The sequence below is a fragment of the Salminus brasiliensis genome, chromosome 4, assembly GCF_030463535.1.
Source record: "Salminus brasiliensis chromosome 4, fSalBra1.hap2, whole genome shotgun sequence".
In the NCBI taxonomy this organism is placed as follows: domain Eukaryota; kingdom Metazoa; phylum Chordata; class Actinopteri; order Characiformes; family Bryconidae; genus Salminus; species Salminus brasiliensis.
In genome coordinates, this window is record NC_132881.1 from 27,950,948 (window position 1) to 28,095,126 (window position 144,179).

Below are 144,179 nucleotides of genomic sequence, written 5' to 3' on the forward strand. Positions count from 1 at the left end.
AGGTATTTGTCAAGTACAGCAAATGATTGTATGTTACAGATGCAGAACATATTACATAGAGATTAGGGTGGACAATTAAATAATTCAATAAAACAAAGCAAAATTGAATGCCCACATCATTAACTAACACGGAAATCTCCTTTTTTAATTTTCTATTGGACGCCACATTAAGCAAACATTGTGACACACCTGACCAGCTCTCAAAACCTCTGCATCTGCCGCTTCACTCTGTTAATGTGATAGATTGGACAGTATTAACTTTTCACTCTTAAATGGCTCTGCATAGAACACACAGCTACAGTATACTTTTAGTATCATTTTAGTATACTTTCCTACACTGCCCATCCACCAATAATCAATATTATCTTATATTATCTTGTTTCTGCACTTATTGTCCATTTTATCATCCTACTTACCATATAGAAGCACTGCATAATTCTATAATGACAGATTGTAGTCCATCTGTTTCTCTGCACATTTTGTTTTACCCTGTTCTTCAATGCTCAGGACCCCACAGGACCACCAGAGAGCAGCTGTTATTTGGGTGGTGGGTCATTCTCAACACTGCAGTGACATTAATATGGTGGTAGTGTGTTAGTGTGTGCTGATCCACCAACCAGAAATATCCAGCAAACAGTGTCCTGTGGACAGCATCCTGTTACCACTGATGAAGGACTACAGGACGACCAACACAAACTGTGCAGCAACAGATAAACTTTGGTCTCTGACTTTACATCTACATGGTAGACCAACTAGGTAGGGGTGTCTCACAGAGTGAAAATTGAGTGGACACTGTTAAAAACTCCAGCAATGTCAGTGTCGCTGCAGTGCTAAGAATGACCCACCACCTAAATATGACAATATGACAATATGACAATGTAGAAACATGGAGGTGGTATTAATGTTATGGATGATTGGTGTATGTCCAACCTTAAATTGATCATTTTAGCCACAAAAATGTTGTTTACATCCAATAAATATAGAACAATCTAAAAGGGAATCTTGAAGGGAAGAAATTGTAAATATTTTAATGGTCTAAATTAACCTCCGACGAGGAGGCCTTGCAGCATTGTTCTTTATGTCACTCTCTGCTGATTCTTGCATTTGGAGCTGAGCTGATGAATTTCTCGAGGCGAACATGCTTCACTCTCCAAACTTTTACTTTATAGCCCTGAAATCCCAGATTGCAGCTTAAAGACCTATAGGACGGGGGCTCATTTTTTTCTTTACTGTGTGTGTGCATATGTGTGTGTCACAGAAGTACAGAGATAGGCAGTATTCCCTGCAGTGGTTTCTTATCTGTAATTGTGCTCTCAGACAGAGACACACTCAGAGTAATTAAACACCAAACATTGAATACTAATCAAAATTAATTAAACACACACGCTCAGCTCAGTGTTCCCCTCGGTGAATTAGCATCTTGACAAAACAGTTAACCGGTCTGTTAAAAAGTAGTATGGCAAAATGCATACATTACAGAGATATTATGTGAAATCATCATTTTAGAGCACACAGATGTGAGTGTACGTGAGTACGCATTTGTAACTAGGTGAGGTGAAAATGCTTTGGACAAAATCTCCAGCTGAGCCAGTGTAACAGTCCCAGTGACAGGCGATCAGTTGATGAGCTGTGCCCTAACGGTACAGGTCAACACAGGTCACTGACTTCTGTATTACTGTATTTGAGTAACGCCGCACCTCCATGGTGGCTACAAGTCAAGTTTGAGTATTAAGCACTACAACAGGGACACAATATGTGGTAAAAAAGGAAAAATCTAAATTGATATAAAATCAAAACAAAAACACTATTATTTAAAGGTAAACTGAATTTGATCTTAAGAAAGCATTAATTAAGTTTTAAGAAACATGACCTCTTGCAGTTAAGAGGCTGTTATCACAACAACACTGAGGCGATCACAAAACACCTAAAATCTTTTGGTTAGAGAGAGACATATCATCCAATCATGCTACCCAACTACTCTACAGATTGTTTTTGGTATAGCAGTGAAATTTGGCCAGAGTGAACTTCCATGTCTGAGGGGCATGATAGTGTTAGCATTTTAACCTTTATTTGTGATGTTGACCACTACGATGTTTAGCTTTGTGATAATTTAATTAGAAATCTATACTCAGGATTTTTACTGTCTGACAGGGCTTTGTAACAAGCTCCCATTAGTTATCAGTCACTACCGGACTTGGATGGAGGCGGATCCTTCAGATGAGTTAACACTGATGCAATTTTATATAAAAAACCGGACTCATCTTATAAGGTCTTCAAGAACATCTGACTTCAATCTTCAATCTGAATTTATCCAAGTAACTGTGAGTAGAGAAGAGAGTTAAAAATGGAAACTTAGTTAGTTGCTAATTGACCTTAACAGTATTTATCTGTAATGTTAGATGTTGTTAGACATCATATTAACAAGACGGTTAGAGGATATAGTAACCCAGAGAAAGTCTAGCTTACCTTGAAGCTGCTGGTTAAATGTTTTGGCATTGGTCCATATGTGGTCTTCCATACACATATAGTGTTATGCAAAACTTTTTAATATTGTTTAATATTTTCCTGACGTTTAGTGGAGAACTGCATTAAGATCGCTGTAGTAATAGTTTGAGAGTCATGTCAGTTTACAAATGGTCAGTTGAGAATAGTTGAGCAACACACACACACACTTACAAAGTAGAAAGAAAAACTGTGGACCGGAAAAAGGCTAGGACAGAACAGATGAGAGAAAAAAGAGCAGGATCACATTAGCATAACCCCGAAAATGTCCTGGAACACTATTACTGCTCACATTACACCAGAGTCCTGTGTGTCCTCAGGCCTTTAGGTGAAACTCCTCCTAATGTGCCCATTACTTCTGCCCTCCAATGGCAAAACGACAGATATGTGAAATTCTAATCACAGCAACTTCAAACAGAACTTTAGAGCTGCTAAACTGTGTTAATGCATACATTAAGACATTACAGCTTACTGACACACCTGCTATATTCCTGTCAAACCTTACCTTTCAAACTCAGCACCTTTTCGTCTGCACATCTGTGTGAGACAGAACATTAGGTTTCAAAGGCGTAAAAAAAAGGTCTTTCTGTGAAGATTAAAGATTGTTCATTGTGATACCTGCCATTATGTATTGGCCCAAGGTACAGTAATATTACCAGTACGTATTTGAATACATTATCTAAATGTAACATTACAATATTAAAGGTGCCGTATAATAATGCATGCATTCAGTTATGTTGTTCTTTCATGTTATGTTATTTTGGTTGGGGTGAAAAATGCCAAGATGCGATTTTGCAAGCCTACTTGCCATTCTTTAATTTTGCCTCTGGATTAAAAACTGTATAAATGTATAAGCTCTGCTTTTATTGGCTGATTTACCGAAGGCACTTTGACCGCCCACAGGAGCACAGCCTAGCCTAGCCTAGCTTAGAACTGCAACAAGAACATTGTTGCATTGAACATTCAAGTTATTCAAGACTGTTACAGAATAGTGTCACTGTCTTGTTGATGTTCTCTCGCCATGACATGTGATTAGCTAGCTGAAAAGACTGTAGCTGGGTTAGCTTTATGCCTAGCACCTGCTTGCTTCCCTGGCTTCTATTGTTTTTTTCTCTTCTGCATGCCCTGCTCAACCTAGCATTAGCTTTTAGCCGTTTTGCCTTTTTAGCTGTTCCCAACAGTGTTTGATGTTCATGGGATGTGTAATGTCTCTCTCTGCTGGCCTCAAAGGGGAGCTACATGCATAAGTCATGTGCTAAAGGGGTAAGCTCCGCCCTTCACCTAAGGCTCATTTCCAGCACACAGGTGCTGTTCATGATTGGACTGATTAGGACTCCTCGTAAGCAACTCAGGTTGGCGTGTTCTTTGTAAATTTGTTGTGATGGTACTGATCCTGGATGGGGTTGTGGTATTCTGGTTTTGAACCGCTGCTTTGGTCTGTGACTTGGATTAGGGCTTCGCCTGTGTTCTTCCTGCCTGCCTGTTTCCTGACTGCTGCCTGTGCTGATAAGTTTTGCTCTGCAAAAGTCCCTCTGCTAATGCAGCCTGCCTCAACCTTAATGTTAAAGTATGTCCCGTCCATGTACCAATCTCATCATTCCACTATGCTAAGATCAATACAGCTTTTCATTCTAGGGCACCCTTTGGATATTGTAAATGTCAAATTTATTCACTGTCACAAGAAATTGTTTTGGAGATGATTGTGATTTGGAACATTGTGTTTTGCACATGTCTGGATTTGACCTATAGTGACGGCTATAAGCTTAATTTGAAATCTTGGGCTGTCCAGTTAAAGTATTTTGTGATGATTTAGGTGATGGCAAATGAGTGAGTAGATGGAAGATATGACACAGAATGAAAAATTAAGAGTGTGATGGAGCTGAGTTGCAAGAGGGTTTTGTTGAGGATGTTTTTAGGCCATGTAGTAGGGTAAGTTTTGATTGCATGTTGCCCAGTGTTTTATTATAAATGAACATTATTGATATGATCTCTATGTGCATGATAAACATTTAAAATCACATTTACAATAGAGGCTTTAAATACAGTCAGGACTTTAAAAATGTACATAAATGATTAAGATAAAGAACAAAGCCTGTTTAAAAGAAATTAAATTTTAATTATAAGTTATTAGGTTTTTAATTATACAGACTTATATTTTTATAGTACTTTAATGACACAAACTGGCTATATCTTATTTTATTTATTATTTATTATATTTTTCCTTTAATGCCTGAAGCTAGTGTACAAACTAATTCCCTGACATTGGCCCTTATCTGCTCTTCAGTCAAAACCTTAGGTCTTCTAAGTTTTATTCTAGGGACCTAAATTAGGGGTTTCCAACCTTCTCATTTGATATTGCAATAAAACTAAAAAATAATCAGAAACCCTGACTTACATGGCCATGGAAGACACTAAATACAAGTTTGTAATACTTTATTCTTATATAGCGCTTTTCTAAAACCTAGGTGCCTGCATCGCAATGCAGTAGTTCAGCCGGATCTCCTTAATAATGTACAGAGCTAAGAACTGCACGTTTTCCAATGAATTATCTCCGTTTCTGAGTGACAATGCAATGAAAAATGCAACGGATCAGCCCTTCCATTTGTGGACCAGAGAGAAATACAAATCTTCTAGCAAATCAAATGATCACAAAAGATGTGATCAAGCAGGATTTACTACCTTCTTGCTTTGAGAATCGGAGCACACAACCAACCCGACTCGCTCCGCTCAGTTCCACAGGGAAATTGTACTGAATGCATCAATACGGGACTCATGATGGCTGGATTTGTCAAGACTAGTAATCAACATGTCATGTCACTGTCACCATCTGCTACAAAAGGAGGCGAGTACTATTTGATGTAGGAAAAAGAATATGTATGAAACAACACTCCTAGCCTAGAAAGTACATTGTCACTCTACACTTGGCATGCAGCTCCTGACAGTTTGGCAGGTAGGACATCTTAAGGAGCACCTGAATGTGAGATAGCCTATGCAAATGTTCCTAAGCAGGCAAAATTGGGAGGGGTGCCACAAATTCAATTTCAGTCCTTATACTTTCATGGTTAAGAGCTTTATTCACACTGTAGCGCCTGTGGTCGAATGCAACTGTAATAACTTCTGGATTTAGAACAGGCATACTCAGGAATTGAGGACAACCAGGCATTCACTGGTCGCAAGTGCTCTGCACAAAGGCAGGAGGCAAAAAATACACCAGATCATCTTGTGACCATGCTGGTCATTTGATTTGACAGAGCTAGAAAAGATAAAGAACTATGATTGACTTGTTTTTGAACATACTTGCCTGCCCTATATGGGCTTATTCTACAGCCGTGACTTTGTTTGTCCATGCGACTCTGCTACCAGGTCACCAAGGCTAATGAGGACCAAATCATTGCAGATGCTGAATGTGTTTTAATGTAGCTTGATTGCTCGAGGACTGTTTCGAGAATAACAACCACCTGCCTGAAGAGCAGCACAGGCTTTGGCAAGCCAGCATAACAATCTCACATTTAAAAAAGAGAGGGTCTTTTGACACAGAGATCTTTTTCTCAAGCTTTCTTCTGGCCTTTCAAATACCAATTATTCTGAACAAAGCCCAAAGACATTCAGTTTTAACTCTTAATTCCATATGAACCTCAGAAAGGGGAAAAAAACATCTCTTGAAAGCCACATGTTCCCGAGCTAAGCCAGTCTGGACGAGAGGTTAGTGGGAGGATCTGAAAGTGAAGGCATTTCATTTCTCTTCCGTCTGCTCCAAGGATGTTGCCGAACGCTCCATTGGTTTAACAGTTCTGTGAAGCCCTCAGTGGTTCTTATTGATAAAAACAGAGAGAGGAGGCATTCAAAGCCACCCACTGTCACCAGAAGGACACTAAAGGAGACATAAGTGAGCAATTCTCAAATTAATTTCCTCGTTTGAAGTTAAGCTTTAGACCCGAACTGTCAGTTCAAACCTCAAACACGCATGGAGTTCAATTTTTGGTGCTCCATTTGTTCTAGGAAAGGCGGCCTTTCATTATTCCAAGAAAAAGGAGAGAAAGACCTCAATTAAAAAGTGTCTGGGTGATTCCAAAACAGAAAAAAGACATCAAGAAAACTGTTTGGTCAATTATAAATTCTTTACTTTCAGAGGAAGTGAAGGAATTTGCTGGTTGTTAGAGTAAGCAGAATTGTTTACCTAGAAAAAGGAGAAGGAAAAGGAGGAGAGGAAGGACAAATTGGAGGCCCTGTCAGTTGTTTTATAAGAACAAAGATGGCTAGCACTCTAAATGAGCACTTTTTGAGATTTTGTATTTCACTGAGAACATATGGAGATGTAAATGGTATACAAGTGCTCTTTAGTTAAACAAGTGTGGTAGGCAATTTAATATCCAAATGGAAAAAATAATAATAATACACTGAAGTAGAAAATGAGCACACATTAAAACCCAATTTAAATGTGATTACTGTGGGCATTTATTAGAGCCTGGGAAAAAAAAATTCCCCGATTTAGTACAGAATCATCAGTCGACTGAATAACAGATTTCACAGTCGAAGCCGATCCAAATATGCAGAAACATTTTCATATGATTTCTGCAGTAACTGTGTTTGTGGTTTGCTACCTTATGATTGCAACCAGGAGCGTTTTAAAATGAGTTCCTCTGAAGTAATCAGCTATGTTTAAAGTATTAATACGGTCCTCAATCTGATGCTTTGTCTTATTTTGCTTGAGGAACTACAAGAACCGAGCTACCTGTAATAGCAGAGAATGGAAATATGACTTAATATGCTAATGCTTTAAAGCACATTCATGCAAATGTTTGCACATGTAAGGGAGATAAACAGTGCTATGGAGAGATTATGGGATATAGTAAATGTCTCAAACCCTTAGGCAATTCACATCCTCTAAGAAAAGGGCATCTGCTCCATCTACCCTGTGAACATGTTGGTGACTAATTCAAATAAACTCTTAATGCAGGCAAAATGAGACAGGAATGAGGAACTGCCACCCTACTCCTACAGCCCTTCCGCTTCTTCCTGGTCAGGGTTGCGGTGGATTCCTGAGCCTACCTGGGATCGTGCAAGGAAGATATACCCCCTGGCCAGGACTCTCTCACAGGAGTCTATTGTAGCTCTTAAGTACATAGGGCAGGTTTTCTGGACAGGGATTATGCCTAGTCCTGGATTACAGAGATTTTCCTTTGAAAAGAAAATCTAGCCCAGTACTAGGCTTAATCTCTGTCTGGGAAATCAGGCCATAGTGTTGAAGTTTGTAGATCTTTAGAGATCCAGTGTTAAGTACAGTGCTGTAATGATGTAAGTGTCAAACACATAGGAAATACATTTAAAATTTGGGGCATGCTGGCATTTTTACATAAGAGCACAAGTAGACATATTTCTTCAGGTTCTGACAGTCAGCAGGGTGGTTCTCCCTGAACTTCTCAAAGTACAGTGAAGCCCAAATTCAAATGCTTAGCTCAGTGAAAGCTTAGTATAAAATTCTTTCAAGTTTTAGGCATATACGTAATCACTGTGCACAGAAATGTATGCAAATCCTTGTTTTCCATATGTCATTCATATGCTATGTATCTTTGATCACAAATATTAAATATTCAAATAAACTCTTCAGTGCCCAAAACATACCAAGTCAAGAACCCTCCCTGCCAGTCAGTGCTCTGTTGCCAGTCACATTGGCTGTTCCCTGTTCTAGTTATTTAGATGAGCGAGTGACAGAAGAGAATGACAGGCTGTCAATTACTGCCAGAAATTCCATTGAAACCATCTTGTTCAGCCATTTCGAAGGTCCAACACTGCCCCCTAATGGACAGTGAAGCACAAAAGCAGCGTGTTTAGCTTGATGCACACAGACAGAAACAAAGTGTTGATCATCACTTTTATTAGATTCTAAAGTAACACAGCCTTACTATTTGATATAAAGTGTTACCCTGGTAACTGTGCTTCAAAGGGATGTTCCGGAGCGCACAGAAGACCACAACACACTGCCACCCACTGGCTCCTCTAACAACAGCACATAACAGCTGGATCAGACACAAAGGTGATTTCCCATAGCACAGACAAACACACACACACACACACACACACACACACACACACACACACACACACACACACACGTTCTTTCACACACGAATGTGCCACATACACTTGTTTTCACTAGATGTTTAGAATAGCAGATCTCTTTTCTGTATTTTTGCTGAGGACTTCTGTTATTATCTGACATAGTCTTCCCAAAAAAAAAAACATCAAAATCATTCGACCAGAGCCCTTCATACAGTTCTGAAGACTAAAATGCTTTTGGCACAGCATCTAAGGATGCAACCATTTGGGCATAGGTAGTTCTTTGAGGTGTAATCTTTCAAGCACTTTCTTTCGGTCTTCAAAAGGAATTTTCTGATTTTTTTCAGATATTCTGGACGGAACTGTCTCTCTTCATCCACATCTTGCAAAACATCACAAGCCAGTCTTGAAGCTACTCTCAAAACACCTGATTTATTCTGACCACTGTACCGGTGATACAGCTCTGATCCTGGTGTCTCATTTGCTCATGTAGCTGGACAGCTCTTTGTCCATGTTTTGAGCAAAGCGGTTGTTGAGGAAGAGGAGCTGGCCATGAGGAAGTAGTCTCTGGAGCATTGCATCTACCCGGTCACTTTTTAGCAGCACCTGAGGAAAGAGGAAGAAGAAGGCCTTCTAATTAAACATAATTAAACTTCAAATGCATTTGTTTTATATTAATAATTTAAATACAATATCTGTGACATTAGTAAAGATACGCTGTCCAAATGTTTCTGGATACCCCTTCTTATGAATGCATTCAGCTACTTAGAGTTGCACTTATTGCTGACAGACAGCTTGTCTAGTCTCTATAGAAAAGTACTGCCAATACAACAGGAGCAGATCAACATGAACCTACTGGCACCATGTCTTGAGCTGTGGAACTGTGTTAAAGATGGTGCTTCACCCACTACTTTCGGAATATGTCTGAGAGTTAGGGATGAGGTGAATGGTGATCATCCAACATTCAGACCTTACTAGCGCTCTTGTTGTTGAATGCAATCAAATCCTGACAGCAGTGCTCCAAAATCTAGTAGAAAGCTTTTTCTGGACAGCAGACACAGGACACAAGCAGGATGCACACTTCTTTAATACCCTTGATTTTAAAAGAAACAATGAATGAACAGGTGCCCCAATACTATTTTTGCATTTAGAAACACTAGGGCCCACATTAAGATAAACATTTTCAATATAACAGTTACTGTAGGTTAAAAAGGCTTATCAATGTTTTTGCTACTCAACTGATAAATTACTAATAAAATTTAAACATTAATTAGAACATTTTTACAGGGAGTAGATTTCTAATATGAGTCTGAATCTAAACTGTGACAGAATGTGTCTGCTAGACCTCAGATCTGTCAAAGTTCATGTAGACTGACTATCCAAGTCCATTTTACTGCAGTTCAGCTACTGTTGCCTTGTTAAGTAACATGTTTCTACGGAGAGCAGTATTAGCATGAGGAGAATATGTGAGGTCAGTTGAATGCGGTCAGGCCCTGTGTTATTTGCACTCCTTAAGGCCAGTTTCCCAAGACAGCTCATATACCTAAACAACATTAATATTCTGGTAGTTGCTGCCTCCAACACCACACACACACACCCTGACTCACACCCACCTCACTGCCAGTTCCCAGCAGACGCAGCTCCTCCAGGCAGTGGCGGGCGAGGTTACGCAGGGTTCCTTCCGCCAGCAGCAGATTCTCGTGTGGCTGGCACACCATAGTGAAGGCTAGAGCCTGCACCCCCAGCCACAGTGCAACACTCGGCCCTGCAAACGGCTCCCCATGGCCCAAAGACAGCACGCCACACTCTGCCTCACCTAGAGCCACGGCCTCCTCACCCAGCACGGCCTCGACACACACATGGCCTGATGCCTCCCGGCTCAGACACACTGCACTTCTCACTTGCCTGAGGGGGAGAGAGAGAGGGATAGAGAAGGGAGGGGAAGAGTAAAATCATGGTATGTTCTGTATGTCTTTTGAAAATTATCAGCAAAATATAAACACATTAAAATCATCCTTTATGGCCATTGCAGAGAAGTGCAAAGAAAAACAGCCTCTCTGGCAGTGAAAACACACACACTTGTGACTTTGAGTAGTGAGCACATACACCCAGAGCAGGGTGTACTTTCTTCCACTGCTTGAGCTACAACTTACTTGGAGCCAACTGTGGTCAATTCAATTGATTGGACTTTATTGGGCATTGCCAGTACTTACCTATACAAGATTTTGGGGCATTGATGTGAGGATTTGACTAAATTCAATGACCAAAGTATTACTGAAGTCTGGATGTTGAGCAATCACCACCAAACCTCATTCCCAATTCATCCCACATAGTGTTGAAGTATCAGATGGTGCACCATCATTCCAGAGAACCTAGCTCCACTGCTCCACACCTCCCCCCCGCCCAGTGCTGGGGGCGTAATACCCCTCTAGCCCAAACCTGGCATTAGGCATGTGCCAACAGGATCATGTTTATGTCCTATTTTATTGGCAGTACTTCTCCACAGGGACTAGATAAGCTGTGTGTGTGCATTTGCACAGCTGTGTCAGCAAATTAGAAAAGCTGTCCACAAACAATGACATATATCTAATAGTGCAGAAGTAAAATCTAAACAAGCCATATAATTATAATTATAATTATTATAATTAACGCTACTCACCTCGCTACCACCCCGAGTTTCTCTTTCCGAGCCAGTCTCCTCCTCTCCGGGTTCTGCTCTACGCTCAGCTCCTCATCCTCCGGTCCAAAAACACGAGAGTACAGGACCCGGCTCTCAGCGGGAGAGAGGGCGCTCACAGGACACACAGTATGGATCAGAAAACACAGCACCATCCCTGCGGCTGGAGACAGAAAGCCGAGTTACACCAACACAGCCACTAAAATAAACTGAAGAGAGAAGCTAATAAGTAGCGTTGATATTAACGTACAAAAAGAAAGATTACAGATTCATGATGCAGTTTGACAAATATATTCCTCACCTTTCTCCAAACATTTGTTTATAATAATTTAAAGTTTAGGCAAAACAATAAAATCCGCTTAAATACAGCCTCAGCTCACAGCGCCATTTCCGTGTTTACTCATGTGACTGAGGGCAGCGCAGAGTTGCCAGGTTCGCTGTTTTCCTGCCAACTGCGGCTAAAAGAAAGACTGTCGTAATGTTAAACGTTAATTATTTATTATTATATAGTTATTAATAGTAGTTATTTATAATATAGTTATTATTTATAATACAAAAGTAAAAGGCAAAAGTGAAAAAGAAAGAAAGATACTAAAAATTCTACATTCAGAATTTGTAAGTTGTAAATACTCAGTTCAGTGATAATGACTATAACAGTGTAAACGTTTATTTACAAAAACTGTAGTAGGACTACAAATGTAGCATTTCAGAAAAATTACTAAGTAACGTGTATAACTAAATCTACAGTGGCCTCTGTTAATGATATATTATGCAGCAAGTGAACAGTCCGCTCTTCAATGGTATGTGTTAAAAGCAGGGAAAACGGCCAAGCCCAAACAAGGGCCCAGTTGTGATCTGTTGTGGCGGCACAAGGGGGACTCAGTATAAGTCAGGTGGTGCTACTGTTATGGTTGATCGGTGCATTTTGGGGCAGTGGTGTATGTAAGCTCAGGTAAAAACTGTGTAAGTGTTTTTGTTGGACCTGGCAACCCTGCTCCTGTAGAAGACACCGCCAGGTGGCGCGCCGGCCTCAACACTAAAATAAGGCAGGAGAAACAGCAGGCAGGCGCTGAGGCCAAAAGGTGTTTCCTCTTTAATTCTTCTCCGTTTCAGGAAGCAGTGAGTACAACAGCTGAAAAAGAAATTAATTGAATCTGACGTTCAGCTGCACAAGACAGAAGCAGCTGGCACGCCGGGAGTCCTGCTCGTCCCGGGTTGATTACAGTTACAGAAGTACATCAAACAGCACTGAGCAGCTGCTCTAAAATACAGCTATTTCTCACTGACTAAATGAGCTCAGGACGCTTAAAAACAGAGACTGGAGAAGTGAGGTGGGTTCTGAATAATGTATTAAAATTCACTCTCTGAACACTTTATTAAAAAGGCAGTAGTTACACAGGAAAGGGGGTCGTTTGCTTTTCTGCTTTCTGGTGGTTTATGGGATCATATCCTGAAGGTACGGATCCGTATCTGCATCACTTTATCTGCCACAGGATTGGCTGATTAGACTGCATAATAATTATTAGGGGTAAAGATCCTTCTCCTAGTTAAAGTACCAAGTATCCAAATATTACTAAGAATACAATTTTCCATTTCAATATTTGAGAAAATCGAGCTCGTGTGGTATCGTAAAATAACAGCACAGCTCGAGCCGAAAGTGTGTCGTATTTTTTTTCACAGCTGTGCTGTTTTTCACGACACCACACGAGCTCGAGTGTTTCATAGCTTTTATATAACTGTTCGGAAAATTTTTAAAATAATAATAATTAAATAAATACATTGAAGCCATTTAATATGTTTAATGTTACCATCTGCCTCCGCCAAATTATAATAGGTCCTTAACCAGCAGCTTGTTGCTACGTCACAGCAACTCCACTCACTCGCTGACCTGCCTGCGGGTCCTTCTCCAGCCCCTCACACAGACCAACAAATTCAACTCCGTCTCCCACACACATTTCGTATGTCGGTTTATTTTTGTTGTATATTCTTAATTAAACATATTAGTTTTGTTTTAGGGCGTTATTGTCTTCTTTTGCTCTGGACATTTACCTTACTTCATACTTAATTATATGATTTATATCCACGGCGTTCAGCGGAGTGATACAGTGTCTGTGAATAAAACGTGCCATTATGGTGAAAGCTGAGATTGGCTTCTCAGCCAATCAGCTTGCTTGACCGGAACTAACTGTTGTATAAATTGCAATATCTGCAATACTAGAGCAGAGTGTGCATCTACCCAAATAATGCCTTTAATACAGCTGTGAAAGTATTTTCCTGACCTTTGTGTAAACAGCTTGTCTAGCAGTGGTCCGGAGGACCCTGAAGGTCTCCCTTATTGGACAGCCTTCACCATTGGGCTTAAGTGATCTGGCTAAGTGAAATATCCTCCTGGTCGGTTGGTTTGGCTGACAGGTTTAGCTGCTGTGTGTGTGTGTGCTGAAGCTGCAGCTGCTTAATGTCCTTCAGCATTAAAGACAATGTCAGCTGCAACAGAAGGAATGTTTGTGCAAATGCATTGAGGACACGCGCACACACACACACACAACAGGGCAGCTGTTACTTAACAACTGCTGGGCAAGTGCACCTAACCCTGCAAGCAAGAGCCCCACCCTTCCCCACCACAAGCTGAAGTTAACCCACCTTAACACACATGCACAAATCATTCAGGTGAGCCCAATGCCCACATGTCAAAGTTTTACCCCTTAAAAAAGTTAAAAAGGACTTTCATTTGCACCTTATTTTCCATCAATCTGACCATGCATGAGTTTTCTGGCAGAAAGAAAATTCAACATGTATGTCATTCCACAAAGGCTCTGAGCATGTTGAAAATGTCAATCACCCTTTAGATGGAAGCAATACATGGCTAATCAAAACAGACAAAAAGGGAAACAACCTCTCAATTTTATCATATTCTACACAAGCATGACCGTATTTTTTTTTTTACACAGCTGAAGAGAAATGCGGGGCCTCTTGCAAGCCCATACAAAGATCGTTTAACCCTCACACAGCTGACGTTACGCATTATTCTGAAAAAGGCAAGGGTTTCATCTCACCAGACTATGTACATTGAAGGGGAAGGGAGTTATTGTAATGACCACTGTGAACTGAAAAAGTAGAAGGAAGAGTCTTCAAAAAAAAAAAAAAGGTTTGAATGGGCTTAACTTCAGAGGAACTGCAGCAATAACAGGATGTGGGTATTGTCACAGCATAGTCCCAACCCATGTAAACCAATGACTGTAAAGGCTCCAGTTTTTAAATTCTAAAGCCCCTGACAAAGCAGAAATTCATTGAATGGAAATTCAGAATGTGTAAGATCCTGCCTTACTCAACTGAAACCTGCTGCAGTGTGTCACTCAGGGCTTTAGGCTAAACCACAAGCACAGACTTTGCAAATGGGTGGTACACTTTAGCAACTATTGCCAGGAAAAACATTTTGGTAGAGAAGATTGTGACAATTGTTCAGAGGATCACTTCCTGTGAATTTTTGCTTTTGCTCCTCCTGCAAGTGTAAGAAAACCTTACCAGAATTTATGAAGTTGGAGGTTGTAGTTGCTCCTAGATAAAAAAAAAAGCTGTTTTTTAGGCATATTAAACCATAAACAAGTATGAATTGGAATTCTCATTTGAAACACTATGGTTGTTCTAACTTCAGATCTCCTATTTAAAAAAATAAAGTTCTGAAGAGTTTGCCATCAGACAAAAACCCTGCATCTTCTGTAAAGTTGGCATTTAGAACTTTCAAATGGAAATACTTTATTCTGGGTCCTTCTGGAGCATTTCTATTGGTCCACTCATTACACTTGTTACAAGAGTAAATTCTTAAATTCAAACAAGTGAGATTTTATATAAAACATTTGAAAGTCAGAAACGTTAACACTAAAGTTCAGCACACAAGCTGGACCGCCAAACATTTGCTCACTGATCTGCAGCCACGTGAGGACTTCTGCTTTTCCAGGCGCTCTGCAGGATTTGAATGCTTGGCCAGATGCCAGCAGTGTTCCATAGCCACTCCCTTGAAGCTCACGCTACTCATGTGCGAGCTCCACATGGCTCATTTATACACAAAACAATTGTGCTTAGCCCAGAGCTCCTGTTCAGCATTTGCCAAGTCTAAATATGGAAACAATCATAGGTTTTGTAAATATTTTTCTCCTCTCTTCAAAGTGAGAATGCGGCCACAGCAGTCCAAAAGACTGACTCCACCCAGTAGGCTTAGGAATGTGTGGGCATTTTCAAGGCGGGAGGATTTGAAAATGGTCGTTCACACCCACAGCCCACACAAACACAGAGGAAAGAAGTCACAAAGCAAAAAGATCAGCGTATAGTAATTTATTCCCCCAAACACAATCTACAGTCATGCTGCAGTCACACAGCCAATCTCACACACACCGACTCAAACATGGGCAAAAAGTTTCAAAAGATTCAACACAGCAGTTTATATACACACACAGACCATTAGCATTTAAGGAGCGGGGATCATTACAACACCTAAAAATAATAATAATAAAATCCTAATGAAAAGGCAGGTTTTATTGCTGAGCATTTTGGTGATCATTAAGGTTAGCTCTCAATGACCAGTGGCTATCAGCTAGGCCTGTCCCAGAGTGAGTGAAGCCATAGATGCAAACAGGCCCACGCTTCAAAATGAAAGCTCAAAAATACGGGGATCAGCAAGCCTAATCTCTTCCCAGACAGGAGACTGAAGATCAAAAACGGCAGTGCAAAGAAGCCAACCGAACCACACACTACCTTTATCATTATTCTCCAACCAGACCTTTGTATTTAATTTAGATGATACTCTCATAGTTAAAAAAGCTTTACCAAGTAAAATGCTTTCTTTAAAACAATCAAAATATAACCTATACATTATGGGGTACATAATTCATCACATTGGGCAATTAAACAATAGCTGGCTTTACATAATAATAATAATAATAATAATAATAATAATAATAATTTCACAGCAAGGCATATGGCTCAGACCCAAAATGGGCAGGGGGTGAGAATCATAATAGAAGCAAAAAATATTTCAAGCACTCCACAATAACAAGGTAAGTGCTATTAGGTCTTTATCTACACACAATTATTTAGCATGTTGAAATTGAACAGGGGCAGAAAATGTCCAACAAAAAAAAAAAAAAAAAAAAAAAAAGCTTTGGCAGTGAAGGCTGTACAGAGGCAGTGTGTGGTTGAGTTCAGGCAGTACCTAACTAAGCAACATTGACGATCATTTTAGGTCACTGCCAAATGTTGGTCATGTGAGAGGGCAGTGTGAGTTTGGTGGTAAACCTGAGTGTATGTCCATATATGCCTCAGAGCTTTTTAAGGCGGATGTACATGTCTCTCTTGCTGCGTTCTCCTGCCCATGTGCGGCTCTTCAGACGAAACTTCCTCAGGTCATCCTTGAAGTCTTCGTGAATCATTGGCCTGTAGTCTTGGGGCTCACACGCTTTCTGCAAACAGACAAACATGAAACATTTATTTATTAAATAGGTTGCTATTCAAACACCCTCCCACAATAGCCCAACTTCAAGACACACTAAATTTCACACTTAAAAAATAAATAAATAAAATAATAATAATAATTAATTTTTTTTTTTTTTTAAATAAAAAAAATAATAAAACACTCACCTTATGCAGGGGAAAGAAGTCCTTGTATCCTCCTTTCAGTATGTAAAGTTCAGGGTAATGGAGGTTGGGATATTCATTCAGATCACGATCTCTCTCACGGACAAAACGGCACATCCGCGGGCCACGCTCTGATGAAAACTCGCAGTGGAACACCAGCAACACGCGTTTGTCCGGGCTTTCTGGAAGGATGGGCTGTCTGAAAAAGCGCTCCTCAACCTGGTCCTCCAAATGAAGGTTTAGTGCGCCCTGAGAAGATAAACATTCAGGTCAATGAAAGGAAACAGGGCTACATGGCAAAACACTTTAAAATTGTATGTGTAGCATCCCAAACCAACATGGTACAGACTATGGTTTGGTGCATGCATGAACATAATGCAGAACCAAATACAAGTTCCATCCAGAAACCTTAAGCTGTTTGTAACCTACCATGCAAAGCTTAGTTCAAACCAACTGGCATCTGCTTATGAAGAGCATACATCATGCAGGAGTGAGCTCTACTTCAAGAGGTGATCTATAAGTGCACACCTTCACTTATTTTACCCATCAGTACTCCACAGGCTGTACCAACTACATCTTTCGGTGGATTTATTTTGGCGATATGGTCTGACCATTATCCTGTAGAATAAGCTCTATTTTTCAGCTTTAGCCTTGACCTGAGCAGTGAGGCTTTGTTGGCATTTTGTGGAAACTTTCCTCCACCCATGAAAAACTAATGCCAATGCCACTGGAGGCAGCACCCAAAAAGCATGCTAAATCCTTCCATAGGCTTCACAGCTAACCAGGTGTTTTTTGTCGTCATTGTTTAAGAATCTGGTTTGTCTGAATGTCCATGTACAGAGGTTAGTGAAAAGGTAGCTGCCAGTCAAGGACTGTTCCTTGAAGAATCATCTTTCCCTCTTGACTGGCCTTTGCAACATTTAGGGTTCCCAAACTTTTACACAGGGCACAATACATTAGATTTTCTGCTGTGTATTAAGAATGTCTCACTTGGCCAAGGGTCCCCAAACATTAGTACAAGACTACACAGTAATGCATTTATCACACATAAAACAAAGACCTATCTGTACCTTGATGTGTCCTCCCTCAAACTCGTATGGATAGCGACAGTCAATGACGAACAGTCTTTCCACAACATCACCGAATTGCCCACTCATTGCTGCAACCATCTGACACCAAACAAAGATGCACATTAGCACAAATATGGTAATTTCAGATGAGCTGGAGGGCATTGTTAATATAACTTAGTCAGAAAATGATCGACTACTTACAACTTCTGGAGTGATGTATTTCAAATCTTGATGTTTTCCAGTTACTGTGGGCAGAGCAGGGGCCTGCACAAAAACACAAATTTAGGTCCCAAAAGCCAATAAACTCAATTACAAAGGCAAAAACAAAACATTCCAGTAAATTCACCTTTGTGAAATCTCCAATCACATTATTGGGGTCAGTGTCCAACAGTCTCTCAATCTCTGAGTGATTAAACGATTTTGAACGCTGCACCTGATGGGTCAGGAAAACATGTTCACAGGGGTGTCTTACACTCTGAACAAACACTCAAACATTCAATCATTAGACTAGGCCTAACCTGTTGAGGGCTTGCATCATCCTGCTCCATAGCTGTGACATGTGACCCAGCCACACTCCGCCTTCTCTTCACACGGACAGGTGTGTTCTCATCTCGGGGTCTATCAGGCCTCTTTAGTGCGGCACGCCCGCCTGCAGGCATGGAGGGAGAGCGGAACAACCCTCGTGGCCGACACCGAATAGGCTGGAAATCATAACATGCAGAGTTTACACAACACAGACACTGACAAGTTTAACAATATGTCGAAATATTTTAATGCTCAGGAAGGTGATTAATACCGAATTTGGTGTATTGTCTGTGCTTTGATCTGCCACAAGAGGAGCTGTGAGCAGACTGGCCATTCCCGTAGGCACTTCAGAGTCCGTCTGAGTGGGGAGGAGAAATAGAAAAGCAGATTAATTTAAACTAACACAAAAACATGACTGGGCCCCACACTAGACTTTAATGGGCCAGCTTGCTCTGATGCCCACCTGTATGCAAAACAGCACACTTCAGTGTTAATTAGGGGGACAGATTGTGAATAGTGAGGTCTCAAACAAGCGTCTTACCTCCACATCATCAAGTACTTCTAGGAAACCATCATCATCGTCATCATGGAAACCAGAGAGTGAAACGCGTCGGAGCACAAAGGGGCTGCTGCCATCCGGTGAAGCTAGCGGACTGAACGAAGGAGGGGAGAGCTGTAGCAAGAGATTGAGGGGAGAAGAAAAGGAAAATTACTACATGCTCATGCCTTCCAGTAATTACCTAAAAAGAAGCGTTACCACTTTGCATTTTACCATTAGAGCAGGTGCAGAGTTGGGGCGGCTGGCAAAAGCTTCCTTTCCTTCTCCAGTTGAACGCAGTCGGCAGCGAGATGCAGGCAGGGTGGGCTTCTTAAATTCAAAATTCTGGAACACATACAAAAAAGTTAACATCCAGAAAAACCTGCCAAAGAAGTTCAGTGTAAGCCACATCAAAGGCAATAAACGCACCTCATGCAGGTTCTCTTTGTCAGCACAGCTGGATGTCTGACTGAAGACTCCATACCGCGGCAGATCAGAATCTTTACTCTTCAGATTGGGACTATGACCAAGTAACTGCAGCTAGAGAAAGAATAAGTAAGGATTTAACAAGGCTGCCAAGGTCCCACCATCAAATCATGGATGAGGCAAATGTAACACTTAATTGTATGCCAATGATAAACAAGCTGGTTCATGCCCATTGGCTGTACTTACTGGTAGAGAGTGTATCCTCCGAATGGGCATCTTTCTGTAAAGACAAGAAAAGTTGAGTAAATGAGTAATTAAGAAATGCAAGCTTTAGCCCAATTCCAGCCCATATAAAATAATACTTACTCATTTATCACTCTGGTTGCATTCTGTATGGCTCTTTCAAACCTAAAAGAGGACAGGAAAGACATTTGGAAACATGGTCAGACAGGTCTTTAAATCCTAAAAAGCAGTTTGTTAAACAAAGCACACAGACAGGTCATTTACGTCCCAAGACTTGGCCCCTTTGTATACTTTGGGGATCTGGCCTGTTGCGATGCCCACCTGTATGCTAAAGCGCTCCTTAAAAGGAGAATGGGGATTGTGTGTCTTCTAATCCACCATATGCCCACACGACGCTAACCCCCACTGCATGCCCCCCTTTTGTCAGAGGAGAGAGAGTGAATTGTGTTGTGAAAGGGGGAGGAGGTGAGGTGCGTGCCATTCAGGGCAAAGGGGAAAAAAAGAAAACTAGCGAGCTGAGGGGGGGGGGGGGGGGGGGAGACTGATGGGTGGGAGGCCTCCATTCATTACCCCCAACCCAGATCAACACTTAGCACTGCTCTATTGATGAATATCACGAAGTGTGCCGGTCCATACACGCAAGCCCTTTGGCTTTGGCAACATACAAAGACACCACACTGCATGAGGCACAGAAACAGCTGCTAGATTGGCTCACATTTTATTTGCATCTATCCAGGATCCATCAGAAAGGCACAGCACCTTAGCACAAAGGATAAATGCTCATGTCTGTGCCTTTGCAGAAAGTAGATATGCTGTGATTAGACCAATGCAACTACCGGCTGTCACAGAAGCAAAGCAATGTGGGTGTACACACTATGTTGCAAGAGAAAATGTCCTTTTACCACCTTTATAAAATAATCCTGTAAAATGGCTCCATCCATAGTTATGAGTAAAAAGCCTTTACAGTACTATATAGAACTCTTATGGTAAATTATAGCAGTTTAAGATAAATTATTCAGTCACCATTTAGTAACTGCTATTATTTTAGGACAAAGAACTGAAGTATGAGGGCACATGCAGACCCATATTGTTAAGCCATTAGACAAGCCCAAATATCATCCATCACTTCGCATCCTTTTTCTGAGCCAGTGCACTACCCATATGTGCAGACGTCACGCAGCTGGCATAGTGCGAGCAAACCAGCAACACAAGCCCAACCTGCTCAACATATGTATAGATCATAAACGGCAGGGATTAACTTAATCCTCAAGCCAAGCACAGCGCACGCAGAGACCATTGGCACATCAACAGACATAACGTAACTCACTTCTGCTCTGCATCCGCTGGGTCCATGGGGCTAGGGCAGTCCATACCAAGTCCTAAAACATAAGGGAAGGAAAAAAAACAAAACAAATGAAACACCAAATTACAATAAAACATTTCAGCGCTACTGTTTTATTCATACACGAGTTAGTTACAAACGAACTGAGCAAATCCACGTGTATGACTACCCATACTTTGTGTAACCCAATACCATTAAAGTGACTTAAAGGATGGCGAGGAGATCTGTGGACTTCACCTGCATCAGATGAAGTGTCGGAGGCGAACGAGGGAATCTTCAGCATGGGTTTCTTCCGTTTAGGCGTCTCGCATTGCCTGGCATCAAGACAGAAACATAGAAAACATGTTTACACCGAAAACCAACGTGTTTTCCTCGTGTACTCAGACTAAACGCGTTCTCTCTACGGATGACGCTATAGACAACAGGAAGTGAACGCTGCAGCTAGCCAGTTAGCTAGCTAGCTCTCCCACACAAAGCTTGCAGCCAACCAAGAAACCTGCTAAATCGACCCCGCCGCCGAAAAAAAGCAACAGTTTAACGTTAAAACGATATTGTACTCACCCTCCAAGAACGGCGAGATTATCCATGTTTAGTGTCAAGTTGGTGACGGGAGAAAGCACGGCAGCGGGTCCGGGGGAGAAGAGGTTTTTGATGCAGGGGGAGCCCTTCGCCCCCAGCTCTGGTAAAGACGGCCTGGGAAGCCTGGAGAACGAGTCGGGCTCCATGCTCAGCTGATCACTGACAGGGCTAAAGTCACTCACAACTTTGTCGACTTCCATTTTTGCACTTTTGCAGGGGGCAAAACTGAAGATAAAATCCAATCAGTATTTAGACTGAAAGCGGGGAAGGAGAAAAGCGTTAGCTTGGGGCAAGGGGGTTAGCCTACGAGGTAGCTTGCTAGCATGCACGTAGTCGACGGAGCCACATCCATAAACCTCTTTATCCTCTCTGAAGTGAAAAGAAACAGGCTTCAGAGCAGTCCATGACGCCAACGCACAAAAGTGTACCGACTGCACAAAAGCAAAGTTAAAAAAACAAAACTAAATTTAAAAGGTCATCTTCTTTGAGCTTTGTCAGAGAGCTGCCGCTTCCTGTGCACTCTCTCTGACTTCCCAAACTCTGCTGAGAGAAAAGAAAAGCTGACTGTAGCCCTTATTTATGTTCAAAATGGACAGCCTCCGAGCGGCAACCGGCTCGACCAATGAGAACACGCGACACGTCTGATCTGTCCAATGACAGTTGTCTGCTTTATTATTCGTTGTTGTTCATAAAAGAAGTGGGCGGGCTAGCACGTTACAGACAGTGCCCTCATCCAGTCAGGCATCAGCGTGCGTAGGCGCTGTGTCCAATGACGTGCTTACTTTGACCTTTGTGGGCGGCAATGCAAATTCATTTCGAAGAAAAGTGGGAGCTTTTTCCCGCGGAACATTTCAAGCAAGCGATAGCAAACGCCCACAACAACAATTCAACCAATAGTGTGGCAGGAACCCAGGCTTGGAATGTACCACATATTACTTCAACAGGGGAGGTACATTTGAGCATTTTCTAATTGCATCAAAAGGTCAGTTAGACGTTTTATAGAGTGCCAAACACATACAGATAATAATTACACTAATAGCCATATATTGCATTTTATTATGCATTTAAGATTTAATCCAATAGGCCTGACTTTGCCCATATACTGTGTCTATCTGTCAACTTTAAGGTATCTACTTTAAACGTTTAAATTAAATTAAATGTTTGATGGAGTTCAGTGTTATTAAAAACAGATTTTCATAGGAAAAGGGACAGTACAATGTTAACACACTGGGCACTTCATTTGAAAACATGTAATGCTTGTCATTAATGGTGTATTGCATCTGATTCTTTTTAATAAACCTTATTATATGCAATACAATACGTAATAATTGCAAAATAGTATTCTGAGGAACAGACACAAACGGCTCACAAAGCACTTTACACTGTACTCACTTTAGTATTGTATATCAAAGGCTACACAGCCAGGACATTACTATAATCATTCGTACATTCAGTCTCTTGTGATTTTTGGTACATAGTTTTAGCTTCACAGTTTCAGAACTTATAAGATGTACTATGATCATGGCAGAGGTGACCATGATCATATCATTACGGGCACCATGTCAACTGTTAATTACATGGCAGTCGTAAGCTGCAAACTAACAGTGATATTGTGACCATCCCTTTCACTCTTTGACAGAGAGAGAAGAAGTTAATGAGGAACGCAGTTTGCAGTGCAGTGTTATATTGAGGAATGAATGGGTATGAAATAAGGATAGGTTGAAACCCTTCCCCCTTCCCATACTGCAAGGGGACCCTACTGTTTCTACACGTCATGGCAACCACCCAAACTCCCACCGCAGCCCTCCCCTTTTGACCAGGATCTGGCCCATTCCAGCACAAAGAGTTGTGAGAACGTTGGGGGAGCAGAACAGTTCAAACAGTCTGCTTTTACACACAGATTTTATAAAGGCCAAACACACTCCATCATTTATATGATTTTTTCAGGTGTTTTTCTATAGTTTTAGATTAGAAACTATTCATCATGTTTTCTGAAAAGCTGTCAGATGATCTCTCTTATGCAACATATTAAAGAATTACGACTGCATTAGTCGTCATGCCGCTGTAGAGAGAACAAAACTACAAAGAAATGAATTGATTTTTGCCACAACAGTGCTCACCTGAACAAAGCAGTATGTATATAATGATCCTATAACACTTTTTAATGAAGATCCTTTAATCCCCCTTATCTGTCCCTCCTTGATCGTGTCAGTTTCAGGAAAAACAAAATGGCATTTATCACTATCTCCACTATCTCTGCTCATACTTGCTGTGTTCTTATCTCGTCTCCAGACTGAAGACAGAAGAGAAAGGATGGAGCCTAACCTGTATATGTGAAGATTCTTCATGTATATGAAGGTTGAACAAATCTAGGTAAGAGAATCTTTGTTATCAGTTTAGAGCTTTAGCATTTTATTTTAGACCAAATGGACCCCAAAAAGAGAAGAATGGCACCTAACACCCCTCAGTTCCTACACTGGCTACTCATTTACATTCCATTTACATGTCAACTGGATTCCTTTTACCTTTACTTGTAGTTGTTTTTTTGCTACATGTTGGGCATAAGGGTTTAATATTATAATGAAAAGGTTTAAAAATAGTGGAACTCCTTTTGGTGCTCTGGTGAGTAGAACCATTTTAAAGGTTTCTATGCAAAGCCATCTGCAAAAGGTTTTTACAAATCCAAAGGCCTAACATTTTTATTTATCTAAATGGTTATTTGAGTTGTCAAAGTTCTTGTTAAAGTCCCATTGCTTTTATTAAAGAACCCTCACTGATGAGACTTATAACACAGAGCTGGGTAGAACACCTTTTATAACCCAAAACATAGTTTAGCCTGCTAATCTAAAAAAGCAGTGTATAGTAATGCATACACACTACAGAGAGCATCAGCTCTATGGTAGAAGTTAGAACAAGAGGAATGTGCCACATGCACATTGTTTCACACATTATTTCCATTTTTTCCAGCTATGATCTTAAAAATACAGAGTCAACATATTCATCAGAAACTGGTTAAACTGGTCCTCAATAACTGACTTTCAGAGGCAAGCTCAGACACTTCTATTCAGGACTTATATGAGGTGTTTACACCAGACTGGTGTGGTTTTGTCTCACACACACACACACACACACACACACACACACACACACACACACACTGTTATCATGGGTTTGCCCACAGATGTATTTACGTGGGCCTCAAACGCCGGCAGTTTGATATGATACAGTATGCGTCCATGTCTGGAATAAGTGAAATATAATACAGTCTGTACAGAAACATTTGAACCCGCACTCAGAAAGGATTCTACATTGATCTGATGCTTCACAGGACCATTTAAAAAAGTTTCTTACACAAGCCATATACAAGATGTTTTCTTTCCTAAAGATAAAAAAGCAACATTTAAAAACATAAAACAAATAAATAGCAGAGTATTTTAATGTTTCTTTGATTCTTCTTATGGTTCTTGTGGCTCTATACAGACCCATTGCCTTTACACAAAAAAAATACACTTTTACACCTACTGCACTGGCTGTATTTAAACAACAAACACATGGAAACGTATAAAGCACCTCTAGTGCCTTAAAGTACCCAATGGCTGGAATCACAAGCATGAGCAATTACTTACGTTATACAGCTGAAGAAAATAAAAATAAGCAAGTTTACGTCCATAAAAGCTGAAGTGTCCTGGCGATCCTATGACTCTTCATCCTTAACTGTGAAGCTACTATAATAGTTATTTAATATGAAGATCCATGGAGTTCAGCACCCTTACAATTCTAATAAGGCCCATTCAGGAAATGTAATGCCTTATCTGTAACCTGTTCTTTATTGTTTCAGACTCTTGATGCTTTTTGAAGGATTCTACCATGATCATTTAAATATAACTTAAACCTTAAAACTAATCTCCTAAACAGTTAAAAAGTGAAATGTCCTTTATTTTAATGTCCATAGGCCTAACATTTATGTCTGTGTACATTGTTAAGATGGGTGGTCTTAGTGCAGTAGCTTATGAATGCATTATGCATGTGCATTGACCCGTTAGGAGTGTCTGTAAGGCATAATGAACTTCCTGGCTGGGGTGTAAAGTGGGGGCTCAAAAAAACAAACCCCCATCCAAACAGTGAAGTAGGCTAGTGAGACAGCGTCGGATCCCCAGCCAACGGCACCAAGCTCAGGCCAGGTCTAACTGCTTCCCTCATCCCCCACCAACGCACTCTTAGACAAAGATTACACCAGTCATTTGCCAGTTGCGTCTGTGAATAGGGAGAGAGAGAGAAAGAGAGAGAGAGAGAGAAAGAGAGGTTTATATACAGCTCTGGAAAAAAATTACACCCTACATTATCAGCTTCTTTGGTTTTACTATTTATAGGCAATGTGTTTATGGAAATGAATCTTTGCGTTGTATTTCATAAACCATTATTTCAACCAACATTTCCCCTATATATTCCCCTATATATATATATATATATATATATATATATATATGCTATTTAGAGCATGTATTTGCAGACATGACAAAACTCAAAACCAACTGTTCAAATAATGCAAAGTAATTATTATATTAATTATAATGCAAAAAAGTTATTATTCAAATGTAAACGCAGTACTAATATTTGAACTCTAAAAATGCTCAAAAATCACTATGGTGAAATATCCTTGACTGCCTATATTTACACACAGTCAGTAATGTAAATAATCATATTTAAAAACAACAAATGGTTTGTTAATGGGTTTGGTTTGCTTGTTATGCCATTATCAATCATTATCATTATCAATAAATGGCCTAGTTTTTAGCTATACATGTTATACAAGGCTATGGCCAGCCGGCAGGTCGAAAGTGCTATTACTGGATAGCCCCACCAGTTTGTACAGAGGTCCCTGTAGTAACTGAGTAATATGCCTTAGTGTGTTTCTGCATTAAGGAAATAAAAGTCTGAATATTTGTGTCTTTGCTCCTATTCCTGCTTACTATGACATCTATTTATTAATAGACATCTTGTGTATTCTGGCAACTTGTGGGACAGTGGAAGTACCCAAACACACTATTAAAATGTTAAATAAATACAAACATAGGTTTAAGTACTGAACAGCCCAAACATTTATAACAAGTATTAAAGATTTACAGCTCTGGAAAAAAATAAGAGACCACCTTATCAGCTTCTTTGGTTTTACTGTTTAAAGGCAATGTGTTTATGAAAATGAACCTTTGCGTTGTATTTCATAAGCCATGGACAACATTTCCCCTATATCAAAAGTATTGCTATTTAGAGCATGTATTTGCAGACATGACAACTGCTCAAAAACAACTGCTCAAATAATGCAAAGAAATTATAATGGTGAAATAACCCTGACTGCCTATCACAGCTTTCATGTATTGGCCTGCTCTCCACTAGTCTTTCACATTGCTGTTGGGTGACTTTATGCCATTCATAGTATGCAAATTCAGGTGACTCTGCTTTTTTGATTAAATGCCTGGAATAAAATGGCTGCCATACACATAGAGATGCAAATTTAAGAAAAAAATCTCTTAAAAGTCTCGTAATTTTTTCCAGAGCTGTATATATACAAGCATGTGCAGCTATAGACATCAACTACCCCAAGTATTCCTGCATGTGCCACTATTAATTAATTTGAGGTCCTGAGAGACTTGCACATGTTTGACAGGTGGCCCAGCCCCAGTCTGCGCCTGCGGTTTTTAAAACCATCAGCCATTCAGTGTGAATGAAAGCATTAGCATGGGTCTAATGTGGGGCTGTAATACTATGTTGTTAACGTTCTCTGCAGTCTAACCTGTATTACCCCGGAGGTGTAATCAGCAGTTGGCCACAGCCCAGTGTGAGTCTAAAGGGCAGATCGTTAACACACACACACAGAGACAGGGATGGACCGTCTTAAGACCAGTCTACACCTGTAAAAAAAAAAAGAAACACCTTTCTTTTAATTTTTCTTCTAAATGCAGAGTAATGAAATAATATAAATATAAAATATAAAATAATTCTGTGTTCTGGGAATTAGATTTTGAAAATGTTAAAAGTTTACAGCACTACCATGAATTATTTTACCCTAATAAACTACTTTAACCCTTAAACAGAAAGGAGTGAAAAAAAATGTAAATGTTATTACTTACTTCATTTGCACTGAATTTAAACATGTCCAGATTTTTTAAAACATATTGTGTATTTTGGATTTTATGAGTTGTATCTCCCAGGATATGTTGCCCCATTCAGAATTGTAGTAAACATTGTAATGTTTTATTTGATGCAGAGAAGTGATACATTCTTGATATTTGTGTTACATATACATCACACAGTTTTTTGACACACACTCAGCTCTACAAATCCAGTTCTATCAAGTGAACAGCATGCACATGAAAAGTAACACAAAAATAATAGTACATCGTCACTCAATTTTTCAACTGATTGTATGAATTAAATCCTACATACTAGTTTTGTCATTGACTTTTCCTGCAGGGCATCACAGTTATCTAAGTTGTAAAAGTATGGCCAAATACCCTTACTCTCTGACTTCTGTGATAATTCCTCATTTTCTTTACTCGACTCCCTCTCCTCATTTATTCCTTTATTCACCTATCATTTGCCATAAAATGAGCTGTGATGACCTGCAGGAAAATAATATACATTGCAGTGCATGATAATATCTCTTTCTGCAGTGTTTAAAACTTACTTCTAAATCCTACACATTGATCATCTAGCCCTAATCTGGCAACATGTTGCAGGGGATGCATATATTTAAAAAGCTGATGAATTTGGGTAGGCTACTGCTTTACTAAAGAATTAAAAGTTAAAATGACTTGTGAACAACTAAACTATCACACTCTATCACACTTTATTTGCTTATTTGTAACACAGACATGTTTCATGTACAAAGTTTATGGCACATTTTTTGGTTCTCCAATATAATAAACTCATATAATAATGTATGTAATAATATATAATTCCCATTCCCAAAAACAGAAAAAGCCTGATTGTTCACAATTTAATCTACTTGCTTAGTTACTAGTTTTCTTCTGCAATTTATTTGTAGTCTTTGGAGAAATGTGACAAATGGGTTGACATTATTATTATTATTATTATTATTATTATTATTATTATTATTATTATACAACATCATTGACACACTCTACCATTTACTGTTTACATGTTTGAAACTGTACTACTAAAAGGGCTTTGTTTTTAGTCCAGTCAGGGCTGGAAAATGAAGACTTCGAACCAAACAGTTCATCATTAAATATTTTTTAGGTTTAGGTTAATCTTTAAACCCTCTATCCACATATCTGATAGGGATTTATGAAGATCTTTTGCTCCGCCATGACCCATTTATCATTAACCTAACCAGTTCTTAATGTACTATAATTTGCATGTTATCTGCAGCTTATCTCGCTAGCAAATCTAGTGTGAAACAAGCAGGAAGTGCGAATGCATCAACAAATGGATCTCTGAAAAAATTTGAATAACCCCAGACTGTTCTGCTCTTTTAAAGTGTCAGTAGCCTCAAGCAGTATTGTTACTGGTGTCCCCACAACAAACATGACCCTTTAAGCGAGAAACTTGTGGAGCTTGTATTTTTTGTTTGGGAACATATTTTATCGTTGATTTTATGTAGCATAACCCTCACTCCAATAGAATTTATATTTCAGTAAGTTTTCTTTAGTCTTAATTACTGCAATTCCAGAAACACTTTTTGATCCGAAAATCATACTTGTCATCACGTCTGCAGTATGGACACATACCATCACACAACTTTGTCCGAAAAGAAGCAAGTGTCCTTTGCTGACCAATGCCTAGAGGTCAGAGAGAGGGAAAGAGAGAGAAAAAGAAAGAGAGACAGAGAGATAATGAGAGCAGGCCGAACAGCTGTCCATAGAGGCCCCAGGGCCAGATGGGCTGGCAGGGACAGAATAACTCTGCCTCAGGCCTGAATTCTGGAGGGAAATGTGAAGGACAAAGGAGGAGAGGGGGTGGAGGAGAACAGAGAAAGAGGAGAGGAGGAGATTTGTTTGGAGGGAGATAAAAAATAGAGGCCAAGGGGTCCCAAGAAAGAGCTGAGACACAGAGGAGACGATTAGATCACAGACTGAGAAAGAGAAAGAGAAAGAGAAAGAGAAGAGGAGGGAGGCAGGCGGGACTGTGTTTAAAGACAGCTGGAGAAGGACTGAGTAAAACAACAGCAAAAATGAATGAAGAGAATGAAGTCCATTAATTTCAAATCTTGTTAAAGATTGTGGACACATTACATTCTGATGTGAGAAAATCAGAGGGTCACATTTTATGGCAAATCCATTGATTTAGATTAAAAATCTTTGGTAAATCATTGAAACATACAAAGTTAACACAATTAACCTGGTGCTGATGTGGCCTTATTTAAACCTATACAGTGGTTAAAGCTGTATACCATTTCCACATACCGTATGCAAAGAACAAACTGTCTACAACTCTTAAATATGCCTCTTAAATACAGTTCTACACACTTACATGTTCACACACTTACACTTGTAGCTGGGAAGTTGCTTCAGCTCCTTCCCCACAGGCATTGTTTGTGTGTGTTTTAAGTCAACAGAGTTTCTGCTCTTTACGAAATACTGACGCATAAAAACAGGCTGCCTCACCAGCCTCCTCAGATTTCTGACTGCTCAAAAATACTACTGTCCTCTATAATATAATAACATTGACTTTTGCAGTAAAACACCACATTTAAATGTCCTGAAGCACATTGTTGATCACTTCTTTTTACTTTTTACATACACAACAAAAATGTCCTTTGAACATGAGTGTCCAAACTTTTGGCATATGGCAGTATACTGTAGACTCTTTTCTCTGTCCAGCAATGAGAGTCACTATTAGTTGTCCAAATTCTAGAAATACTTTGCATTTCACAGGAAAAGAGCAATGGGATGTTGTCGAGTCTTCAGGTTAGATTAGTGTAATGCGTCACCCGTTGTCACACAGAGTGTGAGGGGGACCATCAGGGGTGAGGCTGTTTGCAGCTGTATGTTTGCATGAGTGTCTGATGTGCCAAATGCAAAGCTTTGAAGTGATCAGAACTCGTGTGTGGTGAACAAAGCGCTTCCTGAAGCTTGCTCTACTAAAGAGCGGCAAGAACAATATCTCTGCCACACACACACACATATACACGCACACACCTACATATACACGCACTCTCTCTCGCTCTCTCTCTCTCTTTCTCTCTCTCTCGTGCAAAATCATTAATAATCCATATCTTACCAGATGCTGAATATTTCATAATGATGGTCATTTAATGCTGGACTCAAACCTCTCCTGGAGAAAGAACAATCACCTGTCAGCCATCTGGCCTCAGACGCTCATTACCATCTTCTCACATTAGGTGTCTCTGATAGTCTCTGATAACACTGCATAGACATCACAAGAAAGTCAAGGTGTAACTTTCAGGCTCATCGTTCCATTGCTGTCAGCATACAAGACTCAAATGTAGTTATTACTATTAAAATAAAATTGAAAAAAAAAACTGTATTATTATATGCAATCACAATGTCGTCAGAAACGAAAAACCCTGCTCCAAAAAATCTGCTCTAAAATAAGCTTGTTGACCTCTTTTGAAGCTTAAGGTATGTTTATGTTTGTGCTTGATGGTTTAGGTGGTCTACCAGCATGGCCAGCCTCTTACCAAATCTAATCAACTAGTATGACCAAGCAAGTTGACTAGCATGACCTTTATGACCATGCATGTTGACCAGTTTGACCAGCATGACCAAGTCAATCCCTAGTCAATCAGTATAACTAACTTGATGACCAGCCTGGTCATGCTCACGAACTAGTCTGTCAAAAACATACATTACACTGGTCAAAAGGTTTTCCAGCAAAAGGGATGTTTTCATACCTGGATGATCTTTTCAACTACCTTGACCATCAAAGACCAGCTTGGACCTTTCAGCAGGGAACACACTTCCAATTCAGGCATTTTGGTGAGGCAGCCTGATGTAGTAACAGGACAGGACAGGCTGCTAGCAGTGAACTGGGAGAAGTAATACGTTTGCTATGTGAGGCCAAATGCAGGTAAGGGCATTAAAAGGAGTTTATCCTGCTTTTGTTGGAGTAAATGTCTATATTGTTCAGGGAAGGCTTTCTATGTTTCATAATTGTTGGACGATCACTACCCCACCTTATTCCCATCTCCCTCATTCATCCTAAAATAAATAGAGTAAATATCATTCCAGAGCTCCACAGCTCAATGCTGGGAGGCTTTATACCCCTTTTATATGGGTGCAACACAGAGTAGCTGAAAGCATTCATTAGAAGTGGTGTCCACAAACATTTGGACTTATAGTGTATCTTCCCATTGACAAAAAAAGGAGAAAGCTTGATCATAGTTCTGAACCTTTTACCACTTCTAGTTTCAACAGTGATAGACATACCTAGGCGAGCACTGGGTCATTTGCACCCCCAAAACTGCAAGGCGTTGGGGTGGGCAATGCCCTCTCAGAACTAAAGAAGTGGGGCAGCACCCTAGTGCCAAGTACGAGAAAGGGCATGGTAGTGAAGCTGTCAGGACAGTCTGAATACAGCAGTGATAGAGAAACTGTATTAAACTGTTGGAAAACAGAAGGGGTTCTAAGCCGCAGGGTCGTTATGGCAACCAGAAACACTGCTGTTTTTATCATGCATGCGTTTCACACACTGGTTCTTTTCCCATTGAGTTGCCAGACTCACAGTTTTTTTTTTTTTCTTTCAGACAAATTGTGGGACATTTAAAATGCATGAATATATGGGGTGTATGTTTGAGGGATTTTCTAAATGAGCCTTTGAGAATTTCTAAATGAGAATGATTTGATGCTTTGATTTCATAGACTTAATAAAAACAAATGGACTTAAATAAACATTTTTATGATGTAAGAACAAAAGCATGCATACAGTGACACAAATGGTCTTAAAATACAGTTTTTACATGACATGGTCAATGTGAATATTCATGAATAGAAGAACCTGTATAGTTATAGCATCATTCAGTCAAACTGGTCTTCTAAGGCAGGAAAAAATGCAAGCACTGCAACACCTGAAGTCAACTAAAGATCTCCTAAATTTATCATGAAGTAAAAAAAAGAAACACGAAGCTGCAAATAAGCCAACTGTCTATTTAGGTTTGAGCCTGTGAAAATGGAGGACTATATATATGTGTGTGTGTGTGTGTGTGTGTCTGCATCTCTATCCTACAAGTCTACAGAATACCTTGTGATGCACGTCATATTAGATAAAATCACAATGCAGACATCATGCTGTGATTACACTGAAAGCGTAAACCAGCATGTCTGCACAGCTGCTCAGTGTGTGCTGAGAGCAGATAGCGGTGGGCAGTGACAGCAGAGCAGGTGATGAGGAGGAATCAAGTCAGATATCTGAGTGTGTCTCCTAATGGCAGAGACATAACTACAGTATTATCTGTCATTCCACTCTGTCTCAGACCTGCCTATCTAGCTGCATATCGCTCAACCTGCAAACTCAAAAAGCCAACAGTCAGAACACATTTATTCTGTTTATGACAGGTCAAGTAAAGAGATTCCAGATAAAAGCAAGTGTGTGTGCGCGCATGTGTGTGTGTTTGTCTCATAGTGACAGTTGTTGCTGTCCATCTGTCCTTTACGACTCAGAGGTGCACATAACGAAACTGGAAGGGAAAAGTTAATTATTCATCAGCTAAGCTGCACAGCAACAGGCACAACGGGATCCGAGCAAAACAGGGAAAATGTAAATGATAAATATGCACTACATTAGTTATATAAATACCTGGAAAAACATCAGTTCCTGTCTTCTCTGTGCACTCCAGTAACTGTACTTATTAAGTGAAGGATGAATTAGACATGCTAGATACTGGATAATAACTGTAAATGATTGGCTTCCTTGGAGAGGGTATTAGAAACTGACAGACCTACATGCAAAATCACAGCACATTGTTTATTACTTTATTTTGATTGGTGATTTTTAGGTTTTTTAGAACAAGGGTTAGAGGGATCCTTATACAAGACAAACCTACAAATGGTTCTGTATAAAACCTCTATTTACCAGCAAAAAAAAGAGTTGCATTATTGTTAACAGCCAAAGAAGTCTTTTAAGTACTATACAGAACCCTTTTCGCTTAGACTGTACTGTACAGTATGGCAGGTTAGGGGGAAATGTAGTGTGGTCATTAATGTAGTTAAACAGTTCAGTCAACTTTTTTTTCCTGTAAGAATATTTTTACAGTAATCAGTAAAAGTACTGGGGTAGCTGTAACTCAGTGTACAATTAAGCTTCCCTAAGAGAAATCAATATTGCCTCATACAAATTAGAATGCAAATTTAAGTTTTCCTCACAGATTCATTACAAATGTAAAAAAATGAAATAAGTGTAACATGCAAAAACGAGCTTTTCTACTTTGTAGAATAAGTAGCCATGTTTGACACAACCATTATCCACTTATCATATTCATTTGGATGCAGATATTTTTATGTGCCCATATGTTGCTTAGACAAGGTGGCCAAGAGGAGTAACAGACCCTCTGTTAGAGAATTTCTGGAGTTGATCAGTCTAATTTTAAAGCGCACGCAAATCGCCATCTAGTGTCTATATGCGGTATTACAGTAACAAATGTCAAGCATGCGGGTGCTGCCATCTAGTGTTTCTGTCTCAAACTGCCGCTACTTACACTTTCTCAGCAGCTCGTTTATGCGTAATTAAAAGAGCCGTCTGTCTGCAGTGAGACAGCAGTTTTAGTTTAACACTTTAATACTGTGTGTGTGTGTAGGAGAGAAAGACACAGAGAGAGAATCAGTAGTTGAACACAGGTTGCACATTTCTACTAATGAAAATCATTCATTTGCTGTATTTTTGCTGGCGTTTTATTAAAGTACACTGTATAAAGTGGTTTGTCGTTCAATCAAAAAACGTAAAAAAAAGAAGCAAAAAGCAACAACATATAAACATACTTGATGGCAATGGTCAAAAGTCTATCAGTACCAAGAGCCCTTTAAGCTTCAAGTATGGCTCCTTTAGATCTACGGAAGACGCTTTGGAGAAGAGCGTCTGCTAAATGCCTTAAATATAAATGTAACATAACAATAGCCTACTTATTAAATTAAATATTATTATTTGATTTATTGTACTCAATAAACCGACTTCAGCTGCTTGCTACCGCAAGTATTTATTCTGTTTAAGAGATGAAGCACTTTTTTACAGTGTAATAGGTGAGAGTAAATGGCGTAAATAATCACATTAGTAAGTAAGTACAACCCAACAACCGAGGGTACCCATGTGACGTCACATTTGCGGGAGTCACTGCGGCCACGCCCTCTGAGTAGCTAAAAGACTGACTGAGTGGCAGAATTAGCGTTCAGTGAGAAGGCCGCTAACACAAGCACGAGAAAGAGCTGGTGTGCGTTGAGCAAGCAGATTCAGCGGGGATCCAGAGCTCTGCTTTTACAGACTGCTGAGAGTTAAAGAGAAGAGAAACTAAAGGACTGCTGTGATTCACAGAAACAACTGAGATCCAGGTACTGGGACGTGTGGAAGCTCACTGAGCTCTGAAACCAGGTGGGGAAAAACAAGCCCACTGTAGTTCAAGTAAGAGAGAAAACTTGGATGAACCTGGATGAACCAGTCTACTAAATGAGCCCGAAAACGACCCTTTACTCAACTTTGTGTTCTCAAATGTGAGGCTTTACCTTCTAAACGTCTGTGATTTCAGACAGTTGGCTACACATCACTGTTGTTTTGTAATTTGGATGGATTGTTGTCGAGTTCAACTGCCCTTATTTTCACTCTTTAGCCATTTAGTCTAACTAAAGGGGGCGTGTTTCAGCGGGAACGTGACGTCAGTGCATAATGCATATCCCCTATTAGCATGACACAAACGCCAGACATCTCACACTTATGTAAATTCCACTGTCCAGTCCATCTGTTTACAATGGGTTGTTGTCAAAGCAGTTTTACAGAAATCCAGAAATAAGACAAAATTAAAAAAAAAAAAAAACAAAGCAAATAAAACACGTAACCCCAAGCAATCAAGCCAAAGGCAACAGTAGCAAAGAAAATACTCCCTCAATGCTGGGGAAAGAAACCTGGGGGAGGGATTGAAAATATAAAGGGGGCCTCCTCTGGTCAAATCTACTTATGAATGGCTAATAAATGGTATAAAGTCACATTAAGACCACATATGTCCATTGTTATGCACAAGTGCACTGTTATAATCACAGAGCTTGTGCGAGTATAGTGGAAACTTCATTAAGAATCTGTGCTAAATTATTCCCCATCATATATAAAAGTGCCATATTATATCCTTTTTTTTTTTTTTTTTTTGCATAGATATTTAGAAAACTGTGACAAATTAGTGGATGAAAATCAGGCAGAAAATGTACACAGAAGACAAAAAATAAGAATATATATATATATATATATATATATGGGGGGTCTGTGACTATAAGATGTGTTAGACCAGTTCCCCTAAAATCTAAAATGATACAATATGTGGGCAGGGAGATCTGTTGTATATTTGTATATTTAACTAGAAAAGTGCATTTCCTAAAGCAAATGCAGTGCTTGTGCAGCTTGAGCAATTCCAGGTTTGCGAGGGCGGTGCTAGGCAGTTGCTTTACTTTTCTGAACTTGATATGTATGAATTATCTCTTTGTATTCCACACATTTACACTGATGAAAAGCACTACTTGGAAACTGTAAGTTAAAGGTGCTGATGTGAAAAGAAGTTCACAGAACTGCATTTGATCACAAGATGTACTTGGGTTAGCACAGACATTTACATTTACATTTACGGCATTTAGCAGATGCTCTTATCCAGAGCGACTTACAAGGTTACTCGTATTACAGAGGTGGGTCATTGTAGTGTTAGGAGTCTTGCCCAAGGACTCTTATTGGTGTAGCGCAGCATAGTCACCCAGACCAAGAATCAAACCCCAGTCTCCCACATGGTGTGGTTGCTCAGTGGCAGGTGGTGGTGTTATCTGTTGCGCCACTCCAACCACCCCCAGACCTCCAAAAGACCTTACTAGACCCAATGTAACTCATACTTTTCTTGCCACAGAATTTGCAATTCTACTCTGTTATTTATTATGTGCGATGGTGCAGTGCGATAACCAAGGTTTCCAGCTAGTAATAAGATCAAAACTAAGAAAACTTTTTGTCGCACTGTAAATTGGAGCATGCACTTCTTCCTCCTCAAATAGTTTTCATTCTTGCTTTGTTGTTTGTTTTTTGCACTGCTCTTTACCTCCACATGATTAATGTATGAAAGCTGCATCAGAAATGTAAGAAAAAAAAAAAGTTTCACACATTTCATTAGCTTCTCGAGACTGATGTCGGTTTCTTATTGCCTGTACAGATTCCTGGAACAGATATTCAAATAAGAAGACTACTTCATATTCATCTAATCAGTGTCCACCGTGCAGAATTGTGTTACCTTAAGACCACATAAGTCCATTGTTATGCACAAGTGTACTGTTATAATCACCGGGTCTGTGTGAGTATAGTGGAAACTTTAGTAAGGATTCGTGCTAAATTATTCCCCATCATATATCCAAGTGCTGGTCTCACACAGGTAGAGGGGACCTCAGCGGGCAGTCTTCCAGCAGGTCGGGCTGGGTGACCAATTACTCTGAGAAGATAAAGACACAGAGTTAGTTCTGAATGGATTTATTGAGAGCAGAGAATGTTGAGCAGTATCAGAGTGTGTCTGACGACTCCAGCAGGTCTGATTATAACAGCCTAATTAAAAGGAGAGAGCCAGAAGGCAACACAGACAAAGGGGGGACCCTGAGACACTAGTTTCCATCTGCTCCACCGTCCACAAACCTGAGTGATCACGTGCAAGCAGTGAGACGACAGCTCCAGCATCTCAGTATACTACAATTCCCTGTGTCCGCAAGCCCCTGGACCTACAACCTTTATCTAAGGGGAAACATTAATTACCAAGAGCTAAACTAAACAGATGAGTTTTCAGCTTAGATTTAAAGATTGAGACTGTGTCTGAGTCCCCGAACATTATCTGGAAGGTTATTCCAGAGTTTGGGGGCTTTGGAAGAAAAGGCTCTTCTTCTGAGATTTTTTTGAATTTTGGGAACTACTAAGAGTCCAGCACCCTGAGATGTAAGTAATTTTGATGGTTTATAATATGTAATAAGATCTTGCAGGTACTGAGGAACGAGGCCATGTAGGGCTTTATATGTTAATAGAAGAATTTTGTAATCAATACGGAATTTAACTGGGAGCCAATGAAGTGCTGATAGAACTGGACTGATCTGGTCATATTTTCTAGTTTTAGTAAGAACCCTGGCTGCAGCATTTTGAGTTAGTTGAAGTTTATTGAGGTTCCTGCTGGAACAACCTGACAGAAGAGCATTACAGTAATCTAGCCTTGAGGTAATAAAAGCGTGTACTAGCTTTTCTGCATCCTGTAAAGATAAGGAATTTCTTAGTTTGGCAGTGTTTTTAAGATGTAGAAAGGCTGTCCTACTAATATTAGCTATATGTTGCTCAAATGGTAAATCTGAATTGAATATGACACCAAGATTTTTAGCTGCTAGGCCAGAAATAATGGAAAAATCAGCCAAGTCTAGCATTAAGTCTGTGTCTAGTGTCTTTTGGATCTAAAAGGAGAACCTCTGTAGTGTTACTGTCAAGAAGAAGGTAGTTGGCTTGTAGTTGCTAAGCAGTTACTATGGCATATCTGACGGTTGCTATGGAACTGGTAGATTGTTGCTATTGCTACGCTATAGTGTTAGTGATAGGTGGTTGCTATGCTGTTATTAGGCAGCTGTTGTGGTGTCCTAGGTTGTTGCTGTGTGGTATCTAGAAGGTTACAATGCTATTCCAATTGCTGTTCTATTCTATGCTGGTATTGTAACCCAGATGGTGTCTATGCAGTTATTAGATGACTATGCTGCTGATTGTTATATGGTTGGTAGAATGCTGCCATGTCTGACAGTTGTAAGGCTTATGCTAGGGGGTTGCTATACCCTCCTAAGACCCGAACTCTTGCATTGCATGCATTTTTTATTTCTCTGTGCTATTTGGGCTAATTGGCACCTGATTAGTGTAAAAACAAAGAATTATCTTTTTACGTGATGTAGTTTCTGAGAAAAATGATGTCCACATATGAGGACTTTAGTTTTATATTTCATATATATATATATATATCATAGAACACAGTGAAGTCACAATTAGTAATGATTTATTTTGTGCCTGAACATAGCAGCATTTTCTTCATAACTGTACCAGTTACATACATCTGCTTCTTCATCATGTGTTCCATAACTTGGATGGATGTGAAGAACCGATCACAGTAAATGTTTGTATTAGGATGCAGAGTTTGAGACAGACGATCTATCACCAAGCCTCCCAAACCCAGATCCCCTGGTTGTTCAACCTGCTGAAGGAGTGCATCTGCACCTTGATAAATGTCAAAGTCCAGCACAATACTGTCTGATGTTGCACAAACAAAAGTTTTCATGCCAAATGGATTTGGTTTCATAGGCAGATATTGTCGCCACAGACAAGCTCCTGTGAATGGAATCATCTGCTTATCAATGGAAACACATTGTGGTTGAGCCTGAGATTTGCAGCCTTTCCAAATGCAGTTTAGAAAAGGCCTCACCTTCCAGAATTAATCACACTCTTTCAGATTGTCTGGAACATCATCGTCAATGAGCACTTTGAGTGATCGCCTCAGTCTGAAGATCACGTATCTGATCTGTCACGTTTGAACTTTTCAGTGATGGCAGGGAATTTTAAGGTTTTGAACCAGTACATTCTGATTGCAGGATAAGGTATGCAAGACATCAAAATACAGGCACCAAAAAAATTATATATTTCATCAGTTGATGTGTTGAATAGGGCTCCACTTCTAGCCAGTGATGTAGCATTAGAACAATCTGCTATCATTTTCATTAAATCTTTATCAATATACTATTCTATGTAGTCCAGTGGGGTCCAGTCCTCTCTGTTCTGCAGAGTTTCCTCCTCATGCTCAAACTGGGCTTGATTTGGTGTTAGTGGAGAGGCCCTCCATCGCATCCTATGCCCTTTCTTGGACTGTTCTTGATGGCTTGGTCCTGGTGTTGTCTCTTCAGGGACATTGTTTGAAACATCAGCCTCATCTTGCTGTGTTTGAGAGTGACGTCTAGAAGGGCGTGATCTGGCAATGTCACAATCTGAACGATATCCTTCATATTCATCACGGTGACGTTTACGTCCCCTGATAAGCTGAGAGGGGTGTGGAATGGGGTCCTCACACCCACTACTGTCCTCCTCACTGCTGATTGGCTCCTGTTGTGGGGGCTGATATTCAGTATCCCCCACGAGATCATCAATGTCTGATAAATCTTCCACCTCTGAGTTGTCTCCACCAATTAACTCCAATAACTGCAGTGCTTGTGACAGAGTATATAAAAAATAATACATAATAAGAAAATTCTAATAAAAAATAAGTACATTTATTTATAAAACATGCTACATCTGCTTGTACTGTTGTAAAAAAAAAATTATACCTAAAATATCCCAAAATACAATTTCATTCTCACATTATGTTGTTAGCATATGTGACACCCTGTCAACTAAAATAACAAAACTAAGTCCGCAAGTCCACATATGTGGACATCATGTTTAGGGACATGCTAAATTGTTAAAGTTGCTAACTTTTGTAAAATTTGACTTCCATAACAAACATTGAACGCTTTTATACATATCTGAACAAGAATCACCCATGAAATCTGATTAGTTTCTTTACCTGGTTGACGTTTGTATTGGGAGTTCCCATCTGAACTTCTGAGTGTGTTGTCAGCCATCTTGAATCAAACCTGTAATGTGTTAAACTCTTCTGCCACCACTAGGTGACAGTATAATGTCCTCATAAGAGGACAACAGGCCCTTGAAGAGAAAAAAATTAGTGTGGTCAAGACAACCCAAAATGTGATGTCCACACAATACTGTTTAAAGTGGTTGCTATGGTGTCACAGGTGGTTGCTAGGGTGTTTCTACTGCCATTTACTTGTATGGGAAAAAATCAAGTTGCCACAACTTGAAACAGTACATAAAAAAAAAAAAAAAACTGCAGCATAGTGTGTCCTTTAGTAAGACGTGAGTATCTGCAGACGGGAGGTGTGAGTGCCAAAAAAAGTTCCTGTCAGCACTCCAACCTTCACACACCCACTGTCCTTTGGAGATCGGCATATTTTTGGTAACACACTCTATTCAGACCTGCAGATTTTAGTAGCTTTTGTTAACTTTTGTAAAAACTTTATGTATGAATGAACTCTTTGTATTCCACAGATTTACACTGATGAAAAAGCAGTTGCTACTTGGAAACTGTAAGTTAAAGGTGTCGATGTGAAAAGAAGTCCACAGAACTGCATCTAAACAAGAGATGTGCTTGGGTTAGCACAGACCTCCCAAAATATCCCCAACGTAACAACGCAATTCTGCTGTTATTTATTATGTGTCATGGTGCAGTGCGATAACCAAGGTTTCCAGCTAGTAATAAGATTAAACCTAAGGAAAGCTTTTTGACCCACTGTTCAGATAGGTCTGATAAATTGGAGTATGCACTATTGCTTTTTTATTCGTGCTTTTTGCACTGCACTTTACCTCCACGTGATTAATGTATGAAAACTGCATCAGAAATGTAAAACAATAAGATTCACACATTTGATAAGATCATCTCGAGACTGATGTTGGTTTCTTATTCAAATTCCCTGTTCCTTGGTGCCTGTGCAGACTCCTGGAGTAGATATATAAAATAAGAGGACTAAGGGCTTCAACACACCACAGGACTTGTAGAGTCGTCAGGTCGCTGCACTGTGCACACTACACCACTCGATCTCTTGTAGTCGTGAATGTTCAAGGAGTGGGTGGGGATGCGATGGGAGGTGGTTGGTGTGGCGCAACAGATAACACCGCTACCTGCAAGTGAGCAACCACACCACGTGGGAGACTGGGGTTCGATTCCCAGTCGGGGTGACTATGCTGCGCTACACCAATAAGAGTCCTTGGGCAAGACTCCTAACACTACATTGGCCCACCTCTGTAATATGAGTAACCTTGTAAGTCGCTCTGGATAAGAGCATCTGCTAAATGCCATAAATGTAAATGTGATGGGAGGCCAGCAGGGATTGTTTTGCAGAGTGAGTTGGTAGTAAATAAATATTCATTTAAAACGTAGGTTGAGTGTACGCCAATGTGCTCTGATAGAAACTATATTACGCCCCTGCACCACGCACACACACACACGTAGATGCATGGTAAGGCTGGATTTAGGGAGTCCTTTTGCTTCTTCCTCGGCTGTCCTCTCTCCTCGCGTTCTCATTGGCTGGAGCGCGACCGCACACTCACCGTCAGTCATAACCTGGTCGTGAGCAAGCTACAGATGGCGAGCCGGTCGGTCGCGTCTTTGAACAATTCACGCATAGCGATCTAGAGCCGATTTCCAGCCCCGGGGGAACACCGACTTACCTGTTTTCTTTTCCTCGACGACTTCCAAAACCTGTCGTCGAGCGGAAAATCAGGTCTAAAATCGGCAAAAGACTCATCTAATCAGTTTCCACTGTTCAGAATTGTGTTAGTCACCCAAAGCTGGGGTTATTTACTTGAGATTGAGGGTGATTGCTGGTTTAACCCATAAATTGCTGCAAATATAATTTTTTTAATGAGAGAACTAGGGCACTATATTCTGTTCACCAACGCAGACATCTTGTGGTCATATGCTGGTACTGCAATGCAGTGCGTTCTCGTTTCGCCAGTTTTACTAACTATTAAAAAAATACATTCATACACTTTATAAACTTTTTTATTAATAAACTTTAAATTTATGAATGAACTCATTTATAATTTTTTTCAGTAGATCAGTAGTGTTTAACCAGCATGGATTTGAATGAGTGTACTTCATTTTGCAGGTTAGTGTGTGTAGCTGTAGCTGACCAACAACAACAACAACAACATGCAACAGCAGACATGAAATATACATTTAACTAAAATAATTAAATGCTTTTTCCACATTTCAAAATGCTCTAAATCGGGTTGGCAGAATTCTGCCTGTATATTTTACATGACTGCAATGTTGGCAGTATTTGTGTACTGTCTGTACTGTAGTTTTAAAGCAGTTTCATTAGGCTACCCAAAAAGTCCCCACCATCCCCAAATCTCCATCCATCTGCAGAGCCGGAGAGCCAGCCGCAGTTCTAGACCAGCGGTTCCGAGGCGTGCCGTAGTTTTAAAGAAGCGAACGTTAGCGAAGTTGTTTTACTAACTAATCTTAATGAAGTCTTGTAAACTGCCTGACCTAAATTGTTAGCGAACAAGTAAGGCCTATTTTATTGAGTTTTCTGTTCCACCTTAAATGGTGCATCATTTACAACACAGCAGATTACAGATACAAACCCTTTTGTAGACATTCATTAGAGAATATGCTTATATCAATCAAATTAAGTTGATTTACAGTCACAAATGAGTCACATTAGCTTTAATTAGTTAAAGTTAAATTGTAGGAAGTTAGATTTGCACTTGTAAATAACCTCAAATAAAATATTTTCCGAAGACAAGCTTTTAAATAATTAAAACTGTAAGAAAAATGCAACAAGGCTTTATACTGACGTAGAAATGATTCAATATTAAACTATTTGGTGAACATATTCGCTTAAAACTGTAAAAAAAAAAAAAAAAAAAAAAAAAAACTGGTTTATGAGCTTGGCTAAAAAAAACGTGCAGAATCAAAAGGCAGCGCTCTTAATCTTGATTTTTGTTTAATGGCTTTATTTCAAAATAAGCTCATCTGTATGTACTCACAACAGGTCGTAATAACATCTGTGGTTCTCTTGTGTAAAACAATAAATACTCCCGAAGTCCTTATAGGCATTTATAACCTTTAACGCCATTTATACCGTGATGCTATTCTAACTTGGCTGAAATCGATAAGATGGGAATTTAGACCTTTGATTTATGTGAGATATAGCAGTATCTTCACCATGCCGCTTTCAATGGTTAATGTAAACACTGCTCAACGTCTTTAATCTGGAACTCCAGCATTGCCTGTAAAATGTACGCCGCTAGGTGGCGGACGTCTAAAATTACGGCACGCCTTGAATGCTGGTCTGAATCTGCTGGTCTGAATCTGCTGGTCTGAAACTGCGGCTAGCTCTCCGACTCTGCAGCTCCGTATATGACTGGGAGTCATACAGCGCAATTGGCCTCACTCTCTAGGTGGTGGGATGCTCCTTCCTCCCATTACTAGTCAGCCAGCTGGTGTGTTCATCTGTCCAATGATGTGTTAGAGGCAGTATAAAAAGATACAGCCTCATTTGACTCTGAGTAAGCTAACCTTCACCCGCCTAGCACTGGTTTGATTGAGTGATGGTGGGTGGGAATTGGTGGTTGGTGTGGCGCAACAGATAACACCACTACCTGCCAGTGAGCTACCACACCATGTGGGAGTCTGGGTGACTATGCTGCACTACATCAATAAGTCCTTGGGCAAGACTCCTAACACTACTTTGGCCCACCTGTGTAAACGAGTAACATCGTAAGTCGCTCTGGATGAGTGCTTCAGCTAAATGTGAAATGAATACAAAATTGGGGTAAATACTCAGTCAGATCTAATTAATCAATGCGGTATGCGCATTGTGTGCAAGCGGCACACCAACCAGCACAATAACTGGCACTTCTTAAAGCTCCTGGCACATCTTAAACCAGCCAGCACACCATCCGGCACATCATAAAGCAGGTGGCACAATAACTGGCACATCTTCAGCCAGCCAGCACATCTTAAATGATCCTGCACACAACCTGACACATGCTAAAGCAGCTAACACACCACCCGGTACATCTTAAAGCAACTGGTACACCATTCAGCACATCCTAGAGCAGCTGTAAATCCTAAAGTATTTGCACAAAGAAAGTAGACAATTTATTAACAGCTATATATACTAACATTTTCTACTTGTGTGTGTATTCAAAGGTTTTCAAACAAAACCATCCTATTGTATTTACAGACATTAAGCCCAGTCAGCTTCAAACTCAAAACAGCTATAAATTTAACCCCAGTCCAAATATCTCACCCTCTGAGGATATCTATTTTATTTAATGTAAATTTAATATACATGTACATACATATCATCGCTGTCATTGGAATACATTTCTTAAAAACATCAACCTACAGGATAAAAGAAAAAAAAGTATTTTTGTCATTTTGATGCATTCCTATTGGTCCAGTCATCACACAATTGTTAAAACTAACACAATGTTATAACTGACAGATTTATCTTAAAACTTGTAAAAACTGAAACACTAGGTTTGGATATGAGGAATTGATGTACTAAGCTGAGTTGCAGACACACAATCAAGCAGCTATAATCAAACAAAAAATCTCATCACCCATTTTAGCACATTTTTTTTCTTAACTATGTGCTGGATGGGGTGCTGAACAACTCCTCACGTCTTTTCTCACAACTCTCATGATATTTTTGTCAGCAACTGCTGTTGTTTTCCTTGGCTGACTTGTTAAATGTCTGGTTGTTAGTACAACAATGGTTTGTTTCATTTCAGGACTTTCCTAATTGTTGTATTGGCTTTGCCCAATGCTTGTGCTTCGGCTCAATGTTTCCTATTTTCCCAGCTTGGAAATGGCTTACTTTTCTCCCACAAACAACCTTCTGTTTTCTGTTGGTTTATGCTTTTTTTTGACAACAAATGCAGTGACCCCAAGTGAAACCCAGGGCCCAAACAACCCTCTACAATCAAATGTTCTGATATTTTTGCTCTTTAAAATGGGTTAGATCAAATAAGAAGTGCCACGTCAATAATCATCTTCTGACAACATTGCAGTTCCAAATTTCATTGTGGAGCAAAAGCAAACATATGGCCCAGTCACCCAATGCTTCTTGAATACAATGGCATGTGCCATCTATTTGCTATTGGTCAAGATGTACAGTATCTGCCACATATTGTGACAAGTGAAGCGGAGTGGACCTCTATTGAAAAGACAATTCTATCACTTGCAATTGAAAATAAGCCTCATAAACAGACAGGGTATCCTTCAATTCAACAGTCTACTTCAAAGAGAATGCTCTTATGATATTGCTTGTGCTAGCTGACGTGCCTGCTGCTTTTGAGTGTGCTAGTTGGTCTGCTGCTATCAGATGTGCCACGTGGTGTGCCTTTTGCTTTAAGGTGTGCTGGTTGGTGTCCCCCGGCTGCTTTAGAATGTGCCGGGTGGTGTGCTGGTTTCTGTAGGATGTGATGGTTGGTGTGCTGCAAAGGTGTCAAAAGTAATCCCATTCATTACTCAGGTAGAAGTGTAGATACTAGGATTTAAAGACTTCTGTATAAGCTGAAGTATCAACTCTAGCTTGTTACTCAAGTAAAAGTGTAAAAGTTCTGGTTTTAAAGCTAATTAAGTATAAAAGTGTAAGTAATGTAAGGAAAACAAATGTCAAAAGCTTAAGCCTTGCCACAAAGGCCTGTAGTGCACTACCCCACCTCCCCAGAAAACATTGATCTAAAAACCATGATGACTATAATGTTATATTAAAATGTTAATGTTGAGAAATTTTGGGATGCACTAGGCTACCTGTCCTTACTGGAGTGTGACGTGACGTGTGCAGGTGTGATGGTTTGCTTACAAACCAATAGGGTGTCAGAGTGGTATATGTTTATACTTTTTATTCAACCACAATTAAATTCACTTATTTTGGATGACACAATCTGGAAAGGGTTTTTATTGTTCCTCCTAACATGTAAGGATTAGAAAGTACAGATAATTGCGTGAAAATGTAAGGAGTAGAAGGAAAAAATCTGAAAAATGATTACTCCAGTAAAGTATAGATAACCAAAATGTCTACTTAAGTAAGGTAACAAAGTATTTGTACTTCGTTACTTGACACCTCTGTGTGCCGGCTGCTTTAGGATGTACAGGATGATAAGCCAGGGGCTTTAGGATGTGTCGGGTGGTACGTATGGTAAGGCATGCTGACATGATCATTATAGCAACATGTGTTTGAATTAAAAAGCTATGTCCCAGTTACCTGCATTTAATGTATTTTCAATGCATTTTATGTATTTATTTCATGCCTATTGCCATTGTACATGTTTGTTATTTTAATTACAGGTTATTTCAAAAGCACTAAGCACAGGCTAATACAGTAATATCGATATATAATTTCAACAATATGGCCATTAACGTTACAGGTAAAATTATACATAATGCATAATAATACACAAATGCAGCTTTGAGCTAATAAATAATTATCACCACTTAGCCTGTTTTTGCCACTCCTTATTGAGAGCTGGAGAGAATGAAGAATTGATTTTACCAGCAGGTGGTGCTATAGATATGTGTAACAGCTCCTCATGCTTGAGCCCAGCTGGTGGGTCTATACACCATTCTCATTTATGTTCTGGTTGCCTCTTGTAGATGTTACTTTTGGGCCATTTGCAAAGTATTGAATATTTTACTATCATACTTCAAATGAAACATTAGCATAAGGATCTTCATCCACTGAACACTTCCCCAATCATACATATTTACAAATTATGCAAATTTAGTCATACCCTAGCTATGATATGATAAAATGGTATAAGTATTTAGACTCATGAATCCCTTTAGTTGAGGAACCTCTGCATGTGAACTGACAATTAGCATTAGCAACATTAGCATATCCTGTTGTAAATTAAAGATGCATTTATTTATTTATTTATTATTGTGGCTTCAAACTAACTTTTTAATAGCTGTGTTTCTGCAGTCAGGTTATATATATGCAAATATGGGATATAGGATATATGCAAATATGAAGACCAAAAAACATTGAACAACTAGTTGCTGGAGAGCAAATATCAGAAGAAAAAAAAGATTATTTAAAAAATGCTAATATTTTTAAATGCACCATTTAATCCACTATAAAAGAAGAGAAACTGTCCTACAATCCATCCAACGTCTAGATCAGTCTCTACCAACAAACTGGACTGGGTTTTCAAATCATCTTTGCACAGAGATGATTCTTAAAGTGAGCACCAGTCTAATGTAGTTAAGATGATCTTACCAGATCTAATGTAGTTAAGATGCTTTTGGGAAACTGGTTAAACATAAGCTACAGACTGTATATTCTCAAAAAATTTTAAGTGTTTGAACAGTAATTAAAAGACAGAGTAACAGCTAGGCTTGTGCTGATTCAGAAAGTAAAAGCATTGCAGTAAAACTGATGAGGAATCCCACTCAGAATCTGCAGCCTGGGCTATAAGGCATTCTGAGCTGGCTCTTTATCCGTAGACACCTTTAGCTGAAATTCAGTTTACTTAATCTTAACAGTTAAAGCTGTAACTGTATGCAGGTAAATAGTCATAAAGGTGACATTATACAGTCTGAGTATTAACTAGGAGGTAAGAGAGCGTCATTCCTAGGAACCAACAATGTGCTGACAATGGGCCTCAAAGGCAGAAATTGGTGAATGAATATTCAGTTTTTTGCATAGACATGGAAATATTATTAAATATAGCTTTCTTTTACAAGCAGGATCACTGTGTTGGGGCAGGGGTGGTGGATGTTTAGGATGATTCTAAGGGCCTATGACATGGGCTTTGGAAAATATGTTAATTGAGTTGTTTGGCAGAATTGTTAGGGCTGCCCAGTGTAATATGTTTTCATGGGGCTCAAAATCCCTGGCAGCGCCCCTGCTTACCAGCAAGGGTATTGCATTCTGTCCTTGTTTCATAGCTTTTGCAGACCTAGTGCAACTATTAACATCTAAATATTTTGCAAAACATCAATTTGATACAAAGACATAAAAGGATTTAAACACATGACAAATTATATGGAAGAGAAGAGGAAAAATAGAACGAGCAACAGAAGAACAAAACCAAATAAAATTAGACCCAGACATTAAAATAACACATTATCTCACTGAAATAATGACTGTAGTAAACATAAAGCTATCTTTCTAAAAAAAAAAAAAAACAACAACAATTACGAAGAGCAAAAGTAACTTATAGAGCTACAGCAAAATGTCTTAATACATCTACCAATATAGGAACTGAAAGACGAAAATCCCCTCACTTCACTGAGGCATATCTATCTATGTTTCTATTTATCTATCTAAAATAAAATGCTTAAGCTCCAAAGTAAGAGGTGTGATCAAATGCAAAGCAGTACAAACGCTGTCAGTCACAATCATTGTACTTGAGTGTAAGTGAAAGTATTGCTACTTTGCTTAAATGCTTAGGAATCCATCAAACCATCAAAATACTAGTCAATGTGGCTGAGTAAATGTACATGATGACTGCCTCTGATTAGAACCAAGTTGACCAACATGGTTTCTTCTGAAAGAACCACTGTTGCTCCAATATTATAAACATTCCAGAGAGAAAACAGGCAGGTGTGATACGGTTTTGCATTTTGATCTCTAGATATTTTTGAAGTTGAGTTGAGTAGTGTTCTACTGTACCAGCCTTAAATCATACTTTACACACATCCCTAAGCATCCCTAAGAGTGCATCACAAAGCACTGTGGACACACATAGTTGATCACAGAACAACAACATACTGTCTTAGACATGGCGGTTGTGACCGTCTGGCTCAGTAAATTGCAGACAGCAGCCTCTGCAATAAGAACCAGCCCTGCAGCTTGGACACACTCAAGTCCTGAATCAAATGAATGTACAGATAAAGCATGTCACATCAGTAAGCATGTGCCTGTTTTTTTAGAAGTAAAATGTGTGAACTGTCATATCTTGTTCTCATGTATGTATATGAGGTCATATACAAATTAATGTAATTGAGCCGTTTTGTGAAATGAAAGGTCAGTTCTAAAGGTTGTGGTAAGAGCAATGACATCAGGTGTTATAGAAATGTGTCAGCAATGTCTAAAAACTTTAAAAGCATAACTGGCTTGAAATGGATAACTTAAAAGACTAATAGAAATAAAAATAAAACATCATAGAAACATTCTAATTATATTCTAGTCTTTTCCTGCAGCGTAGTGATTGATCATAACATAAAGTCACTGCATTTCACTGGTTTAAGTTGTAATATAATGCTAAAATCAGTCCCACTTTCCAGTTTCAAGTTAAAACTCATTATTTATTCATGTTTATCTGTTTGCATTTTTGTGCAGTCCACTGTGTCTTAATTAGGAAATGTTCTTTTGGATAAAAGATCATCTTTAAACATTTGTTTAGTAATTTCATGACATTATAAAAATGAAATGTTGATATAGATTTAAGTGCTAACATATCCTTGAACAGTAAATTAAATAGGATTAAAGTATAAACTTAACCCTTATGGCGTCACTGCTGTGTTAAAGGTTGATGAAGTGTCTGACCAGTAGAGGTGAATGTGTGAGGTCTGAAATAACAGGACACCTTTGTACAATATCCACGAACACACAAATGCACTCCTCCCAGGTCGTGTGTGTTTATGTGGGTGATCTCCATGGATACAGACCTTTGATGTAGTCACCCTGAGGAAGACGCCTGTAAAACACAGCACAATACTAAAGGCACTGATGACCCTAAACAGAATCTAAATAGTATCTCAGCTTGAGTTCAGATATACACTGAAAGTTATGTTCCCACATACAGTATGTTTACTTTATTAATGTGGAAATTAGAAACACTGACATCTGGAAAAATAAATTAATGAATGTATGTATATCTGTGTGTGTGTGTGTGTGTGTGTGTGTGTGTGTGTGTGTATGTGTATATATATATATATATATATATATATATATATATATATATATATATATATATATATATATATATATGTATATGTGTGTGTGGGGGGGGTATGGGTTGCTGTCTTGAGTAAGATATCTCTCTCTCTCTCTCTCTCTCTCTCCCTGTTTCTCTCTCTGTCTCGCTCACTCTGTCTCGCTCACTCTGTGTCTCTCTCTCTGTAAACTGACAGGAAGTGTAAACACTGATCAAGTGTTAAAGTCCAGCCCACCACTTCTCACCTCCATTAAAGGGTGTCTCCATGCATAACTTTCTCAAATACCCCTTATAATACCTCGGGCCCCTCTAAAATACTCCCATATAATGCCCCCCTCTGTTTTGGACCACCTGCATAGTGGCACTTGAGCACTATAGCCACACATTACATATTCCATCATGGGTTTATTGGGATTACACCAATACATCACATTCTGCTACATTCACCTTGTGAAATTCTCACACTGTAAGCCAGCCACTGTGTTCTGACAGAAAGCTGAGAAAAGCATGTGTGTGGGTTTAGAGTAGATTGAAATTACTCTTAGGATTTTACCTTTTAAAGTTTTTTAGAGTAAATGTGTTTCAATTGCAAGTGCTAAAATAGAAACCACAAAAACCTGATGCACTTGCTAGTACTCTTTTAATAGGTTTAAATTACAATTACAGTTTAATCTTCTGAATTTTAAAATTGCTAATGATATGTTTCTCATTTAGACATTCAGGTTAAAATGGTGCAAATCTGGATATGTTTATAATCACCACAATCAAATAATAATTAAAACAGTTATTTGATAAATGATGGATTTATTGAATACTATGTGATTTTAAATCTTTAAATTACAGTGTGTAAGAAACTATTTTTTTTAATCCTTAAGAACTGCTGTAAAAATGCAAATTTGATCAAACATTACATAGAATAAAACCAACTTTCTTAAATTAAGACTGACACCATGTCTTTTACTCAGGGAAAGCAAAGTTACATTCTTTTATTTAAGATCTTCGACTCATTACTGATCCAAAGTGGCAGATGAATGAAGCCTATTAGCTTCAGTAGTGTAGTAGTAAGTTCTGCTCAGTGCTTGGCTTGCATTGTTCCTCCTGACGAGTGAAGGGAGCAGAACAAAGGACCTGCAGGGTAATGGAGCATTAGTCACACCTTCAGAACGAGGGTGAGAATGGAGCGAGGTTTCAGAGCCTGTGGTTGGGGTTATGAAATGGTTCTTAGAGCTGCTAGAGAAGCTTCAACTATGACTACATTGCTGGATCATTGAGAAGGACCAGGTGTGGTCTAGCAGTGTCAGACGGCCTGAATACACACACTCAAGGCTATAGGGTCTCCAGCATATCTCAGCTGTATCTACAGAAGGCTTGGACCAATAGAAATAGTTCAAATTCACTTGGAATATTCTTGTCTATTAACTTTTTTAACTTTGGAATTTGAGTTCTTCTACCTCCATTTGCATTTTGGAGTCATAAGATTTTATTTAGAAAATGATGATACAGTGGCATGCAAAAGTTTGGGTACCCCTAATTAAAATGATGTTATTGTGAATAGTTGAGTAAGTGGAAGATGAACCGATCCTCAAAAGACATACAATTAAACATGACACAGTTTGGGCTGCCAGATGAGATGGGAGATCAGACCTTAATTAGCTTGTCAGGGCTATGGCTTTATTCCTTTTCTGTTCACATTAACATATATTTTGACCAAGGGACACCAAACTTTTGCATGCTTCTTTTTTAGCTTCTAAAAAAAATTAAATGTATGTATACATATAAGTATTGGATTCCTGAGAAAGCAGACATTAAAATAAATATAAATAAGAAATATATTATTTATTTCAATGTAAATATTTACAGTAACCATTTAAATTTATTAAATCAATCCTTCATTAAAGTAAATGAGGTGAGCTGATGATGATATTGAATCTATACAGTGGCTGGAGTGCACAGAAACATCTGCAACCAAACCAGTGTTCTTCTAACTGCATTCTTCAAGACAGAAAAAATAGAATTCTTTTACTCATTACTGTATATATGCTTATTTACATAGTCTAATGCTGTATAATATTTTCTTTGCATTTCTGCACAATTACACTTTTGCTCTGTACAGTATTATGGTAAGATTATATGCATCTCTATTTACTCTGTACTGTAGATCAAGAGACAATCTTTAAAACTCTTCAAAGCTTATTTTAATATATAAATAATACACTTATTTGTCCAGTTGTCACTTGCCTTTGATCAAAACCATACATGTCATGATGTCAAAATGACATCAAAGACAGCAGTGGTGCTTCAGCGTACAACAGTGGTGCTGTAAGTCACTGTGCCATGTGTAACAACCTATTAGACAATTTTTTTATGTAATTGATAAATATATTTTTATGTCATTGATAAAGAGGCTTATTGGAATGCCCATGTTCAGAAAAGTGTATATCACTGCTGTCTAATAAAAAACATCTCCATTTCTGTCCCTCTTTAGTTTGAACCGTGTATGCGCTCCATTCACTATGTAAATAATTCCGTATGAATGGACCAATAGAAATTTTCTAAATTACTTGAGCATTCAAAGTTAAGTACATTTTTACCTTCTGTTGTGTGTGTGTGTGTGTGTGTGTATATATATATATATATATATATATATATATATATATATATATATATATATATATATATATATATGCTGGATTCTCAAACAGATTTGAAGTGTGTAAAACATGTACAAACACACTTTACCTGACTGAGCTCAGGTGTGTATTAGAGCCAGACGTAGTTTACCCGGCCATCCACCCAAACCACTCTCGCTAGTCAAGGCGAAAGAAAGTGGCCAATGACTCGTTATTGTTTCACCTTGATGACCCTGACTGTTATAGCAACAAGAAATGACCTATGAATTGGAACGACCCATCCTTCCACTCTGTCCCATTGTGCACACAGTAATGGAGCTGGGAGAAAGAGAGTTTGATGTGTGGTGAATGGGTTTACCAGGTGAGAATACTGCTCCATTTTCACCCTAGTAATAATGATGATCAGCATGTTCATGGGCTCCCTGACAGAGAGGATGACTGTAGTATATTGACTTTGATAGTGCAGAAAACACATTAGCATGACTGTAGTTTTATGGTTTTGTCTACTTTCATCTGGTCAGAATTTGGAAAGAAATGTCAGTGCAGAGATGAAGACTAAACACTGATACTAACTATATTTCATATATGACATTCCACACAAACACACACCACTTATTGGAAGAAGCAACAAATCTACAAAACCTAAAGAAATGCACAGACGATCTTCACATTTCTGTAAACACCCTAGGTTTTATTTTCAGTCGTCAGCTGTGTGTGTGTGTGGGAAGTGAGTTTCAGGTCTATAGTAGTGGGATGTTGTGTCGTAGGAGGGGCAGCTACTGTTCTCCAATACGACTATGAAAAGGTCCTCCGGGACAAAGGCCCTCAGTGTATTCTTCGTCTGGGTCCAATACACAAATTCAAACTTAGCCTTGATTTTGACTGCTCAGGTCAATCTGACAATGCCACTGCTTCATTTCTGGGGTTTTCTTGGCCTATATCACTGCAGTGATTACAGAAATAGCCATACTACATTACTCTCTCATTAGTCTCATTATTCTCATTAGTCCACTTTGCTCTAAGTCTAACCCACACCTGGCAGTAGGAATGGTACTGATAGTTCATGTTTAACCACTAAACATGAACTATTTTAAAGTCTTATTTTATTGGCATTACTTCACTACAATGATTAGACAAGCTGTGTGTGTGTGTGTGTGTGTGTGTGTGTGTGTGTGTGTGTGTGTGTGTGTGTGTGTGTGCATTTGCCCGTTTGTGTGGGATGGGTGCAACCTTAAGTAGCTGAATGCATTCATTAAAAGGGGTGTCCACAAACATTTGAGACTGAACATTAATTATATGGTTGTTTGTTCATTGTCTAATAATATATAATTATACAGAATGGAAATCCATTATGGACATTTTTGAATATTCAAATATTTGAATATGCACTTCTATCTTTTTGAGCTTGTTTATATGTCAAATAAGAGCAAAATGTAAAGGGTGCCAAACAAGACTGAACAAACAAATTGAGGATTAATGAAATGAAATGATAATCTTCTACTTACAGACACTAAAGTGGGATGGTTTAAAAGTTTACAGTCTGCATATTCCACACAGTTTCCCACTTGGTTCAGTGAAAGCCAGAAATAATTTATATAAAATTACAGTAATGTACAGTGAAATGACAGTTGCCAATAGTAACTTGTTTGAATTATTTAGGGATGACTATGCACATAATGGTTAGCTTGCTTACCTGGCTTTTGGGGCAATAACTGTGTTGATGTCATCTATTCTATTTTATTCATTGTGACGTCTAAATCAAGGCAAATACATCATTTTTTTAAAATACAGGTTAATGTCCCTGTTGTGAATTACATCAAGTTTGCAGAGTAAGCCATACCATTGGGGGTTAACGTTAACAAGCAACAAGATCTGATAGAGCAAAGCAGGATTAGGATAGGAGGGCAAATCCTAAAGGAATGATGCTGTAACTGGCTGAACGCCAGTGTGTCTCGTCTGTGCTGTTGTCACAGAGAGGGAAAGTAGATGGGGTGCTTGAAGTGAGAACTGAAAGGTAATATGTAAATACTCTCGGCGTGATAACGGTTGAGAGCAACATGTTAATAAACAGAGATGACCTGGCCTGGGTGGTCGGCCTGTGGCTGTTTGCGCTCTTCATTAGGCGCGCTGGTGTCAGGCATCTACGGTAATTAGACAGCGCGCGGCTCAAAGGCACAAACCCGCGCGCTTGTGTTTGACCGCGGTTTAGCGAGGTCCTTCCAGCGGCACAGACTCTAGGCAAAGAGCCGCAGAGTTTGCAGAGCCGGCCCATAATCCCCGGTTTGAAAGAGACACTGTTTGTACTAAGGCAGTGTAAGAAAGCGAATCACTTCCTTTAGCGAGGGCGCCGCTTTTCATCTGCGTCGTTTCAAGTCCTAAATGAGAGCCAGTAATGAGAAAGCCTTCAGCGGGACATAGTGATGTCCTTCAAACACTCTTCGCATTACCTGAGTTCAGTATTAACGCACTTCTAATCACCTTTCTAATAAAATCACAGCGTTCCAGTGGGCACTGAGGCCATTATTTCATTATATACGCCTATTATGACGCACAAATGGCCATTGTGCGGTAAACTATTGCGCACTAACGCAAACGTGGATGAAAGATTTGCCAGACTTCAAACAGTTTTGGAAATATGAACTAATAGTTCAGTCATGTGATATGCATTCAAAAAACGTTTAGAGATGTTTACTTTGGGTAGAATGATGATTTGCCGTAGACTGAAATAATTCATATTAAAATAAAAAATGAAATAAAATGATTTGGATTGTATGTGTCCGGTCAGGTGCAGGATTATACTCCCACAGCATTCAAAATCGCATGTTTTCCATCGAGAGTAAAACTACCGAAAGTACCACCATCCAGAACCTGCAAAAACGCACACCTGGCTATTATGCTGAGGGAGGAGAGCTGATCAGTATGTTTACATGGACTGTAAACCTGCGACTCTCATCTGACACCTCGAGACTGAAACTGAGCTGTGAAATAATGCACTAAACACCAGGTGTCCTGAACGAGAAGCATGCACGTATTCGTATGGCTTTAACCAAATAATAAAAAAAAGACTAATTGAGTCTCCATCTGAAAAATCGATCAACATCTGCGTGTTCATTGGGATTAAAGATTGTCAACGTTTCCTTTATTGAGACGCAGGGCTGAGGACAAGGGCTTCAATGTGATTAGAAGAGTCTCTAGTGGTGTTTTCTTTTTGTCTTCCACCTCCAAATGTGGGATATTTGTTCCGCTGCGTGGCGCATTTGGCGGCGCGCTTTGATTCCTCAGAGAAGAAATAAGATGATTTGCTAGAGCTGAATGCTCTCTCTCTCTCTTTTTTTCTCTCTCTCTCTCTCTCTCTCTCTCTCTCTTTCTCTCTCTCTCAATGCACTTCTCTATCGCTTAGCCGTGCAGGAATCTGGAGGAGATCTGGAGCCCCCCTCCCGCGTTCCCTGGTTACCTCCGGGGGCACGGAGAGCAAAGCACCATTAGGATATTTGACAATCTCAGCTTGTTACAACTCCATCAGTTAATTGGATCCCTTGTAGCGCCGCTCGTTCCACTCATCTGCTACTTTAAAAGACAAAAGCGCAGAAAGGGGAGGGGTAGGGGGGGTCGTTGACACCTTGTACTCGGGGGCGTGTATAAAAAGGCATCTCAGCCTCTCCAAAGACATCATTCCCACTCCTGTCTTTCTGAGGAACAGCAGACACCAGCGTAGGAACGGATATCTTCTCTGCCTTTCTGGCCTTGTTTTCGTTTTTTTTTCTCTCTCTCTATACTTCAAGAGGACACCATGCAACCCTCGGCGCGAGCTCACGCTCTTTACGGACATGCGGACTGCACAGCCACGGCGGCCAAACCGCACGTAGGGAAATCATTCACCATTGACGCGCTGCTGGCGAGGCCTGAGCATGCGGAGCGCTCCAGGACTGGGTCCTTCAGGGGCGTGTTGAGCAATGCGCACAGCCAAAGCGCAATGCTTCCGATGTGCCCACCGCTCCCGCACTACATGTACAGCCCGAGCTTCGTGCACACGCAGCCCGGTTACCCGGTCTACTGTTGCCCTCCATACGGCTACCATGCCACCTGCCGCAGCGCCGTTTACTCACAAGGTAAGCGCTCGTATCTGGCCTGTAAGATTTAAAGGGTGGTCTGGTGCGCAAACTAAGCGTAATCCTTGATCTGTTCATTTTCCATGCTGACCACATTGTCCATTTTCTTTTGCTTCTGCAGATGCAGCCCTGGCTAAAGCAGGCGCGCTCCCGCACTACAAGCACAAGGCCGGCAAGTCCAAGAGGATGCGCACGAGCTTTACCAACGAGCAGCTCTCGCGCCTGGAGAAGGAGTTCGCACGCCAGCAGTATATGGTGGGCTCGGAGCGATTTCTGCTAGCGTCCGCATTGCAGCTCACAGAGGCACAGGTAGGTTAAGTCCAATAACTGCACGAGCCTAACACAACATTCCATTCACGAGCGCCTGAGTGAGATAATGCAAGATCAACCATCTAAACCATCGCCTTCTTCCTCTCCAGGTCAAAGTGTGGTTCCAAAACAGACGCATCAAGTGGAGGAAGCAAAGTCTAGAGCAGCAACAGGCCAAACTGGCCAAGCTGGGCCTCGCAGGACCACCCAAAAGCCCCGGCTCTCAGGGCCGTGAGGATGAGGGAGATGAGGACGAGCACGACTTCACCGAAGACTCAGAGGTGGACGTGGACATCGACGATTCACTGAACGACTGAGGAGAATCAGACCTCCAGTGACTCATGTTTTGTACATATTTGAACTGCTAAAGATGGAGTGGTTCACTGTTTGTAAAAATATTTAATACATAGATAGTTATATATTTAAGACATTTCTGTATTATGGCTCTTATGAGAGTACGCCTTCTTCTTTTTGTACACGTTTGTATGGATGAAATAAACTAAATTTATTTTTTAAAATGAACAAAAAGAGTCCTTTCAGTCTTTCTGGTCCATATCTGTCTAAATGTGGTAAACAATAGTGCAACGATTCATAATATGTGGTAATGGTCAGGTGGACAAATCTTAATGGAAAACTGGCAACACAAGTCTACCAAATTCAAAAGGGGGGGGGGGGGTAAATGTGGGTGGGAAGGTGCTATTGCTGGCCATTAAACAGAAAAGGATAATCACATACTCTTAAAAAATAAAGATACTACAATGGGTAATGCCATAAAAAGAATCAAGTGTTGTAACAGTCTTTTGTAAGAAATATTAGATAATGTTCAGGTCAGTTAATAGGGATGGACAGGGATTAAGCCTTGGATTATGCAGCTTTCTGAATGGAGATTCTCCTTTGAAAGGAACCTGCAGACCAGGACTAGGCTCTCAATCCTAACTAAGGATTTCTTTGATGTCAAAATGTCTCTCGTGAACATTTTTCTACATTTTGAAATGTAAAAAAAAAAAGTCAGTTGGAGTGGTGTAGTGTAAAATGGTTAATCTTAGAGCAGGGATCAGGAACTGAAAGAGTCCAGCACAGTTAATTGATTTCTCAGCTATAACACACTGACTATACCTGACACAGAAATAGATTTAATCAGATGTGCCTAAGCAGGAAAAGCACAAAACAGGAGTCCTCCAGCCCTGTTGGAGAAGTATCATATTGGCCTTAATTTATTTATAGTGATACATAGGAGTCAGAGGTCATAATGACTACAATGCAAATATAGACTTTATCTGCTATGCAAAATGATGACCAGTGAACCTTTACGTCCTCTGTCTTTTGAGTTTTTATATTAAAAAATAAATAAATAAATAAATAAGTTGCCATTTTGGAGATGAGCTTGTTGTGTGACATCAACAGTGTGTATGTTTTTAATAGTAAAATAGCTGTAAGCATAAAAGAAAACATCATATTTTAATAAAAAAAATATTTTTTTAAATCATCACAACATAAACAACATAAAAGAATGAGTCAGAAATCTGAAAGCGTATTTATCATAACTGTTTCATGCAATAACTTTCTGAGAAGTGATTTTAAAAGCTTTTGAAACCCTAGAAAGGAGCGTTTTACACCAAACCACTCTGAAGTTGGTAAAGAACCTTTACATCAAGATACAGGTCTTTAAATCTTTAAAAAGGTTCCTCACCAGCACACCAAACATGGTTGTTCATGAAATTAGAAGTGGTTCTTGTATGGAATCACTTATAGAACCATTTGAAGCACCTTTATTTTTTAGGGTTTATTCAGAAATAAGGGTAAAATCACTGGATTAGTTTTTGAAAGAATTTCTATTTTATAGCAAGGCATGGATTAACTGAAAACAGTAATGTCGAAATCATTTGTAGTGAGTAATCTAGATCCACACAATAAGATACATGTAAGATTCTCAATCTCAATTCTCAGATTTCTCACAGTTTTGTTTGAGAACATTCACCCCCCTCACCAAAAAATTTAAATTGACTTTGCAAATTCAAGCAAAACAGACTTCCTTTCACTCTCTTTCTCATGTTTCTATCAAACACAAACCAGTCTGGTCTGCATGGGACTGTGAACTGTAGAGTGAAAGCTAACTCTAATGCCCAGCTGTGAGACCGGGAGACACACATCCTCTCTGGCTCCAAACAGATCTGTTCATTTGAGAGAGAAAGCGTGTGTGTCTCCCCATCGTAGACAGAGCCTTTTAGGCATGGTGCTGTCCTTCACTTGTGTTTTCTCCATAGCACACTGAAGCACAGTAAAGCCTGTTAGCATGGTGACTTTGTGCAGCCACAGGTCTGACGATCGTGATTAGTTTGGATTAGTAATCCTTCACTAAGAACACAGCAATTATTAGTTAACACACTTGTCACAATGTTTCTTTTCTGCTCTCTTAATCCAGATAATCCTTGAAGGGAAGACTCTGGAGAAGATAAAGGAATCAGCTCAATGAGTGACAATTACAGGTACAACACAATACAAAATGGGGAATCAAATGGGCAAAGATGGGAGTAATGAAACAATCAAACTAGGTGAGCTATATGTACATTCATATACTGCAGCCCACGTGTGATCTTACAGCTCAGAGGACACCAAAAGGCCCAAACGGACAATCAACGGTTGTAGAAGATAGAGATCCAGACTTTTATATATTTACCCAAAGGTTTATTATATTTGATCAGATGGAAATAAATGGTTTAATACATTCTACAACATACCATGGTTTATTCATTATATATTTAGAATAGGCATTCTTGAACCCACATTAGTATTAATATTAGATTACTAAGATATTCAGCATGGATGACACAGTGTAGTTCTATGGGGACTAGTTTTTGGACATTGGTTACTCAGAGCATGTGGTCTGAGACTAGGCTAAATTTATGCCTAAAAATGCAGCCAAATGAGCTTGATAGTTCTCTGATCTGTGCCTTGGCTCTTCTGGCTCTCGCTGGTCTGCAAGTCACATTTCACATGATTATTGGCTTTAGAGATGAATAAAGCCTATTAGGAGAGCCCTGTTAGAAAAGCCTGCAGTCTTTCATTAATCCCCAATCCTTTTTAAACAGCCACTTGTAGCAACTCACTTGTAGTGAAACACACATGAGAGAGAATGAAAGAGAGACACAGAGAGAGAAACACAGTCAGTAGTCCTCTCATTTAATACTTACACTACAAAATGTTTGATTTTTTGGATTTAGTCCTCTTAGCTGTACTCTTTAAAAAGCTGAGTTTCTCCCCATATTTGATTACCTAAATAATATGCTATGTTTAAAGAACCTCCACATCATGTAAATATTTCAGGAAGAACCATTACATTGGTATAGAATCCTTGTATTACAGAAGGTTATTTAAACTTTTAAAAGATTCTTCACATCCACAAATCTTATTTTTCAAACATGCTTTTGAAGGAAATAAAAGTGGTAACGACCCTTTGTGGCCATCTAAGCCTTCTCTTATTTTATACTTCAGTAATTTACACTGAGCTTAGCATGTTGATGTCCTGCAAGTTTCAGCAAACACTTAAATATTACTTTTATTAATCTAACCTGTGTTTATTTCTGATTCATCCAAAGGCTTTATTAGAGTTCAATAAAACCAGTCAGATTAAACTAATTTGTTTAGGTTAAGCATTCCTCTTGACAATCATTTGGTTTTCCATTTTCTGACTAGATATCAAAGAAAAAAGACCAAACAAGAGAAAAATGTGGAGAAACAGAAGCAGACCTCTTTTCTTCATCCTTTCATATCCTATTGCGCATGCACTGGTGTCTCTTCACATCTCCCTTCCTGTCTACAAGTTTGATTAGCTGAACTCATCCCTTTGTGCGTGTGTTTGATTATGCGTGGACAAAGCATCTCTGATGTGATCTAGTGTAATCCCACAGCGGGCCGGGAGATTCAGCAGGGGGGAGACCCTGAGAAAAACCACAGGAACAGCGAGGAAAGGGGAGGGGAGCTCACCGTTCCAATTAGTCACTGCTACCCTCTACTCCCCCCAAAGAGCTCCAGTCTGCACCCCCTGCCAGCAGTATTAACACTGGAGCTCATCACTTCATCTCAGCACTGCATCATCTTCTTCTCTGACTTGACTAACCACAGCTTTCTTTAGCAGTGAGAAGCCCGGTGACACACACGCACACACACACACACACACACACACACACAGGCCATCATAATCTAAGTGTAAGAGTGTGTATAGTTCTAAAAGTAATTCATTTGGGTCACTAACAGATAACAGTTGAGTAGATGGGTGTTCATTCAGCAGAAACACTGACTTTAGTAGATCTGATCTGTAAGATCCTTTTCTTCTTTCAGACCAAAGACTTAAAACCAAGAGCCAGGAGACCACTGCTGAATGAAAAAGAACATAAAACCGAGGATGAGGATTTATAAAACGCTCTTAAAACCAAAGTAGAGGATTGTAAAAGTCTGGTGTTTGCATTTTATTTGTAGAGCCCTGCCCTGCCACTCTATCTTGCAGTCATTAGCATTCATTACTAGCGTTTGAAGTAGAGCAGGGCTATTGAGGCTTTGTGAAGGGTTTCATATGGAGCACACAATGACTTCTAACGCGGAGGAGAAGGTGAATGAAAAGAGCACAAGGCTAAGGCCCCTCTCTAAACGAGCCCTGTATGCTAATGGCACATCCCGGCCAACGTCTCAATGAAGCCCTTTTTTAACTCTCAGGAAATTGAGTCGTTCCTGTTTTCCCAAGAATTCAGTGCGAGAACCGCCAGCGCTCAAAAAGAGACAAGTGCCATTCCAGTGCCATTATAGCACTGGGGGAAAACACGTGAACTGGGAGGGAACAGGAGAAAACGATCATTACACCGGCTGCGAAATTAAAAGGGAAGTTATTCCGTGAAGGAGCTCTTGCAGGTGGCAGAACTGCTCCATTTCACACGCAGGTGACGGTGGTTGAGCTAGTTGTGATTTTTCCCAGCTCGTTCAGATCGAGTGAAAACCCGCAGCTAGTTAAGCAGAACAGATTAGTTGAACACACAGAGTTAATGTGAAACAAAATGGTCCGTTAGTTTATTAATGAGATGTGGTGTGAGCGCGTCCGGCTGAGCGGCCTGAGCTACTGCATCCTCTCTTCTGTTTACTCTCAACAAAAGCCCATCAACAGCCATGCATGAAGAACAAGCCAGCTCAGCGAGACCTTTCCAGGAGCTTCCGAGTAAATAAAGCATTTTCAGGTGTAAATAGTCTTTCTGCTTCTCTGTGAGCTGCTAACAGAAATCGCCTTTTAACTGAAGCGTGCCCTGAAAATAAGTTCCATTATGTATATATAATTATTTTCAGCATTGTCAGCCAGATTCATACATTAAAAGCTTGTACGGTTTCATAGTAAAAAAAAAAAAGTTAAGGTGCATAATGTCACTATTTTGGCATCCATCTATCAGAAACATTCATGATGGTACCAGATCTTAATTAGTTTGTTAAGGCTTGTTCACAGTCATTGCTAGGAAAAGGTAATGCTAATTACAAATGCTTTGACCCATAAATCCATGTCCCAATTATCAGTGCCCATTAACTCCTTTAAGCAGCTGCCTAGCACTCTAGAAAATAAAATATCTGATGCCCACAAAGCAAGAGGAACTATAAGATGATATCAAAGAATTTTCAGATAGCCGTTTCCCTAGATGGTAAAGTAATTAAGACAGTTGGAGGTAAAGTTAAAGTCTGTAAGACCAAGAGAACTATCCACTGGATTGCTAGAAAAGCAAAAAAAACACCCATTAGCAGACTCTGGAGTGATGGTGCGCTGTTCTACTGTGCAGCAACACCTGCACAAATATAACCTTCATGGAATGGTCAATAGAAGAAAACATTCCCTGTGTCCAACATAGTTTTGGCTGCAGTGAGCAAACATATGTTTGGAGAAACATTTTTTGCAGCCAGTGGCCATCCAATTCTGAAAGCAAACATCACACAGTATTAAAGAAAGCTGAAGATGCAAAGCAGGATAATGATTCTAAACACACCTCAAAACCCACAATAAACTACCTCTTAAGATGCAAGCTAAAGGTTTTGCCATGGCTCTTGCAGTCTACCGACCTAAACATCATCAAAACTGTAAATAGAGCTGATAAGAGCAGAGCAGTGCTGAGCAAGAATATGTGAAAAATGGAAGCCATTTGCAAAGAAGAATCTGTGAGAACACTCGGACAAGAATGGAAGGACTCTTATCTGCTACAAAAAGCATTTAAATAGTCTTGCTGAACATGTTGGATTACCAGATGTTTGTTTTAGGCCATTTTCTTTTTTCTTATTCTGAAACTGTAAAAGTAGAACAATGGGATCTTACAATATTAAAGACATGTATCATTTTAAATGTGTGGATTTTGGAAATCAATCTTTTTTGTTAAGCTATTTGCACTAACAGACATGTTGACCAGGGATGCCTAAATATGCCCAACAACTTCATTCATGTTTTAACTTCTAGCTTTTTAACTAAACCTTCACATTCCAATCCCAACATAAACCATGTAAAAGCTGCTTAAACACAAAGGAAAATATAAAAATGGAAAAACTTTTATGTGCTGTCATAGTTTTTCCCACAACTTACTTGTTTATTGTTGATTTGCTGTAATGAGTTTCCAAAACTTTTCAATTCTGCAGACGTACTACTGCAGGCTAACCTTGCCTCTACATGCTTCACGATGCAAATGCTAGTTTAGAATAACACTTGAGGCTGAATGAAATAGATAAGGGTAGTCAAATGAGACTGGGGAAAAGTGCCAGACTCAGGGTTTGGCCAACCTTAGTTTCTGTCTGTCAGCCAGAGAATAGTGGGGCAGCAAATTATATGGCCATTTTGTGCATCAAGACGAATACATTCATATCTGTAAATGATGTAGTCAGCAAAGAGGAACAGTGACTAACTATAGAAAGGCACGATACACTCATAAAAATAAAGGTGCTATAAGTGGTTCTTTGAGTGATGCCATAGAAGAACCACTTTTGGTAGAGGCATGCTTGTGAGAGATATGTGAGTGTGAGGAACCTTTAAAAGACCCCAAAAACTTACTCTTGAGGTTCCTTATTCATTTAAATGTCACATCTCTATTACAAAAAATGTTCTTCCTTGACATTGCTCAAAGAACCATTTGAAGTACCTTTATTTTTTAAAATGTAGGTTCAGAAACAATAAAACCTTAATGACCAGATGAGACTGGTTACGTGGTCTAACTCTGAAACAGAGAGGGTGGAGACTAAATACAACTTTCACTGTCACTGACACCAACATTTTCTAAAAATGCTTTATTTGTTGATATGCCAGTCATAGACATAGCTTTAGTAGCCGATTCAAGGTAACGATTCTTAGTTAGTGAGATACAAGGTAAACACAGATACCTAATTTGAATTGAAGTCCTTGTAAAGCCAATGTAAATATACTGAACTAAAATATGATGGGATAGAGTGAAGATGTGCTGCAAATGTTGGCAAAATAACAAAAACACAAAATGTGCAGACCATGTAATGTGTAATAAGGGACAGTGTAGTGTTTTTCTACTTATTACTTAACTTATAATTATTAACACAATGGTTTATTAGATTTACAGTTTAAAAAATAGCACTGAACTGAACACACAATGAGATGCAAGTGAATAATAAGTGGCATTACTATCTGACTGTAAAATCACATGGTTGTGTATTTCACATCATGCACCCCTCCTATGAAACTGACTGCTGGGAGTAATCAGGCAACTCCCCTGAGCTAAAGAACACTATTACACTATTACAGAAAAGAAAACACCCCACCATAATCGTCTTGTCTGAAAAAGTATTTATTTACTTTATTTATTTTATTAACACTTTACTTTACCCAAATGCTGATTTAACGAAGGTGGTGTTGTCCTGAGTTGGCACATTCAGTATTACAGGACTGTACTGCACTGAAGATAATAAAAATAAGAAGAAAGTAAAAACATTATCTTCAATAACAAAATAATATCAAAGTAATGATTTTGGTCATATATGAGTGTTTACTCGCATGCGAGCGAGTGTAGGTGTATTCTGCCATGCTAGAATTGCCCATATGGTGGCAGTAGAGCATTTATGTTTGTCAGTCACTAGAGGTCTGAGAAAACTGCAAATTCTGTAAAACAGATAAAAAATGTTTCATCAAAAATAAATAAATACATGTCAAAAAGGTAGAAGCGCTGTTACTTTCCTCCAATGTCCATTACATGCAAATATTTATCTGCTTTCAAGCACAGCTGTCTGTATATCCTCAACTGCTGAGTGCTGATTTGCACCTAAGCAGGATCCTCCACTTTCCCTAATGCAGTGTTTCCTTTCTCTTTAGGATGTCAGCCATAGCAGAGAATGAAGATCAGAAAAGATCAGACATACACGCACAAACCCCTAACCCATTTCATACACATTCACCATTTCTGTTCTTTCACTATGTACACAGCAAAATCTTGAGTGCTTATAGATCAATGTTGGTGTTGTTTTAACTCCCTTCAAACCAAGGACATAAGATTAACATTGGTGGGGACATAAAATTGGTCCACAGGTGGCACCATGGACGCTGAGGCTTTTATATATTTATGATAGGCTTCTGACAGCAATTACATGTCATCCAAAACCTTTATTTATATACATGGCAGCCTATACACTCATAAAGGTTTTGTTTTATACCAGTATGTTCCTGCGACAATAATTACCCAATTGTGATTATGTTCACCAAAACCATCCCAGTTAGCTTTCTGCACCTCATGATAAAACATCTAAACAAGCAAACATTCAGGGGTTGACATTCAGTCACCATTCGTCTTTACCTGTGACCCTGCCAATCCATCTGTCTCTCCTCTGTCTGAGCTGCTACACGGGTTGGGTCGGGTTGTTTCTGTCACCTGTGAAAATAACAGCGATATGAATTAGTGCAGCCATATGAACTGTAAGCATATGAATGCCTTTGTTGAGATGTATTATTACCATTATTGTTGACTCATTATTGTTGAATTTAGCAACTGAGAATTTTTATTTTGACTTAGACTTGATGTAAAGTAACTCCTTGAAGTTCACCTTTCTTTTTCTGACGACCATCCTGACTGATCATATTACCAAACACTCACACACACACACACACACACTAACGTGAAGGGGTGCCATCGGTTTTGTATTATAGCATAATAGTTTTGCATTATAGCGGAATCGTTCCTCATTTGACTGATTTAAAACGAGACGCGATTTCTGAGCACACAGCTGCTGAATCTAGTTGGCAGAGCTTTGGCACTTTTTAACTACAACCACAGTCTTTCAAACGTTAGCAAGAAACAGCAAAGTCAGTCCTGTTAGACTCCAAACTACATTGTCTAAGCACTAACGGGCCGCTCTATTTTATTTTTTTATCGAAATTATTGCTAGGGCAGTTTAATAGTCGCAGATACCTACTGAGAGAGACATGTCCCCACCGTCCCTACCAATTCTACTTTTTTGCTTCAACCATTAAGAAGCGCACATTCTGTCGTCTCCTGATTTAGTGTTGATGAAGAGATCAGGCGTAGTCTTTGGCTGACACGCGCCTACGTAGAGCCGCGCCACGCCCACTGGCCCGTTTTTTTTTTTGTTTTTTTTGGGGGTTTTTTAATATATCCCATCGTGAGCAAGTGCTCCGTTTGCTTTCCGAGTCTATGAAAACCATTTGGCCGTTTTAATGCGGTAAGAGGAATATAACCTTACCGTCTGTAGCAGATGTAGCCAGTTGTTCAGTTGCAGCGTTAGCGTTAACACCCCCCGACAGGCCTAAGCGACGTCTTTCCTCAACTCACATCACATAATAACTTTTTAGTAACTCTTGTTTATTAGATATTCAGCCTAAAGTGAAAATAAATCTTTAGTCTATTAATATTTGATTTACATCTTTGTTTCACTAGTGTACATGTGTAAATTTCAGCTGGTGAAAATGTTTTGAATTTGTCTCCATGGACCTTCCTGTGGTGCATTTAAAGAAAGTGATCCAGGTCCTATTTTTATTATTTATTATTGTTATTGTTAATGGTTAATATTTTAAAGTGATTTAAATTATTTAAAAACGTGTTTTAAATCTTTGAGTTATTTGAATCTTTTTGGAATTTTATTTTTAAAGTGGCTTGAATCTTTTTCAGTCATTTTTAAAGTTGTATAAATCTTTTAAAAGTAATGTAAATCTAGGAAGTAATTATTTTTTTAGCCACTTGGTCATTTGAATTGTTTTGAAAGCTGCAAAATTGTTCAACGCGCTGCAAAATGGTTCAAATCACTTTCAAGAGATTCGAAGCATGTTCAAAAGAGATTCGAATCACTTTCAGCAGAGATTCGAATCACTTTCAGCAGAGATTCGAATCACTTTCAGCAGAGATTCGAATCACTTTCAACGCGCTGCAAAGACATTTAAAAGTGATTCGAATCTCTTTTGAAAGTGAAAGTTTTTCCATCTTTTAAAAAAGTGAATCTAATCTAATCTCTTTAGTTATTTTTAAAGTGATTAAAATTTGAAACTGATTTAAAGCTTTTCAAAAAATGTCCAATCTTTTCCAAAGCAATGTTAATGTCTGAGTGATTCACGGTTTGTTTGTTGTGATTTTTACCATTTTTTAAAAAGCATTTCCAATTGAATTGCTTTTAAAGTGATTCAAATCCTATCACGATAAAGTGATTTAAAGCCTATTAAAAGTGATTTGAAGCTTTTCTTTAGAAAATGTTGCCCAATGTATTTACTTCTTTATTTTTCTGAAGTGATTTGTGTTTCTTATTGATTTAAGCCAATTGGATAGTGATTCAAAGCTCTTTTGTTAAGTGATTCAGGACTAAATTGAAGGGTTTTTTTTCCAAGTGATTCCAATCTTTTCCAAAAGTAATTTAAATCTGAAGTGTATATTTTTAGTAGTAGTATTTAAAGCATTTTAAAAGGCAGTTAGAAGCTTTAAGCAATTCATAACCTTTTCAAAAGCACGTCCAAATTGAGCTCTACTCTTTTCAGAAGCAATTCTTCTTGAATTGATTCAAAGCTTTTCAAAAATGATTAGACTCTCAAAGTTTTCAGATCTTTTAGAAGTGATTTGATGAGTTATCTGGTGATGAATGCAGAGGGGTGATGCCTCTAATGAACCACCCAGCTGACAGAACACTGGTTAAGGACAGAATGAAGGCAACATTCAACACAGAATGATCCATCATCCAGAGACGTCTTCAGTCATTCTAGAGCTCCGTTCAGAACTCTGCTCAGTTCTTTGATACATGGCTTGGTGAGCATAACTGTAAATTGCATCATGTGTGACATCAGATATTAAAAATGGGTTGTAAAATATGGGTTTTGTTGTATTTCAGAGTGGCCAGAGTGGCCTTTCTCCCACCCCCAAATAAAAACATGTGCACCAGAGTGTTATTCATGCTCTGTAAAAGTCAAAGAAATCAATGTTTTTACACATCAAAGTCCAATACTGCCATGACATTTCCATGATGTGTGTAATGAACATTTGTTTTCTGTGAACAATAAAGCACCACAAATTAATTACACTATTCTAATGAGACAACACCTTTTTAGTACTACTTTTTTATTTTGCTTTGGTATATGTATGTTCCATGTCCACTTTATTTTATTTAATTTCTCAAGTATTTATTCAGTGTTCTGAAGTTGTCTGGGCTGTAGTTTGTTGCATGTTATTCGGCACTTTCTGCATGTGTGACATACTTGGAGAAATGGAGCTGATTCTGATGTTATTTGGTTTCATGTGTCCAAAAAAAAAACACCTGCTCATCCAACGGTAGTCATTCTTATACTTCATAGAGTGCCTCCGTTTCTGCAGTAACCGCATCTACTCTTCTTAGAAAGCTAAACCGTAGATGTGGGAACATTGCTGTAAGGATTTCATCTGCTTTCCTCATAGGAGCATTAGTGAGGTCAAGCGACCACTAGAGGGCAGCAGCGGACAGCAGGAGGACTACTGAACAGCGCATTAGAGGGAGTGCTCAATCTGAAGCATTTCCAAGGTTTCAGTTCACTGCACTGGAGCAGTTCTCAGCCCCAGACTGAAGCTCATTTAGAGGAGGTTGTTTTGCTAAAGCTTTCACATCTCAGGTAATCATTAAACCATATGGAGTCACGGAGGCAGGCTGGTTGAGCGCAGGTCCGTGACCTAACTTTCCCTAGAAACACACCTTAAAACCAAATGACAGGATCAGCAACGCAGCAGTGCATTCTCTAATTAAGGATGAGCAACTAAATAGTTAAACAAGACATATTGCTTTTGTAGTGTGTTTGCCTCTACCGTTGTAACATGTCCCACTTCTGTTTTGCCCCAGATGGGCTACAAATAGCACAGTGCCTTGTGTGTTTCTCTCTGGCGCTCGCTCTCTCTCTCTCTCTCTCTCTCTCTCTCTCTCTCTCTCTCTCTCTCCTTTAAAAAATCTCCACATCGCTTCATTTCCTGACGCCTCCGTTTGCTGCGAGGTTAAATCTCTCACCCATCCTCCCTTCTCTCTCTGTCCCTCTTTCTCTCTCTCTCTCTCAGTCTATCTCTCTCCCTCTCAGCATGGTAGTTTTTAATTTTGTGTTTGTGCAGATGGCTGGTTGCTCTATTAGTATTCATTACAGATTCCATGAGCTCTTAATTACGGAACGGGAGAGAAAAGTGGCAGACAGAAACATTGGGTGAGACTTGCTCTCTCTCCCCCTCTCCCCCTCGACCCCCCCCCTCCTCCTCCTCCTCCTAGTTTTAAGAGTACACTGTAATTATGCGGTGCGGCGTATAAGGCGTCTTCCAGAATGCCTGTATATGAGCGGAGCACGTAGCTGTTCACTCAGTGGTTCATGGGGGAAGTTCTGAGCTCCAAAACCACAGATATCATCTAGTGACGTAACGCAGGTGCTGAGATTTTTTTTTAACACCTCACCCCCCTTTTTCCTTTAGCTTCCACGGCTTTCTGATGCGCAGACACACAGTGATGAAATGAGAAGAATATTAGGAATGCTTCACCATTCAGGGGAACTGTACAGTTCAGTGGCTTCTCCTGCACTGCCTGTAAACCAACACACAAACATGCTCCAGCAAATCAAGACCAAAACGTGCGAAATCGTTCAAAAACGCAGCTTAGCTACGCGACAAAGGACTGCAGCACTCGGGGAACTGAGTTTCTGACTGAATATACATGGTAAATTAAATCATAGTAAAAAATGATTCATAAACAATCATTTCAATAATAACAATAATCTGAAGAGTGGATTAATAGTTATTTTTATTGATCCTTGCTCCTTGTCATTACATTTAATAACAGAAAGAAATACTTTCTACTTGCAGAAGCGTTTAAAAATATAATACACTAAAACACACTGTAAACATGCAAATAAATAGGCTTGAAAAGATTGGATTTCTAAACTGAAAACTCTCAAAATATTTTGGTTAATGCGGATTTGGACTCGGATCATGTAAACAGCCACGTTAAAACCAATTCATTTGTTTTTAAGGTCTATTCATGTACTGGTAGTAAGAACAATTACAAACTAAAGATTCTTCTAAAATATAAATCTGTTTAGTGATCATTAAATGTAATTGTATTTCTCATCTATTTAAAACTACTAATTATAAACCTGGACTAATTATAAGACCCATAGGTCCTTCGTTAGGCGGGTGTAGTGCTGACTGTGCGCGTTCACGGGCTCTTTGGTTTCTAAATAGTCGCTCAACATGCTGTTGTGCAGACTAATGCTCTGCTGTAATGATTTTCTAATGCGCACTGGAGGTAACGAGCCTATCAGGAGGCTAATCATTACCTTTAAAAGCACGAGATGAAACGCAGAGTGGACGAGCCCTCAGGAAAACCGAGGTGGCCTGAAAATTAATAGCTGAGCACAAGTTCATGAACTCTCTGCTTAATTGACTCGTGTGTGGAGTTCGGGTTTATATGTGTAACCAGTGAAACCGCACTTATTCAATTATTGACCCCGCGACTCGGCCGAGCTCCACACTGTAGCCCGTAGCTGTAACGGACGAGCGCTCAGAAACAGGGCAGCTCGGCTCTGCTGGCAGATCTTTATCCAGGACCAGCTGTGGAAAGCGCTCTGGTTAATACGTTACTGTAGGAGACGGGTCACGGCTTTTCATTAAAGAAAACTCAACCCGCCAGGCCTAAAGAGCAAACACAGCAGCCCACTGAAACCTGTTCAGTCTCAGTTCCTCAAAAAACATAAAACTAAACATGTTTTTACATTTTAACATAAAGCTAATGAGCAGTCAAATACCTGCGATCCACAATACATCAAAACATGTATTATTTTTAAATTGGTTATTTCTAAAATATTTTATAGTTATTTATAATAGTTTTTACTGTTTAGCCAACAAACACAAAACAAACTGTTAGTAATACAATTGTGCGCTTTACAATAACACAGTTTGGTTTAAAATATAGAACATCATCTTTCACTAACCTTGTAAAGTCTAAATCATAATTTCACAGGTCTGATAAGACGCAGGGAAGAGCACGAAAACGAAAATCATGCAGAAATGAATAACGTTTATCAACGTACATTCAGGACTGTATAGACTAGTTAATAGTGTATAATGCTTTTAAGCAGAGTGTACCCCGTAGCAAAACTGACCTGAAGCGAAAATAAAATGAAGACGATTTAGAGTAGAGGTACTGTTTGAAAAAAATAGAGAGAGAGAGAAAAGAAGTGCAAAAAATTGCAAACTAAAAGTGCTGTTAATTTCTTTTTTTCTTTTGTTATTGCTGTTAATAATAATAATAATAATAATAATAATAATAATAATAATAATAATTGTAGTTAAAAAATACTGAGAGTGAAAAGGATAAATGTGAACCGTAGATGTGTTAAAAGACTGAAGTGGTGGATGGTTTTCTGCGCTATGTTGAAGTCAGTCAAGAGGTTTTTTTATTTATCCTCTGTGATGGGACTGACCTGTTGAAGGGACTCAGTGAATGATCACACTAATAGAGTTCATTATCAGGCCCAAAGTGAACGGTGGTCCCGCCCACCAATCAGCTCTGCTCGCTCGAGACGCTTTTGTCCAATCGGTGCAGCGCAAACGCGACCCTTACATGTCGCCCCTCCAATCCAAATGTGTAGAACCACCGCGCGCAGCCTGCAGCTCTTCACTCCGGCGCTACTCGCTCACACACGCGCTCCCGCATTCATGGACCGCGCGCTGAGCCCAATCTGAAGCCGGTCTGTTATTTCGCTCCGAGTGGTTTCTGAGGACCATGAGCGCGTGAGCGAGGATCCCCCCGCTGGCAGAGGTCACCGCACAGGTCCCGGAGAGGACGGAAAGGCCTCGCGCGCTACAAGCTCCCGTCGGGGGACGATGTTCTCGGCCGCAGGGAAGCGCTGCTTCACCATCGAGTCTTTAGTGGCGAAGGAGAACCCGTTATCGGGGGAAGAGCCCGTGCGCCCCGCCGCCCTCACCTACACGCCCCCCGCAGACTCTTTCCTGGGTGGCTATCAGAGCCCCGCTGGCCGCGCGCTCTACCCCAGCCCGGAACTTGTGTTCCCGGACGCAGTGAGCCACGCGCCTCTGAGCGCGCACCCGCACCAGCTCGGCGGCGCGCACCTCCAGCACCCGCACTTCTTCAGCGCGCAGCACCGAGAACCCATCAACTTCTACCCCTGGGTGTTGCGAAACCGCTTTTTCGGACATCGGTTTCAAGGTAAATATCGGGTTGTCATTAGTTCTATCTCTGCGATTCGTTTTAATCAGCGTTAGGTATAACTTCAACAAAGTGCATAATATAGCAGACTGTGTTTGTAATAACCATGGACTAATTTATTAATAAATATAAAAGTAACAAACTGTATATTAATAAAGAAATAAATAATAAGCAACAAATTACTTCAAATGTTAATATGCAGTTTCATTGCTATGATGTTACATTTTAAATTGAGATATACATTTCATATATATTTTGCATGATTGTAAGGACACACACACACACACACACACACACACACACACAATCCAACCCCCACCTCAGACAGCTAATGAAAGTGGAGAAGCTGGTCTTGAATTCCTTAAGTTTACAGAATCCAGGAGTGCAACAGGTCAAGGCCAAGTTCAGTCCAGTCCATCACGCCTGTAGGGTACCTCAGGATAGTCTGGTAGTGAAATCAGTGCTTCAACATTTCCCTGAAAGTGTCTCCTCACTCTGCAGAGCTGCTGTCTGCCACTGTATTGAGAGGCTTCTCAACAGCAGCTAAAGATAATTATCCGCTTTGTGATTTTACAGCTGCACCCAACCTTCTGCTTACTGTCATTTTGGGATCTTAATTAGTCTACATTTTTGTAGCCTATAAAATGCGTTGATTTGCCCCATATGTTAGCATTAGGAGAACCCCGTAGATCAAGCTAATCAATACAAAACTCGGTTATTACACAGATCAGAATAGTTTAGAACGAGTCTTCAATAAAATAAATAAAACACATATTAAATTATACTAATTTATAAGACCAATTTATCTTCATGAATATGAGAGAGAGACAATACACATAATGTAAATACAATGTAGTTATAGATTTCACTGTTGTTTGTGATGAAATATTATTTATATTAAATTATTTATATACATTTATATTATATTATATATAAATATATAATGTATATATATGTGTAGAGTTATATAATATATAAATAAAACATTTATATTATTATTTATTTTATTTTTGGACGTCTAATGCATCAGATATATATGCTGTATACTGGGATGTCGGTGTCAATTACAATTTGAAATATTTAGCTGCTAAAATAGTCCAGAGCAACGCCGACAGATAACACACTGCTGCATTACTGTGCACCATGATACAACAATCCAACAGCTTGGATGAATTTACTGCAGAAGTATATTACTATTGACTACCTCTCTAACTATTTAAATTCAACGCCTTTCCAGTAATGAGCACATTACAGAAATATACATACATCTGGAGTGTGTGTTCACACAGAAACAGCATCCCGCGCTTTAAAACAGCAGTAATGAACTGTTCCAACAGATCTGCACATAAACCCTGAACTGGAACTGATAATTATACACGTGTTTATGTAGCTTCAGGTCTATAAAGGTTCTTTTTGCTCACTTTCTCAAACCGTGTTTTCTCATCCTCTCTCTGTCTCCCTCACTCGCTCTGTCTCTCTCTCAGGGAACGAGGTGGCTCATGACTCGCTGCTGCTGCACGGGCCCTTTGCCCGGAAGCCGAAGCGAATCCGCACGGCCTTCTCTCCCTCGCAGCTGCTGCGACTGGAGCGCGCCTTCGACAAGAACCACTACGTGGTGGGAGCGGAGCGCAAACAGCTCGCCAACAGCCTCAGCCTGTCCGAGACCCAGGTACAAACACCTCGCACACCACAGCACAGCGTAGAGAGACAGCCACACACACCTTCACCACACATACACACACACACACACACACACACCACATCACACCCGCTGCTCGATTTATTATAAATGTCAAGCTGAGTGTGACCTCGTGCTCCATGTAATTCACCCGCTACTTATGACTATATGTCATATGAATGTAACAACATTATTTTTTACAAATCTAGTACAACTGTAGAGACAAAACCCGACCAGCGAAGAAAACATATCTAAGTTCAAACATCGAGAATAATGCCGAAATGTTTTACCACGGATTGTGAAAAACAAACAAACAAAAAAAAAAAAAAACACGCAGCCAATCAAAACCAGAAGCTGACATGTTTAAAACATAATATAGATATGAAAATACATACGTACATATGTGTGGTCTACACATAATAACATTGTTGCTTCGTGTAAAGTGCTATTTTCAACATTCTGTTTAGGCGTAGCCATATACATATAAATATAAATGAGGAGATTAAATAATAATAATAATAAAATAATAATAATAATATATTTGTTTATGTATTCTTATTTATTATTATTAGTAATGGTATTTTTATTATTTGAAAAGTTTGGATTCTTTTATTTCTTTAAATTGTAGGAGTGAATTTTGTGAACTGAACAGCTGCTGTTCGCTGTTTTTCGCATCACAGCTCCAGATGCGAAAAATAAAGAACAAATAAAGACTTCTAGTTAAAACACACACACGCCACATTTTCACACACTCTGTCCCTCAGAGAGATGCTGAAAGAAAAGCTTATACTAAAACAGGAGCCGATGTGGTTTATTACAATGAAAAAACAGCATTTTACAGGATTCAAGTGTGTCTGCTGGTATTACAAGAAACCCTTTATGAAAAGAAGACAACAATGTAACACCCGCAAACAACCACATGCACACCACAATTGTTTTGGTGTAACATTTTACTCTTTTTAGTTTTACTTTTAGATTTCCAGAGCGGCGCATTAAGTTGTATGGCACGCACTAAAATAAACAAACCAGTCTAATCCAAACGGATTAAATGTACGCGTATTTACTGAAACATTGGCCGCTTTTTGGATTGGACTGTAATCCTGATTTAGTGTAAATAATGATCTGTAATCAAAGCGCTTCAGTTTATTCCACCATTACATTAAATTCATGTGTTTTAGTTTGATTTGCACCAACATTTAAATAAAAACATGTAACAACAAAAAACTGCAATAGATAGTTAATGTATTATAAATAAGGTCAAATTAATTAATAATAATAATAATAATAATAATAATAATTCATATGCTGAATTAAAAGTGCGTCGCGTCGGCAGTGCTGTTTGCGTCAAAACCAACATTTTTCTAAGACGCATGGGCGACTTCTAAAGTATTATTTTAAGGATTATAATGTAGTGAATAACTTACAATATCACAAAGGTCAATAACAATTTGATCAGGTGTTTGGTGCGTGTCCAAAAAGCTGATGGAAATGGACATAACATTGTTTTTTATGCTTTAATGTGAGAAGTGAAACAGGACAGATAACTGGACTAGTCTTTGCCTCCAGATTGATGTTTAATAAAGATATATGTATTTATACTCTTTCAAAGCCTTTATTGTTACATTACTCGTTACATTACATTGTACATTAAGCATTGTAGACTGAACTGACACAGCATTTAAGAGTCTACTGATTGATAAGGACATGTGTAGTGAAAGTCTGTGATTAAACTGGACTCTATATGTATATTTAAAACAGAGCACTCACGTTCTGCCCTTCACTCTGATTCCCACAGGTGAAGGTTTGGTTCCAGAACCGCAGGACCAAGTACAAACGGCAGAAGCTGGAAGAAGAGGGACCGGACAACACACAAAAGAAGAAGGGCAACCACCACATCAACCGCTGGAGGATTGCCACCAAACAGTCTGGTTCTGAGGACATAGACGTCACATCCGATGCCTAGAATCCATTTGAACCAGGCCTAAACTCACACTCAAGGCCAGAACAAGCCCTATTTATTTATGTTCAGAGCCACGATCATGTTTGAGTTTAAACAGGGCTGCTGAGGACTGTGTACATGTGCATGTGCGTGTTTGAGAGAGACAGAGAGGGAGTGCAGAAATGTGGTCAGTATGAAGGCAGAGTCCGCCCAACTCTCTCTACATACTACAGGGACTGAAAATCTACTCAGCTGAACCATGATTTGCTCACTTTCTCTACAACACTGGCAGTAGCTGAACTGAATATGGCACGTCATTTTATTGGTTAACAACACTGGCAATTATCAAAGCATTTTATGTCATTGTTGTTATTATTTTTTAATTGTTTGTATTTGTATCAAAGCCCCAGAATGAAATATCTAAGTTGGATTTTTATTATAAGTTAATGTCATCTTTTTTCCAGATAACTAGCAGCTGTGTATTTATAGAAAAAAAATGATGGCTATACAGCTTAAACTATACAATTTGTGCTGGTTATGTACAAGTATACATTTGACCGTTTTCACGTACATGCAGACTTAAGAACTTTACAATTCCCATAAAAACACCCTTGTAAAAATGCTCATTTCTCTGTATTTTCATTAAGGCTTTCCTGTGGCAGCTGACAACGGTGACAAAATAAACAAATTATGATGCGAGGAATCATTTTACAGGCCAGTTTAGACATGAGCCGTATACCCTCAGTGCAGGAATGAGAGCTTGCTTGTGTGTGAGTATGTGTGTGTGATTTGAGTGCCCGGGTGTCATTCACTAATGGCGATGCAGGCTGATGGATGCAGGTTACAGTGTGAGCAGCCCTTTTTTCTGATTAAGAAACTACCATGAATATTTGCCAACTAACATTAATCAGCATGTAATAATGTACAGTACAATTAAAAATGTGTCCCCCAAAATAATTAATGAATAGCCTTTAGAAATACTGGCACTGAGCCTTGCATAATTCTCATAGCTGTCACACAAAAACCCTGTATATCCATTTAGCAGTTTTCCCACTTTTTGATATGTGAATCTGGCAGTTGTTCTTTATCTCCTGTAAAAAAATGTTTTTGCCCAACAGCAGCGACTAATATATAGCATTCTCTAAAGACTACCCAGTAAAGACCTCTGTCAATGATGCCAAATGTGTTAATAATTAATAGAATTTTAGGAATATATATATATATATATATATATATTCCTAAAATTCTATTAATTATTAACACAACAGGTCTTTACTGGGTAGTCTTTAGAGAATTAAGTAAGGCAGTGGTGTTTAAACTGTTACACACACACACACACACACACACACGCACACACACACTCAGTGAATAACACCTGCTGGTTGTGTGTTCCTCTCATCTTGTATTGGTGCTCTCCTGTCAAAAGAAACAGAAGGAATCTGTGTTAAACGAACCTGTAGGTCACCTCTCACCCCAGCATTTGACCCCGAGTCTCTGTGGGAGCAGGACCAGCCAAGTATGATGACACCTGAGAATGACACTCAAGAGGAAAGAGTGGATGCAGAGAGAAAGGCGGGTGGGGGGTGTGGGGGGTGTGGGGGGTAAGGTGCGAGTTGGTAGGTTTGTTTTGAGGCCACTGGACACCCTATCCTGCACACAGGTGCACACACACTGCTCTCTTAAAAGCCCACCGTTACATCACACATACCATTCATTCTCCAGGCCTACTCCCTAGGTCCACTATACAACCATGAAAAGAAAGGAAACAGGAAGATAAACACTGAGCGAATTGTTTTACATTATCTATGGTGAGTTGTCAGAAAGTAATCCGTGAATACAATTAAATTAAATTATTTATTTATTTATTTTTCCTGGCGGCTAGCAAGATAAACCACATAAAGCAAGCCTCTGTTGATCAAAGCTCAAGTGGACCATCCATTCATGGCTGTTGTATCCATTGAATGTTTCCCTAACGTCAGTGCTTGAGTGGTTCTCCAAGGTTGGGAAATAATACACAGCCTATTTTGGGCTGACTGCCTATAGAGAGACATTCATCACAGCAACTTCGTTACCAAATAATAACAAAACTGCAGGTAAAGCTTTGAAAAATGATTTACAACACTTCTGTTGTCTCACTTCTGCCTAACAAGAGTTTTCCAAATGGCACAGAAGTGAAATATTCTGCTTTCTCCTAAAACATTTAGCTTCCTTAAATCAATTCTGCAAATTCTCCTTTACAGAAATGCATGCCTAGAGCAAACAGTCATACAACAGCCTGTTAAGCCTGTCTTAAAATGCATATCTTAAAAAGCCATTGCAACTAATGAGAGCACAACACTCTGCAACATGGAATATTATTGTAATAATTGAAACAATTAAAGATTTAACTTAAGTTTCCCTAAATGTTTGAGGCAAAGGCCAACCAACATGCAGTATGGGTACATCATATAATGCATAATGGCATGTATGAAATGCTGAGCAGATCCAGCTGATCCAGGATCAAGGTGCCAGGAGAGAGAGAGATGTTACTGAAGGGCTGCAGTGCATAAACCCATTATTGCAGACCTGAAGACATATTTGAGAGTTCAGTGGTGCAGAAACCACAGATCTGTGTCAACAGAAATATGGTCAGATGAACCATTCTTCACCATAATGGTGCATGTGTGGCATACGCCACATAAATAGTACAGGCCAGATGGTTTGACCCCTTCAGTGACAGGGTCAGGTAGCTCGGTTCTGCTGTGGAGGGCTTTTTGCTGGCATGGTTTGACCAACTGATTGACCAACTTTATCCTGTGATGAACCCTGAACTATCTTAATGGGGAGGGTCTCTTCAAGGGAAACAATGATCCCATTCACAGGGCACATGTGGTCACTGAATGGTTTGATGAGAATGAAAATGATGTTAATCATATTCACAATCAGATCTCAACTCAGCTGAACACATTTGGAAGATCTAACCAAGACATGTTGGGCCTAGTTCCTCCACAAAATTCTGAATGAAGATTCTTCCTTGAAAGGAAAATGTAGTCCTGGGTTTAGTGCTGGTCTGGGAATGTTGTTTTTCTGTCATGCGTCTGTATCTGTTTAAAGATATGATGTTTTCCGTTTTACATGACAGAAAGAGTTTTAACCCAAGTGCCAAGGTTTACAATAGTGAATGTTGTGCAACTCTGCATGAGCGCACGTGTGCTGGGGCATCCCCAAGGCTGTTCTATATGGTTAATGATTCTGCATGCGGCTTCATGTCCCGCCCTTTCTCACCATGGCCCACCGTGACCTGTTGCCATGACGACCAGGTAGGAAAAACAAAGTGGCCCCTCCTTCCCGATCTGTAGATGGATCTAATGATAAGAGAGGAGAAGTTTACAAGACTCATTTTACAGCACTGCCAAAAGAACACAAACATGGCCAAATACAATCAAGAGATACAATCATTTCCTGTAAATAAAACTGAAAAGGCAGATATTAGACAATATCTAGTGTATTAACAAGTTCTTGACTGCTAGTGTGTTTAGCACAATCACACTGGGGCACAACTTGAGGCGAAATATGAGCAAGAGAGGAAATAAAGTCAAAGAAAACAGAAAGCGTTTATGGCAGGTCCTGTATATAGTCTCTTTACAGTAGAGATATAAAACACAATAAAAGGATTTGGGGAAAAGAATAGGAAATTCTAGTACATGCATGTTTGTAACCAAGTGTTATATGCACAACTCGAAGAAGAAAATCACTATGCTGATCAGAGCACAAGGAAGCACAGGGAAGCCTGCATAGTACAGTGTTTTATTGATATGAATGAATATGGCTCAGATTTCAAGGCTTTCCAAGTTCTAGGTTAAACAACTCAGCAGTGACACGCTTGCTATCAGCTGCTTTCCAGTAGTGCGTACAACATTAAGACAGTAGTGTCCATAGAGGCTTTAAACGAAAATAAAAACAGCAATTGTACATTTATACCATCATATATATATATAGTGTTTATGGACACTAATGTTTTAGATTAGTGTCCATAGATAGTTAATATGGGTTACTGGTTTATTGATATAAACATATGGTTCCATATTTTACATATAAACAACTGAAAAGACAAAAACAGCAAAAATGGAGATAGGAGAACATTTAAAATATTACTGAAGTAAGCTGCTTTGTAAAGATATGTCCAAGCATTCTCCACATTTACTAATTCATAGGCTACTGCAGAATCAATTCTGTAAACAGTGGCTCTCAGTAAATTCCCTATTATATAACTATTATATGACCTCATTTGTTCATCCGCATTTCTTGCATTTACCACTCTGTGTTTCAGATGCAATACTTTAAAGAAATAAATTATGCAATTAATTAATTAAATACATTAATTGAATATAAATTACTGGTTATATATTTATTATTAAAGCCATCAAAGGAAATGACTCACCCTTCTAAAGTAGAGGCTTAAAACCATACTTCCATCTGTTCTTGTAGAAATAACTGACTATATGAGGTCAAATCTGCAGTTACTGATTTGGAGTCAGGTAACTGCTAACTCGGCCTGATCAAGAATACTACTGTGGTGAATATTAATATTCAATGGGTTAATGCAGTAAACACTCACTGGAACTGTCAGTTGCTATACATTTAGCAACAGATTTTTTAGTCAGGGGATCTGGCCTTATCAAATGGTCTCTCATGAAAAAAACAGTTAATGTGAAAACCGTCTCCATTTCCTGCTTTTAAAACAAAAATATTAGAAAAATAGAAACACTGGTTTTAATTATTGCCCCCTCCGAAAACACATTTCATGTTTCATTTAATAACTGATGTAATGCAGCTGTGTAAATGAACTCCCTTATGAAAATACATGATCATGTTTTCTATAAAAAGCTACAAACCTGAAAATGATGGCACTCAATTTATGATACAGCCGTTAATTTCCTGTTGATTTGGCGTTAATGTTCTTAACTACCCAATGGCATTTTCAAGGAAAAAAAAAAAAGAAAAAAGAAAAAGACAAGTGATTAGCGCTGGCGTGTGAATGCGCCTGTCGCAGTATGCAAGTGATAATAAATTCCACACACACACATCCGTGGCAGGTTAGAACCAAACACAGGGGAGGAATGTCCTCACAGCCTTCTTTAGCATGACCGGGCTGCATGGAGCGCTACGCTTCGTTACATCACTGCACTTTGGACTCACAGCTTCACAGCCGTCTGATGAAGAAGATCTCCTGACCTACAATTCTCAAGCATTTTTCGCCTGCCGTTTACCATTCTGATTGATTAAAGACCCTTGTTGTAGGTTAGGACCTTGCACTCTGTTGCCACAGAGATTTCTGGCTCAAGCTGAGAGACATGAATCTGGAGATGAAGAGAGAGAAAGAGAAACAAATAATTTTGTCCATGCATATACAGATCATCACTGGCTTGACAAAAATGTTACTGCTCTGATTTTTCATTTTTTTAGACATAATGTAAATCTGGATGTTCTTTACATTGTCAAAATTTCACTATATGAACAAAAGTATTGGGACACCTACACATTACACCTACAGCATCTCATTCTAAATCCATAGGCATTATTATGGAGTTGGTCCCCCTTTACAGCTCTAACAGCAGGTTTAGAACTCAGCATTGGTGACTTTTATGAAACACCTGAATTGTCCGGAGGATAAAGAGGTGTGTCCCAACAGTTTTCTTAATATAGTGTATGTGCACACTCAGTAAATGAAGGGATAAGCTAAAGCCTGACTAAACAGCATTAAATCAGTTAATATTAAATAATTTTAAATGAGCAGCAATGTGTACCCATGCCCAGGATCATCATTAGCCTGATCGACTCAAAGCCTTTTGCACACATCTTAAATTACGTACAAAACTATAACATTCACAGTTCTGTGAGTACATCATTTTATATATCCATGTTAAGGAGCTGATCTCTCTGCTAAAATTACATTCATTAACCGTAAATATCCACTCATTAAGATGTTTAAAATGTTTAATCAAATGTGAATTAAGAGAGCTGTGTCTCTTCCATCAGAGCCTAGAGCATTTTTTCACAGGCGTTTTTTCACAGGCAAAACTGACGCTTAGGGGGAAAAAAAAATAATGCACGCAAAAATAGTGATGAGCACTGGTAAACGTCCAAAGCAGAGCTAAAACGCGCAATATTTTGCTCAGAAACAGATGGCAAGGAGTGCGCGAGCGCGAGGCTGAATCTGAAACAGACGTGCCGTGGGGTGTGAAAAGGTGGGGGTACAGGAGCGGCGGATTTTTGGGAGCACACTCGTCTGGAACCCTCCAAAACGTGTAAAAAGGGAGCGAGGAAGTGAGAGGAGAAAAGGAGGGGAGAGGAGAGAGAGGAATGGGAGAAGTTGGCAGCACATATGTCTGTAGTTCAGTAACCATATGGATGAACAGCTTATTACAGACCATTTTAAATCATAACCCTCTCCACCAGAGACAAAGAGAGAGGGAGAGCGAGAGAGATGGCATGGGGAGTTTGTGCTGTTATGTGCTATGTGGTGTTGTGTAGAGCTGTTGTGTTGCTTTGTGTGGGGCTGCGCTGAAATGCTGCTGCTGTATTTTGTTCGAGCAGGTAGTATCATCAGTGCATTGTGTGTTGTGTTGTGTTTGCTGGATTAAACCATGCTACACTAAAAGATTCTTAAATGGTTCTTGGCTTTGACATGGGATCCTAAGATGAGGAAAAGCCTGTTAGAACTGTGTGGACATTTTTTAACTTTTGGGTTACACTTAATAAATAGTCACCTATTTTAAGGTCACCTATTTTAGAAAACCAAAAAAAAGGTCTATCATGGCTTTTCTTCAAGAAATTCTCTTCTTCAAGATTGTTCTCTTGTGCATATTGTCTTGTGCAGTGTTATCTCATGCTGAACACTGCATTAGCTCTTAGTTTTGGCAGAAGCACTGGGGTGGACAGTGACAGGAAAGAGCCTGTATAAAAAAAGTGCTGTGTACTACAATGTTCAGTTTTTTCATAATAATAATAATAGTTACAGTTTATCTTTGGCAAAGAACACCCTAACATAGTTTTCAATTGTGTTATTTGATGCATAAATAGTAGATATTATATTAGATATTAGATATATAAAATATGTCATTTTTAAATAGTAAATATTTGATTATAATTGTGGTGAAAAGGCTTAGATGTAATTGTAGTGAACAAGTCTATTTACAACCTTGTAATTTTGCATCAAAATGAAACTGATATTCTTTATAGGGATAATCTTAATTGGCTAGTTTACAGCACCGCAGCAGCTCAAAAGGAGCAGCGTCACATGGCACAAAGTAGCATAGTTTACAATATTTCTTATTGTTTTTAGCACAGAAACAAGAACATTGTAATTATTTTTGGATAGTGTTGCTGTCCTCTTTGTATGGTGTGTGGTTAGCTAACTGAGGAGATTTCACTAGAGTTAGCTTTTAGCTTAGAACAGATACCCGCTCACTTTCCTGGCTTAAGCATCCTTACTCACAAACTTTTCAGGTTTCCCTATCACAGACTTTTCTCAGGAAAAAGGCATGGTCACGAGGCTTGATTTGCATAGCAACCCATTACACCATAGTTCCAGTTACACTATATGTCCAAATGTTTGTGGACATCCCTTCTATTGCATGCATTCAGCTACTTTTAGTTGCACCCATTGCTGACAAAAAGCTTGTCTAGTCACTGTAGAGAAGTATTTCCAAGAGAATAGGGCTCTCTAAAGCAGATAAACATGAACCTATTGGCCCCATGCTTAATGCCAGGTGTGGGCTAGAGGGGTATAACCTTCTCTGGAATGATGGTGCCCCATTCAATAGTTTTAGGTTGGAGATTACTTGGGGATAAGAATGGGGTGGTGATCATCCAAAATTTTAACAGCAAATAATTTTAATGCCTTTGATTTCAGAAGAAACAATGACAGAGAAGGTTCCCTAATACTTGTGTCCACATAGTGCATCACACATTATTCTATAAATGTATACTATAATGTGTACTATCGCTAAAATGTTTCATATTTCAGCTTTAGGACTATAATGGCTTTCAGTAGTGGGTTGGATGTATGTACATTTTGTGGGCGTTAATATAATATGTCAATACTGTTACTTAAAGGATGGAGGACTGTGTTGTGTGCTTACCTGGCTGTTTTGTGGAAACAGACTGATAGCGAGTGGCAGGGCCAGACTAAACGCACCAAGACACACCAGACTGTGTACTGGCAGCACAAGACGAGAATGTCTCTGCAGTAGAGGGAGTCTAACACACACAAATGCACACATATGAAAAAAAAAACACACACATATAATTCAGCACAGCAGAAAGAAAACTCTCAGCATCCTAAGCATTCCTGCAATCATCATTAAAACCCCTTCTTCTCCGACACTTCCTCTCTGCTGCGAGATCGCTCTGTGGCTGACACCTGCCTCAGCCCTCGCTCCCGGCCACAGTGTGGCGTGGGGGCTTGTGGGATAGCGTGCTCGGCAGGAGTCCTCCAGAGCAGTCCTGCTCTAATGAAGGCAACGGCTGCCTAATGACGACTTCATCAACACATTCGCATGATGAGCTTTAATTGGCCAACAGACACGACTAGGCACTCTGCGTGTGCGCGCTTGTGCGCAAGTATGTGTGTGTATATGTGTGTGCGTGAAGAGAAGTGGTCTTGAGTGGGGGGAGGGCCGGAGAAAAGCAGTAACGAAAGAAGTACGTTAAAGATCTTTTATCGTGTCCATCAATTGTTTAAGATGTGTCATCATGGTCATCAGTCACTCTTAATTTGGTCTGAGAAAAAGTGAGAAAGGGAAAAGAACACTACAGATGAAAGAAAGAAAGGCCAAAGCAGCAGCAGGGAGGGAAGGGCAGAAACACTCAGAGTGAAGGGAAGTGGCAGACGGTAGGAGGCCTGCAGGTAGAAAGCTATGCTAAAAGTTCACCCATCACACACATATATCACACACACTCCTCTCAGCACAGTAATCCATCACACATGCAACCCCCCATTACACTGACCCTTCTGCTCCCTTGTTCTCGCTCCATTGAAAGCCAGTGAGGGTGAGCTGACAAGCAGCATTGCACAGGACAACTCACCATTTGCCTTCTCTCTCTCTCTCTCTCTCTCTCTCTCTCTCTCTCTTTCACGCACACACACACACACACACCTGTGAGTTAAAGTATGGAGACTGAGAAGCAGTTGAGACAGTCGCTGTCCGTCTGAACTAAGACAATTAAATTATCTTACTGGATGTATCATAAAGATGAATACTATTAGTATTCTACAATTTTACTATATAGTAATTACTTAAAGGCAGACACACACATACAGCAGTGTTAGAACATATAGATGTTAGGGCTACAAAAAAGACACTTTATAAACAGTTACCACTTCAAGATAGACTGCTCAACCCTGGTCCTGGTGATCTTACTTCAGCTGCTGATGGTCTTCAGGAGCACCAGTGTGTTAAAACCAAACTCTCCAGGGCTGTAGAAGACAGGACCAGGTATGCGGACACTGCTCTAAACCTATGGTTCTCACACTGGAACTGGTTTAAGATCCTCTGCTCAGAACATTAAAAGCTCTAAATTAATATACTGACCTCTCCAGCATGGTCATCAGCATGGGCGGCAGCACCAGAATGGGCATGGGAAGGACCACGCGTGTCACAGCCGTCTCCAAAAGAGCCTGCAAACAAGTTGGAAAGGACTAAATACGCCAGCGTGCTGCTTTTTGTTTTTTACATGCTTTTGTTACATGGTTTAGAAGCACTGGCAATATCCACAAAATATTCAGAGAAATATATTGTTGTGTACTTCATCAACAATAACACAGGGTCGTATTATCCAGCCACTCACTTGTCTGGCTGCTAGCTTGGAGGTGCCTACTACATTGCCATCTTCATCTAGCACACTGATGCCCTCAGACAGCTCGCTGTGGCGCATCAGCAACACATTACACACGTTGGCAGTTGCTGTGGAGAGCAAAGGATGGACAAAATAAATTGTATTTAGAAGAGGAACAGTCTACATGAAATGTGATGTTTTTTACATTAAATACACAAAAATAACCATACAAATATAGCAATAACCATAAACAGATCGTTCTATCATTATTTCCAGACAAAAAAGACACTTAAGAACATGCATATATATATATATATATATATATATATATATAATAATGTGTCTTTGCTGTAAGCAGCTACACACAGTTTGTGAATCACAACAAAAGTAAAGACAAAAAAATAGACAGTGTTTTATGGACAGTGGCACGAATGTTTCTCACATGTTGTAAATTCATTTGTGTGTGTGTATGTGTGAGAGAAAGAGAGAGAGAGCCTGAAGCATTTTTAATTTGCAGGCCTTGTGTTGTGAGTTATCAGTGTTCAGTGTTATGGGGCTGAGTTAATTGGCTGAGTAAATAGCTATTCACCTCTGAGGGGTTTAGACCCAGACCAATTAACCATACACACGCGCACACACACACACACACACACACACACACACACATGCAGACAACCGTGCACACATTCACATGCAGACACACAAACAAACTGAATGCTTCAAAACATCAAAACACATCATATAGGAGTTGAAGTGGCAAGGTAAGGGAGTTATGCTTTAGGTCGTCCCGTGGAAGTTAGAGACATCATACAAATCCTACAAACAGTGCAGATAAAATGAAACCACAGAATGTTCACGGGTGCCTGGAGGATCTGGAACAAAACTCCAAACCTCAGAGCTAGACCGGGCTTTCTTTTGCCCTGTGGTCAAACATTAGAATAAAGAATGAAAAAAAATAAAGTACAATTTCAAACAACTCATCTCAGTTGCGTTCAATTAGCTAAATTTAATAACCTTTTAAAACTAAACACCAGAAACAAAACAACAACAACATGGACATGGCGGCCTGGAGTCAGGAAGCCCTATGCTGACACAGAGAGAGCACTTTAGGCCTAATTAACCAATTAGAGAGCAGCAACCAAAAGCTAACGAGGCTCTGTTACCCAAGCCAAAAGGTAAGGGGGGACAAGCTGATTTAATTAAAGGGGTGGGGTGAGGGGACAAAAACAATTTAATTACAGCCAAGTATCCCCACGGCATCCTGGGACTGGCTCCCTGAGCCCCTCTGGCCTCGTTAAAGCCGCAGAACGCTAATAGAACAGAGAGATAGCGTTCCAGCGATTCCCCTCTGACACCAGTCAAAACAGAACACAATCAGTAAACAACAATAAACAAACACTTAATGTACTGGTGGTTAAAGGATGGTGCAGGCAAGCACTCATTTGCAGGCCAAGTGTCATTACAATTACAAACACAGGGCTTTGCGCGCTGACAGAAGTAGAAGACATGACATCAAACTGACAAGACCTTAATGAATTAATATTTAGCGCTACTGATTCAATCATGCAATTGTGCCTTGTACACCATTTAATTATTAGGCATTCAAATGGCCTAAAGACAAGGAGACAGCTGCCTTTCGCTAAAAGACATTTAAACATCTATCTATCTTCAATATCCTTTCCATTTTCTCTCTCGCATGCACATGGACATACCAACAGCAGGGAAAGGGATGAATCTCTGGACCAGTAGTCGTGTGGCTGGGCTGAAACGTTCAGCTCTCTTAACAAGAACATTCAGCCCTACCTGTACATTACACACATGTATACAAAGACAGACACAGACAGAGAATGAAATTCAAGCTGAAGAAACTGCTAAGTGGCTATAAACTCAAACCGTAAATGACTCATTCTACAAAACGGACAGCATTTGCAATGTTTGATGAGATGCATTAAAATGTGCCAAGGTTTGTTCCAAAGCTGAAAGCTATTAATTTCAGTAAGTGTTCTTATTACCATGATGTATGAATAAATACTAACATATATATATATATATGTTTTACTGTGAATATGGCTCCCATGTCTGGACATAAAGGATAATATTAATAAGGATTTTATAATAAGGACAAAAATGTTTTTTTGGAGGATGAAAATATATATGATTTTGACTACAGCATAATCATAAACCTAACCATAAATTTAATTCTCATTTCTACAGATCTTATTATATCTGTGACATCCTACACAAAACACACAAAGTTTAATTCAATGTTTTATATTTTGTGTTAAAATAATCCTAAAGAGCTCAAAATTTTTACAGACTGGCTCAGACAAGTAAATGTTTGTGAATATAAAATGCCTCCAACATAAACTGCAGAATACACAGAATACATTTCTAAAATATACCCTTGAATTATAGTAAGTACAGTCATTTGAACATGAGTGTATAAATAACATTGACTCTTATAGACAGAGTGCTCCCAGGTTATGCTTTTAATCACTGACAGTGATCATGATGAATAAAAAAAAACCTGGGACGAGACTTAGAAATCAGTGATATGCAGTAGTTTTAAAAATCAACTCTTAATGTATAACATTATTAAGCTAAAATACAGCAGTTTGTGCTTCTACTACAACATATATTTTATTATCACTCAGTTACCCTGCTGAACAGTAAGTACATGATTTCAATGGGGAAATCAAGTCTAAAATATTTCTAATAGGCTCACAGTCATTAGCAATCAAAACACAGTGAAAATGTTCTCAAACCTCCAAGTGTGAACTTCATATGAACTCTTTAGGAGAAAACTCTGGTAGTGGTTTGATAAATTTGTTTTTCTATCTGCCATGAGGACAACGGGTCCCCTAAGGGAACACTAGGCTTGGTGACAGGTCATAACAGGCTGTGTGAAGTTGTTTCATGCCTTGTTTTGGGAGTCTCTGGTCATTTCCAACAGCTCCTGTAACAGGCCTGTCTAACTGCCATCTAACAGCTCTCTGCCTGCTCTCCTCCGCCCCTCCCCAGCAGGGTGCTTCAGCAGGATTTGAGTTTTAATTAGTGACCCCTCCCTCCACTTCCCACAGGCATGGGACCATTTGTAGCTGCCGTCACCGTGGTTATGGTTGTCATGCCCCAGGGCATCAAACCGCCGCCCAGCAGGGCAGCTAATTGGCTCTAGAGTACACGGGGGGCGTGGCCATACGGATGCATGTGTTGAGTTCTGTGCGCCAGAGAATAGCGCCTGGTCCAGGAGGAATCTGACTACATCAGTTTGCTTGACAAATTTATACTTGACATCAACAATGGAATACATTCATGGCACCATGTATGGCATGCTTGAACAGTAGGGCTTCTTGCTAAACACTTGTGTGTATGCATTGTAAACTCACAGCAATGGTAACTGCACTGCTGACTGCACCCAGGTAGCCTTGGAAGAACTTTGAGAATGGTGTAGGCTACAAAGAGAATCAATGGATTTGAATAAGAATCACTGTAATCTGCTAAACTATAGTGACAAAAGCAACGACAGCAGAGCAAAGCAACTACATATATTATGGTCATTAACTATAATACTATATATACATATTTTAATTTCTTTCTTAAAAAGATTTCTTTCTTGTCTATTAAAATGACCTTTGAATCTCTAGTCAACAACCTCAAAGACTTAGCAGCAATATAGACATCAATAAATTAGGCCTGATGGAGGTAGTATGATCATTAGTAGTGCTTTTTAGCCTGAACTAAGTGATCCAGCTACCCTACACTTCTTCAACACTCCCTGGAGAAGACTGTACAGCCCATACTGCACCTTAGAAGCATTGCGATTGCAGTAGTTCACACAGGCGTTATGGCTCTGGTTCAGCCACTGAGAGAGAAAGAGAAAGAATAAGAGAGCAAAGCACTGATTAAATAACTCACAATTTCATCCATACGTTAAATGGGGTAGAACAGGAATATGGCTATACCTGCCAGAAGATGGTGGATACCAGAGTCTGATTGGGAAGTAAGAGGCCTACAACCTATCAGAAAGGACAGAAATTACATTAAGCTAAAAATGCAGTACAAAGCACTACAATCCAAGTGGTTTCTAGATGGTTCTTGTTTTGAACATTCATTTTAGGAAAAACTTAGAACCTTTACATTACATGGATGTTCCATAAGAACCATTCTGGTGTATAACTTACCACTGGAGTACCAAAGGGAATATAACCTGGAAAAAAAGAGCATAAAAAAGTAATAACAGAACATAATGGAAAAGTGAAGCAAAAGGGAAAATTGTAAGAAACCTTTACTTTGTGAAAAAAAAAAAAATCCTGCAAGTGTAGAACATGAAGTCATATGGATTAACTTGCTGTATAAGTCACTATATGGCTTAATTATCCTATGGATAGGTGCTCACATATCATCATCACTGACCTTTCACATGGTAATAACAATCTTATTAGCCTAAAAAGCCTCCATCGTTCATTCCAGCAGAGGCCATCGCCCCGTTCCAGCGAGCAGGTCTCTCTTTCCTGTCTTTAAATAGCTGTGTTAACACCAGACTAAAATACTCCCATTTCTGAGAGGCCCAACAGCAGTTGCAGACAGCAGGGGGCAGAGGCCTTAATCAGAGCCCAGCTGAGTGTGACCTTTTCCAATCACTCAGCCTGCGTAGACCCCCTGCCACGCTGCCCACGTCTCCAGGGCTGGTAACAAGGAGCAAAAAGCCAACCAGCCATGGCACACACACACACTCACTCCAGAGGCATGCTCACACCCTCACCTGACATGCGAAAGGGCATGGGGATCTTTTCTCCAGTGTCTGGATGGAGGATGGCCTGAAGGTGTAATGACCCCACGGACAGCACAGAGGGGGAGGAAGGTTAGACAGAAGAGGAGGGTAAAGAAGGATAGACATGAGAACAAAAACAACAAGATTACCTGTGATCCCTAACTTAGACCCCTGCTGTGTGTGTGTGCGTGCTTACTTGTCTATTTGTGACCATGATTCAGACAAAAATCATTTATTTAGGTAGGGACGCTCAGTTGCTCATCATAAATCGGGCAGGTGTTGGGCTGAGGGCAGGGGAAGGGGAAGGTGGTTGGTTTTGAACTGATCTAATCAGCAGTCTCTAAATTGGCTGGTTTAAATATCTAATCTGCATGAGGCAAAATACATGAATCAACAGTTACATGTCTTCGCTAATATCATACCATTGGAACTAACCAATAGATTATTGCAGTATTTCATGAATTTATTATAGTACAAAATACTCCACAATATTTATTTGTTCAAACATCTGAAAAAGAACCTGTGGCACATTTTAAAAACACCAGCGAAAAACTATATGAGTACATGAGTATATGAGTAAACTACAAATGAGTACATTCAGCATTTCACACACTACAATGGGCTAAATCTGCTTAGCCACATTCATTATGATGTTGTTGTAATTAAACTTGTAGCTCATCAATATTATGCACTTTAAATGTTCTGTAGCAAAGTCAGTAGTTCTATATAGACTGCAATAAGGTTTTACAGGCTAAGTAGGGGCAGTACTGATCTCTAGTTAAATGAAATGTGCTGACTAATAAACAAATGAGTGAATGAATGAAAGCAATCTAGCAATCTGGATTCTTAAATGTAATACCGTTTTTTTTTTTAAAAACTTAAAAAAAAATGAAAGGGTTTCACCAAAAACATGTTGGTAAAAAACATTTTTGTAGATGATTCTATATAAAATGGTTCTCCTTAGCACCAAAAACAGTTTCACTATAATCACAAATCAAATAACCTTTTTCAGTACAAGAAATCACAATATCATCACATTGCCCAGCCATGCAATACAACTGCAATGCAAACAGAAATGACAAATTTGCTATATGCTGCATAATATGTAATAAGTTGGGCACTCTCAAATTTCAATAATGGCAGCTCCTCTCAATGATTTCTATTAGGTTGACTTGTCTGCTTTTGTCAGCTGTAATACACTGGAGTCTGTATATTATCATTTTGGTTCAGGTTAGTTTTTTGTTGTCATATGTATAGGCCACACTATGTTGATTATTTGTTTAATAGTAAACTTAAGTGTCAAACGTTGTTTAACATGTCTCTTTAATATGTGGAACGAGGCCTTAGCTTACATGACTGTGCAGTGTAGGGAGCCTAGCATAAAAATGAAATAAATGTTAATCATGAAATTATTTATTGGTATCAGCCCTAAAAAGTTTGGCTGGAGGATCCCTTCACTTCATTTATCACTAAAGATCATCTAAGAACAGTTCAGACTCACCTGTTTGATCTTCTGGGCCTCCCAAAGCTAGAATAAGACAAAGGATAATGATGACAAAAATACAATTAGAATCATCACAGTGGACTGTGACCTCTGATGAGCATATATTCATGCAAATGGGATACACAGGTTAGGTGTGATTAGATCCATCACTGCTGTTGTGTGATGAACGCCATAGCAACGTAACCTGCTACCACAACACACAGTGACCGCATGGTCTCCCACAGTGACCTAATGAATTCCCGGACACCTGCCATCAGCTCCTCCTTGGTGATCTTTGCTGCCAATCACCACAAACCAAACATGATCAATTGCCTCACAGTTTGGTGTGCACTTACCCAACACCTGTTTCTGTGCGCACACACACAACCTTACCTGTGTATTGGTCACACTGGGGGGTAGCTTGCCAGATTTGAAGCGTTCTAAGAGTTGCACACATTCATTCAGACGAGTCTAGGACAAAAAGCATATAAACAGTCATACAGGTGGAAGAATGGAGATTTTTTTGAAGGCTTGATTTGAATAGCTTTGCATTGTATATGGTTATTCATGTTATTTTATGTTAGATTATCTTATACCTACTGTATTTATACAGTACTTTGCAAAAAGGTGTAACCATCTAAGCACATTATTTTAAAGCCTTTATTTTGGAAATAAGCTTTTTTTGCTTGTAAAAACAACACATACAAAAGTTTCAGCGAAACACAAATACAGTAAAATGTAAAAAGAATGTTTTGAAGAAAGTAGTTCATATCTTGGGAGCTAGTTTGAAAAACTAAGTTTGGTTCCAGATTTCTTCTTCAGCCAGACAGTGGATTTGTTCAGTTCCATCACCAGCTTGTCTGACTTAACATCAATAAACGCTTATTTACCAAACTAGGTTTTGGATGACAGCTACAATTAATACAATTAATAATGAGGACAGCTTTGAAAATGCACTAATTAACCAAGTGGCATGTATGAATATACACGAATAGCATTCTGTATGAGTAATTTTTATGTATATTGTAATAATATTGTTTTACTGAATAAATAAACATGTACTGCCCTTTTGATCTTTTTCATTTTCACGTGTCTAAAACGTTTACAAAATAGTCTTGATTTTACATAGCTCTGATTTTACAATATTTGATGGCTCAGATAAATAAAACCCCAGTACCTGTCATCTTCTTACTATAACAAACCCCCAATTTAAACCCAAAGGTCCATAAGTCTCCTACGTCACTCTGACAGGACGCTCCCAGATATGACCAGTATTGAAATCATTACACCTTCAGTAAATATCTTTAAACCCAACTCAAAATGTATTATTTTAGGGTATTTCGGGTATCTTTGGTCATAATCCTGGGAACTACTTAATGATCAGTTACCCGTAACAATTCCAAACACATGTACTCACACTTCTTAAGTCAGGAACACCCACCCACTTATTTGTTCAACGAGTCAATGAAGTGGCCTCTCCTTCATTCACTTTTCAAACAGTCTGTAATCTGACACGCTGGCGTTTTCCCTCCATGTAGGGAAGGCTAACGAGAGGCTCTCACATACCTCTGATACAAAGAGTGTGCGAGGGTCAATCACATCCAGGAAGTGCCTTAATCTACCATAAAACGACCCCTGGGACAAAGAGAGAAAAGACAATAAACAACCCTCCAGGGACTAAATCATATCCTATAATCTGCATTACAGACATGGAGCAAACCAGGTTGAGTGATTACTGGATTTAACTTTAAACAGAATGACAGATGGGATGTACTAACCCCGGGAAGCAACTGTTTCAATGAGAAATAATCATTAAAAAAGCTTTTATCTGATTAATTAGAAAATTATTTTTTTAATTAAAATGCATTATATCATTTTGCATTTCTTTTTTAAGGTCCCAAAAACTTTCTCCAGACGTGGGAGCCAGCTGTTGCAGTGCATGCCTTGACATAAGGGCTCACCAGTTGTTTTTGTACACCAGGTGTGACTGCCTCATTACACGCAGGCACCAACTGTCTGCTCGTTCATAAACTGTGAAACTTTCCTGATGCAATTAAACTTTTCAAGGGAGCGTGTTTGTATGTGTGTGTTTCTCACCATTTCTTGCTACACGTTACTGGTAACAGACGGCGGTTTACAGATGTTCGTGGCTGACGTTAGCGGTGTCATTACAGCAGATCTGCTTTTCACTGTCAGAAAACGCTCCTCTTTTACCTCAGAGCATGAAACCATTCACTCCCATCGGATCATTAAATGCCTAATTGGAGACAGTTACTGGCGGTTCCTTCACGCAGGCTGATTTTATCATTGGAAAATAGAAAGTTGTTTTCTACGCTACTTTTTTTAATATGGCTTTAAATTAGCCGTCTAAAAACAGTGGCATTGTCACACCAACAGGGGTCTCTATTAGAGCGATTACTCCACAGTCAAACTCCAGGCGAGGTAAAGGAGAGGCGAGCCGTTTTACTGCCCACATGCAGACATGCATGAGGTTTGGTCTGTCCTAATGACCGCACTACAGCTCTATTCGGCTACACACACCCGCAGGGCTGCAGCCTGCAGAAAGGTGATGTAAAAGTTCGGCCGGATGTAGGTTGTGAACCGCTGGGACAGCGCGCGCGTGTGAGACTTTACCTGATCAAAACGGGACTCTCCGAGTCTAAACACGGGGTATGCGGTCGATTCAGTCATGCTGGAGCAAGGAAAGCCCGCACACACAATAAATGCGTTAATTTGTACACTAATACTCAATAAATACCGAAGTCCACTTCAGCTGGTGCCACACGAGCCTCTAAACAGACCAGGGTACGCCCCCTTGGAAGTGGTCAGTGCTTCGTTGCATTTTGGGTAATGCTGTTTTTAACTGCATTTATTTATTGATTCTTTCTTATCGATTAGTTTTTTTTTTTGGGTGTAACAAAATTGTTAATCTGATTAAAATATTCTACATTGAAGTTTTTTCAAATGGCAAATTATCTTAGGAAAAAAATGTCTTTTGTTTGAGAAAAGAAAAAGTTAGGAACACACAGAGGTTTTAACGTGGCTGACTAACCAACTTACTAATCAAATATTTAAATATATTTTACAACTTACGATTGACACAGACCTACTTTTACAGGCATGACATATTGTAATTCTGGTACAGCCAATAATGTTTTAAAATGTTGAGCTCAAATATGACATTGACTCTTGTTGTTTCTGCTTCCACCTGTATCTGCCCAGTTACTGTTCTCAAAGCTAGTGTTTTCATGGACTGATAGCAGACTATTTTATATATGGCTTTGGCAGACCTTACTGAAAATATATAGTGGTCGTTTTGAACCACTTTCCTATTTATCCACAGAACACAGCTGTAGGGTAGTTGAATAGTCAGTTTTTGTTGGTATGTTGTGCTCACCTATGAACCTTCATCAAAGTTCAGAGCAGGACATTTTTACTTTCTTTCTTTTTGATGAGAACCAATTAGAAGATTCAAGTGAACAGTCAGAGATGATCTTCACTCTTCTCTGTGGTGTATTGGGTGGACTGCTTCCCTTTCAAGCTGCCCTGACATGATGAAAGAAAACAATCAAAAATGCCATCCCAAAGTGAAAAGAGTTTATTTCATTGAGACAGATGCAAAAGGACAGACCAGAGAACTGAACTTAAATAGTCTCTGACTGCAGCACATCTTTCAGTAACCTAATCAAACAAGCAGACATTTGCCCCCTGTGGACAGTCATACAACTACAACCTGCACATCCCAGAGAGAGCACCTCAGAGAAACACAGGAGAGGATTAAAAAAATAAATAAAATATTTCCAGATTCCTGCAGAGTGGCCAGTTCCTATGCCTTATGACTTGTAACATTTACCTGGGCATATCCTCTCCATTAATTCCTCAAAGAAAAGAAAAGAAAACCCAAAATAGGAAAGCCAAATCAATAATAAACATTTGCCTGTTAATGACTAAAATAATGCAATGCACACTTAAGACTATTTTATTAAAAATAACATTGCCTTTAAGAGCTACAATGGAAATGCATCCTATATTCCATAAATGAGCATCTTGGATCTGCAGAAGCAAAAAGTAGAACTGTAAACACAATGTTTTATTTGCAAATAAATTACCAGAGGTTCAGATACAGAAATGTAGCTTTGATTTTTTTTTATTTATCAAATCTACCATTAAAAGCACACAAATCTGTTTCTACATTCATTCCCATTGACACATTCCATAACATTAAGCCAAGGGCACTTGTACCTCCTAACTGGACTACAGGCTGTACGCAAGTTCCCACAGTCCCCTAGCCTTCTGTTCTATTGCTTTCTATATTATTACTGACTTCTAAAGAGACAACCTGATGAACACAGTCGATATGTGTGAGAACAGCATGGTGGCAGAGAAAACCCAAAGAAAAAAAAACAACAAAAAGACATAATTAACCACTAAAGAAAATAAACATGAACTTCTACAAGCAGAACGGTGAGCTTTTAAAAGAACAGACAGAGCAGAACTTCACACAAAAGTCAAGGAAAAGCAAAACATTAAAAAGGCTGAAAATATTATAATTTGTTTTAAATAAGAACATATACATGTAAAACGCAACAGGTTTATTAAGAACTGTAAACTTCAGTCTCTGACTTTAACACGGTCGTTCCATACGAGTCCAGCTGAGCAACACAGTACGAGTCCAGTCATTCAGTTTTTATCAGCACAATCTATTAGACAGAGATCATATTTAAATGGGAGGCAGAACATGTGATCCCTTAAGTGCTTCTAATCATATCAGTAAGTCTTTGAGTTACATGTATTATGTTGACCTCTGATTATTTATTTTTTTTCTTTTCTATCTGGGCTGGACTATGAGAATTACAGTAGCACAGGAATACTGTAAATATCTTAGGTTCAGAGGATGAGCTAGTGCAGTGTGTATGTGCATCTATTTGTATTCACGTAGTACGTTTCCTATGCTGTTGAGGAAGAACCATTTCCAGTGTGCGTGTGGTTTGAAAGTGCTGGAACATAGGCCTCTACCACACAACTACACATGGTGCTACACTGCAACACACACTGATAGTGGCAACATTAGAGTAACGACACTGCAGGGACACTGACGCAGGCCAGAGCCACGGCTGTGCATAACACTAGCACTGAATAATAGCAACTTCAGGCATTTTATATCCCATAGTTATCCTTCTTGCGCTTCTACTTGCTCACAGCTCCACGATGAGACGGTAACATCCTATGTCTTCACCTGACTTCACCTTAACCGTAACAGTCTGTTGGTTATCAAGTTTGAATGCACCGTCGTGCCTCAGGGTCAGGTGCAGAGTAAAAGTGATGGTTTCAGCGACAACAGAACAGAGACATATGATAAGGCAGCGTTTGGCATTTCATCAGAGTGGCATATACGCAGTAAGGACAGTATATATCCCGTTCTTTACACCTGAAAGCACTGGTAGCGATGTGCGTGCGTTAGCTCAAGCAGGGTGGGGGAGGGGAGAGCACTGACTGACTGACTGAGTGACACAGATGGGGAGTGGGGAGCCAGCATGTTAGTGCGTGCCTCTGCTCTTATGCTCGTCAGTAAAGTGCGGAAGACACGACAGGAGGCACAAGCAGATTCTGAACCGACCGATTCTGCTTGTTCAAGCAGAACGGGCCTTTTCAAGCAGCACAATGTTACATGTTAAAATGTGATAGGTCCCATTAATGTGATGGGAAAGGAAGAGCAAAAAAGTAAGAATTTGGTAAAATGCATTATTTCGAGCATCAGAAACTACCAGAAGCACACAAAGACCACGCCTCCCTTCCACTGACCAATGGTTTTGGTAACTAGCTGGACAGCTGCACCTTTGAGACATCTGTCACAGAAAGTGATCATCAGCCACTGCAACTCAAGTCTAATCGTAATAAGACTTTAGGGAGGCGGGGGGGGCATCCCCTAAGCCCCGCCAAGGTAGGGGTGTGCCTGCCAAATATGGACCCCGCACAGAGATCCAGGTGCATTTGGATACAGTTAAGCATGCCAAATATACATCATCTCCTCTGTGCCTGTTCAGTAATGCCAGTGGCTGTACTCTACATTTACATGGTAGCAGTAGCGGTGCAAGGTTGCGACAACTGCCCAAAGTTGGTGGGAAGGTTTGTAGAAGGGTTGGCTGAGCATTGGCCAGGTCACTTCATCTTGGAGCGGACCTGCAGCAGCGTAGGCGTTTGCTCCATGATGCGGACGAGCAGAGTGTCAATGTAATCCTCCAGATCTCGGATTAAAACCTTCATCTTCTTTATCTCTATCTCCCGCTTCTCCAGCAACACCCCCCGGCGCTCATACTCCTCCTTCTCCTGCTGGAGCTCAGCATCTCGCTGCAACAGTAAGGACACCAGCTCACTGTGGTTCAGATGGTAGTAGGAGCCTCCACCTTCCACCAAGGCCTGAGAAAAATTGGGAGAGGCATTACAACAAGAATAATGATCATCTATGAAGTGGTACCTTGTGGATTTTCTTTTTTTTTTTTTTTTTTTTGGGGGGGGGGGCATCTTCTACATGGCTGTGAATTTTGTTGGGCTAATTTTAAGAACTGTATTCCATCTCATTCTAGACCTTTATAAACAGCACCATCATCATTTCAGCATATTTTAATAGGCCAAATAAAAAGCACATCTCTAATAGATTATTCTCTTAATGGGATTGTTTTGTCTGTTTTAAGCTGGTTTAAAAGTACATTCAATTCCAATTCAGTACAATTTATCTAGCCTAGTCGGTGGTGGTCCCATTCCTTTTCACTGTAGGAGGGGATAGACTAAGCTGAGCGGTTGCAGAAAGAGATACAGCCAGGCTACAATCTGTAATTGTATACTTTCAATTGTATACCCACAAATATTAAGAGCTAAAGTTGAACTTTCTTAAACTGACAAAGTGGCATAATCAGTTCCTATTCTAGAGGGTCAGTGTGCAGTGTACTATTGTGATCTCCTTATGCTAACTTCTAACTTGCTGTGAATTTGTTTGAGCAGAGAAATGAAACGTCAAATAACTGCAGCCCTCTGCGTATGCCCACCATGACAAAGCACAAGTTGTCAAAAAAAAAAAAAACCCACAAACACACCGCACCCTAACCAGACTGCCATATAGGCACAAACAGACAGACAGTTAAACTCTCAATGTTACAGCTTATTTATTTCATTTAACAATCTTGCTAAACTAGGATTTGGAGTTCTCCTGAGATACTGTATTAACTAGCAAATTTAGCCATCTGAGCAGGACCCACTAAATCCCACAAGGTCAAAACAGTGACATTCTCCAAAAAAAGGTATGGACATGTTACTGTATTATTGCTATACATTATGCTGTACATAATACTTGAAATTATACTATAGACTGTGACTTTTTTTAAATGGTCACATTTATTTTATATTATTATAAACTGCTTGTGTGTGAACTGAGACAGTAACCATAAATATACTTCCCCTTTTTCTGGTTCAATTAAAATCAATCACTCTTAATAGCACCAGTGACTAAAACACTCATACCCTTTTTTCAGGTTCTTGATCTCCATGGTGACTCCGGCCAGGATGAATAGTGGACTTCAGCTTTTCTAACACAGAGCGACCTTCTGACCTCTTCTCATCTGGAGGTGTGAGCGGCTTCACTGGATGCGGACTGTAAGATGAAGACAGTTGTTTTGTGAAATTATTCATTAACAATGAAGAATGGCAATCACAGGCACATTTTTGGGATCGCTTTTTCAAGAAGAAAACCAGTGGTCCCCAGAAAGAAGTCACATGATCACCTGGTGCAGTGAAGAGAAAGCCATGCGTGTTAACCACAGTGATTAATCAGAGTATTTAAAAACCCTTGAAATATCCAGTATTCAGGTCAACCCTACTGCAACTCTTTGGTGAACAGGAGTGTTTAGAGTCTAAATGTGTGAAGAATAAAGGGGAATTCCACTAGTAAAATGTCCTGTATAACTTAATCACTGAGACTGGAGAAAAGTCTAGTAGGTAGTTTTTGCATTGAATGCATTGGATGTCTACCACCATCATTGTGAAAATGTCTGACCCTGTAGGTTTCTCTAGAATAACATTTTATACAAGCCACGTTAAACAGTTTAATTATGCAGAATATTTTCATCAAATAAACAGTAGCTGAATTCCCCTTTAACTTATTAACTTGAATGAGCCCACAGAAGAAAACAAGTGAATAAGGGCACAAGTTTATATCCACTGAGATATTATATGTAGACACCACAAGCAAATTGGGAAACAATGATTGGAAAGGAAAGTCAGGAATAGTGAAAACAGTATTAAACAGTATTATTGTTTTAATGCTCCCCAAAAACAAACGGCCTCCATGCATTGATGAGCCAAAACATTAAGAACCTAATATGCTAACCTAATTGCCTAATATACTGATTGCCAACAGTGTGCCACAAAAAACAACTCACTCTACCATCAAGATCTGATGGTAGCTGGTATATTTTTATATCCAGCACAATTTTATATCCAGTCGACCTGAGGAGGATGGGTTCCCCTACTGAGTCTTGGTTCGTTTCAAGGTTTCTTCCTCTCAACCCGAGGGAGGCTTTCCTTGCCACTGTTGCTCAAACGAGGCTTGGACCCGAATCTCTGTAAAGCTGCTTTGTGATAACATTTGTTGTAAAAAGCGCTATATAAATAAAATTTAATTGAATTGAATTGAATAGCCTTTGTTAAACTCACCAGATCAATGAGCCTTGGGCACCAAACACAATAGGCAGTTTTTGACTTCGACCCAGTAATCTCGTCATAACATAACTGGGCTCTTACAGTACAGGTATTCACACCTGACCATTTCTTGTGTCTTTACAAGAACTTTTCAGTTCCTGTCTAACATGCAATTGTGGGATAATCAACATTATTAGCTTAATTTATGAGTGGTCTCATTGCTTTGGCTCAAAAGTGAGAATTTAATAAAAAACAATAATGAAAATGAGAATAACAAGAAGACATAACTAACATGGCATATACAGTCTCTTCACTCATAGGAACACATAAACTCTACCCACCAAGTTTATAAGATCAGTCTCTGCAGAGTCTGCAAATTCTGTGTAGAATATAAAAACCACAGAATCTGCATAGAGACTGCTTTACTCAAACACACCCAGAGTGTGAATCTGTCAACCAACCAACCACCCATTTAACCTCACCTGTTGAGGGTTGGCACCTGTTGGGTTTCCTGGGAAAAAGGAGGATGAGATGCAAGCTGTGTAGGGGAAAGAGGTGCAGAAGCCAGCACAGGCATCATGGGGAAGGGAAAGGAGGGCATAGTATTAGTGCCTAGTGCTACATCTGGTGTAGAGGAGGCTAGAGGTAGAAGGTCAAGCGAAGAAAGGAGGAAGTTCAGGTTGAGATCATGTCCTGAGGGCAGGTTCGGCTGTTCTATGCTTGAGAGGTCAGGTAGGGGTAGTTCAGCTGTACAGTTATCCACAGAGGAACTTGCTGTACTAGGAACAACGGAAGTTGCTTCTTGTGCATTACTGTTTTTGTTTGAATTCTCAACAGCAATTGTGCTGACAGCATGTGTTGCAGTGTTCTGTGGCACAAAAACATTATCCAGAAGCAAATCTGTTGTAACTAGGTCCTGGGTGATGCTGGAGCTTGGCTTAGACATAAAATCAGAGTCATATATCTTCTCAGCAGGCTGGACACATTCTGCTACAACGGCTCCATCAAGGTGTACGTTGTGGGATGAACGGGGTTCAGTGGCATTGGTCTCGTTATACACCAAACATGGTTCAGGGTCTAACTTTACAAGTTCTTCTGACCAGGTCATCATTTTTGGAGGGGCAACCTTTTGGTCTTGTATCAAATTTTTGTTTAGCATCACGTCCACAGAGGGGTCATAGTTTAGTATCGCTTCATCACCAGTTGCTACAGCTTCTTCAATGAGGTCACATTTTAGTAAGGAATTCTTTGAAGCATCATATATTGACATGAAGCTGTTCTTCTGGGATAGGTAATTTGCTGGCAAACACCTCTGTGATGAAAATTCTTTTGGTTTGGCTTCTTGAAATGGTTGATGGCCTGGCTCAGGTTCTTGAAAAGGGTCATGTTTTGGCTTGGCTTCCTCAGAGATCTCCGTTAAAGAGAGAGAATTGTGCAGTGACCTGCAGGTGACGTACTGCTCTGAATCTGCGCTTGTATACAGGCTGTGGAAGAGCAGGCTGCCAGGAGACAGTGCTGCAATCAGAGCACTTGGCTCTGTCGCCATGCTCACATTGGCACTAGGAGGATGAAGATAACCTACAGACATTGTCTGCCTGCTACCAAGCGATATGTCTACCTCTGGATGTCCTCTTTGGCTGCCAGGAAAAATATCGACCCTCAGGTTGCCCCTAGATGGATCAGGTAGCCAATCACTGATTTCTTCCTTTATCAAAGAAACGTTGCTTGAGACTCCTGGAGAGGATGTCATAATGACTTCCAAGTTATCAATCAAGTCTAAGGACATGCACCCAGGTTCACCTTCAGCATCTTTTTCCTCCATTACTACTCTCGCTTTTATTACACAGTCACTGGTTCCTGCAGGAACTGACATCCCTGACATATCTTTTGCTGTATGGGCAAGACGAGAGCCATTCAAGTGTGCTTCATCTTTAACAAAAGACTCTTTAAATTCCGATGTGATACTCTCACTCAGTTCAACATTATCTGTCCTTGTTTGTGAAATATTTAACGCCTGATAGTCAGGGGAGTCAGATGTTATGATGGTAGGCTCCAGAGTATCATCTGAGCTAAAGTCTTTACAGCAAGGTACAGATGTCTTGAGGGTTTCCACAGATTTATCAGGGGCATCCATTAACATCTCAAAAGGGTATTTGACGATTGCATGGTCGGCCTTCTTGTCCACCGGAAGCTTCAGAGGATCTAAGGATTTGTTGCCAAGTGTTTCAGTAGATACAAATGACAATGATGATGCACTGGATGAAATGCTGCATAGGGATGTGATTTGAGGCCCCTTTTCCAAGCTCTCTGTATCCGAGGCTGCATTAAAACAGTTCTGATTAACAGAGCATGTTGAAACGGAAGGGTAAGGACAGGCAAGTGTATTCAGTTCTGAGAACTCTATACTCGAGTTCTGAGGCAAGGATGAGTCAAAGTCAGACACTAGAGCTTCCTGAGCAGCAGAGTTATTGAGGTCAGTATTGCAGGTCTTCCAGCAAATATAATTAGCTGAAGGGTGAAGAAGTGTATTAGAAGAGTTTAAATGATCAGTCAAAGTGCATGCTGGGTTAGTGTTACTTAGTAGATCACCACACACATTAGATACAATCAGACCACCCTCAGCACCTAGGGGTGTTAGGTCAGGTAGTTCAATTAGCGGAGGAGGTAGGTTATTCATCTGAACCTCATTCTCCAAATTCTCGCTTATGAAGTTATCCCAGTCTGAATTTTTCTTAGACTGGGAAACAGCTGGATTCACATCACCCCCAATCGCTATATTAATAGTCTTAGGATTTGAAGCCATTTCTGATTCTCTGTTCAGTGTGTGTCTGTTTGTATTTCCAGCCTCATCTAAATCTGATGGAGTGGGGTTGCTGGTACTGAAGGGAGATGCCTCATGTTGGCTGCAGTCTGGGCTAAAAAGAGAGGGCAAAGCAGGAGTTAAAGGAGTAACAGTACACAGCTCCTGGAAGAAAGGATTCCGCTGCAGTTGAGAAAAGAAAGGGTTGGCAGGGGAGAGCAATGGAGGTGAGGTGAATGGGTTAGTGTATTGGTGAGTTGTGCCCTGTGAGGGGTCAGTTGGGTTCAAGGGTGAAGGGGATTTGGTTGTGCTGGAGTCTTGAAGAGCAAGAAGCTGGCTGTGAAAGGAAGGCACAGAGTCCACACAATTAGTGATAACATTTGTCCCATCCGTATTACAACATTTAAACATTACAAGGATGTAAATATTTGGCACAGTATTAATCTGGGTCAGTGGCAATTCTCCCAAAACCAAACAAACAAACAAAAACATCTAGGTTAAAATTGTAAGCAAAAGATAAAAAAAAAATTTCAGACTGGACATTACTAGTCTGACACAATATTTCAGTCCAGGGTACAACAGAGAGAGGACTTTTGCTCTGTAAACCCTCCCACTCCTCTGCAACACAAGCATTTGCAATAAATAAGCTCTCTGGACAAAACAAATGAGTCACCTTGCATGGTACCAACAACATGCTACTGCATAGCTGGGGGGTTCACAGGGATGTGGGCTGTGCGGCTGGTTTTATAGATTGAGAAGAGGTGGTACAGTACAGTGAAGGTCTCGTTCATTGGGTGGAAAATGGGTTGTAAAGCAGATGATAATGATTGGCAGAAAGGAGTGATGGAGTAAAGAAGCAAAGGAGTGTGCCAAAGGCCGTAGTGTAGCTGAATATACAGGTGTATTGAAGCGTATGGTTCTACCAGCAGTGGCAAAAATCCCAGTCTACATGAAATTCTCATCATTCTTGAGCAGAAGTGAGCAAAAGCTTCTTGAAAAACAAATTGTCCAAGGACCCGCATTGACTTCTAAAAACCAATCTTGCCTGGAGCCATCAATCCTGTCGCACACTCAGCAGATATTTATAGCCCAATCATCCTCGCGCAATGCCATATGCAGGAGCCTGAAATTATTGCAACCTTAAACACACAAAGTGACTATTTGTTTATAAATGCAGGCACATGAGTGCTGAAATGAATGAGCCAGGCCACATCTGCTTTGCAGTGCAGCACTGCAGAGTGCTAGCTCTGCTGAACTAGGAAACACTGTAATGATCATGCAGCCGTATCAGAGAAGGAGTGAGAGCAGCAGAACCAGTGAGGGGGAATGAATAAAAAATGGAAAGTGGGCTGCAGCCTAAACTATAATCTAGGTCAGCAAAATTTTATAGCTATAGTGTGATGTACAACAGTCCCACTAATGTCTATATACTTTAATTACTTTACCATGAACATTTAACATTTAAACACATTCAACGCCAGCCTTCATGAACCTCAATAAACACGGTTAATAATCTGCATAAAACGAAGTTAAATATTAAGATTAAAAATAAAAAGCCCTGTGGGATACATAATCAAATACAGTCTAAAATGAATTCTGGGTGCTGGGACATAACTGAATGTATACCTTTCTCATGTTTTGGGCTTGCAGATCTCAGAAGTCATGAATTTTCAGTGGCTAAAAGAAGTCACCAGGGAAAAAATACAATGTCATCTCAGAAACCCTGAGAAGATTAGGTTTTATAGCAGTTTTAGACTTCAAGGAAGGATTATGGAAGGATTCTAGACGTATGCGTGTATGTGAACGTCTTTTCACACCATTACATTTTACAAAATAACCCCCCCCCTCCAACCAAAAGACTTATGAAAACAATGCATTTACTGCATTTACCCATTAGAAAGTAGACACACACCTAAAACGGGAACAGCAAGTGCAACTGGTTAAGAAGATCACAACCCAAAAATAATTAAGCAGCTTCTTCAGAAACCTATTACAGACACACCCATAGTTCTACAGGAACACCATATCACCATGCCTAGACAGGAAACAAACAGTATGCTACAGACAGAGGAGGGGGGTGACTATGAAACAGAAATAAGAAAAACATATAAGGAGGACATATAAATGGATAAATACAAAGGATTCAAGTCTCCAGGGCAACACCCCTCTCTGCATTGCAGATACTGAAACTAGAGTCACAGAAGACACTGACAACACACACACACACACACACACACACACACACACACACTAACTACATATCAATAAATGTAGGTAAGATTGCTTAGACTGCTTTTTACCTGGGTTTACTATGCGTGTCCTTAGAGCTGAACCATCCTCTGTGTTTTCCTTCTGTAGGCGGCGGGCCATGTGTTGTTTCTTCCTTGCCTGATCCTGACCCTTTCCCAGCAGACTCACTGCCCCGCCCATGCGAGAACAAACCCCGCTTCTTCTTGCTTGGCACTTCTTTCTCAGAAACCGTCCTCTCCATCGTGGGCTCATCAGAAACCAATCCAGCATGCTCCAACGCAGCAGCTATGGCTGCTTTCTCCTCTTCTCCAGGTTTATCAAAGGACCAGCGCCGCCCGTCTATCGGTCCTCCGCCCTGCCGCTCTTCTCCGCGGCGAGAGAGGTTCTGCAAGGAGATGGAGAGTGCAGAACCCTTCTGCAGCAGCCCCAGCGTAGGCAACTTAGGCTCAGGCTTGGGCTTTGACTCTAGCTTTGGCAGCTGGCTCTGAGGCTCTAGCTGGGGTTTAGGCTCAGGGGGTTTTGCAGTTTGAGTCAGTTTCTTCTCTGGTGAACTCTCCTGAGGTGGCGTTCTGGTTGGTTCTTGTTGGGTCTGCGGCTGTGGCTTAGGTTGTTGTAGTATCAATGTTGGCGGTTGGTGAGTAAGTGGAGATGTCTCCACCGGATTCCCATTCACACAGACAGAGGGCAGGAGAATGGGGAAGTCATTGTCGTTGGTTAGGGAATGAGGTACCGGGATGCTAATGTCACATGGCTCATCATCAAACACATGCCTGACAGGAGAGACTTGTGGTGATGGTGCTACTGTGTGCTCTAAGGGAAATGGAAAAAGGAATTCAATTATCATGTATTTTTTAAGAAACTGAAGATTACAGAGAGTGCAAAATTGCATTTTTATACCCAAGAGGACCAAAATAAAAATACTCATTTTTGTTTGTCAATTTTGTTTGACACATTTTGTTTGTCAATGTTCATTTTTGTGGTACTCATTCAAGAATATTCTTTATAAAAGAAACAGTTTGGCACTGGGCCAGGTTAATAACTGGACTAAAGTTTGGACCTTTATATGACTGAAAGGAAACTATAAAGGGTTAAGAAAACATTTTATATGCATACATTCATGTAAACAACACCTGTTTGTGTATATACCTGGGCTGTTATCTGCGGTCAAGTTGCTGCTGTTACTTGGGGAGTTGGACAGATCAGAGACCACCACACTAATGCCAGCAGTAGGGCTGAGGCTACCTCCTCTGGAAGACGACTCGCTGCTCTCGGAGCCCAGAGAGGTGCTGGAGCGCGTGTCTGAAGACTTCCTTAACCTTCCCCGCAAGAAGAAACTCCTCATCTTACTCCTCCTTATCTCCCCACCTTCATCATCCTCATAGTCTTCCTCTCCACCTCCGTCGCTAGGCAGCCGTCCCCTCATCCGGGCCAGTGCCCCATAGCCCCCAGGGACGATGGCTGAGGAAGACTCTTCGTCTCCGCCACGTTTTTTGGCCCGCATGCGCTCTCGCAGCTTGCCAAAGGCAGAGCGAGGCTTGTCCTTTATGGAGAGGTCATACATGCTGGCCGTCAGGTTGTGGCGTGTGAACTGCACTGTTACCTGGAGCTCCCCCCTTTCCTTCTCCTTTTTACTAGTCTTAGAGTGAAGCTTGTACCACCTGAGGGGGAAAACAAGAAACTGTTCATTGGTATTCACACTTAATTTCATATCTAGGCAAAATGAACGAACATGTACAACACATATTTGCATATATTAACGCATTCATCTTAAAGCAGCATGCTACACTTTTCAACCAAATTCACTTTGAATGATCGTACAATTCTGTTATTTTTAGTAACAGTTTCTATAATGAGACATTCAGGGCTGATTTGGTTAGTTTAGTGGTGACTGTTCTTAAAGTTACTGTTTTATATTGCGTTTCATATCTTATAATCCAGTCTGACTCTCCTCCCTGACCATTAAGCTCCCAGTTACTTTACAACACTGCTGCTGACATGTCATTATGTTTCTTGTTCATAACATATACTAAAATAACTATACATTTAGAATGCTAAGGTTACAAAAATCCACTGCTGGAGGCCATCTGTGTTAAACAGTTTTAGGTTTCCTGCTCTAGTACTCCTGAGTCAAAGGAGATGCTTGCTGAAATATCTGTTTCTTGGCTGTACTACTGCTCACCCTTGAAAGGTGAAAGCTGCACCTGCTCTAGGCCTGACCACACAGCCAACAGCACTGTGTGGTGGGAAAAGAAGTTGATCAACTCCACACTAACATGATCTGACATGATCTGCTGAATCCATATATTATAAACAAATGGGCTAAACAACTGGCAAAGTCATTAGGTAACTTCAACCTGCATTTCAACCAATCATAAACGACTGGCACGTTTCTCAAGAACTGTCTTAATATCCTGTGTGGACATAAAATCCAAACGGTCTTGAACACAATTGTTCCCCATCCCCAAGAACTGATTCCACAACATCTATAATGAAATTTCCCCAAAAGAAGGTCAGTGTGGAGCTCATGATGGCAGGACACAGCACACCATCCCTTATTCACCCTGCAGGTTGAATGGTAACATACTGTACATTATTTGTGGGTTAACACAGACACACACACATTGTCCATAACTACCCTTAGGCATGCTCTTTTAACACAACTCCATGTATAGAATTCCATGTTGTAAATAGGATACTTTCCTGTTTCTCAGCTGCACACATACATTAGCATGCACACACACACACACACACACACACACACACACACACACACACAAAAATGCTGACAAATGCAGCACCAAAGAAAGCCTCAGCTTTCTGCCTATCAGCAATATTGATCTGCAAAAGTGTGCAATGATCAAACGCATGCGCACACAAATTAGCATCCCATGTCATGAGAGATTATCCAGATGTAAGGTTGTACACATATGCCTTTACATTCACTTCTTTTTGGTCATCTTTACACACACCATCAGCACATAACGTGCAGTGTCCCCGTCCTACATCTCTACTTCCCGGCAGTGCAATGTTGCTATGGTGACCGGACTGTAGTGCGTCAAATGAAGGTGACACTGAGAAATATTGTTTAAATGCAAATGAATCAATTCATGTTTGTTCATGTCAAGAAAGGCCAGAGGCTTCCTGTCTCCAAGAGCAGTTTATTCATCCTTGACAATCTTTCCTTTTTATCTGCACTTATTCAGTTTTCTCCCATTCTGCTTGATTAGTTAAGAACTGTTGGCCAGGCTGTCTATTTGGCTCCCGCCCCCCCCCCGCACTTGTCTCAATCTCCTCTGCATGGAGGCTCTGAAGAGCATTGGATTCACATTGTATGTATGCCATGTTGGTGCTAATAAGTAAACAATAAAAAATGTTGTTTTCTGAAGAAAGTTTTCTTGAGATTGTTTTATCAAAATAATAATTGTAGTGCCATCACAGTAACACAATATAATAATTAAAATAAGCTTTGGGCTCAGGGGTTAAACATTACTGATAAACGATGTAAATGGGCCAATAAAACAGATTCCAAAAAGCCCCACCCAATATCCTGCTTGTTTGGTTTGAGTCAATCAGAACTTTGAGGACAGTGTGTTTAAATATGTAAATGTGCTACATCGCAGAATCAGTGGGCTGTGTGGCTAGCTGAAGAACTAGACTACACTCACAAAACAGCACAGAACTTGCAAGACATACTTTACATTAACCGGGTTTTCTAAACACAACAGTGATGGAGAAAAAGAAAAAACCTTTCGAATTTCTTGAGACTTCCGCTATTTTGAGAAAACAATGTTTATGCTGTGATAATGACATAGCTCAAGATTTTAAGGAACCATAATATTTCTCATTATCATGAACAAACAATAAATAAAAATAAAATATGCAAAACCATGGCCTGAAACTGCACTGTGTACACTTACAGTCTGACTGTCACCAAAATAAATTCCAGTAAAGCTATCAAAATCACACCATTTCAAAACTTGAAAATTATCAGTGCACACATCTAACCTCTATATACACAAACACAAAACACACACATACACAACCATACATGCCCAACCAAACAAAATTCCAAGAGGATATCAAAGAGGATATCAAAGACCTCCTGTATCTCCAACAGGAAAACAGACATTCTCCACCCCAAAGGCCCCCATGACATCCAATCACATACACTCGAACATAAAAGGGTTCTATACAATACTGAAAAAAATTCTTTGACTCATAACACTTGGTGGTGCTTTACAGAACCCTTTTTTTAAATTATATAAACGGACATCTACACAGTTTTTCTTGCGCATAAAGAATTGTTTTACCAGACACCCAAATCATGGTCTTAAATAATTCTATAGTATTGCATAGCATGGATATACAATATATACATACATACATACTTCTGCATGGTGAAAAGCATGTCCATCCAAATATATATGATTGCTATTAAACAACGTCAAAATGTGTGCCATACATGTGTGGACCGGCTGTAATGTTAAATCTAGGGAGGCGGAAACTATTAAATTGTATTTTATATATCAAAACATTATCCTGGGTTGACACAAAACAACAGCAAAACTGTAAACAGCTGTGTACATTAACTTAAACCGAAATAGGACCATTACACTCTTCAACATAAGCAGGCGTCCACTAACTTTTCCTATTGAAGACGACTAAATGTCACACAAACAACAAGAAAACGTAAACCTGATCCATTTGTCCCAGAGTACATCACAATTTCCCAATTACAAGATTATCATTTTTGCCAGTGCTATGTGGTAACCATTCCCATATATTTAATTGCACGGACAGGCAGCTTTGAAGCTCGTTTGGGTTTTAGCAGCATTCAATATAACATTGTTACGAAGGTAGCTACATTTTTGGAGTGGATAACCTGTATATATACACACCTGTATATTGGGTATAATGAACCTGGTCATTATACCCAATACCAAACCAATGTCTCAAACTTTCCCCCCACCCATCTCTGTTTCTGTGTGCTTATAATGCACGCTTCATTTCCACTTCAAAGTTGAGCCACACACAGCTCCACCCACTGCGGTTAGACCTGGTGACCACTTCTCTGAAAAGCAATATGAGACGTTAGAGCAGGCCTGTCTTCAGCCCACCACAAGAGTCAGACCGGGGCAAATATTGGCTTCGACCTAAGAGTTAACCAATGAACTACCAAAAAAAAAATCTACCAGTCCAATACATTCTAGTACTGTTAAATTGTTAAGTTACTCCGACGTATGCATTTCTTTCGATTAGACACAACATGCAATCTTTACACTTTACACAAGCAAGTAGGGGAAACACCAACACAACCCGGAAATTAACCAATTACTGAGGGTGACTTATGCACTGAGAACAGTAATGTCACACAGAGACACCACACTCTGCAAACTGAAGCTAGAACATACACAGTATTCAAACACCCCACTGTCTGTTCTTCTTGCCTATTCTCACTGGGTTAGAAGCAGAAAATACAAGCTACAGCACTCCTATATATTCATACTTTATCCTGTGGACTTCCGATATGTAGCACCGTTTCTGCTCTTTCTAATCTCGGTAACGACATGTCAAAATGTGCAGCAGTACAAGAGGGTGAGTCATGACTTTCTCACCAACCAAAGTGATTTCCTGTTTCCTGGACATGCAGAGGAAGTGGTGAAGACGAATATATTTATCTTTATTACACTTATGCTCACTCACACACACACACACACACACACACACACACACACACACACACACACACACACACACACACACACACGAGAAAATAACTCCAGGCCGTTGTTTGGTTAACTATGTTCCAGTGACTGTTCCTAGCAGTTGTGTAGCTAACTATGTTCTAGCAACTATCCGTAGCCGTCGTTTAGCCATGTGCCAGCAACTGTTCCTAACCGTCGTTTAGCTAACTATGTTCTAGCAACTGTCCCTAGCCGTCGTTTAGCCATGTGCCAGCAACTGTTCCTAGCCGTCGTTTAGCTAACTATGTTCTAGCAACTGTCCCTAGCCGTCGTTTAGCCATGTGCCAGCAACTGTTCCTAACCGTCGTTTAGCTAACTATGTTCTAGCAACTGTCCCTAGCCGTCGTTTAGCCATGTGCCAGCAACTGTTCCTAGCCGTCGTTTAGCTAACTATGTTCTAGCAACTGTCCCTAGCCGTCGTTTAGCCATGTGCCAGCAACTGTTCCTAGCCGTCGTTTAGCTAACTATGTTCTAGCAACTGTCCCTAGCCGTCGTTTAGCCGTGTGCCAGCAACTGTTCCTAGCCGTCGTTTAGCTAACTATGTTCTAGCAACTGTCCCTAGCCGTCGTTTAGCCGTGTGCCAGCAACTGTTCCTAGCCGTCGTTTAGCTAACTATGTTCTAGCAACTGTCCCTAGCCGTCGTTTAGCCATGTGCCAGCAACTGTTCCTAGCCGTCGTTTAGCTAACTATGTTCTAGCAACTGTCCCTAGCCGTCGTTTAGCCGTGTGCCAGCAACTGTTCCTAGCCGTCGTTTAGCCGTGTGCCAGCAACTGTTCCTAGTCGTCGTTTAGCCGTGTGCCAGCAACTGTTCCTAGTCGTCGTTTAGCCGTGTGCCAGCAACTGTTCCTAGTCGTCATTTAGCCGTGTGCCAGCAACTGTCCCTAGCCGTCGTTTAGCCGTGTGCCAGCAACTGTCCCTAGCCGTCATTTAGCAAACTATATTCTAGCAACTATCCGTAGCCGTCGTTTAGCCATGTGCCAGCAACTGTTCCCAGCCGTCGTTTAGCCATGTGCAAGCAACTGTCCCTAGCCGTTGTTTAGCCGTGTGCCAGCAACTGTTCCTAGCCGTCGTTTAGCCGTGTGCCAGAAACTGTTCCTAGCCAGCAACTGTTCCTAGCCGTCGTTTAGCTAACTATGTTCTAGCAACTGTTCCTAGCCGTCGTTTAGCCATGTGCCAGAAACTGTTCCTAGCCGTCGTTTAGCCGTGTGCCAGAAACTGTTCCTAGCCAGCAACTGTTCCTAGCCGTCGTTTAGCCGTGTGCCAGCAACTGTTCCTAGTCGTCGTTTAGCCGCGTGCCAGCAACTGTTCCTAGCCGTCGTTTAGCCGCGTGCCAGCAACTGTTCCTAGCCGTCGTTTAGCCGTGTGCCAGCAACTGTTCCTAGCCATTGTTTAGCAAACTATGTAGCACCGTTTCTGCTCTTTCTAATCTCAGTAACGACGTTTCAAAATGTGCAGCAGTACAAGAGGGTGAGTCATGAATTTCTTACCAACAAAGCGATTTCCTGTTTCCTGGACATGCAGAGGAAGTGGTGAAGATGAATATATTTATCTTTATTACACTTATGCTCACTCACACACACACACACACTCACACACACACTCACACACACTCACACACACACTCACACACACACTCACACACACACTCACACACACACTCACACACACACTCACACACACGAGAAAAAAACTCCAGGCCGTTGTTTGGTTAACTATGTTCCAGTGACTGTTCCTAGCAGTTGTGTAGCTAACTATGTTCTAGCAACTATCCGTAGCCGTCGTTTAGCCGCGTGCCAGCAACTGTTCCTAGCCGTCGTTTAGCCGTGTGCCAGCAACTGTTCCTAGCCGTTGTTTAGCCGTGTGCCAGCAACTGTTCCTAGCCGTCGTTTAGCTAACTATGTTCTAGCAACTGTCCCTAGCCGTCATTTAGCTAACTATGTTCTAGCAACTGTTCCTAGCCGTCGTTTAGCTAACTATGTTCTAGCAACTGTTCCTAGCCGTCGTTTAGCCGTGTGCCAGAAACTGTTCCTAGCCAGCAACTGTTCCTAGCCGTCGTTTAGCCGTGTGCCAGCAACTGTTCCTAGCCGTCGTTTAGCCGTGTGCCAGCAACTGTTCCTAGCCGTCGTTTAGCCGTGTGCCAGCAACTGTTCCTAGCCGTCGTTTAGCCGTGTGCCAGCAACTGTTCCTATCTGTTGTTTAGCCGTGTGCCAGCAACTGTTCCTATCTGTTGTTTAGCCGTGTGCCAGCAACTGTTCCTATCTGTTGTTTAGCCGTGTGCCAGCAACTGTTCCTAGCCAGCAACTGTCCCTAGCCGTCGTTTAGCCGTGTGCCAGCAACTGTTCCTAGCTGTCGTTTAGCCGTGTGCCTGCAACTGTTCCTAGCCAGCAACTGTTCCTAGCCAGCAACTGTTCCTAGCCGTCGTTTAGCCGTGTGCCTGCAACTGTTCCTAACCGTCGTTTAGCCGTGTGCAAGTAACTGTTCCTAGTCGTCGTTTAGCTAACTATGTTCTAGCAACTGTTCCTATCTGTTGTTTAGCTGTGTGCCAGAAACTGTTCCCATTAATTGCCCAGTCGTGTCCCAGCAACTTTTCCTAGCCATTGTTTAGCCTTGTTTTAGAAGCTGTTCCTAGCCATTGTCTCAAAGTGGTTCAGCAAGCTAGCAAACATAACGTTACAATAAAAAAAAACAGACTCTTGGGGTTAACAGTGATAGACATTTCAAGGGTAGCAAACCCGGAAGAGATAAATATCAAAACAGTAAATGTGCTTTGATAGTTTTCCTTAATGGATATTCCTGTTCTATCCACTAGGTCCAATAACTGTTTGCTTTACCAACTTCCTCAATGATAAAGTCAATTTTCATAAAAGAACCTGAATCGGTGGAGGAAAACAAAAGTGAAGCTTGACTCTTTCTGCCAGATCACTGTACTGCAGACTTTTGGAGAAGTCATCATTGTAGTATTGAACATATTGTGGAGCCCTACCAAGATGTTTAAGTAGGTATTTAAAAAGGTATGGCTTTACAAATCAAGTGGTACAAAATTCTCCTTATCCCAAATGTAGCTGTTAAGTGAACCACTCTATAAGACCCACTGTGTACAGCCAGCTGTATCCTGTGTGTCTGTTCTAGGCAAGTTGCTTAGACTGCATGTTTTGCAGGCCAGTGGACTTTCAGAGAGGCAGTCGAACATGCTAAACTATTCTAAAGCCTTTACCAGGCACCCTGGTTCAGAGCATCAAGAATTAAGTAACAAAAAGTGGAGGTCTCTATACACTGTTCCATTTACATTTTCGGCATTTAGCAGACACTCTTACCCAGAGCGACTTACAAAAGTACTTTGCTATTTACCTCAAAATTAACCTCAGCTAGTTTGAATAGACTACAATTCTAAGATACCTCTAAGCTTAGTCTTAGTATCTTCAGTCTGCATTTGAAAACAGCGAGCGACTCTGCTGTTCGGACACCCAGGGGAAGTTCATCCCACCACTTCAGTGACAGGACAGAAAAAAGCCTGGACACTGGTCTTCTGTGGATTTTAAGGGATGACGGGTCAAGCAGAGACGTTTGAAGCTTGCAGCTCGAAGGGCTCTTGGTGCACGGGCTCTCATTTAACAATCTATAAGGCTATTTGTTTACTACTAGCCCGCCTTTTTCCAAACTGCTGTAATTCAGAGTGGTTTGATGTGAAATGGTCGATTGCAGACAAATCTACCATGGTGGTTACAGTGGTGGTGACGGGAACCAGGGATAAGTGTCTACGAAGCAAATATAACATTTATTTAAAGATAAAGATAATCTTGTATGTCTATATATAACTACAATAGTGGTAAACCATTTGGTTTTATAACACCCTTTACTTATTTACTTCTTCACCATAAATGGGTTTTAAAAATGCCAAAAAAAGTCAAAACAATGCCTCATGCATCATGTGAAATTCTATACAACCATGTTGTGCAATGTGATGTAGCAATTAGACATCAAATTCTTTGCACATCTGGTGCCTTTGCAATCCTGACTCCGTAAACTTCACTAGAATGAAGCATTTCACATCAAATGTCTTCCTAACCATTTAATTCTGCAGAAATGTAAAGGAATTGCCATTATTCCGCTTTAACACATGCATGTGCCCCAGAAAGCAGCTGAGCTAGTGAACTGCTGTACAGCAACAAAACTAAAGGAGTGTCATCTGAGACCAGTTTTCACTCTGCATTAAGATTACATAATCCAAAAGCTGACACAGCAGCACGATGGACTATGGGCTGCTCATCTCCACAACATCCACGGCCAAACCGGTCACATCACAGGCAGCTCATATGCTGTGTGACCTTGAGGCAGATGCAGGTTCACGTGGAAGCAAATTACACACATGGACTCTATGCAGTTTCACTGTCAGCATCTGTTAATGTGCCTACAGGCCTCCTTCAGCAAAGTCCCCCCAGTGCGCTGAAACTGAATCGAGGAGGGCGTGACTGCGCAACTCACAGGATTGCAGCAGTGAATGTGTATCTGTGCGTGTGGATGCAAAGACTGGAAGATCCAGCCTTATAGGAGTGTGTTCAGTGCTCACTTAATGCCAGGAGAAACCAAATACCGTTCATGTTTACACACCCTGACAACCTCTGCGATTACTCCGCAGGCCTGCCTGCCCATCCGCCCACCTCTGCAGCTCACGCGAAGCGGTGATTAAGCAAACAAGCGACTATAACGAGGCAACAGAGGAGAGAGACCTACTCGTTCTTCATGCATATCCTCTCGCGGAAGGCCTTGTCCAGCGGGATCACGGCTTGGCCCAGGAACACGTCGAGGCCGATGAGCGCGCGGTGCATGACGGTGAGGGTCAGGTCGCAGCTTCCAGGGGCGCACGCTTCGCGTCCTCCCTCCTCGAGCGCGCTGGGCTGCAGCTCGAATGCGCACTCCTCGCCCCATTCGGGGTCCGTGCTCTTCTCGACCACGCACGTGGAGTACTTCTCCTTGCCCAGCTGAATGACCGTGTACGCGTCGCTCGTGCCGTGCTTGCCCTTGGCGCGCAAGCCGCGCGCGCGGATCACTAGCACCTGCACGTGTGTGGGCACCCATCTCTGCTCCTCATCCGCGGCGTTCACCGAGCACATGGCGGCGACGGCGGGGGCGCGCGCACGGCGCCCAGAGACATAGAGGGCGGACGGGGGTGGCGCGCGTACGCGCGTGCGTGTGTGTGTGTATATGTATGTATGCGTGTGTGTGTGAGTGAAGCCCCAGTCCGCAGCTAGTGCTGATGCTCCTGTTCAGCCGTTAGCAGCCTGGTCTCGCGCTCGCCAGTATTATTGTTTCCGTGGTGGTCGTTGCGTGCATCATACAGTCTGCCCACCTCGTTCTCTCGCTGTTTCTCCTCCGCGACGCTGTAAATGCCGGTCCGCCACCGACGTCACTGCTTTATCCGCTCGGCAGCACGATGAAGGAAGGAAGGAAGTGCGCGAGCGAACGCTTTCTCTCCCGGAGTCTTGCTTTCGCTTCAAAACGAGCCTTTAGATCGTTCTCGCGCTCTAAATCCGCAGCCCGCGCTGTATTCCAGGCCCCTTCTCTTTGATGCACTGCACGCGCTTGTGTCCTGAGCGCTCGCTCGCGGCTCCTGAGCGGGAGAAGGCGGTGGCGGAGTCCCGCCGCCCTGCGATGACATAATACTGCAGAGGCCCAACGAGCTGAAGGAGGACGGGCGGGTTTTGTGGGGAGAAGCAAAGAGAAAGCAGTGTAAAACGCTACCGACCCGGCCTGTGAGGACAGGGGTTGTTTTCGAGAAGCAGCCCGGCCCTGTGCTTATAACATTCTTATCATCAGTTCCCAAAATAACCGGGTGTGGCGTAAAAATGCTTCACATTGCTGGCCGAACCTTCAACTCTGTAAACACACGCGCACACACTCCTTCCTAAATTGATAATCACTTTTGCATACCACATCACATCCAAATAACTTGCAACTAAATTTGAGGGATGCAATCATTTGAAGTCAAATGAAGCATTCACACCAATTTGCCAGATTATCAGGTACACCTTCTGTGTATACTGTATGTCCAGATGTTTCTGGACACTTCTTCAATTGAGTTAATTAAGCTATTTTACGTTGTAACCATTGCTAACTTGGTGTTAAAGGTCAGCTAGCTACTTTACATTATGAAAAGATCACCAGAACTTTAATGGAAACGGAAATTTGCTGGGGTTGTGTTTGCACTGAAAAAGTGATGAATGATCCAGGGTAGCTTACTAGAAATGAACTTTCTGCCTTATCAAAGTATATCAAGTATTTGTGAACAGTTTCAAGTCAGATGGGTTACATTTGGATATTAAAACAACTTCTATAAAGCTGTAGAAGGCATTAAAAGTAACATGTGTAAGGGGGGGGGGGCGCTCCACATATATAAATTATATAATAATAATTACCCTAAACCGGAAAAGACTTTAGGGAAATAAGGGTGCTGTACATGTACAACCTAGCTGTGTACAGTAATTGTACACTTAAATGATGCAACATGATCCATAAGGTCCAACTGTGTACCTAAAATGATGGTCTCAGTGCTGCCCCAAGTTCACTTTGCCAGGGGAAAGGTGCATATTAATACTTTTTCGAAAGTTCATAACTTAGACGGTACAATAAAAGACCCTAAAAAAACATCCTAAACACTTAAAGTCGTGCAGTGGAATATAGGGTGATAACTAACTATGGTCCTGGAGACGTACCGTTGTGTGTACCTGGTTATAGTTCTGAAATGCTCTGTCTGAAGACATCTAAAGGAATCTTAAAAGTGCATCCTCCGATCTGTGACTGCCCTGGGTGTCAAATTTCATCTCCTGTGGTAAGGCTACTCTAATTGATGTGTTATGACCCAGTCCTCATTGTGTGTGCGTGTGTGTTTAATAATTTTTTTGTACTGAACAGTACAAAATTCACGCTTAAACAGCTTGTATAGTCCCTTCATTGCCAATAAAATAGGAAATTCTGAAGCAGGAACCTACAAATGAACCTAGTGGCACCATGCCTAGAGGAGTATAAAGCACCTCAACATTGAGCTGTAGAGCAGTGGAACTGTGTTCTCTGGATTGATGGTGCTCCATCCAGTACTTTTGGAATGAGTTGGGGATGAGGTGGGGTGGTGATCATCGGGCATCCTGACCTCACTAACACTCTTATCGCTGAATACGATCCAAGCCTCACAAGAAAATGTAGCAGAAATCATTCCTTGGACAGTAGAGACAGTTACTCCAGCAAAAGCAGGATAAACTCTATGAATAAGCCGCTGTCCCTATACTTTTGTCCATATAGTGTAGATACACCTATCAGTCATTCTTGACTGAATCAATCAGTTGACAGGGACCAGCACAGGATTAATGCCGACAAGATGTTACCTGGGTGGAGGACAATTCTCTCAGCATTAACACAGACCCTGACATGATCATGAGTCCCTGGACTAAAGAAGGCAGAGGAGTGCTGCTGGGATCTTTACATATAGTTATTTGCAAAAAGTACTCTATTTCTATGGCAAACCAATTTTAAATAGTGCCATACAGTCCTGATTCCTGGTTTGAGGAATGCACTTTGACTTTGCCTTTGTAGAACTTTCCCCGTTTTGTTGTTCAACCAGTCCTGTGTTTTGGGCGTTTTTTCTTGCCATCTTGCATGTCTTTCAGTAGCTCTTTGTATGTTGCACCTATTATTTATCCTTTCATTTTAATGCAATGCTCAGTCCCCACTGAGGAACAGTATCCCCACAGCATGTTGCTGTCACCCCCCTGCTCAACTGTTGAGATAATTTAAGGTTTGAGCCACACAAAGTGTTGAATTTCTTTTGGGTTAGCTTTTGGGTCTGATGCTTTGTGAAAAGCTTTTTCTTCAGTAATAGCCTCTATTTAGTCACCTTCCATAAAGGCCAGTAGTTTGAAGACTACTTGGTATTGTTGGCTGGAAGTTCCCTTAAAGCGCTTGTTGGCCTCTTTGTGGCTTTTCTTCTATAAAAACATGCTGTCATTCTCAATTTGTCAACCTTGGCAATTACAGGATGCGAGTTCACTTGCTCTACAGCTTTCTGATGATCACCATTAGTAAGTCCTCAAGTCCTCTGAGCTGCCGTCATTCCACGTTATTAACAAGCAAACTGTTAGATCAACAAAACAAACCAACCGAATGCCAGAACCAGCTAATCCTGAACCAAGCTTAATAGACTCACTGATTCATGCTCTCAATGGAGTTTTTCTACAACCCTAGTCACAGCTACTGTAACCAAAACAAAGCCAGCATGCGTCTTCACACATTTCTGTCACATTTTCCTTTCTTAAAAAAAGAAATCAAAAGCTAGAGTGCTTTATCTCACTCCCAACACAACAAAACTATGAAGGGGGGAGTGGTGGTTTGTTGAATAGAGCGCTTGGTTATTGACCACAGGGTTAATTATGCACATCTGCTATAACCACTACACCAACCACTACAATACAATAACCACTATTAGACCCTTGAGCAAAGCTCATGACCCTCTCTACTGCAGTGGTGCCATAGCATTGACCCATTCCAGTCTGGGGTATGCAAAGAGAAAGGTTTGTTGCATTGTACAAGTATAATGACAATAAGGGTACGTACATTTTTACCACAAAGGCGAGAATTATTCAAATATTAACAGGAACACTTTTGCAGAGAAAGGTAGCTTTTGTTTTTCATCTGTAATCTTACAGTTGCCAGAAAAAGTAAGTGAACTCTTTGAAATTATCTAGATTTCTGCATTGTTTTCTGATAGGTGGTGCGTTGATACAGGTGATGCATTGTTTTATAGTTTACACTAACCAATTATTCATGCAAAGAACAGATTTGTCAGTAACCACGCTTTGTATGCCTTTGATTAATTGGCAAAGCACTTACGAAATCCAAGCTTCCAACTCCTCTCCTTAACTTTTGCCAAATTCTTCTTGAAGTCATTAACTGACAAAGTCACTTACTTTTTCTAGCCTGCACTGTGGCTGTTTACTTTGTGTGTCCAATAAAAGACACACAGTTCAACTGTTTGTGTATTATTACTTTAGTTAGATTTAGTCCATTTTATTAGTAATCAGTGCAGCAATTCGAAATAGTTCACTTACTTTTTGTTGCAACTGTGTTTTTAAAATTAAATGTTTTGATGAAATTGATCATTGATAAATTGAAGCGGTTCAAGGGATAAATCCATCTAATTATAATTATAAAGTCAATATTGATGTCTAAAAGCTACATGCTATATGTTTTCAAACATATCTAACAGTGACCAGAAATAATTTTTTAAAAGAGTTTCTTTTAATATCACTAATAGCCCACCAACAAAAAATATCCACCCAGACATGGATCTGTGGTCAGAAAACAATAGATGATGACGGCAAATTGTGAATATAAAAAGATCTATAGTATACAGCTTTACTTGTTGGATTTTTCCTGGATACATGCTGTGACTGAAAATACACTATATGGACAAAGGTGTTGGGGTACTTGCCCTTTCATCCTATCTTCCGAAATCAAGGGTATTAAAAAGAGTTTACCCTGCTTTTGTTGGAGTGACTGAATTCTAGACTAAAACATCATTTAATGCAATTTGTTTTAGACTAGGTCTAATCTGTGTCCAGGGAACTGACCACATCAATAGCAATGGATTGTATACAGATGCCCTAGCATAAGTAATCAGTGCTTTCTATTTTTGTTGTCTATTCAAATGTAAGTGTGTGTATGTTTCCAATGTTCAGGAGTGTGAACTGGAGAAAAAGAAATCTTTTTCTTTTTTTCTAGTTCACACTCCTGAGACAGATACTGCAGGCACTCTCAGAGGAGAAATGAACTACATGAGAAACCTCACCATTTAATTTCTTTAGCATAAGAAACTCCTGCCAAAATGTGTGTGTGTGTGGGGGGGGGGATCAGACGTTATAAAAATGATAGCCTGCAGAAGCGTCAGTTTAGAGAAAATGTATCCAAAATGCAACAGCAGTGTCACCAAGCCGATCTCAGTCACTCTACTCAACTCTGTAATGGCCTTAATTTATGAAAGAGAATGAGCCAGGTCTCCAGTGAGCTCTCTTAATTTAGTCCCAATTAACAGAAGCTATTCATAGAGGGGCGATGTCAGTCTCTTGTCATCACCCACTCACTGATCCATATCTTGGCCGATGCCCACGGCTGTTACATAATGGTCGCCAGTTAAAACCTGAACCATAACACCCCTCATTTACTCAGTCAAAAACGTACTGAGGTTATAGATATGTACATCCTCATACCACTATCCTCACATGCATTCTACTCATATCGCCATCCAATGCACTTGGCAAATACCAGTGGACACGCTAAGGGGCAGCTGGCATCCATGAGCACATTATTTGGGCCAAGAGTAGAACTGGCTACCAAGAAATAGCCCATCACATGCCCAAGCACACACAGAACTCAGCATCACACACGCTAGTTCACTTATATACACACTCTAATCCGAGCAGGGTTCAGTTCCAGCACCAAAGTGCAAATAGACCACTTACAGTCTAAACTGAGTAATTAGATCCCTAATCAGGGATCAGAGCCACAGCGCAGTACTACATAATGAAATTCCACACTCTTACACAAACACACACACTCCCTGACCTAATCAACTCTTATTCGCACAGCCTTTAGCAGCTGTCACTGATATGCTCCCTGTCACTCACAAATATAGACATACATGATATGGAAATAATAGAAAAAAACACTGAATAATATATTAAATGCTAGATGTGAAGTATAATCTTCTACTTCAGCTGCTCTAGTCCTTCTTGGAATGCTGGTGTACAAGTCCTGTAGTGAGATTTCTTCGTGCTTTAGAGCTTTACTGAATTTCCCATTGATCTCATCCCATGGTTCATGAAACCACTCGAGTTTAAACAGTGTGCCAATGTACCATTATATGACCATGTTGACCAAAGATTTCTTCAGGATGGTTGCACAAACTTCTATTCACCATCCACCATGTTTATAAGTAGGAAACAGACATTTGGCATCCTTTGATTTCCTTCAAACACACTAGACACATGCAATAAATGCCGAACCATCAGACTGGATTATGTTATTCACTGCTCAAGATGCATGTTCTTTACACAAGCTTATGACTATAGAACTAGCGGCTTAGTTTCTGAACTGCAGGTTCAGCTACATAAAGTAGTATATGTTTTGAAACAAGCTTTTATTTTGAACCTCTGCTATTAGTTCAGTCAAAATGATGAATGTTTACATGATGTAATGGACAGCTTGCGTTTTACTAGGTGTAAAATAAAATACAGAAAGAAAAAGAGACAAAAAACATTATTAAAATGGGGCAAAAGTACATTTATGGTATAGGTAAGTGTTGTGACACTAGGAAAGGAAGAAGGGGTGTTTAAAAGAAATGAAGTGAGAATGTAGAAAAGAAAAATAAGAACAATTAAACATTTGTGAGAAATCAGAATTAGTATTTGTTATTATTGTGAGGTCAGAATGAATAACTAGAATGAATTTATAGTACCAATTACCCTGACAAGTTGTTATTCATCAAATTCAAAGTTGCTTTTTGCTAAGTTTAGGCACTACCTACTACCTACTCAAACAATCTGGGACGGTTTCATATTTTGGAATACAGCGAACGTGTCAAATGACATGTGGAATTGTCCTGTAATGAACCTGTGCCCTGTCCCGGAGGGTATTCCTGCCTCACACCCAGTAATTCTGGGGATGGCCCCAGACCCTCCCTGATCACAGAAGAAGCATCAGAATCAGAAAATGCATGGAAGAAATGTTGAACTGTGCTGTGATATTGAACTGTGTGCAACACTTGCCATTCTCTCAGCTTCATGGAGAGCTTCTGGGAGTTTATTTTGTTTTGTATGTATTGGATACCAGAAAATATATATATATATAACAAATATTACAATTCAGTCAGTCAGGTGTGTTTGTGTGTGTGTGTGACTGTCAGTGTAATCTATTCTACATAAAAGTCTATATAAGCTATATAAAAGTTTCATGTTGTGCCAATTGTTTTGCTTGTTTATGCGGGCTGTGTAGCTGGATGCCTCTCGCAGGGTGAGACTATTTAGTGGTATGCAAAACACTGCTATTTTTTTTTTTTCACAAGTTGTTGATAATAAAGTTCCTCAACCGTATGGGTCTATTTTTGTTTATGTGCCTGCACAAGCCAGTAGGCTGTGACACAGACCGTTCCCTTCTATGTTTTGCACCTGTGTTTTGTGCATCAACTTCTTGGTCTCTTTAGAACTCTTTTTCGGGTCACATTACTTTAAAAAGTCACATATTAAAAGTACTACTGACATCAGGACATACACTGTAATCACAGCACAAAAGAGCCTAAACACATCTATATAATATATACTGTAACATCAAACAGATTCCTGCATAGACAGGCCTAACTCCACACTAGAAGGAATGCTAGTCCATCACTACTCCTGTTCTTCTCTAGATATGACACCCTGCTTCACATCCAGAACTCTGTTCACCAGTTTTATAGCCATACGTGATGGACATTTTTGCACTACCACACACACACACACACACACACACACACACACACACACACACACACACACCTATTTACTGCCTGCCTCTATTTAATACATTGAGCTGTATATTGTGTGTTTGTGTCTGTAAGTAATGTGTACATTGTCTGTATAGCATTGTCTGCTTATTGCTTATATACTGTGCATATTGTTTATTGTGTACCGTCTGTAATGATGGGTACATTTTCTCATATCTATCAAACGTCTAAGTAAAAATTCTGATCTGGGATCAGTTAAGGTTCACTGAATTCAATTTGACAGCTGATTAAATGTGATCTAGAGAAACACAAACGTGTGGTGAACTAAAGGAGGCTAGTGTACTCAGGCTGTGGGTCTTCTAGGGGTTCTGGGTTGGTGTTCTGTTGTCCGTTCTGGACGCACTGACCACTGCTCTTGACCAAGCGCTTGGCAAAATTAAAATTCCACCTTAAGGCGCCTAATACCGCGCTGCCTTTTCTCTTTGTCCGTCACTAGACGTCTGCCTGCCTGTCCAAACAGCTCGCGGCTCCCACACTCGCCTCGCGGCCGCGCCCTACCGGACCCTGGCGTCGCGAGCCGCACGTGTTCGGCGCAGCTGAGCTCACGCGGCGCGGCGCCCTGTTTCAGGGCTTACTGGTGGTGTCGGTTTACCAGCCCTGGCTCGAGAGCTTCTCTTTGAACGGTTTAACTCGATTTAGGTTTTAATTATCCGCTAAACTGCGCGCGGAAGCCATTTGTGGGAACGAGCGGATGCCTGGCAACCCCTCACGTCAATCAACCGATAAAATAGACCCCGCCCCGCCCCCTTTAAGCGCTCACTGAGAGACAATAAGAACTGGCTCATTATCCTCATGAATGACACACAAAGAGCCATTACACCCATATCTCAACATCTGAACTTCATACAGACTGCAGAGCTGCCTCAGACAGATCTGATTAAGGCACGTGAGAATAAAATTGATTATTATTATTATTATTATTATTATTATTAACAATAATAATAATAATAATAATAATAATAATAATAATAATAAACATTTTACCTTTTGTTATCGATTTGTTTGAAACAGTAATTCAACGAATAGGGTAAAAAAAAATCACTAGAACAGCAAGCTATATTTAAAGATAAATAAACATATTAGCATATGAATATAAATCTATTAAAACTGATAAGATATTCATTTTTGTGTTTTTCCAGAATAATGGGATTACAGAACACCGACTCAAAAATCTCTACATTTTTAAAACCAACCTTGCCGGTTTCAAGTTTTTAGAACACCAAGTTTTTGTCAAGAAAAGATTAAAAACTTGTCACCCCGTCCCAAAAACTCTTATAGAAGTAAACCATTGTTTACAGTTTTTCAATTTTCCAGTCGTTTGGATCAACTTGGTTTGTGTCGCCCCCCTCAGGCTCACTCTGACACTGAGCATAACCTGACTGACTTAAAAAGTGGAGAGTGGGGGATTTCGTGCTCAGACATGCACTTCTTGTCCACAACAGTTTGTAACAGCTCAGAACGAGGAAATTAGCCCCTTTGCCTTTTTATGCTGGATATCCTAAGTAATTGACTTGCTAATGACAAATGGCCACATTCATGACTCTCTGAATGAAAATAATTGTTTCCCCTCAAAATAATGTACTTTAGCTTTAGTGTGTCAATGATATCTAGTTTTAGTTGTTTTGTAGTTCATATAAATGTACAGTGATTCTTGCTGAGATCCTCACCTGTATAACATAGGTGTAATATACAGTATATGGTAGTATATCACTGAGGGTCCCAAGAAGCAATCATTTTTCTCTAGTCTTAATTTTCAGTTCTTGACCATTTGTCTATTTATTTAATTTTTTTAAGATGCTTGTGCTCAGGGGTCTCCTGCAAGGCTGTGATCAGTTTTCCTGTGATCCCCACATCAGTGAAAAATCACACATCAAATACAGACAGTATATATAAGTAACATTATTGCAGAATATTTCTTACTGCAATTATCAAGAAAGCCACATGTGGCAGCTTTTCCTAAAATCATAAGCATAGATTTTTGATTATGACACACTCAGAGTCTTATTCTCCAGACAGCCAACTCAAGCTCTTTACACTTAAAGCAAGGGCAAGACAGTGAGCCTACACCACATTAGGCTCTTCTTTATACTCGGAGTTTGCTATACTGAACCGGTGCAGATATTCTGTGGTGTTTATCAAGTTGTGACCTGACAGAGTAAGGGACAGAGATGGAAAGAGATTGTGGAAAAGTTCAAGAAAGCTGAAAACTCAATCTATATTGTTTCAGCTTTGACCACAGTGTCAGATTCAAAGTTCCTTTAAGGAACGATGGATTTGTCTTCACTGGTCTCACACCAAGTAAAGAGTGTGTGGTATCAGCAGATGTCTAATGAATACATTTGTGCACAGTTTCAACCACAGAACCAATTCATGAATATTAGACAATAAAATTGTAGATTGTGTTTGCTTTTGATTGTGTGTGTGTGTGTGTGTGTGTGTGTGGCGTTTTGTTTTGACTGAAAATGGATATGGCTTAGATGAGGCCCCAGAGTTACAGGGATAATGGTCCAATCTGCCAGTGAGGATGGCACTGTTTATCTAACAGCTTAGTCAGGACACAGAGACTTGTGAGCTTGATCTTGAAGTCCAGTATGATTGGCTATGGTCATAGCCAGCCTGTTTGGGGAGGTGAGGGGTCAGAGCAAGGAGATCACAGGGTCTGTGGTCATGGGGGGTCAATCAGTCTCCTGTCAATGTCATACACACTAATACTTGTTCTTCCTGACCATCTGTTTGTTTATATGTGAGTCTGTGTGAAAGCATAAAGAAAGATTATGGTGAAAACAAACATGCACTTGTGTGCTCGCATTAACTCTCTCTCCTGCTCACAGCCAAACAGACCTTTCCCCTCTCCAGTGTTTCCAGTTAGAGGTCTATTGCCACGGTCACTGTCAGGTCAAGGGGGCTGAATGCTGACAGATGCTGATCCTACAAGGCAAACAAAGATATTTATGGGTGTGTGTGTGTGTGTGTGTAAGATTGTATGCATATACTGTATACAGCGTATTGCATATAAGTCTAGCTTCCATTGTTTTCAGTGTTTCTAAGAATCTGATTTTTTTTTCACACCTTTAAAGTTCAGTGTTAGACCTCACATCCAACCACACCACATCCAAAGATGAGGGCTTTTAGTTCTGTTTATTAAAAGTGCATTTCTGGTGGTCTACCAGATCATTGTTAGAAATACAGTTTCTTTGTGTTTCTCTGTGTTTTTTAATTAACTCCAGTTTAAGAGCATTGTATTTTCCCTGTCTGTATGTATATTCATTCAGTGAGGATCAGCAATAAGTGTACTCTTCAATGGTTCTTTGAGCGATACCATAGAAAACCACTTAAGACTTAAAACCACATAAGAGATTTGTGAGTGTGAAGAACCCTTTTAAGAGGTCCAACAGTCAACTTAAAGGTTCCTCACACACACACAACTATCTTTTATGAAGAGGAACATTAAAGAAAAACAAGTAATAAAACCAAGTGTACTATTAAAAAGGCAAAAGCCAGTGATTCTTTATGGAACATTGTTTTTATTGCATCACTCAAAGAACCCATAAAGAAATCTTAATTACTTTTTAAAAGTCTAACCTTCAGTTTTAGGTTCTTTACCAGTTCGATATCTATTACGAATACATGGTTTAATGTAAATAGAAGTGGTTTTCTGTGGCATCGCTTCATGAACCTTTTCAACTCTTAAAGAAATGAAGGTGCTTCGAAGGGTTCTTTGAGCAATGCCATGAAAAACACCTTTAGTTATAGCAATATAAAACCATATTTGTAATAGAGATGTGTGCATGTGTGTGAAGAACCTTTAAGCTAGTAAGCTAGCTTTATGGAACTAAAAGTGGTTCTTCTATGGCATCACTCAAAACTCATTTAAAGCCACTTTATTTCTAAGACTGCTTAAAAATCATAGTCTCTCTCTCACTCACTCACTCCCTCTTTCCACTCCCAGGCCTGTAGTGAGATAGGTTGTGTGGTTGAAACGGAATCCAAGCGCATCTTTAATTGAGTTCCAGACCTTTCAGTGAAAAACAATTATTGCGCCAAAGTCAATTTCAGCGTCAACAAGAGAGCAGTGTTTGCTACGAGGTCGTGACGAGCTGGAATTTATAGATTGCCGTTTCCAGCCATACTGGGCGACCATTCACCATAATAACGGTATTAATCTGAACAGTCTTCTTTCCTCTCACCGTGGTAAAGGTTCAGCCGAGACCTCATGATTGATTTCCTTCATTCACCTGGCTCTGGCCCCGGGACAGGCGTAATTAGACTGGCAAATCACTAAATAAATTGATAAAAGTAAATGAATGACCTCGAGTTAATTTTTCGCCATTTTCGCCTTCATTTGTCTTCTGAAAGGGAAAGTTTGTCTCATCCTCTGCTGTATCCAATCTGTGTCTGAGGCTTGCCACAATAATGAAAAGCTATTAAAGGATGATTTTAAAATGACTGGAGCTTAAGTTCTATTTGCCATCGCAGCGTTGTGGCGTGTCGTGGTGGGATGTTTTAAAGAGCAATCAGCAGCACATCCATTTCATCACAGAGCGATTCAGTGCGTGGAAACAGGTACTTGATGTAAAATATTAGACTTCTTATTGACAGCGATGAAAATCCACTAGGGTTCATCCCGCAGGTTCATCTTACAATAGCATATGTAATATATTGCTGGTGTGTCGCCATGCAGGGGCGAATACTTAACCCTGTATAGGATCTCAATGACAGCCTGCTGTTATAGGCTACCGTCTATCAGCTAAATATCAATATATTGTCCAACATGTGTGACATCACTCTTTGACCGTGGCCCACAGACAAGTCCATAGTCAAAGGCGAGGAGGCTCAGCGCGCATTAATGAGCAGGATTTTAAAAGGTCGTTTATAAAGGCGGGCGCCCGAGACTCCCTTTTCGGAGCCGTGGGTTTAATCTGGTGGTCGGCGCGCGCGCCACTCTCCCGGCCTTCGCCCTGATTGCTGATTGATTTGTGTTCAGGCGAGACCCTGAGCGCTCTTTGAATGCCAAGCGCGTCATTAAAACCCTCTGGTCTTCGATTTTTAACCGCGTGTAATCCCACCAGTGTATGGGGAATGGACACAGTCGTGATTCACACAGTTTATTTAAGGAGCAAGGGTTTATTTCACCCGCGGTCAATTCACACTTAGGCTAGGATATTTACTGTCAAATCCAGCATGTTAATGAAGTAGAAAATGTGCTCTCTGGGCTATAGAGTAATTTGAAAGTTCTTCTTCTGGGTCCTTATATTTTTAACACCCAGCTCATTAATAAAGAGCAGACCTCCATCATATTTCAGTTCAGAAGTGGCAGTTAAGTTTGCCCTATGGTGAGCTATGCCGTGATAAAGTTTTTACACAAGAATACAGTCTAACAGCAAACACGACATCACCTTTTTTTGGAGAAAGAGGGAAATGTTAGGCCCAGATCGCCTAAGCCTAGACTAGAAACAATTTACATTGATGATTCACCACTACCACCACAATCAGTCTAATTAAACTAGATTTAACCCATGTCTGGGCAACTGGCAGGATTATACTCTTTAAAATGAAGGTGCTTCGGTTCTTTGAGCGATAAAGAAACACTTGTGGTTTTAGAAACCCATAAAAAGAAACCCCATCATTTTTATTGAACCAGACTTGGGTTTTTTATCGCATCGTTTAAAGAATCTTTTTGGTTGAGGTTGGACTCATTGTTTTTTGACAAAGGGTGCAAAAAAGATTTATTTAAAGGAGATTTAAAGGGAATTGATCAGCCAAGACAAGCTTGGAAATTTAGCTCTTTACTTTTGGACTGAGCTTTAGAGTGGAGAGGTCTGGGATTGATTTTCATTTGGATGATTTACCTTTTGCCTTTTATTAAACTTTCATTAAACTTTCAGCGCAAAACAAAAACAAGACAATTTTGGATCAACTGCCTTAAAGAAGGGGCTGCCCTTCAAAAATAGAAGTGCTACAAGTAGCACTTTCGGTTCCCTAAAAAGATCAAAGAGTAAAGGTGACTAACAATTCTTAGATGTGTTTTTCAATGGCAGGAGTGAGCAACGGATGGCCAGCTCAGATAGCTGATTTCCTTGCACTTTCAAACCTACTAAACTTTGCAGGTGCTATGAATCAAGTGTGCTTTAGCAGGAAAGGCGCAAACCTGTGCAGGAATCTGACCCTCCAGGAGTGCCCACCACTGATCCATGGCATCGCTCCAAGAACCTTGTGTCGCATGTTCATTTTTCAGAGCGTACGCGGCAATATGGCAATATGTCTGCGAGTCAAAACGAGGGATATGATGGAAATGGATATGGCCTGTTTGCACTGAACTAAACTGAACAGTAAGAACTGAACAGCACTACACGAACGTATGGTGCCCGATGCTAGAACTACTACTAGAGGACAAACTGATCAATAAAAGTGCGCACTTTAGTTGTTGTGGTCTGAAATCAGCCTTCCAGAGTGCGTTCAGACAACATAGGAGCACTTCCGGTGAGCACTGCTGGACCGCTCTAGGCCTGCAAACACGAGGGAAGGATTAACAGAGCGGAATGACATTTAACTTGTTAATATTTTCTATCGTAAGATCAACGATAAGTTGGCCATTATTTTTCCTTAAAAGAAAAAGATAAGACGGAGGCCTGGCCCAGAGGGCCGGACTGCGCTCCTATGCAAAGTGACAACCAATTATAAACGGCGGGTCCGGGGCTCGACGCCGTGCCTTTCAGCGCCCAGTTTAGCGTAATGACTTTTCAATGAATCTGCTGATTGAAATGTAACTGGCTTGGCCGCGGGCACTGCGCATATAACAGCCTCAAAGACAATCAGCGGCTATAAGACAAAGAGTGTGTGCTCCTCCCCTCCCCGCCGCTCCCACTGAGTCTATATGGAGCCCGTAACCTACGATGCAAGCCTATATGAGGGCGGAAAGATATGCATATAGTGATGAAAAAATTATTAAACCAAGAAGCGCTTCCAGCTAACATAAATTAGCATATTCAGGGTAAATATGCAGACCATTTACGATAATAAGGGGCGGATTATTCAATTCAATGAATGTTAAATAGATGGGGAAATTGTGTGTGCGTTATCAGCAACGGCTTCCATTTATTTTCATCTTTTCCCAATTGGTCTCTTCATATCACGCGTTTTCACTTTCTCCCTCTTTCTTTCGCTCTCGTCTCATTTCCACTCTACCTGGTGGCCGAGGTTTAGGTCCGTGTATGCGCATGCGCAGAGCTGCCTGTGGGGTTGGAGAGAAGCGCGCGCGCGGCGCCCTGCGGGAAAAGCGCTTTTCATTATTCACCCGCGGAGATAGCGGAGCAGATTAGCTCGCGCTCCGTCTGCGTAAAATAAGGCAAAATAAGCGAAGGAATCGAGATCAAAAGAAGATGGCCTTTTTGCGCGTGCATTTCTACAGCCTCCTTCTTCTACCAGAAGTTTTTTTCATTTCTCTCTTTTTATCAAGTTTCAACTTTTAACACAGTACCGCGTTTACTTTTGTTGTGGGTGTTTTCAAGGGACACTCTCTCATTGTAACGTCCTCACATCCAAAACATCTCTAACCTTGACTTGGGCCTGTCCTTAATTTACCACAACAAATTTACCCAACCATTGAACCACAAATGCTCTTAGCCTGGATTCATGTGCAGCTTGTGGAGGGCTGCACTGAACGCGTGATGCATGTAAAATCAAATCAGGGTCAAACCTGTTATTTATATATAGGCTAAATACTGCCAGTGTTACTTTCACATGCGGAAAACCACGAATTCTGTTCAGCGTTAGGAGTGGATCAGTTGAAAAGGCTTAGAATATCTGAAATCTGTTCTTTCAATGAAAAGCAAACGACGTATTTTGCCGTCTGCTGTACATTTGCCGTAGATTTATTGACAGCAATGATGTAAAATGAGCTAGTGTTCATCACAACCGACAGCTCCTTCAAAACGAATTCCATTCATGCAGAAACGTGTCCTTTCCAGTGGACTGTGCTGCCCTCTTCTGGACACTGATCCCACAGCACATGGTGTCGAGCCCGCCTTGAGTCTGGAGCGTCGTGGGGTCTGTAATATGTGGTATTTACAAGACTGAGCCATGAATAAGGTCGAAATTAAACGTTGTGATTTTGGGCTTTCATTTAAACTATTCACCACACAAGAAGTGTTTTACACTGCTTATGTTTTACTAACTGTGCCATGTAAAGCAGCAGTCTGGGAGCTGGGCAGCTCCAAATAAAAGAACAGCCCCACTTCTCCATTATGATAAAATGTGCTTAGTTACTAAAATAAATTCAACAATAAAACCAATCTGTCTAATGCAGGAAACCAGACAGAACAGAACCTAATGGTTAGCATGTCTACTACAGGTTTGAAACCTCAGCCTTGTAAACAATGTTAGGAATGTACTGGCGAAATATACCGACCATAATCAGTTAAGAAAGGCTGCTGTTTCTCCAACACAAGGGGCAATTATTTTAAAACAAAATGAGTAAATGTGCTGGTAAAATAACACAGAAAGATCAGAACAGATTAAAAAATAGCATACTGAAACTATACCCATAAAATGAATTCCCAACTTGGTGTTAAATCCAAACGAAGAGTAAAACGTAGATGACGTTCTTTAATGTAAAGGAAGCATCAGCTTTTAAAAATACTCAAAAGTTTGCTTGCTGAATAAGTGTTACAAGCAATGTACGGGCACCCCTTCCTTCCCTACACAGTTTAGACCCACTGAATTCATTAGTGTGCTACTCTAATGCATGTCGTCCCTGTTCTGTAGAACTGGACTTGGACACTCCTGGACATCTTGTGCTTCAGTCTTATTTGGTCAGCGTCATTAAACGTAGATTTGTAAATGTGTGTAATCCCACCAGTGTATGGGGAATGGACACAATTCTGATTCACACAGTTTAAGGAGCAAGAGTTTCATTTTACCCACGGTCAATTCACACTTAGGCTAGGATAATGAAGTAGAAAAATGTACTCTCTGGGCTATAGAGTCATTTGAAAGTTCTTCTGGGTCCTAATATTTTTGACACACAGCTCATTATTAAAATAGCAGACCTCCATCATATTTCAGTTCAGAAGTGGCAGTTAAGTTTGCCCTATGGTGAGTTTGCCCTATTCTTGTAACAGCAAACACAACATCCCCTTTTGGAGAAAGAGGAAAGGTTTAGGCCCAGATCGCCTAAGCCTAGACTAGAGACAATCAAGTGATGGTTCACCACTACCACTACAATCAGTCTAATTAAACTAGATTTAATCCACATCTGGTAAACTGGCAGGATTAGGTTTCTGCTCTCTAAAATAAAGGCGCTTCTTCTTCTTCTTCTTCTTTGAGAGACAAAGAAACACTTGGTTTGATTCATTCATTGAAATTACACATCTTACACATCTATTTGGCCCAGAAGCAACCTGTCTGTTAGCTTACAGTACTAAACCCCAAGATTTATTATCTATATTACTTACAACCCTAATTATTATAGTTTTTATAACAGCCATTATCATGCATGAATATATGTGCTTGGCCAATATGCTGATGTGCTTGTTTATTTACAAGCTTGTTGCCACCAGAATGCATCATGTTATTTCATTTCCATAAAGCTAATTGGTGAGAATGCACAACATTAGCACACTGACTAAAGCAAACCACACTGTGTAACCTAGAAAAAAGAAATGCAATTAAAATCTGCGAAACTATAAACGCCAACCAACAGAGGGCAGCAAATACACTGAAGACAAGGTTGACCTTTAACCTGCATTCTGCATATGGTGTACATTGAACAACATAATTCCTAAGACTTATATGTAATAATTAATAAGATATTTTCTTAGTTACATTACATCAACTCTCAGAGCAGTATAACCCTCACATGATACTACACTGCTCACAGTACTGCAGCCTTTATTTTAACATGATAAGAAATCAACAACATTTCAAATGCCAATTTTACTCCTTTAATCAGGGACCCATATGACTGCCAGGCAGTGCCAATATTGCACACACTTGTTTGTTAGACATCTTTAAGCCACTGACAGTTGGGAACTGAACAAGTCCAGCTGGGCCCTCAGCCGAAGTGTTGCCCTCACCACATGGGCCATCATCTAGCACTATCAACTTCTATAATTTTGCATTTCTTTCTCAAACTATATCACCAGAGTGAGAGAAGAGGATGGGTCAGTAAGAAACATTCCTGGACATCATGTTTTTATCCTGCACTGGAGTCTTGCTGACCTGACCCAGAAAGTTAACCAGCTGTAATATATTCTTTTTGTGTTTCACTTCTGCTTCAAAGAGCTTTGGAGTAAGATTTCTACTGACACAAGAAGCTATTAAAATAAGAGGGTAGTATGTCTGAGATGGAGGATAAGAAAAAAAGAGCTGGTTTGAGATGACATGACCTTTAAATGCACATCCCTGAAGTAAAAACTCTACTTTCCCTTCACTGCGGCCCTGGAAATTCTCCAGGAAGAACATTAACTCAGGCTGCTCTGTGCACATTAGCGCTCTGCTCTGTGATTTTACAAGATCTGATCTCAGAAACAAAACCTGGAACACCAAGAGACAGAAACAGGTAGAAGAGACACATACACCCTAAAATAGTATAATAAAATAATTAAATAGTTTTGTTTCATAAACAACCAAAAAAAACAAGCAAAACAAAGACTCAAAAGAAAGTAAGTGTTTAGGTCAGCACACACTGACTGGATTGGTCACTGAAAATTATGTAGTTGATTAATTGTGGATGGAAAGTTACACTTAGGCTAAATCAACTACAGTAGACGCACAGCAATCTCCACAGCTGACTAAGTGATAGCAGGTTAACAGGCCAAACTTACTCCACTTGGTTCTAGACTTGTCCTCATGTGGAATAATCAGTTTATACATAATAAGCTTTTAAACGCAGCTTTATGAGGTAACATGGTAAGAGATTAAAGGATAATATTTGATCTTTAAACTGAGATATCCAAGTTCTGAGCCATGTTTTACTCACTCATGCTGTTCATTAGATGAGAAAAATAATTTAATGTGCAGAAATGTATGGTAGCCTTCTGTCTATAAAATAGAAACATAAGGCAGATATTGTAATGGGTTGTCAACTGCATTTCCTATGGCGTTACACCCTTGTCTCCTCCCAGTGCCGTTGGGTCTTTGTTACATTTAAACAGGAGATTAGTAGCTTAATCTAAGAGACAGGGAATGTAACTCTAGACTGAGCTGATGAAATGTAGACTACTTACAGGCAACCCAATGATAAATAATTCAAACAATATTAGTAAATATCATGAAAAAACATGAAATTTCTATTTGAATGATGCCCTGATACTCTCCAAACACACCAGCCTTAACAAAAACAATGAGACTTTATGCATAGTATTGAAATTTAATCTAAAATTTAACCCAGACGGAGTATTTATTGAATATTTACAGCATTAAAAAAAAAAAAAAAAAAAAAAAAAAAAAAACACTTTAAAATAAAGTTACACAATAAGAGAAAGCTTTTAGTTTATAAAATAACACCAAAATGGTAATTAAAACAATTATACAGCCTAACAAGTGTAAATGTTTTACTGTGTAGAAAGTGAATAAAATGCTTTTAATTCCTGGCCAATATCCTTCAATCTCACAAACGGAGCCCTCTAGCAAAGTCCTCCACACACAAAGTCTTTCTTGAAGGAGAGTGGGGCGTGAAGGATGCAAATACTCCATCAGCTTGCATGTATGCGCTAATGGAAGAATGCGAAGAGATGTATTTGAACATTACTTGCAACCGAGTGAACTCCAGTACTGACCAGTGGGCAAAAGCTGGGTTTGTACCAATATAGGTGATGTGGCCACGCATGTAACAAGTCACTGTATGGTCTATTAGATTGAACATTAAATATGACACAGGTAATGAGCTCGACTCTACTACAGCCTCATGTAGATTTAAAGTGACACGTTAATGGACAGCCCAGCTTTGTCCAGTTGTCACTTGTGTCTTGGTGCCCCGCAGCACAAAGCGCTCACATGACGCGCCAGTTTGACGACACTGAAAGATCTTAAAATAACTCTTCAGCGCTCATAGCCGGACTTCAGCACCACTGGGGTCGCGGACAGCTCCGCTTAGTGCGCCTCGCTTCAGAGCCGCGATGGCGCTTTGAACTTGGTTCTATTTGAACTTGCTTTATTACCATTACTATCACTAACAGACCGCTTTCCCTTCGCATGCATCCAGAAACCTGAACACGTGAGCAAGAAAAGACAAGCAATTCCGAAGCAGCGGGCATCTGTTCGCGTGCGCGCCCATGGAGCTGGAAACGGTTGCCAACGCCTCGTTCGTGGCCTTTGACGGAGGTGTCCAGCAGCTGAACGGAGAGGACACGGCGCTGATCTTACCCTTCATCCTCGGCGCCATCTGCGCGCTAGGAATCGGTGGGAACGTTTTGCTGCTCGCTGTGCTAACGCACAACGTGAAGGCGACGGGCGCCTCTGACACTGCGGCGCTGCTCACCAACCTTAGCGCCGCGGACCTGCTGCTGCTGGCGCTGTGCGCTCCGGCACGCGCGCTCACCTACCGCGCGCGCGCATGGACCCTAGGGCCCGTGGCCTGCCGGATGACCGAGTGGCTGCAGCACGGCTGCTTGGCGGGCAAGGCCTTCACGCTGGCGATGCTGGGCCGCGCGCGCCACGACCTACACAGCCGCGTGGCGAGCGATGCGCACCTAAAGCTGAAGCGGACTGTGCTGACCGCGGGCGCCGTGTGGACGACAGCGCTTGCCTTTCCGGTCGCTGACATCGTGTTCTCGAATCTGCACGTGAAGGGCAATGTGAGCCTGTGCGTGTCCGAGTTGGCCCCTCACTCCTCCGGTTTTGTGCGCGCGTACGGCAAAGTCCTCCCGCTTGCCGCGTACGCCGCTCCCATCATCCTTGCAGTGGTGTGCCACGTGCGCGCCATCTTCAAGAGCATCCCAAGGGCTCGAGAGGCCAGCGCCGCGCGCCGCGGAGAGGTCGCCCTCTCGCTGCTCAGCGTCACGGCGGCCAACGCGGTAGCGCTGCTCCCCGAGTGGGGTGCGTGGGCGTGGGCGCGGCACGGTGCGCGCGAGGGCTGCGGACCGCCCGCCGCCTTGCTCGTGTTCGCGCAGGTGTGCATGTACCTGGCTAGCGCGCTCACTCCCGCCATCCTGCTCAGCACGCTCGTGCCGCTTAGGGAGAGCCTGACGAGCGCGTGCGTCCGCATGGCGGGTCGGCGCGCTTCCGTGAACAACGCCAAGGCGCACAACGAGAGCGGCACGAGCGAAGTGCTCGCAGACGCTTTAGGCAGGCCTCTGCCGGACCTGGAACACTTCTGGAGCGGACGGCAAAACCCGACAGTGCCGGACAACACCGACCCGTTTCCATGGGAACGACTTGACCAGGGCAACACTGAACTCTGAGCGAAAACAATTAAATAAATATAAAGTATTTTTAAATAAAGTAAAATGTAAATAAATAAATAAATAAATAAATAAATAAATAAAGTAGAAACACTAAGTACATAGATTTACTGGGCACCGTTCGATGCCCACCTACCCAAAACCTTAATTACAGACAATTTTTTGCATGACTGGTCAGTTTCTGACCACAGGAGAGCTGATAATATTACGGGTTGGTGGGCAAGTCTCATCTCATTGTAAGTACGGCTGACATCTGACCCTGCTGAAAAGAACGTGATGCTTTTGCTTCCTTACTGACTTAGTGGTTACCTTTAAAGACAACTACGGCAGGACAGCCTTAGATCCCATTAGAGAAGTATCAAATGTGTAGACAATCACAGGTCATCTGTAAAAGCATTAGGGCCCTTTTTTACTGTAATATCAATACTTCAGGAATACCAATACAAATCCACGAAGAACCACCAGAAATTTAAACTGAAAAAGAAAACTCAAAGTTTCAGGCAAAGGTGTTGTGTCAAATTATAGTTAGATTGGTGGCGCATGGTTCACCACCCCAAAATATCTAGCCAAGAGTGGTCATGCAGTGGGACGCTGACCAGCATTACATGCCAACAGCCTTTAAGATAAGGATTTCTAATAAGGCCAATGAGCATCTAGGGGTAGGACAGAGTGGAAATTATGGAAGACCTTCGTCAACTGAAAGCAAAGTGCTTCTGATGCAGGAGAACACAGCTGATTTTCAGATACTGAGATGTTTAAAGCAGAACATTTATGAGCAGATTAATTAATTTTTTTCTTAGGTTCCCTGTAGCCATTGTTGCCACAGCAACATCAATCAATGATAACAGCAATGCTCTTAAGTCTGGCAGTGTTGACCTACTGAAAATGAGAAGGCCTTGATTCCGATGCTTCATCAATGCTCAACAGAAAACATGCAAAATCTCATTTTATCTCATTAGCTGATTTGCTAATGATTATATTGTTTAAATGAAAATAGTATTTTCATAGTATTTTCCAATCTGTCACAGTTACTGAAAAGCATGCATGATCACGTCCTGACTAAATGTTCACTTACGGCAACAGTACTGTTGCCATTTTACTTGTGTTTAATCCTATTTCTGTGTGATGATGAATCTGCTAGACTTCAGCTGTGTGTTTAATATTTACAATGTCTGAGACTGTGATTTGTAGTCAATAAAAGAGATATTCTTACATATTCTGTTTGTTCTTATTCTGTATATGAACTACAGCTGCGTGGGGCTTTTTTTCTTTTCTAAATGGTCTTTAAATAAGGCTGACTGGCTTATTTACGTATGTGGTTGAGTTGTTTGGAGGCAGAACGGATGGCTGTGAGAATGAAAGTCTCTCCCCTGAGGGACACTATACACTACCATTCAGTCCCATCCAGTGTCCGGTGACTGTTAAAAGATCTTGTTGTTGAAGCTTGGATGATAACCTTTGGCAGCATTTTGAAAGGCTTTCTTTTTATGGGTGGCTTTTAGTAGAACGCTTTCTGATGGGCAGTTTAAAATAAACTCTGACCTTTTTTTCCGTATGGATAAAGAAAATGAGCAACACCCTCCAAAGCCAAACTGGAACAGTCGAGACAATGATCAAAGTGGTAAGACATTTGCTTAAATACAGAAGCATTTACATTTATTTTCTACATGGCAAACAGAGGCCCTGTGTGCCCACTGCATTGCCTGATTCTGATATGGACAAAAGTAATGGGACACCCATCCATTCATTGTTTCTTCTGAAATAATGGATATTTAATTAAGAGGGTTCATCCTGCTGTCGTTGGATATTGTGGTAAGAGTGTTAGTAAGGTCAGGATATTCAATGATCTTCACAACTGATTCTTAACTCATCCCAAAAATATTGGATGGCACACTATCATTCCAGCTTTTCTTGCGGATTTGGAGCAAACTCAAAAGGGGAACCCATCCTCCTCTGGTCGACATGAACCATAGGTTCATGTTCATCAGCTCCAGAGTCTCCTATTCTATTGGCAGTACTATAAGAGCTGTGTGTGTGTGTGTAAACATATGAGTCAGCAATGGGTGCAACTTAAAGTAGCTAAATGCATTCATTAGAAGGAGTGTCCACAAACATTCGGACATATAGTTAAGTCTAGCGTTTGAGATGAAGTGTTTACATTTTTGTCCATGCAGTATAACTTAAGGGTGGTTACAAGCCACAGCTTCAAGTGTACACACACACACCAACCTGTGACTGCTCCAGGTTCCATTAAGTGCATTAGGGAATTAAGATCTAATATTCAGTTAAAACATCTCACAGATTCATCATATGGGACTACATGCTTTCTAACCAACTACCTCTAATATAATGAGTGAATACAAGAGCCATCATAGTTTATTTGCACTAAACACAAATAAACTGTTAGACACTGGCCTCTCGTTCCGTTGTGCACTTAATCAGAAACTTGTCCATGCGTGATTGCTGTTGCTATATTATAAATACACACACATCTGCACACTGCCTGATATGTAGTCAAACAAATCTCCCCACCTCTCTCTCACACACACACACACACACACACACACATTTCCTGAACAGCTAGTTGTAGCCTGAGGAATACCCATTTACTTTCATATGGCCTGAGAGAGAGTACAATGGAGTTGACGTCAGTTAATGTCCTCTCTGCACTTCTCTCTGCACTCTTCATGTTCCTACTGTATAACAGAGATCAGGCAACACTGACCACTGAACCATGTCTGACTCTCTTTCAGATGATTGCACACAAGGTCTGACATGATTCTACACACACACACACACACACACACACACACACACACACACACACACACACACACACAATTCATCAGCTGCCCTTTCAGTGATAGAGCCTGAAAGGGTGTGAATCTTTTTCTCTTGTATTTTATATAGTTTTAGGTTCTTTAGGTTCATTCATGTCATTCATGTGTTAAACACACTTTGTCCATCACTGTGCCGTTAAGATCTACATATGTAAATGGCCTCGAACATCAATGGAGGCTCTGTGTCTCGTTCAAAAAGCAGTCCAGGCCTGAAGACTCCTTATAACGTCACCATGTACGGGTGGAGCTAAACTGCTGTAGGCTGAAGTAGATATCGCTAGATATCAATTTTCAGTTGTTTCCATGGATGAACTCTGTAGACGCTCTGTACGCAGTGCCAAATAACTCTGGACTCTCTTCTCCAAATGAAATGCTGTACATTAATTGGAATAAACTCTTTACACTGACTTCGATTTAAGGTTGAGAACATTTTGCCTTCTCCTGTAGTCACCATTATGGAGATACATGCTTTTCATTGGACAGCAACGACATACAGTTTTTAGTTAACAGTATATAACTCAGTAATTCTTCTGAAATTAAAATTCTCACAGTCACAAGCTGATTCTTGTGTCTCTTAAATAATTGTGATGTTTTTAAAAGTTTGTTAACTGTTTTTTTTGTGTGCTTCCCATCAAATCTCATGCACCATATGTGTATTAGCGGACATATTCTATGCATACATCTTGGAAACAGGTTCTGTTCTATATGCAAAAACAGTTTGTGATTCTCAGATACCAAAAGCTGCGTTATACTGTGGGATGTAACAGTACACAAAAGTCAAGGTTCGGTTCTGAACAGTTTGGTACAAGGGAAAAAAAAACAAAAACAAATTTCCATATATACCCTAATAGTGTGTACCACGCATCTCCATACAACTGCGTGCAAATACATGGATCATCACACCTTATAACTGGTGAAAATAGAATATTCCTAATTTAGTTCAAAAGGAGGACAAATTCCAACAGCAATCATTTCTGTTAATATCAAGAGAGTGTAACACACGAGGCACCATGCACCACTCGATTCACTCTTCACAGCACTCGATTCACTCTTCACAGCACTCGATTCACTCTTCACAGCACTCGATTCACTCTTCACAGCACTCGATTCACTCTTCACAGCACTCGATTCACTCTTCACGCCATCTTTAAACTGCAGTCAAAGTAAGCAAAAACTGAATTTCTTCAAGTTTATTGCCAGCAAATTTGTACATCAAATATTTAATACGAAAATAAGTTGCTATGCTGTGAGACTGCTTAATGGTTTTAGTCAGTATCTGATTTTCTTGATGAGACTGAAGCTCTCATTTGAGTTTATCTTCTTAAATGAACCACTAGTTTCATTCTGGCCTGTTTGGGCATTAGAGATCACAACTGCACGCTTTAGAGTGAAACCATTCAAGCTGTAAACGAGTCTGAACATATAATGAACTTATAAACCACTCACTAGTTGTGTTTATAGCGAATCCTGTCCCTCGTAAACGAATCGGTTGAAAGAGGCATTCAAACTATTTAAATGTATGTTCAGATAAATCGATTCAGGAGACGACTTAAAAATCTGTGATTTGTTTATTCGTGGTTCTGAAATCAGCACAGAAGCATAAAAGCGTCCCTGTGAATCTCTGTTGACTAGCTGTAAAACTAAGAAAGCAAAGCTGAGGTGGTTTGCGGTCAGATCACCCTAGTTTAAATACCCTTACAGAACAACGCTTCCAAACGCTTAATTAAAGCTACTCCACCTCAAATCATAAAGATTATGAATGAATACCTGATGAGGTTAGCTAGCTAGATAACTGAGGGAAAATGTCAGTTAGCTGTCTGCTAATGCTAACACAGATGGAGCTTTTCAAACCAAATGCACTTTAAACACATTTAACTTTATACCACATTTTGCACAATTCCATCTCTATCCACTACAAGAAGTGTGAAGCGTGCTTATCATCGTCTTACCATGCATTTACGAATTATTTCCTCAGGCGTGAGAAGCAAACGGAGGCCATAGACAAACCTGCATTCAAAAGGGGCGGTTCGCGGTTCGTGTGGGCGTGGCACAGTTATACGCAGACAAGTGTCAATCAAAGATTACGTCTAAGGCCCGGTTAACGCCTGGCATTGACATCATAAGTGGTCAACACAAAGTAGAGGTGTGAACGGGACACAGTGCGCCTTGAGGACGCACATTGTAATCCGACCACTCAAGCCATTTTCGGAGGTGATCAGAGACGCATAGGACCACATTATTCTTTAAGTGTGACAGGGCAAAGCACCGCCTGTATCAACCGCGTCACTGCCCAAACCGGAAAATACCCTGATGACCGTAAGCCCACTGCCCATGTGAGTTAGCTGAGCACACTACAGTAACAAACTAACTAATGGGTGAAAGCGATACTTGTGGCAAAAAAAATAACAATTAATATTAAGCTGCTTATGTAATATTAGACTGCAAAACGGGATGTTTTTGCAGCGTAGTTAACATGTATGGGCTGTAGAGTAATGCTACATTTGTAACATTTTACCTATACCCTTTTATTTCCCCAAAACGTCTGCGATGTCTGGTTTTCTATCACATGTGCCATGTAGAAGTGTCACTGTTTTACACACAAAGTACATCACAACATATTTTTCTTAAGCTTCAGAGAAATGCCATAAATGACATGCACTTCCTGGTTAGTGGGTTGAGATGGGCCTTTATTACATAGCCATATTAAAAGACTTACATTAAAAATTATTCTCCTCCAGGATCAAATGAATCCTAATAGGATCAGGCGATTGATACATATAGGATTGTGCAAAATACATAACTGAATATTTAGTGAGTTTAGTATGAATTATATATATATATATATATATATATATATATATATATATATATATATATATACACACATATATTAGTTGTATAAACATGTACAGTATTTTTAGTAAATGTGAAGCACACACTAGTTTTAGTGAAAATAAATGCTACAATAAATGTCTTATACAGTATAATTGCCAAAGTACAAAACATCTGCTATGTAGCCTATAAAATAATTCTCTGATATTTACGACAATGGCTAGTTCTATGATAGATATCTTATCATCTTGTTCATCTCGCCTGTCTTTTCTCTAGGATTTTCCACAGGAGGTACTGAGTACGATGTT

At 40.3% G+C, this 144,179-nt stretch overlaps 8 protein-coding genes and 1 long non-coding RNA gene across 11 annotated transcripts in view; 4 read left to right on the forward strand and 5 right to left on the reverse strand.

Moving 5' to 3' along the window:
• The first annotated feature begins 3,787 nt into the window (after nucleotides 1-3,787).
• LOC140554633 (uncharacterized) lies at nucleotides 3,788-9,254 on the forward strand. The gene is made up of 3 exons (XR_011979636.1): nucleotides 3,788-3,854; nucleotides 8,447-8,536; nucleotides 8,907-9,254. It is a non-coding gene; the product is annotated as an uncharacterized lncRNA (long non-coding RNA).
• ap5s1 (adaptor related protein complex 5 subunit sigma 1) lies at nucleotides 8,361-11,624 on the reverse strand. Its single transcript, XM_072677830.1, has 4 exons — nucleotides 11,538-11,624; nucleotides 11,219-11,399; nucleotides 10,173-10,464; nucleotides 8,361-9,165 (listed from the first exon to the last, which is right to left on the reverse strand). The coding sequence occupies exons 2-4, from the start codon at nucleotides 11,389-11,391 to the stop codon at nucleotides 9,037-9,039; spliced, it is 594 nt and encodes a 197-aa protein (XP_072533931.1). The 5' UTR covers nucleotides 11,392-11,399; nucleotides 11,538-11,624; the 3' UTR covers nucleotides 8,361-9,036.
• Nucleotides 11,625-15,564: 3,940 nt separating this feature from the next.
• Nucleotides 15,565-22,117, reverse strand: cdc25b (cell division cycle 25B). Its single transcript, XM_072677834.1, has 15 exons — nucleotides 21,570-22,117; nucleotides 21,246-21,322; nucleotides 20,994-21,045; nucleotides 19,790-19,831; nucleotides 19,670-19,703; nucleotides 19,427-19,537; nucleotides 19,232-19,342; nucleotides 19,001-19,132; nucleotides 18,731-18,817; nucleotides 18,453-18,635; nucleotides 18,281-18,367; nucleotides 18,136-18,198; nucleotides 17,935-18,033; nucleotides 16,868-17,113; nucleotides 15,565-16,689 (listed from the first exon to the last, which is right to left on the reverse strand). Exons 1-15 carry the CDS (start codon nucleotides 21,785-21,787, stop codon nucleotides 16,549-16,551), a joined length of 1,683 nt encoding a protein of 560 aa, XP_072533935.1. The 5' UTR covers nucleotides 21,788-22,117; the 3' UTR covers nucleotides 15,565-16,548.
• Nucleotides 22,118-56,732: 34,615 nt separating this feature from the next.
• On the forward strand, nucleotides 56,733-57,677 carry noto (notochord homeobox). Its single transcript, XM_072676878.1, has 3 exons — nucleotides 56,733-57,051; nucleotides 57,173-57,360; nucleotides 57,471-57,677. The coding sequence occupies exons 1-3, from the start codon at nucleotides 56,733-56,735 to the stop codon at nucleotides 57,675-57,677; spliced, it is 714 nt and encodes a 237-aa protein (XP_072532979.1).
• Nucleotides 57,678-72,636: 14,959 nt separating this feature from the next.
• On the forward strand, nucleotides 72,637-77,346 carry emx1 (empty spiracles homeobox 1). Its single transcript, XM_072676879.1, has 3 exons — nucleotides 72,637-73,041; nucleotides 74,526-74,710; nucleotides 76,515-77,346. Exons 1-3 carry the CDS (start codon nucleotides 72,699-72,701, stop codon nucleotides 76,680-76,682), a joined length of 696 nt encoding a protein of 231 aa, XP_072532980.1. The 5' UTR covers nucleotides 72,637-72,698; the 3' UTR covers nucleotides 76,683-77,346.
• A 3,084-nt stretch (nucleotides 77,347-80,430) lies between these two features.
• Nucleotides 80,431-95,509, reverse strand: sfxn5a (sideroflexin 5a). Of its 2 annotated transcripts, none has more exons than XM_072676880.1 (14): nucleotides 95,366-95,509; nucleotides 94,298-94,366; nucleotides 93,125-93,202; nucleotides 92,750-92,776; nucleotides 91,240-91,294; nucleotides 90,659-90,684; nucleotides 90,440-90,493; nucleotides 90,283-90,339; nucleotides 89,864-89,929; nucleotides 88,190-88,280; nucleotides 86,490-86,605; nucleotides 86,234-86,319; nucleotides 84,782-84,899; nucleotides 80,431-81,997 (listed from the first exon to the last, which is right to left on the reverse strand). In XM_072676880.1, the coding sequence occupies exons 1-14, from the start codon at nucleotides 95,420-95,422 to the stop codon at nucleotides 81,920-81,922; spliced, it is 978 nt and encodes a 325-aa protein (XP_072532981.1). In that variant the 5' UTR covers nucleotides 95,423-95,509; the 3' UTR covers nucleotides 80,431-81,919. The 2 variants fall into 2 exon arrangements, with proteins under 2 accessions (XP_072532981.1, XP_072532982.1); XM_072676881.1 differs by lacking the exon at nucleotides 95,366-95,509 and adding an exon at nucleotides 94,829-94,893.
• Nucleotides 95,510-96,313: 804 nt separating this feature from the next.
• Nucleotides 96,314-117,900, reverse strand: rab11fip5a (RAB11 family interacting protein 5a (class I)). 2 transcript variants are annotated; one of them, XM_072677836.1, is made up of 5 exons: nucleotides 116,948-117,900; nucleotides 107,619-108,130; nucleotides 106,523-107,282; nucleotides 100,247-100,376; nucleotides 96,314-99,148 (listed from the first exon to the last, which is right to left on the reverse strand). In XM_072677836.1, the coding sequence occupies exons 1-5, from the start codon at nucleotides 117,325-117,327 to the stop codon at nucleotides 98,891-98,893; spliced, it is 2,040 nt and encodes a 679-aa protein (XP_072533937.1). In that variant the 5' UTR covers nucleotides 117,328-117,900; the 3' UTR covers nucleotides 96,314-98,890. The 2 variants fall into 2 exon arrangements, with proteins under 2 accessions (XP_072533937.1, XP_072533936.1); XM_072677835.1 differs by lacking the exons at nucleotides 106,523-107,282; nucleotides 107,619-108,130; nucleotides 116,948-117,900 and adding an exon at nucleotides 101,905-104,782.
• Nucleotides 117,901-137,071: 19,171 nt separating this feature from the next.
• Nucleotides 137,072-138,199, forward strand: LOC140554304 (G-protein coupled receptor 151). Its single transcript, XM_072677189.1, has one exon. The coding sequence runs from the start codon at nucleotides 137,072-137,074 to the stop codon at nucleotides 138,197-138,199; it is 1,128 nt and encodes a 375-aa protein (XP_072533290.1).
• Nucleotides 138,200-144,123: 5,924 nt separating this feature from the next.
• Nucleotides 144,124-144,179, reverse strand: part of LOC140554305 (osteoclast stimulatory transmembrane protein-like) — a 2,332-nt gene continuing 2,276 nt past the window's right edge. The window contains exon 2 of the mRNA XM_072677190.1: nucleotides 144,124-144,179. This exon is cut by the window's right edge and continues 238 nt beyond it. Coding sequence (XP_072533291.1) covers nucleotides 144,124-144,179 — 56 coding nt within the window.

Bases quoted from the DNA above. Each gene is read 5' to 3' on its own strand.
- emx1 (XM_072676879.1), top strand. From the start codon at position 72,699: ATGTTCTCGGCCGCAGGGAAGCGCTGCTTCACCATCGAGTCTTTAGTG. The intron at 73,042-74,525 runs GTAAATATCGGG...TCTCTCTCTCAG, and splicing joins TTTCGGACATCGGTTTCAAG to GGAACGAGGTGGCTCATGAC. The intron at 74,711-76,514 runs GTACAAACACCT...TGATTCCCACAG, and splicing joins TCAGCCTGTCCGAGACCCAG to GTGAAGGTTTGGTTCCAGAA.
- noto (XM_072676878.1), top strand. From the start codon at position 56,733: ATGCAACCCTCGGCGCGAGCTCACGCTCTTTACGGACATGCGGACTGC. The intron at 57,052-57,172 runs GTAAGCGCTCGT...TTGCTTCTGCAG, and splicing joins CAGCGCCGTTTACTCACAAG to ATGCAGCCCTGGCTAAAGCA. The intron at 57,361-57,470 runs GTAGGTTAAGTC...CTTCCTCTCCAG, and splicing joins TGCAGCTCACAGAGGCACAG to GTCAAAGTGTGGTTCCAAAA.
- ap5s1 (XM_072677830.1), bottom strand. From the start codon at position 11,391: ATGGTGCTGTGTTTTCTGATCCATACTGTGTGTCCTGTGAGCGCCCTC. The intron at 10,465-11,218 runs GTGAGTAGCGTT...TCTCCCCCTCAG, and splicing joins AAACTCGGGGTGGTAGCGAG to GCAAGTGAGAAGTGCAGTGT. The intron at 9,166-10,172 runs GTGGGTGTGAGT...CTCTTTCCTCAG, and splicing joins TGCTGGGAACTGGCAGTGAG to GTGCTGCTAAAAAGTGACCG.
- rab11fip5a (XM_072677835.1), bottom strand. From the start codon at position 104,714: ATGTTTTTGTTTGTTTGTTTGGTTTTGGGAGAATTGCCACTGACCCAG. The intron at 100,377-101,904 runs GTGAGGTTAAAT...TTCATCTTACAG, and splicing joins CAGGTGCCAACCCTCAACAG to TCCGCATCCAGTGAAGCCGC. The intron at 99,149-100,246 runs GTATGAGTGTTT...AATTTTTCTCAG, and splicing joins ATCAAGAACCTGAAAAAAGG to GCCTTGGTGGAAGGTGGAGG.
- LOC140554304 (XM_072677189.1), top strand. From the start codon at position 137,072: ATGGAGCTGGAAACGGTTGCCAACGCCTCGTTCGTGGCCTTTGACGGA.
- sfxn5a (XM_072676880.1), bottom strand. From the start codon at position 95,422: ATGACTGAATCGACCGCATACCCCGTGTTTAGACTCGGAGAGTCCCGT. The intron at 94,367-95,365 runs GTAAAGTCTCAC...TCTTTGTCCCAG, and splicing joins GAGAGTCCCGTTTTGATCAG to GGGTCGTTTTATGGTAGATT. The intron at 81,998-84,781 runs GTAAGCACACAA...CTTCATCTCCAG, and splicing joins TGTTTCCACAAAACAGCCAG to ATTCATGTCTCTCAGCTTGA.
- cdc25b (XM_072677834.1), bottom strand. From the start codon at position 21,787: ATGGAAGTCGACAAAGTTGTGAGTGACTTTAGCCCTGTCAGTGATCAG. The intron at 19,538-19,669 runs GTAAGTACAGCC...TTCTTTCTCTAG, and splicing joins GGAGGATACACTCTCTACCA to CTGCAGTTACTTGGTCATAG. The intron at 19,133-19,231 runs GTAAAATGCAAA...CTCTTGCTACAG, and splicing joins ACTCTGCACCTGCTCTAATG to CTCTCCCCTCCTTCGTTCAG.